Source organism: Camelus ferus, chromosome 22 (genome assembly GCF_009834535.1).
Source record: "Camelus ferus isolate YT-003-E chromosome 22, BCGSAC_Cfer_1.0, whole genome shotgun sequence".
NCBI classification, from domain to species: domain Eukaryota; kingdom Metazoa; phylum Chordata; class Mammalia; order Artiodactyla; family Camelidae; genus Camelus; species Camelus ferus.
Genome location: NC_045717.1, coordinates 23,031,774 through 23,166,439, shown reverse-complemented (window position 1 = coordinate 23,166,439; position 134,666 = coordinate 23,031,774). Strand labels below are relative to the sequence as shown.

Genomic DNA, 134,666 nt, shown 5'->3' with positions numbered 1-134,666 from the left:
ACTGTGAAGAGGAAATGAGGTTTGTCAGGCCAAATGTTTAGTATGATGCCTGGCACACAGTAAGTGCTCAGTAAAGGCCCCTGTTCACACACATGATTGCATGCTCGCCATTTATTAGCATGTACTAGGTGCAGGGCACAGAGCAAAGGATGATGCCTCGTTACCCACCATCCTAGGAGTCCAGGGACTCAAGCAAACCGCCTTCTTCATGATGTCCCCAGCACCCTGCACAGGAGCGCATGCCTGCACGTGCCTTTGGCTGCATCTTTCAAGCTTTAGTTAAAAGCCACTACCATCTAGGCATCCAAGATTTTTGAGCCCTTCCAACATGGCCCCCATAGCAGGAGCTGGAGGAAGGATGACCTAGAACTGAGGGGTTTCCTGGGACATGAGACTTACAGTGCCGAGACCAGAAGAGTCCCCGCAAATCAGGATGAGTTGGTCACCTGGGGCTGGGGATACAGCTGCCTCCTCCAGGAAGCCCTCCCTGATCCACTCCTCCATCAGAGAGGCTCAGGAGCTGCCTCTGGGCTCTGTGAAGCTGCCTGTGCACCTCCCATCACAGCACCATCACCCTGGCTTGTGACTGTCTGGAGTCACACCCATGTCCTTTGCTCCAGGAGAGCAGAGATCAGTTCTTTTGCTGCATGGCTGAGTTTCTAGAACCTACCACAGAGCCTTATGCCAAATAAAGACAGACTAGTGAATGAAAGCCGGCAAGCAGGCCCTGCCTAACAGATGAGCAAACCAAGGCTCAGAGAAGGGAACCGCTCCAGCAGGATTTCCCAGCAAGGATGTGGAGGAGCTAGGGCTTGAACATCACCCCCAATCTAGTGAGACAGTCCCACCAGCCCTCACACCCAGTCCTCACCGTGTTGTAGAACTCAGCCACCAGCTCCGAGTGCTGGAAGTTGCTCTCACACCAGTCCACCTCGGAGCTCTGGTAGGCAAAGATGCTGGGCATCCTGATGCAGTGTCTGCTGCCCGCTGGCTGCGTCTGGCAGAGAGGAGCGTGCGAGTCTGGGAGGGCCAGTCCCAGATGAGGTGGGAAGAGGACAGCTGGGTGCCCTGCGGCAGGCCAAGAGGAAAAACCTGCTGGACAGCTCCCTGATTGCACCAGAACAGCCTGGTTGAGAGGTGGTGGTGGCTGCCCTGGCGGGGCGGGGGTGAGTGGGAAGGGGGACCTCCCATCCCTGCCCACTAGGAGTCCTGTTTTTCAGAACAGTAATTTCAAAGAACAACAATGATGACCGTGATGATGTTCCCACTGGGATGAGCAGTCTGGCCATCCCCACTTTACGGATGGGCAAACCGAGGCAGAGAGCAAAGTCATCTGTGCAGACAGATGCAAGGTGGTGACACACAGGCTCCGGACTCCCAGCTCCTAACCATTAAGTTTTACTACCTTGACACCATCAAAGCTCCAATGCCGCTGCTTCCGAGATCAGGGCCAAACAGCTGCACGCCCAACCCAAAGGGCTCCGCTCTGCTCCCTTGGAGTCCTTGCTAATGGAACCTCCAATGGGGGCCTCAGTCTTCCCATCTGGGCTGGGTTGAAGCCATTTCTCCTACACCTATAGCGTCCCAGCTTCCACCAGGGGCCACCTTCAAAGCCCCCCTGGGAGGAGGACTCTGTGGAGTTCCAGGCCTGGGATCCCGAGTCCTGGCTTCCCAGGCTGTGGAAAAGGTCTGGTTTGTGAGGCAGACAGGCGTGAGTTTGAACTGAGTTCTTCCCCTTCCTAAGCTGTGTGGCCTTGGGCAAGTGAATTCACCTCTCTGAGCCTGTTTTCGCACCTATGAGATAGCCATAATAACAGGATCTCCCTCTTAGGGCTACTGTGGAGATTTAGCGGCTGACACAGTGTTTCCCTAGGAAGACAAGTTGTGATGGCGGCCCTGCATCCAGAATCACTGAACTGTGGCAAGAAATCCACTCCCTCTTCGGTTCTCAATAGTTTCAGGAGAGGGGCTTGCTTGGCGCTAATACATGTTTATGCCTAACACTTAATCCCTCTGTTTAATGAAAAGCCCATCAGCAGGTAACAGTATCCAGACAGAATGCAGTGACATTGTTCACATTGTGTTTATGTTTAAATGAACTTGTCTTATGGCTGGTCTAGCCACTTTCCATTCACCACAGGGTTACAAATCTCTGTTTAAAAAGGTGATTGAAGCCTTATAATTCCAGAGATGGTTACATAAGTCTATACAGGTAAAGAAACTGCATACACACACACACACACACACACACACACACACAAGTGAATGTAAAAGCAGCTGAAATCAGATCAATGTAAATCCCCCGAGTTTGAAATTGTATAATTACCTAAGGTGGACCCTTGGAGAAATCTGAGTAAAGGATACAAGAAAGCTCTCTGTACAACTTTTGCAGCTTCTTTTGAGTGTATAATTATTTCAATATGAAGAGTTTTTTTTTAAGTAATTGATTTAGGTTTTTTAATGGGTGTATGAATGGATCAACAAAATATGATCCATCCAAACAAAGGAATATTACTCAACCTTAAAAAGGAAGGAAGGGGAGGGTATATAGCTCAGTGTTAGGGCTCTGGTTCAATCCCCAGTATCTCCATTAAAAAATAATAATTAATAAATTTTATTTTTAAACAAGAAAGAAATTCTGACATATGCTACGTTATGGATAAACCTTGAGGACATGATGCTCAGTGAAAGAACAGACACAGAAAGACAAATACTGTATGATTCCAGTTATAGGAGTTCCCTAGAGGAGTCAAGTCCATAGAGACAGAAAGGATGTGGGGGCCAGGGGCTGGGAGGTGGGGAATGGGGAGTTATGTGTTTAATGGGGACAGAGTTTGTTTGGGAAGATGAGAAAGTTCTGGAGATGGATGGTGGGGATGTAAAAGAGTGTCCCAGTTCTTAGGAGATACATGCCTAAATATTTAGGGGTGAAGGGACATGACGTCCACAAGTTGCTTTGAAATAGTTCTGCAAGAAGAGAGAAGGAGAGAAAATACAGCAAAATGTTAGTGATTGGTAAATGTGCGTGAAAGGCACGCGGCAGTTCACTGTCCTCTTGCAACTTTTCTGTTGCAATAGAAATATTTCAAAATTAAAAAATTCAAGTTGGCAAATCAAAAGTGTTCGTGAGCAAAACTAACACAGCATTGTAATCAATTATACTACAATTAAAAATAAAGAGAAGCAAAGAGAAAAAAACACCCAACCTTATTTGGAGACAAACGTCTTTGTCCTACAGATTACTAGCTTGACTGAGCGCAGGAAAATGACCTAATCGTTTGTGTTAGTTTTTCCTACTCTAAAATGAGGAAAACAATGTTCCCCTCACAGCGTAGTGTAAGTATAAAACAGAACTATGTATGTGAACTCACAACACACTCCAAAATATACTATAAAAACACTCAATGTGCTTATTCTTATCCGTTCAGCCTCCCCTCTTATACCGTTAACTGCCTTAAGATAACAAATATCATTTTTTTTCCCTTCTACGAAAAAAAAGTATTGGTGAGGATGAGACACAAGGAAATGCTTATCCCTCACTGCTGGAAATGGAAGGTTACTGACCATTTTGGAAAACAATTTGATATTATCTAGTGTATTACTGGGCAGGGTCGGTTCATTGCTGGAATAAGAAAATACAGCCAATCTCAGTATCTTAAGAGTGATAGTTAAGCTGTGGTATATTTATACAATAGAATACTATCCAGCCATAAAAAATAATAAAATAACGCCATGTGCACCAACATGGATGGACCTGGAGATTGTCATTCTAAGTAAAGTAAGCCAGAAAGAGAAAGAAAAATACCATATGATATCACTTATATGTGGAATCTAAAAAAAAAAGAAAAAAATGACAAATGAACTTATTTACAAAACAGAAATAGATGCACAGACATAGATAACAAACATATGGTTCCCAGGGGGTGAAGTGGGTGGAAAGGGATAAACTGGGAGTTTGAGATTTGCAGATACTAACTAATATACATAAAATAGATAATGTTTATACTGTAAAGCATAGGGAACTATATTCAAAATCTTGTAGTAACTTATGGTGAAAAAGAATATGAAAATGAATATATGTATGTTCATCTATGACTGAAGCATTATGCTGTACACCAGAAATTAACACAACATTGTAAACTGACTATACTTCAATAAAAATATATGTAAACATTAAAGAAAAGAGTTAAAATTTATTTCTTCCATAAACTAAGTCCATTGAGTGCATGCATCTACCCTGGAAGGCCCTCTGTCAAGTGGTCCAGGCTCCCTCCATCTGTGATGCCTCCACCCTCGGCATGCAGCTTTCAGAGTGGCCCCAGCAGGCCTTTCCTGGACCACTTACAGAAGACACGCTGCATCCTTAACCACCTCAGTCCAGGAAGACATGCCTCACTGTGGTGCACTTTCTATTGGTCAAGATAAGTCATGTGACCCCAACTAGCTACAAGGGAAGCTGGGAAATGTAGTCTCTGGTCCAGTAGCTACTCCCCCAATGGCAACTCTGCCCTTTGGAAAGGGAGCCTGTGACACAGCCAGGAAAGCTGAAAATGAATGTATCCTACGGTTGGGAACTCCTCTCCCAGATTTACGTCCCCCTGAGAAACTCCCGCCCGTGGATCCAAGATTCATGCACAAGATTGTTTAGAGCAGCCTTGGAATATTCATGAACTGTAGGCCAGACAAACAAATGGTGGGGTAGTCACCTCCACCATTCAATGGACTACACATAAATTAATGATCAGCAGGGACATGCATCAAAGTGAAGGATTCTCAACAAGATCACGCTAGCAAAAATAACAACAACAACAATAATAGTAATACCTGTTGTAAAATAGTGTAGCTGTTTATGGAATAATTTAAAAATCAGGCTACATTCAGAAAGAGAAAGAAAAATACCATATGAGGTCGCTTATATGTGGAATCTAAAAACAAAACAAAACAAAACATAAATACAAAACAGAAACAGACTCATAGACATAGAATACAAACTTGTGTTGCCAAGGGGGCGGGGGTGGGAAGGGACAGACTGGGATTTCAAACTATAGAATAGATAAACAAGATTATACTGTATAGCACAGGGAAATATATACAAGATCTTGTGGTAGCTCACAGCGAAAAAAATGTGATAATGAATATACGTATGTTCATGTATAACTGAAAAATTGTGCTCTACACTGGAATTTGATACAACATTGTAAAATGACTATAAGTCAATAAAAAAATGTTTACAAAAAAAAGAAGGAAGATATGAATGCCTAATGGGAGACTAACTAGTTCAAGCAAAAAGAATGCTCAACAGGGACTAAACTTGGTTCCCAGAGTTTGGACATTGAGATTGGAGTTTCAAGTCCAGGAAGTATGAGTTATACTCATAGTTAACCACTGTCTACCACCCATTAAACTAAATGTTTTATATGTATCGCCTCGTGTGTCTCAACAGCCCATTTTGTGATTACTAATGGATTATATTGTATGCAAATTTGAAATACTGTGATATTAATACTTTATTGAAATCTCAATTAACTTACAAAGTCTCATACAACTAAAAACAACCCAAATTAAAATGTTGTTGAAAACATAATTTAAAAAAATCAGGCTACGTTCAACAACTATTTAGGGTGGGGCTGCCACTGTGCAGTCACACCCCGTAGGAACGTTATCAGTTGATCCAATACAGCCACATGGGCAGGTACCTGGCTGCTGTTTGCAGACTCCCCCACCCCACTGCATCCCTGAGCGCCCTGGCCTTGTCCCTGGGACCCTGCAGACTTTCTCACGCCCCAACAGCTAAAGGGTTAAGATCTGGTAACTGTTTTCAATGTTGCCTTAGGTTTAGGGAGACATGCAGGTATGATAAAATGCTTTTCCAAAAAAAGCAAAGGAATGGTGATCGCCAAATCCAGAAGTGTGGTCACCTGAGAGCGGGGATCAGGGGAGAGGATGCATCTTGTAAGAGTCACACCAGGGTTGTCACTGGGGTCCGTGTGTGTTGTGAACGGCTTCAGCTTTGGCCACATCCTGAAGTGGCCTCAAAGTTTCAGGAAACCCATCATGACAACCTAGTGTGGCTTAACTCCATTACTCATTCAGAAAAGGGTTGCCAGACAAAATGCACGACGCCCAGTTCAATTTGACTTTCAGACGAGATAAGCAATGAATAATTTTTAGCCCAAGTGTGTCCTAGATATTGCATGGGGTTAGCTTATACTAAAAAAAAAAAAAAAAGAAAAGAGAAAAAAAGTATCACTTACGTATCTGAAATTCAAATTTAAATGGGCATTCAATATTTTTAGTTGCTCAATCTGACAACTAACTGAGAAGTTATCTCCTTAACCGAAACTCTGTCCCGTTCCTCCCTTCAATGAGAGAGTTCTGTAAAATAGATCTTTCATTGCCTCCTCTTCTGAAATAACCCCCACTGGTTACTCTGAGGTTAACCTTTTGCTGCACTCCTTCTGTTATTCATCTGGAAGGAAATGGTGACAGCTGGGGAGACATATTGCCAGCTGGGATTTCTGCCAGATCTTAAGGTTCAAAGGATTCAGGCTTGTAAATCTAGCCCCATATTCCAACATTTCTCTTCAACATCACCGCTGAGATCACTGTGATCCAAAGGGAGGGATTCTGCCTGTCCCTTCCCAGCCCCTGTCTCAAAGGCTGGGAGATGGGTTACATTGTGTCTCCCCCAAAAAATGATATGTTGAAGTCCTAACCTCCAGGACCTTGAAACGTGCCCCTACCTGGAAAGAGGGTCTTTGCAGAGGTAATCAAGTTAAGATGAGGTCATTAGGGTTAGGGCTAGGGTGAAAGCAAACGTGGACATAGACACGCATGGAGGGAAGATGGTGTGAAGAGATCCAGGGAGAAGGCCACGTGAAGACACAGGATTAAAACGATGTATCTACGGGGGTAAGGTGTAGCTCAAGTAGTAGAGCGCATGCCTGGCATGCACGAGGTCCTGGGTTCAATCCCCAGTACCTCCTCTAAAAATAAATAAATAAACAAACATAATTATCTCCACCCCAACAAACAAACAAACAATTCAAATTAAGTGATATGTCCACAAGCCAAGCAACACCAAAGATTGCCAGAAAACCAGAGGCAAGGAAGAAGGCTCCTCCACAAGTTCCAGAGGGATCACGGCCTGAGTGGTACCTTGATCTCGGACTTCCAGCCTCCAGAACCGTGAGGCAATACACTTCTGTCGTTTAAGCCCCCAGGTTGTGGTATTTTGTTAGTGCAGCCTGAGGAAGCTCATACAGATTTTATTTTTCCATCTGGAAACTGACTTGGTGGATTGAGATACTGGTACCCAGAGCCTGGAGCACAACAACCTGCTCCCGGGAGGGTGACCAATCAGCCTCGTTTGCCCAGGATCTTCCCAGATTTAGCACTGATAATATCACGTGAAAACCCCAGGGAATCCAGGAGGGTGGCTCATCCTAGCTCCTGGAATGATTTGAGATGGTGTCTGGGCACAGCCTCAAATAACCTGAACTTATCTAGAAAGAAAATTACTCCTTTTTCAATTGTTTGATTCTTCTGATTATGTTCAGGAGGAAGACTCGGTTTGGTGGTACATGTCTTTAATACCTCACGACCATTTAATTTCCGTTAAAAAAAAAAAAAAGATGAGGTTTAAAGACTGAGGCAAAGAAAACAGCATGGCGTTCCTCAAAAAGTTAGAAATAGAATTACCATGTGATGCAGTGATTTCACTCCTAGGTATCTGCCCAAAAGAATTGAGAGCAAGGACTCAAAAAGATACTTGTACACCCAGGTTCATGGCAGCATGATTCACAGTAGCCAAAAGGTGGCAACAACCCAAGTGTCCATCAATGGATGAATGGATAAACACAATGTGGTCCATCCCTACAACAGAATATTATTCAGCCTTAAAAAGGAAGGAAATTCTGACACCTGCTACAACATGAATGAAGCTTGAGGATGCTACACTCAGTGATAAGTCAGTTATGGAAGGAACTATTGTATGATTCCACATAGAGGAGGTCCCTAGAGGAGTCAAATTCATAGAGACAGAAGGTAGGACGGTGAGGCCCAGGGACTAGCGGAGGGGGAGGGAGCATTATGTTTGATGGGGACAGAGTTTCAGTTTGAGAAGATGAGAAAGTTCTAAAGATGGACGGTGGAGATGGCTGCACAACAGGGTGCATGTGCTTAATGCCACTGAGCTGTGCACTTGAAAATTGTTAAGATGACAAATTTCATGTTGTATGTTTTTACTGCAATAAAAAATGAGGAAGTGATAAACAGTGTGAAAAACTTCTAACAGGACCAAAAACATAAAGATTTGACAACTGACCATGGAATCTGCTGTAATTTCAGGTCGTTGATTTGAAACCTTTCTTCTGCTTTAACATAATGTTTACAACTATAAATTTCCCTCTTAAGTACCGCTTTAGTTTCAGCCCAAGAGTTTAGATATGTTATATCTTCATTTTCATCCATCTCAAAGTATTGTCTGATTTCCCTTTTGTAACCATTGATTTTGGCCATTGAAATTGACCACTGGAAGGTGGGGAGGGTATAGCTCAGTGGTAGAGCATGTGTTTAGCATGCACAAGGTCCTGGGTTCAGTCTCAGTACGTTTCTTTTTAAAAAATTAAAAATAAAATAAAATAAAGTAAACCAAATTACTTCCTCCATCCCCTCCCAAAAAAAAAAACAGTCAAAAAAAAAAAGAAAAGAAAAAGAAAAAGAAATTGACCATTGGATTTGGTCACTGAAAATGACTATTGGATTTGATCATTTGAAAATCACTGGAGACCTTGGCAATTAGTGTCTCAGTGGAGTTTTGGGGGGAAAGCCCAATTAGAATGTGTCCAAGAGATAATAAAAAGGAAAGGAGTGGGGGCGGGTAGAGCTCAGCGGTAGAGCATGTGTTTAGCAAGCACAAGGTCCTGGGTTCAATCCCCAGTCCCTCCATTAAAAACACATACATACATACCAATTACCCTCCCCTCCGAAAAAACCCAAAAAATGTTTTTAAAAGAAGTGTTTTGCTTTTTATTCCATTTCCATCCATTTCTGGTATGTGATTCCATTTCTCCATGTATGGCAGTTATTTAAAGATTCTATTTTAAAATTAGTGTACTTAAAATGTTTCAAATGATGGGATTTAGAATAAAAGATTCGTGATTGTATAACTGGTACACATGCTTGAAGGACTAAAGTTTAGAAACCCTCATGGTTTCCCATCACTTTTTATTGTGTTTCTTCCACAAATACTGAATTTGAAAGGCTTGGTCTACCAGATGGACTGCATTTTGAGAGCGAGGGAGAGAGAGAGAGGGAGGGAGGGATGGAGGGAGGGAGAGGGAGAGCGAGCGAGCATATGCGCACGCACACTTGTGTAGCTGGGGGAAGTAACAGAGAGAGACTTTTATAAAGCACCCAGCCACTTGCCCAGATTCTCCCTGTTTGTTAGGTGAGGAGAACACAGCTATGAAAGGTTCAGATCCTCATCCAAGGTCCCAGGAAATAAGTAGCAGGTTAGAGACTGAACCCATCACTCTCTCCCCCTGACCCCTTAACTATTAATAATTATTACTAAATAATAATGTAATACTTTACAATTAAAAAAAATTGGAGCCACCGACTGTAGAGTATAAGGGACTTAATTTCTTGTAATGAGATGTAATAGAAAAGAAACTGAAGAAATATGTATGTATGTGTGAGTATCACTGAGCGGCTTTACTGTGCACCTGAAACCAACATTGTAAGGTGCCTACACATCAAGGTTTTAAAAAGTCAAAAATTAATCAATTAATTAAATCAGGAAAAATTAAAGCCGTCTTTATTCCCATGATGAACACAAGACGCACCCAATGTCCACCAACAGAAAAATGGACCAACAAAACGTGATATATCTGTTACCGTGGAATATTACTCAGCCATAGAAAGGGATGAAGTGCTGATTCACGCTACGACATGGATGGCCCTTGAAACCACACTCGCTGAAAAGAAGCCAGACACAAAATGTCACGTATTGTATGACCGCACTTACATAAAATATCCAGAAAAGCCAATCCCTAGAGACAGAAAGCAGACTGGTGGTTGCCAGGGGCTGGGGAGGCGGAGGACTAGAGAGTGACCTCTAATGGGTACAGGGCTTCCTTTTATTTTGGCACTAGAGAGATGGTGGTGGTGGTACGTGAACATATTAAATGCTACTGAATTGTACACTTCAAAATAGTTAATCTCATGTGAATTGTACCTCAATTAAACAAAACAGTACAGCATGCATATGATATGAAACACAAAAGAATAAAAAGAAGAAAATAAAAATTATCTGTGTCTTTGGAAAAGAATCTGAAAATACATGTGTGTGTTTGTGTGTGTATATATATGTATACGTATAATTGAATCACTTTGCTATACACCTGAAACTAACATTGAAAATCAATTATACTTCAAAAATAAGAAACAAAAACAATTACCTGTACCCTCCACTCACAGACTCTTAGCACCTGGGAGTGTATGGTCCCACTCAAACATGTATTTACAATAATGAGATTGTGGTGTCAGCACTGTCTTATTACCTGCTTGTTTTCCCCCTTAGAAATTACATCAAGGGAATCAAAATGGTAGTATCTTGGGGTGTCCAGGGTGCAGTGACTGTGAGGGGACACGGAAGAAATTTCTAGATATTGAATGAGGTTATGGTTACATGGGTGTACACCCACATAAAAAAATTCATTGGTAGGGAGGGTATAGCTCAGTGGTACAGCATCTGCTTAGCATGCATGAGGTCCTGGGTTCCATCCCCAGTACCTACATTAAAAAAAAGATAAATTTAATTACCCTCCCCCCAAAATAATAAATAAAATAATAAATAAATAAACCTAATTACCTCCCCCACAAAAAACAAAAAAAGATATCTAAAAAAAGATCACTTAAAAAAGAGATGTGCACACTTTACTGAGTGCATGTTACACTCCAATAAATTTTTTAAAAATTACACCATGGGACTCCTTCCCTGTCAATAAAGAGGAATGCATAAGATCATTTTTATTGCTGACGCCCCATTTAAATGCCCCTCCCCCTCACAATGGCTCCCCCAAGCATCTGATGCTTCTGACACCGATGGCCGATCTCAGCACCCAGTGCCCCTGCCAGGTTCCTCTTCTGCTTGATCCATTCTCTTCCGTGGCCCTGGGACTTCCCCACCCCCAGTGCGGGCTCCCTCCTCTCACTCTGACCCATTCCTAGGGCAGGGTGGAGGAGGGGAGATCTCGCCTGCTCCCACGCTCCCTGAGTGTCAGAATTACAGAACCATCAGCTTCCTGGATAGTCAAGGCTGCCCTAACTCACCAGATGCTAAACCAGTGGTTCTCAACCCAGGACACTGGCCTAGAGACAGTCTTGGTTGATGCAATCAGGGGGCACTACTGACATCTAGTGGATGGAGGCCAGGGATATTGCTGAACATTCCACAATGCACAGGATGACCCCCACCGCCACCACAACCAAAAGAACTATTCAAGTCCAAATGTCAATAGGGCCAAGGTTCAGAGATCCTGCCCTAAGATAACTCATCATCTTCCTCCAAACCTACATCCCCATCTCAGTCAAAAGCACTTCCATGCACCCAAGGGCTCCAGCCAGAAAAGTCTGAACCTTCCCTCCCCCCTCCCCCAACCATATTCAATCCAAACCTGAATTAATTAGGTCATACTAGTTGCTGCAACAAACAAATCCCAAATAGTTTGACAACTTAGAAGTGAAGGTAGTTAGTTGCTGACTCATCTAAAATCCAAAATGTGTGTACCTAGTTGGCAGGTGGCTCCCTCCCTAGGCTCCTTCTATGGTTCCGCCACCTTTATCGGCTGCTGCATTCGGCTGCAAGGGCTAGTGGAGAGGAGGGAGAGTGGAGCAGTCACACCTACTTCTTAAGCTCCTCGGCTTGGAAGGGTCACACATCATTTCCTCACCAGGTCCACTGGTGAACACATCACTTGGCTCCTCAGATGCAAGGGATGCTGAGAAATACAGTCCCAGGATGGAAGGGTGTGGTGACCAACCTCCAGGGTGGCCCCCAGTGATTCCCATCTCCTGTATTCTCTCACCCCCTGCCCCACACTGAATCGTGGCTAGCCTGTGTGACCACCAGGATACTGTGGTGGTAACAGTATGTAAACTGAATAAAGATCGTGTGGTATATGTATATGATAGAACATTGCTCAGCCATAAAAAGAATGAAATAATGCCATTTGCAGCAACATAGATGGACCTAGAGATGATCATACTAAGTGAAGCAAGTTGACAGAGAAAGACAAATATCATATGATATCACTTACGTGTGGAATCTAAAAAAAAATGACACAAATGAACTTATTTACAAAACAGACACAGCCTCACAGACATAGAAAACAAACTTATGGTTACCAGGAGGGGAAGACAGGAGGGGAGGGATAGGTTAGGAGCTTGGGATTGGCAGATGCAAACTACTACATATAGAACCGATAAGTAACAAGGCCCTACTGTAGAGCACAGGGAACTATATTCAATAGCTTGTCTATAATGAATCTATGCCAAAAAAGAATATGAAGAAGAACATATATGTATATGTATAACTGAATCACTACGCTGTATACCAAAAACTAACACAACATTGTAAATCAACTATACTTCAATTGAAAAAAAATTGTTTTAAGTAAAGCAAAGCAAGGAAAAGGGCTGGGAGATGAGGGTGGGGGTTGTGGTCTTAAATTGAGGTATCAGAAGGGGACATTGAGTACAGGGGCAATGAGGGAACCATGGGAACATCTGGGGGAAGGGCATTCCAGGAAGAACAGCCAGTGCAAAGGCCCTGAGGCCTGATTAGTTGGAGGGACAGAAAGGAGGCCAGTGTACCCACACTGGAAGAGCAAGGGGGACAGGGAAGGAGGTGCATCACAGGGCAGGAGGGGGCATTTATCAGACTGTGTAGAGCATTGGGGACTATCCTTTGGACTTGGAGTTGAACCACGGGGCTGCGTTCTGGGTAAACTTGGAAGACGGAGCCAACTGGATTAGTCAACAGAGTTTGGGAGAGAAATCAAGGATGACTCCGGGGTTTTTTTAGTGTGAGTGGGAGGATGATGGAGCAATGCCCGGGGGTGGGGAGGGAATAAGATCAGTAATCCATCCCAAACAGGTTCATTTTCAGGTTCCCCTAAGAGCAGATGCAGGGAGGGACGTCTGGAAGAGGCATCTGGGCAGGAGAGAGAAAGGCAGGTGGCGACACACAGGTATTTAGAGGCAGGAGATTAGATAAGATTATCCAGGGGTTGGAGATAAAGAAGTTCAAGGAAAAATCTCATAGGACTGGTAAGATTAAAAATAAAAAACAACCTTTCACCACAAGAAGACACCCATCAACAAAGGACTGATTAAGTAAATTACAGTTTCCTATGTAACAGAATGCTATGCAACAGCCCCCCCAAAATGGAGGGTGGGTGGCAGCCTACTTTCAAGATGGACTGGCATCCATCCTTGCCTGTTCCTCCTCCCGACCTCCATCCAGCTTCTTGGAAAAGGAATGTCCCAGCTGAAGCACCATTTTGGATTCTGATTCTGACAAGAAGGGCCCCACCCCAGGGATGGCTGAGCTGTGAGCTGGAAGGAGGTGTCTGGGAACTTCCTGGGACAGAGTACCCCGCTTCCCACCCGGCGTGCCAACCTCCAGACTGTTTGGGAGACTTACTGAATACCGTGCTGAAAGTGAAAAACAGCATGGTTGTCTAGGTACAGAATGGTTGTAAGTGGATGGTATTTTGGCCCCTCGATCATGCGACTGACCGGGAGCTGTGGCTCCCAGCATCGGGAAACTATCACAGCGCACATCTCTAGCCCAGGAAAAGATCCAAATTCGAAACGTGAAGTACCGTGTCTACTGACTGCGTATCTCAGATCTCTGTCAAGTCGAAAAATTGTAAGTTGAAGCATCATAAGTTGGAGACCGTCCGTATTCAATAAGTGACATGAGCTATTCAACACAATCATGAAAGAGGCTTTGTGTTCAATGATTTTGCCCAACTGCAGGCTAATAATGTGTTTTGAGCACATGTAAGGTTGGCAGGGCTAAGCTATGATGTTTAGAAGGTTAGGTGTATTAAATACATTTTCAAGTTAACAATATTTTCAACTTACCAACGGGTTTATTGGAAATAACCCCATCGTAAATCAAAGATGATCTGTTTTGCCATACACAGCCCTGTGGCTAAATCTCAGTGCTCACCTTTGATCATTTCCTAAAAATGGGTAACATGAAATGGATTATGAGATTTTGAAATTGAGTGCCAGCTGGGTTTCCAGAGAAGCTGTCACAGTGTGGGAGTCGATGACAGTTCCATGTACCCACAGCCTCTTCAGCCCTCAGGGTTTGTTTCTTTAATTTTCATTTTCTGTCCATTCAATAGGCCTGTTTTGCATTCACCCCAGAAGAGGTAACAGTGATCTCTGACCACGGAGTGATAATCTAAAACCAGTAGGATAGGTTGATGGGCCGATTTGTAGCCAAGAGTCAAAATCAATCCATCCATCCTTCCTTCCTTCCCTGCCTCTTGAATTCATTCACTGAGAACATACCAAGCAGGCAAAGTTTGGAGGACAGTAAATATTTGGGTGCCTATAATGTGCCAGGTATTGTTCAGAAGTTGCTTTTTTCCCCCCATTTGGAGTCGCTAAGTCACTTGAAATTAAATCAGACATTTTCAACCGGAAGCAACTCCGCCCTCTAACGGGGGCGCTTGGCAGTGTCGGAGACAGTTTGGGTTGCTGCGATGCGGAGACGTCACTGACATCTAGTGTGTGGCGGCCAGGAGGCTGCTCAAAACCCCGCAATACACAGGACGGCCTCCCACCAGCAAAGAATCATTCCACCCAGAATGTCAACATTCCTTAGGTTGAGACACTCCAATTTATATGAAATGGAATAGTACTGGATAAAAGAGAACAGAAAATACCAGACAGCGTTGTTCAAAGTAAGGAGAAGTATCATTTAATAAGACTTCTTTAAGGAGGCGGCGTTTAAGCAGAGAATTTCGTGTTGAAAAGGAGCGAGATTCCGGCGGAGGGCACGAGCCGAGCCGAGGCTGGCTGGCTGGATGGAGGTGGGCGTGTCTGAGGAGCAGAAAGCCGGCCAGCGTGCCCCCCCCCCAGCCAAGCGGGGGGAGGGAGGGCGAAAGGAGAGGGTAGAGGTCAGCAGGGGTGACTGGGAACCGAGGAGAGGATTTCAGGTAAGGGAGCGACGTTGTTCATTTTGCTTTTACGAGGATCATGTGGGCTGCTGAATGAAGTTACAGCAGGGCTGGAGCAGGTGCGAAGTTGCAACACTTAGGAGGTAGTTACTGAGGGTGTTCATGAGGTCGGAGGAGGTGAAAAGTAGCTGAACTGTGGATGGGTAAAGCAGGTGAAGCAAAGGCAGTGAGGGCAGGGGGTGTGGGGCAGTGTCAGGGCGGGGGAACTGCGGAGGCTGTAGCAATGGATGGCTTGGCCCTTCTCCCAGGGGTTAGGGCGGGGGCTCAAGCCTCAGGGAAACCAGCTGGACAGGGCCACCATCCTGACTCACAGCAGAAACTAGGATGGCCCCTGCCACCCACTTACTTCCTCAGCCACTACTGGGTAAACACCTCTTTCGGTGCCACAGGTGCCTCCAAGGCCTCCTCCAACCTCTTCCACTTCAATATCCTTCCCTCTGTTCTGCCCCTGATCCCACAAGGAGGGCAGGGTCCACGTCCTGCTCTATCTCCCTATCAGGATGGGATCCCCTGGAGGCATGGAGGGCACAAAACTACTCTTATCTGGGGCACCCAACATCAAGTTTAGAGTCCAGCAATGAGGCGTCGTCTGCCTATGAACTCCTACTTGTGCATCAAAACCCACTTCAAATGGGCCTTTATTTGGGAGGACTTCTTGGATGCCCATGGTTACTGATCTAACACAATTAACTAATGCACATCAATAGCTAATACAAATTGAGCACCTATTACATTCAAGGTCCCATTCTGAGGACCTTACACACAACAACCCTATGATATAGTTTATTATCATTATCTCCACTTGATGAATGAGAAGCTAAGGCTCAGGGACACAACTAGTAAGTAGTGGTGCCAAGATCTGAATTTAGGGGATATCAACATGCTGCCTCAGCGGGTATCCTTCCCTGTGAGATTGGTTTGATCATCACTATCTTCCAGACACTTCGGGCTCAGAAGCGTTAAGCAATGCACCTAAGATCACACAGCAAGTCAGTAATTGAGCCAGCCTTGCTTGGCACATGGGGCAGCTGCCTCCAAAGCCCTCAGCTTTTAACCTTCCTCCCTTACCACTTCATCTTTTGGTTCAAAGTGTAGTTGATGAGCACCTACTGTGTGCCAGGCACTGTTCTAGGCTCTGAGGACAAAATAGGGGGCAACTCTGAGAAGGCGATTTTAGAACTGAAAGATGAAAAAGAATCCACCTTGAGAAGATCTGGGAAAAAAGAGAAGTCCCAAACGTTACCAGGAGCCTCCCTTCTCCTCCCTCCTGCCCCGCCTGCCTTTGCCCATTCTCTTCTCTTTGCCAGGAGTGCCTGTCCCTAACAAACTCCTATACATCCCTCAAAGCCCAGCTCCAATACCTGCCCCTCCTAGAGAACCTTTGCTGACCAACTTCCCAGGCAAAGGACGCAACCCCACCCTTGGGCTTCCACAGCAGGGAAGAGGGAGGGGTGTCTCTCCCTCTCTCCACCAGTAACCATAGGATGGGAAGGTCTCAGTAGGAGCCAGCCTCACCACGCTGGAAGATCTTTGAGGCCAAGGCCCAGCGGACAAACAGAACTGATTTTTAAAATAGGCAATGAATAGCAGAAAATTTTGACGATTCCTCTGGAAAGAGACTCAAACAAGCGACTTTAAAGTTCTCGGGCTCCGGTCAGGCGCCACTCCTTGACCACGCCCCTCCAGGTTCCGCCCCCGCCCCGCCCCGCCCCGCCCCGCCCCGCCCCGCCCGAAACTAGGCTCTCGCTTCCCGGAAGCTGAGCGTCACGTGAGCGAGCGCCGCGGGCGCAAAGCACGCCGAGAGTTGTAGTCCCGCCACCGTACGGAAGCTGGGACGGACGTGGGGGGCGATGTGGCCCGAAATACTGGTTGCGGGGGCCCGGGTGGCGGCGGGCTGGTGTCCCGCGCTGCGGCCTCGCCTCGCCGCCTGCTTTATCCCGCAGTGGACGCCCGACAACCGCCTGGCTCTGCAGCGGATCCTGCACGCGACGGCGGCCCAGGCTCTCCCGCTCATTCCCATCGTGGTGGAGCAGACGGTACAGTGGCCGGGCGGGGACACGGCCCGGGGGTGGTGGGGCTAGGGGTTAGGGGCACGGCCGGTCCCTGAACTTCACCCCGTCTTTACCCCTCTAGGGTCGGGGCGAGCGCGCCTATGACATCTACTCGCGGCTGCTGCGGGAACGCATCGTGTGCGTCATGGGCCCGGTGAGTGCCCCTCGCCCCGCTCGTCCCTTGCGCCTGCCCAGAGCCCCATGCGCCCCTCCTCCTCGAACTTCCTTGGTTCCCTGATCTTGCCTACTGACTTTCCTCCCTAGGTTTCGCTCTTGTCCCAACCCCCGTTCCTGGGTACATAAGGCCTCTGATACTCTCTCCTGGCCCCTAGTACTCCCTTTAGCCCTTCCTCAAACCCTTCCTTCCTAATCTCTGACTCTCTTCCTCACCAATGATCTCCCTCCCCACTCCTGGGCTCCAGTCCCTTTCCCCAACCCTCCTGACCCCTTCCGTTCCTGTGCCCTGAATCCACTGACTCCCTGTTTCCAGTGTCACAATCCCCTTGGGTCTGGACCAACCCCACCACATCCCTTCCTGGGCCCTGAACGGCTTACTTGGGCTCTGACTCCCATTCTGATACCCTGACTCATCCCCAGCCACCCCATAACTCCCTCCCTTAGCCCTCACCCCGATCTGTGGACACCCCTGCCCTCCCCAATTGCAGATCGATGACAGTGTCGCCAGCCTGGTCATTGCGCAGCTGCTGTTCCTGCAGTCCGAGAGCAACAAAAAGCCCATCCACATGTACATCAACAGCCCCGGTGAGCAGGGCCTTCTCCAGGTGCCAGGGGCGCTCCTGGGGACACCCTGGATGACTCAGGGGACTGAGACCCCAATCAGGAATGTTCTCTCTCTGGAGAAAGACAGGGTGCGGAACTTCCTTCAGAATCCCAAAAGTGTCTTGAAACCTCCAAAAGCTGCCTGTTACTTGCTTTTAAAGCTGCCACTGAACTTGCCTCTTTAATCCCACCTGTAATGTTTACTGACCTGACCTGGTTGTCAAGATTTTAAAATTGGTAGACTCCACCCCACCAAAAAAAAAAAAAAGAGAATTGCCAGTCTTGATTGAGTGTTTACTGTGCCAGGCACTTTCCTAAGCACTTAACTTATTTTACTTTGGTGGCAACCTCATGTGATTGGTACTGTTTAATTATCTCCAATCTGTAAGGAGACATTGTGGCTTTGAGAGGCTGCATAACTTGCCCAAGGTCACACATGATAAACTGCCCAGCCAGGGATCATACCCAGGCAGGCTGGCTCCAGGATCTTCGCTCTTAGCCACCACACTCTCCCCGTTTCTAGTTTTTCTTGAAAATTTGACAAATCTAGCCCCCCTGGACCCTCATGCACCTGTGGCACCTATCAGCTCACTCTGGAGCAAACCCTCTTTTTTGCACCCAGCTGGCCTGTGTCACCTATTTCTGGCATCTCCCTACCCCCAGAAGTATGTGTATTTGGGACCCTGGCTTTAATGGGCATCTCCACCAGCCCTCCCTGGGGAAAAGATGGCGGGAGGAGGCCGCACAACCCCTCACTCACACCCGCATCCGCAGGTGGCGTGGTGACCTCGGGCCTGGCCATCTACGACACGATGCAGTACATCCTGAACCCCATCTGCACATGGTGTGTGGGCCAGGCCGCCAGCATGGGCTCCCTGCTTCTGGCTGCTGGCACCCCGGGCATGCGCCACTCCCTCCCTAACTCCCGCATCATGATCCACCAGCCCTCCGGGGGTGCCCGGGTGAGTGCCAGGCCCTGATGGGATGCAAGATGGTCTAGATGGAAGGACCAGCTGAGCGGAAGTTGTGTAGCAGTGGGAGTGTTTTAAAATGTAGATCTTATTGTTAAATAGAAGAAATGGTGAGGCCAACCAATCAGGAGAGAACTGCCATTGAAAAGACAGTGTGTTACAGATCCCAAGAGGAGAGGGTCATGGGGGCCCACACAAGGAGTCACCAGGGTGGGTCAGGAGAAGAGGGAGTGGGCCGAGAATGCGGGCAAGAGCCTTTATTGTAGTTTCTGTGAGAGAATGAGCAAGGCCAGCTAAACAGGCTTAGCATTGGCTAATGTGAACATTTTCAGTGGGCTCTGGGGCCTAGGAGCCAGCCCTGGTTGTCTGGTACCTGGCCCAGGGGTGATGGAGCAGGGAGGGGGGTGGGTGACCTAAGGTGTGAGAGCCCCTTAGAGGAGGCGGTGGGAGTGTGGGCTTGGATTGGCTGGTTTGCATGTGAAAAGTGTGCTCTGGGTGGGCTATTAACCCTGGGAGGGTCCCTTCCTCCTGCTCTGGGAGGCCCCAGCTGCAGAACATAAGAAAACAGAGTTAATACAGGAAGCCTTCCTGGTAGAGGTGAGGATGAAGCAGGCTGTCGAGCAACTCACAAAGCCCTGTCCCACCCGCCTGAAAACTGGCAGCAAAAGCCTGGGGTGGGGGCTCCCCATCTCTAGGCTGCTGGTGAGTAGCAGACACTGATTCCAATTTCTCCCTCTTGGCACGTCCCCCAGGGCCAAGCCACAGACATTGCCATTCAGGCAGAGGAGATCATGAAACTCAAGAAGCAGCTGTATAGCATCTACGCCAAGCACACCAAACAGAGCCTGCAGGTGATCGGTGAGCGGCCCCGCCCCACACAGGCCCCCCCATCACAATCAGGGGGCCGGACCTCGGGCCTCCGCACTGCTGACACTCAGGGCTGGATCTTTCCGTTGGGGGGCCATCTGGGCACTGGGGTTTTGAACAGCATCCCTGGCCCCCACCCACTTGAAGACAGTAGCACCCCCACTTGTGACAACCCAGACTGTCTCCAGGTATCACCCAGTGTCCCCTGGGGGTCAGAATCCCCTCCACCCCCCAGTTAAGAACCCCTGTTTTGAGCACTTCAGACAAAAACATCATTGAAACAGGTCCAAAGGTTTGAACAGGGTCTTCCACAAAGAATATTCCAAATGGCCAGGAAACAGAAGGAAAGAAGTTCGTCCTATTCAGTGCTGATGTTTAACAGTGACGTCCCTAGTTACTCCAGAAAGGCAAATTAAGGCCAGGATGAGATAGCATTTCTTTTCTTTACTTTTAATGGAGGTACTGGGGATTGAACCCAGGACCTTGCACATGCTAAGCATGTGCTCTACCACTGAGCCATACCCCACCCCTGAGATACCATTACAACCCACTGGAATGACTAAAATATAAAATACTGACAACATGAAGCGCTGAGGAGAATGTGGAGCAACCGGAACGGTAAACCACGGCAGGTGGCAGTGAAACAGTGCAGCCACTTTGGAAAGCGGTTTGGCTCTCAAGGATGCAGAAAGACGCGTGGTTCCTCTGCCCAGCATATAACCGAGGGAATCGCGCACTCCTGTCCACCAAAGCTGCAGACAGGAATGTTGACAGTACTCCCGATCCTAGGAGCCCCAAACAGGAAAGCACACAAATGCCCACCAGCAGCAGGCGGGGTTTATTCACGTGATGGGATGCTACCGAGCCACGAGGGAACCACAGGGACACGTGGCCGCCTGGATGAATCTCAAGAAACAGTGCTGAGTGGGAAGAGGAGATGCTCTCTGGTTATATATTTAAAGAGCAAAACCTGGCACAACTAATCAGTGCCATTTTAGGCCGCTATTAGGGTCATGATTACTGGGGGGGGTAGTGACTGGACATGGACCGCAGTGGGGTTACAGGGGTCTGATCAGGGTGCTTGCCCCGTGGCTGTGATCAGTCCAGAAATCACCATGCTGTCCGCTTTGATCCCTGCCCTTTCCTGGACATGCATCTACACATCAACCGGTTTTTTAAAAAAGTGAAATAGGTATTTTACTGTGGTGAAACCGAGGCACAGGAAGGGGAAGGCCAAGGTCACACGGGGAGGCATTGGCAGACGGGGACCGAACCTGGCCCCTAACCTCGCACGTCCTGCCTCCACTTCGCCCGCAGAGTCAGCCATGGAGAGGGACCGCTACATGAGCCCCATGGAGGCCCAGGAGTTCGGCATCTTAGACAAAGTTCTGGTCCACCCTCCCCAGGATGGGGAGGATGAGCCGGAGCTGGTGCAGAAGGAGCCAGTGGTGGCACCGGCGACAGAACCTGCCCCAGCGAGCGCCTAAGAGCTGGTCCTCACCCTCTAGAGGGAAGCAGAGGGGCCAGGCGCCAGCCCTTCCCGCCCCTCACCACTGGGCCTCGAGGGGCCCCTTTGAGGAACTCTGGATTTGAGGGGTGTCCCTCCGGGTGGGCATCCTGGCTGAGACACTGTGATTTTTAAATTAAATATTTGTAGTCTTTGCTCCCATCTGCGGCGCCTGCCCCCCCTCTCCTCCGCTGCGCCTGTGTGCTCCACCCGGCCTCTGCTGTCACATTGACCTTCAGCGTCCTAATGTCAGCAAACTCTGCTGAGCATATGCGACATTCCAGGCACTGCTCCAGAGGCCACAACATATTATGAAGAAAACATAAAAATCCCTGTCCTGAAACTTACCTTCTTATGGGAGTATACAGTTTAAAAAAACAGTCAGGGAAAGAGGTATGCAGTGTGTACATGTGTGTGACAGTTTCAGATGGGGTAGCCTGTGGCCTTGCTGAAAAGGTGACATTTGAGCAAAGACCTGAAGGAGGTTGGGGAGGGTGGGGCGCAGCTTGCTATCTGGGGGCAGAGCAGTCCAGGCAGAGGACACAGTGAGTGCAAAGGCCCTGTGGCAGGATGTGGCTGACACATGGGAGGAACCACAGGGTGGCTGGAGTGAGTGAGTCAGTGAGTGGGGGGGGGGGGGTGCAGTGGAGGAGGTGAGAGCGGAAAAGGGAGGAGTACAGATCATAAAAAGCCTGGCAGGTCTTACCAAGGAGAGAGATGCACCATGGAGGATTTCGAGAAAAGGGACAAAAAGGAACCACAGAGTGGTGGCAAGCCCAGAACCCTGGAGACCTGGGAGGAGACTTAGAATAATCCAGAGGAAGGCTGATGGCCCTGACCAGGTGGTGAGGTCAGATTCTAGCCAGGCTTTAAAGGCATGGCTGACAGGTGGAATGTAAGACTTGAGAGAGAAAATAATCTCCAAAAATTCCCAAGATGTCGGCCCAAAGCCATGAGAAAGATGGAAAGATGAGATTTCCCCATAACTGAAACAGGAGAGGTAGGGGGAGGAGCAGGATGGGGGTCTGGGATGAGGAGCTGGTTTTGCACGTGTGACATTTGACACCTGCTGTGCCTCAGCCATCCCAGAGGATGGGAAAGTCGGGTCAGGGCTAGGAATAAAAACGTAGGAGACTTCAGCCTGTCGCTGAATTAGCGGCCAGGCTGAGAAGTGGCTGTGACATTTGGCACACTGGAAGTCACTAGTGGCCTTGAACAGATCACTTTTGGTGCTGTGGGCACAAAAAGACAGATTGGAGTGGACCCAGAGAGAAGGGGCGGGAAAACATTGGAACTAGACAAGTCTTTTCGAGGAATTTTGTTGTTGGGAGCAGAGAACACATGTGGCTGTTGCTGGAGGGAGAGTGGAGGTCAATTTTTTTGTTTTTTTAATTTCAGAGGATTTTAAAATTTGGCTTCATTCATTGGTTGCATTTGGCTGAACTTTTCAGTCTGCACAATTTTAAATATATACAAAAGCAGAGAGACTAGGAAAATGAGGTCTCAGGAACCCACCACACCAATTCAACAATTATCAATTCACTACTGATTGTGATTTGTACCCCCCTTCCCCTCTTCTGGCCCCATTACCTGCTTTTTATTTCATCTATAAATATTTCAGTATGGAGTTCTAAAAGGATAAGGAATCTAAAAATACAACCACAGTGCCATTTTCAAACCCTGCAAAATGACAACACTTACCGTGGTCAAATATTCAACCAGTGTCCAAATTTCCCCCGTTGGCTCTATTTTGTGTTTTTTTAGTTTGTTCCAATCAGGATCCAAATAAGGTGCATACTTGTCACTGGCTGACAGATCCCGAAGTGTCTGGTAACTGCTGGTTTCCCCTTAACCTCTCAATCTCTCCCTCTTTTTCTTCTCTTTCCTTGGAACTCACTTGTTGGAGAAACAGGGTCATTTGTCTTGTGGACTTTCTCATTGTCTGGATTTTGATGATTGGATCTTGGCTTTGGGATTTCCAGTAACTTGGTGTATGACTGTAGACAATCCTTTTGGCAAGTGACCTCTGAGTTGAGGTGCCTTCTGGCAGGAGACCCCTGAAATCCAGCTGTCTCTCTTTTCATGACGTTAGGAGCGGATCAGAGTGCTGGGCTAGGCCCACTAAGACATTCCAATAGGGGCTGCAAAATGGTGACATGCCAATTCTACCATTAAAGGAAAAGGATTTTTTGTTTCTACCCTGTGTTTTGAGCTGGCGGCCAGCCTGTTTGTATGCGGGTGAGGGTGACCCAGAAGAGGAGAAAGGAGTGGTGCCTCGCTTTGACCTCTGGCTGAAACCCCTACTACATCTCAGCCTGACTACTACACCCTTAACCTCTAGCCCAGGCCAACTTCATAACCTTGACGCAATCCTATGACCCCTGACCTCTGACCCCAAGCCAGAGCGTGCCCTCGCCCTCGAAGGACTGACTTGCAGCTTAGCCAATAGTCTGAGAAGCTACGGTCGAAGACGCCCAATAGCACGGAAGAGGAGGCGGGCTCTGGGGAGGACCAATAGCTTGAGAGAACGATTCGAGTAACAACCAGTGGTCTTGAGCGAGAGGCGGGAGTCTGAGAAAAGCCAATCGCTGGAGGGACTCGGGCCCGGCTGTGCCAATAGTTCGGGGGGGGGCGTTGCCCTGACTCCGGCCCCTTCCACGAGCCGGCCCCAGGAATATGGCCGGGAGTGGGCGACTGGCTCTGGGGACGCTTCCCAGGCAGGGCTGGGTACGGGGCTCGGGCCCGGCTGTGCTGAGCCGCCTGCGGGACGCGGCCGTGGTGCGGCCCGGCTTCCTGAGCGCGGCCGAGGAGGAGACGCTGAGCCGTGAGCTGGAACCCCAGCTGCGCCGCCGCCGATACGAATATGATCACTGGGATGCGGTGAGGCCGTGGTGCTAGTGGTGGTGCTGCGACGGGGCGGGGACCCGGGGGCGGAGACCCGGGGGCGGAGACCCGGGGGGGCGGGGAGTGGAGTGTTTGGTGGGCGGGGCTAAGGCTGGGGACGGGACCTTGGTGGGGACGGAGTCTTTAAGCTTGGGAACCTTGGGGGCATGGAGAACACTTCGGAGATGAGGTCAGGGCCATAACTGGAGGCAGAACCTGGAAATTAGGGGTGTTTGGAGGGACAAGACCAAAGTTAGGGGCAGAAACGTGTATGGAGAAGAGATGAGGGGGGTCACGGTTTGGGGATGCAGACTGGGGGCCTGGTGTTGAGTGGGATCGAGTTGTGAATATTGTAGCCAGACCAGCATTGGGGACGGGATCTGAGACTGAATTAGAGCCTGATGGTGGGCACAAAGGACTGAGGCCAGACCTAGATAGGGCAGAGGTTGGGGTTTGAGACCCAGGATCATGGGGTAGATAGGACCAAGGTTGTGAGTTGAAGGTGGGGTCAAGTATCATGCTGGAAATAACAGCCCTTTGCTTTGCACTTTGGCAACTCACTCCCCCCCCCCGCCCCCGCACTGTGCCTCAGTTTCCCTGGCCCCCTGGGAGCTTCTAGGCTTGACCTGAGCCCTCTGGGCAGGCCATCCATGGCTTCCGCGAGACAGAGAAGTCGCGCTGGTCAGAAGCAAGCCGGGCCATCCTACAGCGTGTGCAGGCGGCTGCCTTTGGCCCTGGCCAGACCCTGCTGTCCCCGGTGCATGTGCTGGACCTGGAACCTCGGGGCTACATCAAACCACACGTGGACAGCATCAAGGTGGGCAGGGGCCAATGCCTTAGAGCTCCTGGCTGTGGGTGAGCCAGCCAGGCCAAACCCTGACTTGCCACCGTGTCCCCTCTTCCAGTTCTGTGGGTCCACCATTGCCGGCCTGTCTCTGCTGTCTTCCAGCGTCATGCGGCTGGTGCACACCCAGGAGCCAGGGGAGTGGCTGGAACTCTTGCTGGAGCCAGGCTCCCTCTACATCCTTAGGTACTGGCAGCCAAGGAGCCCCAACCCCACTGGTAACTCGTGAGACATACCCACCCCAGCACTTTGAGCACCTTTTCTCATCCAGCCCTCCCAGCAAACTACCCACAGTCTGCCTGAAACAGGGACTGCCCTCACCCCACCCACCACAGCCTATTTTCTCTTGCAGAGGCTCAGCCCGCTATGACTTCTCCCACGAGATCCTTCGAGATGAAGAGTCCTTTTTCGGGGAGCGTCGGGTTCCCCGGGGCCGACGCATCTCCGTGATCTGCCGCTCCCTTCCTGAGAGGATGGGGCCAGCAGAGCCCAGGCAGCCGCCCCCAGCCTGCTGACCCCTGGGCCCTTCTCCCAGCTTCTCAAGACACCGTGTTTGAGAATAAAGTTAGAGGATGGACAAGCTGGCCTTCCTGGCACTAGCTATGTGCAGGGGCTGGGACCTGCAGGGAAACCCAGGACCTCACCTGGCTACCCACCGGGAGCATCCCGGGCTGAACACACAGCATGAGGTGGAGGGAGCAGTTTCCTTTATTGAGCTCCTTGTTGGTGGCCCCAGCCCACATCACCCTTTCGTTTTCTTGGCATCTAAGTCTCCAGTAAAGTAAGTCAGCAGAGCTCCTCCAGGGGCTGCAGGGCCCCGGGCCGGGCACGCTCAGCCTCCGCAGCCACAGGCTGCCGCTGAGAGCTGGGGCAGCCGCTGCCAGCGGTGGCGGTCGTCCAGGAAGGCCACGTCAGCGTAGCGGGTGGGTCGGCAGCAGGGCCCGCCGTGGGCTCGGCCCTGGCCCCGCAGCCAGGCCAGCGTCAAGCCGTGCTGGGTGCGGGCTCCGTGGGGACAGCTGCCGGCGCAGTAGCGGAAGATGACGGTCTCCTCCGACGTGTAGCCCAGGCCCAGCTCAGCCACAGGCAGGGACAGGCTCCACAGCTGGCACGGGCTGGCCGGGGCCCTGCGCAAGCGAGTGCCTGCAGGACAAGGGGCAGCTGACAGCAGGCAGTGTCCAGGCAGGATTTGGAGGGCACATGGGGTTCTGGGGGTCCTTACCCAGCTGTGGCCTCTGGGTTCCTCTGTCGCCCACTGGCTGGGACAGGAGCCCCTCATCCTCCACCGGAGCACCCGAGGTTCCAGGGTTCCCCCCAAGGTCCAGCTGCAGGATCAGGAGCAGCAGAGAGCCTAGCAGGACTCTTCCTGTGGCCATGGTGACGGGCAGGTCCTCAGGGTGGGGGTGCCCTGCACCCTCAATTTATCCCCTGCCTGAGCAGGGGAGATAACCTCTTCACTGCCGGTTGCTGCTCAGGCACAAAGGCCCCCATGTCGCACACCTCAGGCCTAGGCGGTCCAGCCCCTTCGGTCCCACACGGCATCCTTCGAAGAGTTAAGGGTGCACACCCCCCACACACCCCATCCAGACATTCCACATACTGATCTCTGACACCCCCTCCGCCCCCTGATTTACGAGTGTGGCGGCAGCCAGGGCCAAGCCCAGGGCAGGTGACCGGGGTCCCGATTCGACCTGCTATCTGGAGGGAGAGGCCAGGGACTCCGTGGGTCCCCCGGTGGGACCCTCTGCACTCAGGCAGGGTGCTGGGCCTCAGTGGCCCGTGTGTAGTGTGCCAGGTGCAGCAGCTATGTGTGCAGGGAAGAGGCGGGTTGGCAGGTGGGTGAGCTGACGGGGAATCCATCACGGCTCCCGCCTGGAGGATCAAGACATCAGGCCCCTGTCTCCGGGCCTGGCTGAGCCAGCATCAAAACAGGAAAAGGGAGAGGCCTGGGGACAGCCAAGAGCTGGGACACCAGGGGCAGGAAGCTCCCCTGCAGGGACTCCAGGCTCGAAGGCCAAACAGCCCCTCACCGGGGCCCGAGCCCTATCCTGGGGTTGAAGGGCATCAGAGCTGGAGGGGAGGGTAAGGCCTGCTGGGCCAGAGGCAGCAGCAGGCCCCGGTGACTTCCCCGGCCTAATCCATCACCCCCGGGAAGTGAGCCTCCATCCTCACCTGTCAAAGGGGGCCAATCAGAGTCCCTCCCACACGGGCTTCTGAGGACAGAAGCTGCATTGAGCATTTAACGTGGGGCCTGATGCTAAGGAGTTGCAAGAGCTTTTGAGGCAAAGGAGGTAAGAACAGCTTGTGTAGGTTTGCGAAGTGCTCAGTCTCATACAGGTGGGACTGGGTTAAACTCAGAGTAGACTGTACCCAGAAATGGCAGACGTCAAGTTTGCTTCCACATGGCTGTGTGTGCGTGTGTGTGTCTGTGACATAGACATGCCTGCGGGTACGAGTGCGAATCAGTAGCAGGTGAATGTTTGCTACAGAAACTGCAAATCACATCCCTTGGACCCAGAAAGCCTGCTTCAGGAACTCATCCTACCCAGGAGAGCGAAGACGCAAGCTCAGGGATGTTTGCTGCCTTTTGTATCAGCGAGAGACTGGAAATGACCTCACCTACACCCACTGGGGACTGCTTCAACGATTTTGGTGTGGTTCATACTTTACTGCTTACAGACTACTTTCAGACGGGGTGGGGATGGGGGCCCCAGGGGTGTTACTTACCCAGAGTCACCCAGAATTAAGCAGCACAGGCGGTATTTGACCCTGGATCCCACTGAATGCAAGTCCCCTGCTCTGGACCACTGGGCTGTGTGGCGCACCCAGTAGGGAGGCCTTAGACCCCAGTGCACGTGGTAAACAGGACAGGGGCGAAATTGCTAGGGCAAGGGGCAAGCACTCTTTCCAGCTGTCCCAAAAGGCCTGGCGGAAGGATGGGGAGGGAGGTTGGATCGACCTGGGACATTCCAAGGAATTAGTCTGACATCTCAGGCATCCCCGCTCAGCAGCCAAGGGCCGGTAGAACTGGGTGGGAAAGTTTTCCACCTGCAGTCTCCAGCTTGGGCAAGACAGAAGCCCAACATCCTGCCCCCCACCGGATCACTCAAATGGGGGCTCAAAAGTAGTGCCTGCTGCCAAATTACACTTCTAGCAATGTGACTGTCCATGAACTCAAAAAAGCCCCCCGCCCCCGCTGCAGAACACCTAGCAATGCTGCATAAAATGAATGCCTAACTAACCAGTGAGAATCTAAGGAAAACCCCAGAAACATCACTGGAAAGTTGAAAAATAGGGCCTAGAAGCCAACATCAGCCACAGAGGGGTTTGGGATTTTGTGGCCACCTAGGGACAGAGCCACAAGCTGAGAACCACACCTAAAATGGGCTCAGGACAGGACAGGACTTCGGGGGCACCCAGGGGGAGCACAGGCAAAAACTATTTGGAAGGACTTGCCTGCAAAGCAGACCACCCATGAGTCCCCCATCCCAGATAACAAAACACGAGAATCAATCGGAAGGAGGAGTCAGGATACGGGGTGCCTGCGAGCCTTAGGTACTGCATGAGTGTGGGGGAGACTTTAAGACAGGGACGCTTAAGGTAAAAAATGCCAAAGACGGGTTCAAGAACGGAAGCAGCTAGACAGAAAACAGACCGGCTGGTCTGAAAAAGAATAAACTAAGTACTTCATGGTTTAAGTGGTGGGTAAGCCACAGCTGAAGAGAGAGCTGGCCAAGTGGAAGACAGAGCGGAAAGAAATCACCCAGGAGAGGCTCGGTGGACAAGGCAGAGGGGCAAACAGATGGGCAAGTTCCAAGAGGCATCTAAAGGTTCCAGAAAGGAGGGACTGGAGAGAGGGAGAAGTAAACCGAGGAGAAAGCAGCAGGGGCCCCTCAGCCTGGGGGCGAGCGGGCGGAATCAGGAGCCAGAGGATGAGGATCCAGCGAACAGAGCACGTTTATTGGGTGGGGCGGGGCCGGCCTCATTCCTTGAGGGAGAAGTGCATCTTGTCGTTGATCATCTTGCGCTCGGGGTTCAGGCGCTTGAGGATCTGGGCCAGCACGTTCACCGTCTGGTCGCTGCTGAGCCCCGTCTTCTTGGTCTGGAACTTTTTCAGCAGGTCCTTGGTGGTCATGGGCTTCCGCGTCAGGTAGCGGCGCACAGCGTCCTCGGTCACCTGCACATCACTGGAGGCCGCAGGTGGGTGTCAGCCGGTGCCCTCCGGCCCCCAACCCCACACACCCTCCCCCACCCGCATCACCCACCCCCACCGTCCTCACCAACTTACCCGCTGCTGGGGGTCGACTTCCCAGACTGGGGCTGAGGGGTGGACTTGCCCGACAGGCTCTGGGGCCCGGGGTCCAGCCGCAGCCTCTTGGCCGCCGGCGTCTCGCTGGTCCGCTTCCCTGTGGGAGTAGAGGCGGGGCTGAGCCTTGGGCCCGGACACCGGACCCCAGGGAGGACCCCAGGCCGCCAGCTGTGCCGGGATTACTTGCGCGTGGGCCCGGGGGCAGGCAGGACGCTGAGTGGAGGACGAGGACCGGGTCAAGGCGGGTGGGACGGGCTGGGGACCACTCACCCTGCTCCAGCTTGCTGGCGGCGGCCCGCAGGGTGGAGGAGGTGCTGCCGCCCTCCGTGCTGGGGGTGCCCGGCCGGCTGTTGCCCCGGGAGCTGCCTCCCGACGGCTTCCGCTCCCTCTTCGGGGGCGTCTTTTTCTTCTGCGGAGATCGCAGTGGGGGATGTGAGTCGGGCAGGAGGTACTCCATCCGCCCCCGCCCCGCCCCGCCCCACCCGCCCGGGCAGGGCCTCACCGCCATGAAGAGGGCAGAGGAGGCCTCGCTGTCGATGTCGCTCTCCTCCGAGCTGTCTGACTCATCGCTGCTGTCTGCACGGGGCAGAGAGGGGCGTCAGGACCAGAGACCCCCGTGCCCGCCCTCAGCCTGTCCCAGATCAGCGGCCCAGAGGGCCAGCCCACCTTTCCTCCTCTTCTTCTCCTGCGGCGTGGGCGCCTTCTTCTCCTCCTCCTCCTCCTTTTCCTCCTCGGGTGGCTTCTCCTCCTCGCTCTCCTCGCTGCTCTCGCTCTGCTCATCCACGCCCTTGGGGCCCTCCTCCTGCTGGGTGACCTTGGGCTTGCCCTCCAGCTCATCCTGGGAGCTGCTGTAAGACAGAGAGTGGGCAGAGGGTGAGTGAGCGCGTCCGCCGCCGGCCCAGGGTCTCACACCCGCCTCCCACCTGCCTCACCTGGAGCCGTCAGACATGTAGTCTACCTCCTGGCCCTCAAAGTCCCCGTCGTCGCTGTCCTCGAAGGCCTCGTCATCTGACCCCTTCTTCTTCTTCTTCTTCCTGCCCCCCTTGCCGGGCGGCGCCTTCCTCTTGGCCTTGGGGGCTCGGCTGCCTGGGGAAAGGCGGAGAAGGCAGAGGGGCTCAGGTGGGCATGCATCCCATTGTTGTATTCGATGACATCTGGACATCTCCGGGTCTTGCTGACCCGGGAGAGATGCCAGGACCAGCCAATTCCTCCAGGAGTCAAAGGGGTGGGCCTCTCACATGCAAACTAACTGAGCAATCCCAACTCCACACCTCCCACCCCCTTTCTCTAACTCACATGCAGGGCCACCACTGCTGCCCTAAATTACCTGGGCCAGGCACCTCACAACTTGAGACCATCCGTTGGCCCAGAGCCTGCTGGAATACTCCAACTGGCGGGTCCTAAGATGTTCCCATGGAAACCCCAACTGAGGCTGTGGCCAAGGCCTTCCTGGGGCTTCCTGCTGCCTCCTGCCAATTCTGGGGGCCCCCTAAGCACCTGAGCTCTGGTGTCCAGGGAACTGGGAGTAACCAAGCTTTCCTTTTAGTGGCATCCACCTCTGTGCCATTGCACAGCCTCCTGGATAAATTACAAGTGGGCACTCATCAGGCAGCTGTGCTGGCCACCCTGCCACCTGGGGACTCCACCCAGCCTCACCCTCCTCGCCGCTGGCCTCGCTGTCGTCAGATGACATCTCCAGATCGTCCTCCAGGTCATGGATGCGCAGCTCGCTGGCCTTCTTGCGGCCACGCTTCTCCTTCTCCTCATCCTCCTCATCCTGGTCCTGGTCCTTGAGCCGCCGCTGCTGCATGATGCTGAAGTGGTTCAGGACTTTGTTTCTCCTGTGGGCAGGACGGGGTACAGTGGGGGCTGACAACGGGCCCTCCTCCAGGAGCTGGGTTTCTTTCCCAGTGCCTCCCAGCACCTTCCCCAGAGAAGAACCACAGACACAACTAAGGTGATGTGAGGGATGACCTGACCCTGCACCTGGGGACACATGCATGTGGCACAAACCATGAGATCACCCTCCTCCAGTCCCTCTCTGCCCAGAGTCCCTCAAGGAGAAGGTCTCATGGGACACTGATGCCCCAACACCTCTCTTGAACTCAGGGCCCTTCTCCAGCAGTAGAATCTGGCCACGATGCACCCACGTCTGTTTTTATTGTAGTTTATGGATGCCTTCTTTTTAATGCCAAGGGATTAGTGTTTCCATTTAGTGTGGTGATGAAAGTTTTTAAAAATGTGATTGCATTTAGAGAGCACCTTAGGATTGTATCCAACAACAGGAGCAGAATTCATTTATATTCATATAAACAGTAATGAAGCTCTAGTCAACATAGTGTTGGAAGTCCTAGCCTCACCAATCAGACAAGAAAAAAATAAAAAAAGAAAGGAAGCTGAATTGGAATGGAAGAAATAAAATTGTTTGCAGATGACATGATACTACATATATAGAAAATCCTAAAGGTGCCACCAAAAAACAATTAGAATAAATGAATTCTACAAAGCTGCAGGATACAAAATTAATATACAGAAATCTGTTGCATTTCTATACAGTAACAACAAACTATCAGAAAGGGAAATCAAGAAAACAATCCATTTACAGTTGCATCCAAAAGCATAAAATACCTAGGAATGAATCTAACCAAGGAGGTAAAAGACCTGTACTCAGAAAACTATAAGAAACTGAAGATGACACAAACAAATGGAAAAGTATCGTTAATGACCGTACTACCTAAGGCAATCTAGAGAGCTGATGCAATCCCTATCAAAATACCAATGGCTTTTTTCATGTAACAAATAATTTTGAAATTTACATGGAAACACAAAAAACCCCAAATAGCCGAAACAATGTTGAGAAAAAAGAATAAAGCTAAGGTATCACACACCCTGATTTCAAATTATACTACAATGTGACAAGTGATCAAAGCAGTATGATACTGACACAAAAAGAGACACATAGACCAAGGGGACAGAAGACAGCCCAAAAATGAACCCATGCATCTGTGGTCAAGTAATCTATGAGAGGAGGCAAGACTACAACAGGGAAAAGACAGCCTCTTCAATAAGTGGTGTTGAGAAAACTGGACAGCTCCCTGTGAAAGAATCCAACTGGACTACTCTCTCAACCATGCACAAAAATAAACTACAAACGGATCAAAGACTTAAATGTAAGATCTGAAACCATAAAACTTCTAAAAGAAAACATAGGCAGTACACTCTGACATTAGTCTTAGTAATTTTTTTTTGGCTCTGTCTCCTTAGGCAAGAGAAACAAAAGCAAAAATAAACAAATGGGACTACACCAAACTAAAAAGTTTTGCACAGTAAATGAAACCATTAACAAAACAAAAACACAACCGACTGAATGGGAGATGGTATTTGCAAATGATATATCTGATAAGGGGTTAATATCCAAAATATACAAAGAATGCATACAAATCAAAAACAAACAAACAAAAAAACCTTATTAAAAAATGGGCACAGGACCTGAATAGACATTTTTCCAAAGAAGACATGCAGATGGCCAACAGGCACGTGAAAAGATGCTCAACATCACTAATTATTAGGGAAATGCCAACCAAAACCACAATGTGATATCACCTCACACCTATTTGAATGGCTATCATCAAAAAACAAATAACAAGTGTTGGTGAGGGTGTGGAGAAAAGGCAACCCTCGTACACCGTTGGTAGGAATGTAAATTGGTGCAGCCACCAATTTACATACAAAATTTTACATACAATTTACATACAAAACAGTATGGAGGCTCCTCAAAAAAATTAAAACTAGTGGGCAGAGGATATAGCTCAGTATAGAGCACATGCTTAGCATGCATGAGGTCCTAGTTTCAATCCCCAGAACCTCCTCTAAAAATAAATAAACCTAATTACCCACCCCCCAAATTAAAACCACCATACCAGCCAAAATCCCACTTCTGCATATCTTTCCGAAGAAAACAAAAGCACTAACTCAAAAAGATATATGCATCCTATGTTCATTACAGCACTATTTACAATAGCCAAGATATGGAAGGCAGATACCATATGATTTCACTTATATGTGGAACCTTAAAAAAAAAAAAAAGAAAGAAGACAAGTGAACAAACATAACAAAACAGAAACAGTCACAGATCCAAGGAATAAACAAGCGGTTGCCAAAGGGGAGAGGCGTGGGGGATGGGTGAAATAGGTGAGGGAGATTAAGAGGTACAACTCTCAGCTGCAAAATGAATGTCACGGGGGTGAAGCGTACATACAGTCAACGATGATGTAATATTTTTGTGTGGTGACAGATGGCACCTAGGCTTATCCTGGAGATCATTTTGAAATGCAGAGAAATATCGAATCACCATGTTGGACTCCAGGAACTAATGCAGTGTTGGAAGTCAATTATACTTCAAAAAACAAACACCCAAACTGACAGAAAAAGAGATCAGATTTGTGGTCACCAGAGGTGGGAGGAGGAGGAACTGGATGAAGGTAGTTTAAAGGTACAAACTTCCAGTTATAAGATAAATCGGTACTAACGATTAATACTATTAATTACCACTCTTGCGTGTTATATATAAAAGTTACTGAGAGTAAACCCTCAGAGTTCTCAGCACAAGGGAAAAATATATGTCTATTTTTGTAATTTTGTATCTCTATGAGATGATGGATGTTTACTAAATCTACGGTGGTGATCATTTCATGATGGAGGTAAATGAAATCATTAATGCAGTGCGCCTTAAACTTAGGCTGTATGTCAATTACATCTCCATAAAACTGGAAGAGAAAAAACAGGAATGAAGCTCTGTTTCACAAAAATGTTAATGTACTTAATATTACTGAATGGTACACCTAAAAATGGTTAAGATGATAAATTTGACATCCTCTTTACTATAAAATTAAAAAAAAAAAAGGAATGAAGCACTGATACACATTACAATGTGGATGAGCCTTGAAAACACGATGCTCAGTGAAACAAGCCAGACAAAAACCGACAACTAGTGTCTGGTTCCACTCATGCGAGGTCCCTACAAGAGTCAGATTCATAGAGACAGTAAGTAGACGGTGGGGGCCAGGGGCTGGGGAGGGGGAGGGGGAGTGAGTGTTTCATGGCGACAGAGTTTCACTTCAGGAAGATAAGAAAGTTCTGGAAATGATGGTGGGGATGGTTACACAATATCGTGAATGTAACAATGCCACTGAGCTGTGCACTTAAAAATGGTAAACTGTGTGTTACATGTATTTTACCAGCAGTTGATTCAGCTGTGAAACCTGCTGCCTGGGGGAAGCCATGCAGGCCAGGGAGACCCCACCCTGCTCTGCCCATTCCTGCTCCACGCTTAGCTCAACCACCACCCCTCTGCATCTTGCACTACCTGGTGCGTCCCTGATGGTTCCAATCAGTCTCTCCCCTGGACAGGGAGTTCCCTGAGGGACTGGTGAGGTCTAGCTTGGTCACCACTGAGTCCTCAGCTCCCAGCCTGGGACACGGGGATGCCCCCCATTTCCCGTCATTTCCAGGGAAGCCCAGGCTCACTCACCTCTCCCACTCCTCCTCCGCCTCCTCCGCCGTGAGCGTGCGGTGCCGGGCCAGCGGCGTGAAGTTGTACCAGTTGTGTACGGGGAAGGCCTCGAAGGCCCCATCGGGGCACTGGGTAAAGATGTAGTAGGAGGTGTTCTCGGTCACCCCTCCCTTCTTTATGCCCTTGAACCTACAGGGAGTTCAAGGTTACGGTCGGCCTGAGGAGTAGGGACCAGCCCCAGCCCTCCCACCTGCATCCCCAGGTCTTGGGCTGGCCCTTCAAACTGTGTGAGCACAGATTTCATGGTCCTTTCTGGAAGGACCGTGAAGAGCACGGGTCCTACAGCCAGACCCTTCTGGATTTGCCTCCAGTATCCTCCTCGGGCCCAAACACCACTGCCAGCCGCCCCCTGGCCTCCGCCCTCACCTTTTTGTGCCCCACCAGACCGGGCCCCTTCCCTGCCTGCAACTGTCAGGCTCCCCGGGCCCCAGCCCACCCAGAGTCCAGCTGCGGCTGTGCGCACCGGGGGCCAGCACCCGGGCTTCCTGCATCCCGGCCCTCGGAGCTCCTACCCGAGCATCCACTTGGCTCATCTTCCCACATGAAACCCTTCACACTCGCCGCCACCACTTACTTCCGGCCCGATTTGCCGTTGACACGGAGCAGCCAGGGCTGGTCCTCAGGCCGGAACTCCTTGAGGACGATGCCGTACTTCTTCCTCCGCGCCTCCTCCCGGAGCTTGCGGTTGAACTCGCTGCCAGCACCCGACTCGGGCATCTCCTCCTCTTGGTAAATCTTCTTGTTGCTCAGGTCGCGCTCCAGCCTGGCCTGGGGGCGCAGGGAGCAACAGCTCTCCTCAGGAAGCCTGCCCCGACTCGGGTGCCCCCGCCAACAAATGCCCTTTCCTCTACACCCGGCACTACCCCCCAGGCCCCCCGACAGCTGAGCTGGGGACGCTCTGAGCCAACTTCCTGCGGGGCCCAAAAGGCATCGGGTGAATGTAGGGGAAGAAATTGGGGTAAGCCTTGTACCGTGTCTAGTTTTGCAGCTTTTTGAAAGTTTGAAAGTACTTTCCAATGCAAAGTTAAAAAAAAAAAAAAAAAGAAGAAAAGAAAAGAAACAGAGAAAGAAAAAGAAAAGAAAAAAAGAGAGAAAGAAACTCCAAGACTCAACCACTTCTCATAACCTCCGTTTGCTCCAAGCCCCATCACGACTCACCTGGCCCAGAACCTTCACCTCCACTCTGTTCTCCCGTCAACTGCCCTCGACCCCACAGTGGCCAGATCAACCTCCCTGTTTAAAATCTTTTAATAGTGGGGAGGGTATAGCTCAGTGGGCATACTTAGCATGCCAGAGGTCCCGAGTTCAATCCCCAGGATCTCCGTTAAACAAAAATAAAATGCGTTTAATGACTTCTGCTATCAATACATGTTTATGTCCCTCCAAAATGCATATGTTGAAACCTAATCTCCAGTGTGATGGGATTTGGTGGCAATGATTAGATTAGGAGTGCAGAGCCTTATGAATGGGATGAGCGTCCTCGAAAAGGATCCCAGAGAGCGCCCCCTCCCCTTTTGCCAGGAGAGGACACAGTGAAAACGCACCAGCTATGAACCAGGAAGCACACCCTCAACAGACACCAGATCTGTTGGTGCCTTGATCTTGGACATTCAGCCTCCAGAATTGGAGCGATACATTTCTGTTGTTCACAAACCGCCCAGGCTCTGGTGGTCTGCTAGAGCAGCCCCAGAGAACTAAAACAGCTCCCAAAGTCCTTTCTAGAGCCTCTGACAAGTGGGGCTCTGACATTATCTGTAGGACGGAGCCCCCTCCCTTGCCCAGATAAATCAAGGCCCAAGATGCCCATCCGTGGACCCAACTCCTTTCAGGAGAAAGCCTCCTGCGGGGCCTGGTATATCTTACCTTCAGGGATGCTCAGCGGCTCAGCCTGGGCTTTAGTCATCACTTATCTCTACTTGGGGAGAGCTGGCAAACCTAAGCACCTAAGCCTTAGTTACTGTTACAACTAAGAAGCTATTCCAACCAGCAAGTCCAGGATCAGGTCTCTCACCTCCCTCAGGACTAGGACTTACCTGATTCCAAGTAGCAAGGTTGACTTTATCGGCTGCATTGAAGGCCATGATGTTATATTTTTTGGTGGTATTTCTACAATAGACAAGAAGAGACAGTGTTCAATCATTTATTCAGTAAACCCTCCCGGGCTCAAGCCCTTTGTGCCCGGTAATGCGAGGGACTCATACAAGATCCAAGGGGTTCCCAGTCTGTCAGGGAAGTGGAGTCCATACCCCCAACCCCATTCAGAAAAAGGGACAGAGATTTCTGGGACCCCAAGATGTGGGGATTATTGGGAACTCAGCCCTGGGCAGGGAGGTGGGCAGTCAGGGAATGCCTCTTGGAGGAGTAAAATACTGGAACTGGGTTTTGCAAATCAACAAGAATCCTCCTGTGTATAAATGTACTCATTTATTCATTCATTCACTCCGTTCAAAAAACAGCGCTGTCCCCAAAGAGGCCTAGCTCAACCCCAGCTCTGCCCTCAGGTCGCTGTAGTCTGGAAGGGGAATCAGGAGGTGCCAGGCACGCCTGGTAGCTCGTTAAAATTTTAATCCCTTTTTGGGGGAGAGGGGCAGGTAGGGTCAGGGACTTACTTGGGAACTCGGACGACATACTCGGTGACATTCTGGCCGCTGGAGCCCTGAGGAGACAGAACGCAGGATGGTGAGGGGCTACAGAGGCCGCCGCCGGGACCCCAGAACCGCCTCGCCTCATACATACGAGAGCTGCCATGGGAGATGGGCGATGGTCGGGGTCCGGTCCGATCCTGGTCCTTTTCGCCTTCTGCGGGGTCCGCGTCCCTCCGTCCCGCGGAAGCCGCCCTCGAGGTGTCGGGTCTCCGGGCACGATCGAGGACCGTAAGACTGGGATGCTGCCGATCCTGGGAAAAGCTATCTGGGAGCGGCGCTGGGTCAGCGGTCAGCCTCCGAGGCGTCTCCCGCCACGTCTGCGCCTGCGCCGTCGCCTAAACTGGAAGCCAAGCGAAACTCTCCGGCTAGCAGCGTCGCCGAGGCCGACCCTGAGCTAAAGGCAGCGCCGTCTACGGCCGGCGCTCTGGCTGACTGCAAAATATAGCGCCGATAACTCGATCACGACGTGTGGGAACGCCCTCCCCGTGACGTCTCACGTAAGGGCAACCGGGCATCCTGGGAGGAGAGGGAGAAACTAGCCCTTCCCGCGGGCTCCAGCGCCGTGCGCATGCGCCACGCCACTCCACTCCGGAAGTGAGTCCAAGCAGGCCGCGTTACCACAGCAACCGAGGCCCTCTTCACACTAAACCGCTGCGGCTCCACCTGAGCTTCTTTGGGGTTCATTTCTTTCCTCTGCCCCGGGAGGACGCCATCATTTCGCCAAATGATCGGGCCAGGGGCCCTTGTGACGTTGAACCGAGCCAGGAGGGGTCAGGGCCGGGGTGGGGTTGGGATGCGATCACCCCACGGGAGGCTGGCGGGATGGGTCTGTGCAAGTCCAAGCTGCCCCAGATGGGCAGGCCTCTGAGGCCCCAGGAGAAGGGTAACATCGCGGGTGGCTGGCTTACTGGGGGGAAGGGAAGGAGGCTGTGGAGGGCAGGAGAGAAGTACAGGTACTCCACCCACCAAGTCCAAGGGTGCACACGCTCCTCCTCCCAAACTGTGGTAGTAACACAACTGCGCATGCTCAGGATCAGCCATTCACTGATCCGCTTGAGCACCCGCTGTGCTGGGTTCTAGGCAGTTCACGGTGAATGGGGCAGACCAGCTTGGAGATTACAGTGTGGTGGAAGAGACAGCCTCAGAAAACGAGATCTACAAACCAGGAGGAACCGGGTGCCACTGAGGGCTGCCGCAGGGAAAGAGCAGGTGGCTCTGAGGGCTCAGGGAAGAGGGAAGGTGTAAACTAGAAGTTGACTAAGCAAAGGGGGAGGGAAGCAAGACGCCAAAATCACACCATAAACTACAGCACCCCATAGATGCGTCTGCTAGTTGTGGACATTCAGGTATTCCTCGCCGACTACTATATGTCTGAAAACCTGCCAACTAGTGGAAACATAGGGACAAGGAAGACAAATAGTCCTTGTCTTCATGGAGTATACAGTCTGGCTGGGGAGACAAGAATAAGTAAATAGGCAAAATCATCACTGAGTGTGGCCATTGCTGTGGAGGGAATGGGATTCTGAGACTAGGAATGATGAGGAGGAAGGCTCTTTAGACAGAGCTTAGAGAAGACATGATGGGTGAGCTGAGACCTGAAAGAACTGCGGTGGGGACTTGCCAGGATGAGGAGGGACAGTAGGGGAGGGATGAGTTTGGCAAGTTCAAGGGACAGAAAGGAGGCCACTGGGACTGGAATGCAGTAAAGGAAGGGAGGGTGGTATGGGAGGAGTCTGGAGGGGGTGAGCAAGTCCCTGCCCCTCTCTGAGCCTCAGTTTCCTCAACTGTAAGATGGGATGATAGGGTTATTGTGAAGCTTCAAGGAGATGCTGAGTGCAAGGGGCCTGGCCTGCTCAGTTTCACATCCTCATCCACACAACCCTCAGCAGCACTAAAGCATGGATTGCCTGGATACACTGCTGGGTGTGGACACGCACCTCTGGATGCCACCCTAGGGCAAAAGTGGGTATGCCAGTGGACCTATGTCTGGTGTACCAAGTACTCACACTAAGCCCTGGACACAGTTGCCTCGGTGCCCACTGGCCCCTCCAGGTGCCAACCCCTCACCCTCCCTCTTTCCCTGGCACTGCAGACATCCTCAAGTCCCCCCTGATCATCTTCGTGATGGGTGGTCCCGGCTGCGGCAAAGGGACACAGTGCAAGAACATGGCAACTAAGTACGGCTTCTGCCACGTGGGGCTGGGCCAGCTGCTGTGGCAGGAGACCCAGCGGGGCACCCGGCGGGGCCAGAAGATCTGTGACCTCATGCTGCAGGGGCTCCTGGTGCCCACGGTGAGAGCTCTCGGGTGTGGCAGGGGCAGAGGGAGAAGGGAGCTTCCCAGGAGGGCCCTGTGCCAGCCAACTGGCTCCAAAAGCCACAGCTGCTGCTCTGCTGCCCTGAGCCTGTGTTCTCAACTGTAAAATGGGAGAGCGGCTGGACCCACAGCAGGAGGCTGTGGGGACAGTTGGATGACATCATTCCTATAATGCACTTGGCAGAGTCCTGGCACTTAAGAAGCACTCAATAAACTTAACTAGTATTTATTCCCTTTGTGACTCTGGGCATCACCCAGTACCCCATGGTAGTGACCAGTAAATGCATCCAGCACGCCTGGCTTACGGCAGATGCCCACCCAGGAGATGGTTGCCCAGCCCAGTTCTCAGAAGTGCTTCCAGAGGCCCCAGCTCATCGGAGCAGACTCAGAATCCAGGATGCCAGCTGGGTGTTCCCCCCTACTCATCTGAATTTGCCAAGGGGACCTAGCAGGTGAGGGACCTCAGGCACTGAAGGCAGCCCCCCTTCTGTCCCCAGGGTGTCATCCTCGATATGATCAGCGACCACATGCTATCCTGCCCGGAGAGCCGGGGCTTCCTCATCGACAGCTTCCGCCGGGAGCTGAGGCAGGCCAAGGAATTTGAGCGCATCGTGAGTGACCCCTGCCAGGGTGTGGAGCCAGGGCTTCCACCCGCCCTCCCCACCTGGGATGGAGATCACAAGGGGCAATACTGGGGGCGGGGGGGGGGGGAGTTGGCTTAGGGAGATGGAGTTTTGTATTATCTAGGGACAGTCAGGAGATTGTTGGAAGCATCTAGAACCAGAGTGAAAAGCTGGTGAGCTCTCTGGGGGTGAGTACAAAGTCATTTTAACATCTCCCCACACAGTCCCTGGTACTGGGAGACAGACTGTTTGCCCACTGAGAGGTGGGTAGTTTGAGCATCACCTCTGGGCCACAAAGATGGAATATAGCTCTTTGCTCGTCTATTTATTCAACCTCCTGTCACTGACATAGTTCTTGAGGGCAAGCTCAGGCCTCTGGACTTGACCAGACACACAGGGTCCCTGCTTTTGGGATGCAACAGGCACCGGCAACAGGTCCTGTGCAAAACAAAACAGAAATTTCTGGTGGTGGTAAAGTATGATGAGGAACAGAGAACAGAATAATGTCCTGGAGAGAGGGCTGCTTCAGATGGGTGGTCCAGGGGCCCCCCGGCAGTGGGGACCCCAGGGAGCTGAGCCCTGGACGAGAAGCCAGCCAGACTGGCAATGCTGACTTCATGAAAAGTCATCCCCTCCGACCCCGGGCACCTGAACAGCCGTGACCGGAGGGCTTGGAGAGGACTTTCAGGAAAAGAGAAACAGGGGCGGGCTCTGGGCCTCCGGGCTCTCCTGGGACTTGCTGGATGCCGGAAGAGTCGCCTTCAGAGAAGTCCGGGCACAGGGAGGGAATCAGACCGAGGTTGCAGGGGGCTGGGAGGGCCCGGGAGGGGCCGGCGGGGCGGGGCTCCACCTCCCCTGAAGCAGGGCTGTGCGGCTCATCGTGATAAAGTTAAAGGACAACCATTGGGCTCCCTCTCCTGGGAGCTGGGTGCTCGCAGGGCAAGCCCAGGCTGATGAACTGCTCTGCCCTCGTCAGCCCCAGGGCCGGCGCTTGGCCTGAAGGAGGCGCCCAGTCACCAATGCCAGCTGGATGCGCTCCTCCCGGCGGCTGCAAAGCACTGGGACAGAGGCTCCAAACGCCCAGCCCTCGGGCCCCATGTGATCCGCCAGCGCATTCAGCTTGGACTCTTCAGCGTTTGACACTTTTTTTTTTTTAAAAACGAGTGGCCAACCTTCAAAACACCCGGAGATGCCACATCAAAACTCCCAGCTTCTCTGGAGAAGCGCCTGACTTGGCAACATGGGGCTGCACGTCCCCATGGCAACAACAGCATGAACGCCTCCTGAGCTGCTCACCAGCCCCACGCTGTTCTGGACACTCCATGCGGATGAACTCTGACCTTCTAGAACGTTCCGGGTGCCAGCATTGTTAGTGCCCTGCTTTTTCACAGCAGGATCAGGGAGCTTGCCCGGGTCACCCTGAATTGTGGCTGTGGAGGCAGGACAGAGGCCCCGATTTTAACCATGTGGCCGAGGTGTGAATCTCTGTGCTGGCCGTCCCACCCTCCAGCTCCCTCTCCTATGTCACCTGCCACTGAACATCCTGCTTGCCTCGTGGTTTCACGCCAAGAGGAACACAACACATGCTTTCCTCAGTACCCGCATGGCTCTCAAAAGTGAGAAAATGAAGATAAATGGGGCTTTAGGTTACGAGTGGGTTTTCTTTGCAGAGAATGTTCTAGACCTCTGCGAGCTGCCTGGGCTCTGTCGGCTTTTGAGTTTGTGGTGGCCCCTGCCTGAGGGTCTGTCCAGGGTCTGCGTTTGTTTGTTGGAAGTTGTCCCTGGGGCCACCCAACGTGGACCTTCCGCCCTGAACCCGCCGGGCTTGCTAGCCTGTTTGCGGCCGTCTCTGGCTGCTGCGAGTTGGCGCAGCGGGTCTGGCTTGAGGCGGGAGCTCCAGAGCACAATGGCCAGAAACCCTCCCTCTGCCATTCCTGCTCTCTTGTGCTGGGGGGACGAAGGTGCTGAAATTCACAGGAAGCCACGGTTAGACACTGCCTCGGCGTTCCCAGAAGCCCAATGTCCCTATTTTCCAGACAGGGAAACCGAGGCCCCAGGAGCGAACGTTCCCTGAGTCCCTGCCCGGTGGGCCACATTGGGCCAGCCTAGTTCAGGTGCTGGCTTTGGCCCAGCAAGCCTGGGGCTCGAGTCACACTGGGTCACTCTCTCCACCCGGCCACCCTGGGTCAGCTCTCTGAGCCTTCCTTTCCACACCTGTGAACATGCATAGAAATACCACCAGCAGCCCCCTGATGGGGGTGGGGCTTATGCCGGGGACACTTTCACGTCTGCTTCCCAGATGCCTGCGGTCACCTCTGCACCTGTCCTGAGGACGCAAGCTCTGGGGAGCGAGGCCCGTGGCTATTTGTCCAGATCCTGGCCTGGCCCGTGGCGAGCAGTGTCTGTTGAATGAATACACAGGACGCCCCCTGGAAGCGCTCAGCTCGAGGGGTGGTGGGCAGGACCAGGCAAGGCACATGCAGCTCCGACTGTCCTAATCAGGTTGGATTTTGTTGGCCCAGCCATGAACAGTCTCCCTAAAATACCCAGGGAGTGGGGAGGGCGTAGCTTAGTGGTAGAGTGTGTGCTTAGTATGCACGAGGTCCTGAGTTCAATCCCCAGCACCTCCACTTTAAAAAAAATGAAATATATAAATTAACAAATAAATAAATAAACCTAATTACTCCCCTGCCCCCCCAAAAACATCCAGGGACAGAAGGCCCATTTATGTGGGCTGATATTTCTGCCTAAGTGTACTGTACTGGAGACAAAAGATAATTTGAGAATGGTCACAGAAGAATATTTTAAAAATAGGAGGAGGGTACAGCTCAGTGGTAGAACGCATGCTTAGCATGCACAAGGTACTGGGTTCAATCCCCAGTACCTCCTCCAAAAGTAAAACCTAATTACCCCCCACCAAAAAAAGCTAAAAAAAATTATGTCTGTTTTAAAAACTTTTTTTTTTTTTTTTTTTTACTACTTATAGCCTCACAGGAAATTGCCAAGATGGTGGAGAGGTCCTGCTGGACCCTGTACCCGGCTTCCCCCAACGGCAACATCTTACTCTACCGTCGTCCAGTTATCAGAACCAGGCTATGAGCGCTGGTTTGTATTTGCATTTATAGTTACCTCCCATGGCAAGCAATGTCTACTTTCCATCTCCCAAAGAGCTACCGTGGCCTTAAAAATAAAAAAAGTTAAGTAGAAAAAAGAAATGGATGGAATTCAAAGCCTTAAATAACAGGGCTGGCTGAGAAACGCCAACTCAAGTCCGTCAGTCGGTGCCTAGGAGCTGCGCAAGGCTGAAGGCAGCTGCATCGCAGCCGCTGTCCTCACCAGGGAACACAGACGTCGCTGGCATCCGTGTCTGCTCCGCGGTCCCTGAGTGGAAGAGCCGGCAGGGAAATCTTTGGTGTTTCTGCGATGCCAAATTTCAAACATGTGCAAAACTAGAACAACAGTCCAAGGAATCTCCACATACCCAGGTCAGACCAGCATCGCGGCTTGGCCATGCTTGCTTCATCACTGCCAAAACATCTTGTCCGGATCGCAGATTCTGTGTTTTGAAGCGTGTCCCAAATCCCGTTGTGGGAATTTCCTTGAATCCCAGATGATTAACATTCATCCCTCCAGGCCCTTCGATGCCCCATCTGTATCTGCAATTTCCCGTACCTGCGCTGGTTTCCAGCCGGTCAGATTTAGGAGTAAAACGAGGTCCACGCTTTGCCAGGCGTCTCCTCATCCAAGGCAGGCAGTCCACCGTGCTTGCTTCCCTCCTGCCCTGGACTCGTCAAAGACCCTGGATCATTGTCCGCACAAAGTCTCACGTTTGGGACGGTCCATGGGCGTCACGGGCCCTACTTTCCACCCCTCATTGCCCCATACACCCAAAGCCAACTGCCGGCGCCAGATTCAGCTTCAGCACGTTTTGTGCTCTGCTTTTTAATCCACGAATATTTTAATATTTATTTCCCAATAGATGAAAACTTTTGTGAAATTGTAACACTTTGGTTATCATACCTTAATATCCTTCGTGTCATCAAATCACCAGCCATTATTCCAATTCCTGTGAACATCTCAAAAGCTTCTTCCTTTCACATCCTGTTTTAGTCAGGACTCCACAATCAGGCTGACCCACTGTGGCTGGCTGCTGTGTCCCTGTCCCTGTCCCCCTCAGGCGGCCCCCATGTTGCTGTGTCCCTGTCCCCCACAGACAGCCCCCGTATCACTGTGTGCCTGTCCCCCACAGGCAGCCCCTGTGTCGCTGTGTCCCTGTCCCACACAGGCGGCCCCCATGTCAATGTGCTTCGCTTCATTGTGCTTCAGAGATATTGCTTTTTTTTTCTTCACAAATTGAAGGTCTGTGGCCACCCTGCATCAAGCAAGTCTATCAGCACCATTTTCCCAACAGCATTTGCTCAGGTTGTGTCTCTGCGTCACGTTTTGGTAATTCTCGCAATATTTCAAACTTTTTCATGATGATGATATTTGCTATGATCTGTGATCAGTGACCTTTGATGTTACTATTGTAATTGCTTTGGGGCGCCGTGAACCGTGCCCACATACAATGGCGAACTTTATCAGTGAATGCTGTGTGTGCTGACTGCCCTCCTGACCGGCCCTTCCCTCTCTCTCTCCCTCTCCTCTGGCCTCTCCATTCCCTGAGACACAACGGGACTGAAAGTAGGTCACCTAATCACCCTACAAGGGCTCCGAATGTCCAAGTGAAAGGGAGTCGCACGTCTCTCCCCTTAAATCAAAAGCTAGAAGTCAAGAAGCTTAGTGAGGGAGGCAGGTCGAAAGCCGAGAGAGGCTGAAAGCCGGGTCTCTTGCACCGAACAGTCAGCCAAGTTGCGAAGGCAAAGAAAAAGTTCTTGAAGGAAATCGAAGGTGCCTCCCCAGTGAACGCACACTTGGTAAGAAAGCGGGACAGCTTCATCGCCCATCTGGAGAAAGCCTGAGTGGTCTGGACAGTCAACCAGCCACAACACTCCCTCAAGCCAAAGCCTCATCCAGAGCCAGGCCCGAGCTCTCTTCAATTCTGCGAAGGCTGAGCGGTGAGGAGGCTGCAGACAGTGTGAGGCCAGCAGAGGCTGGCTCGCGGGCTGTAGGGAAAGCAGCCGACTCCATAGCGGAAAAGTCAAGGGGAAGCCGTCAGTGCCGCTTCAAGTTATCTGGAAGATCTCACTCGGATCATTCATGAAGGTGACTGCACTAAACTATGGATTTTTAAAGTAGACGAAACAGCCTTCCATCGTTGGAAGAAGATGCCACCTAGGACGTCCATAGCTAGAGAGGAGAAGTCAGTGACTGGCTTCCAAGCTTCAACGGACAGGCTGACTCTCTTGTTCGGGGCCAGTGCAGCCGGGGCCTTGCAGTTGAAGCCACTGCTCAGTTACCTCCCCGAGTCCTAGCGCCCTTCAGAACGATGCTAAATCTACTCTGCCCGTGCTCTATAAATGGAACAACAAAGCCCGGAAGAAGCACATCTATTTCCAACACGGTTTACTGAGTATTTTAAGCCCGAGATTGAGACCTGCTGCTCAGAAAAAAAGTTTCCTTTCAAAATATGACTGCTCATCGACCATGCACCTGGTCACCCCAGAGCCCTGATGGAGACGGACGGTGAGACTCTCGTGGTTTCCACGCCTGCTCACACGACATCCATTCTGCAGCCCGGGGATCAAGGAGTCATCTCCACTTTCAAGTCTTGTTCTTAAGAAAGACGTTTCATAAGGCTGTAGCTGCCACAGGTCATGATTCCTCTGATGGATCTGGGCAAAGTCATCTGAGAACCTTCTGGAAAGGGTTCACCATTCTAGATGCTACTAAGAACATTTGTGAGTCATGGGAAGAGGTCAGGATATCAGCATTAACAGGAACTGGGAAGAAGTTGATTCCAACCCTCGCGGGTGACTTTGAGGGTTTCAAGACCTCAGTGTAGGAAGTCACCACAGATATGGTGGAAACAGCAAGAGAACTAGAATTCGAAGTGGAGCCTGAAGATGTGACCAAACTGCTGTCGTCTCAGGATAAAACTCTAACAGATGAGGAGCTGCTTCTTATGGGTGAGTGAAGAAAGTGGTTTCTGGAGACGGAATCTACCCCTGGTGCAGACGCTGTGCAGATTGTTGAAATAACAATAAAGGATTTAGGATATGACATAAACTTTGTTGATAAAGCAGTGGCAGGGGTTGAGAGGATGGACTTCAATTTTGAAAGAAGTTCTGCTGTGGGTAAGATGCTCTCGAACAGCACTGCAGGCTACAGAGAAGTCGTTCATAAAAGGAAGAGTGTAGCGGGGAGGGTACAGCTCAGGGGTAGAGCACTTGCTTAGCATGCCCGAGGCCCTGGGTTCAATCCCCAGTACCTCCTCCAAATATAAACAAATAAATAAACCTAATTACCTCCCTCTCAAAGAACAAAGGGGAAAAAAAGGGAAGAGTCCATCGACGCAGCGGAGTTCACCCCCGTCTTATTTAAAGGAATTGCGGCAGCCGCCCCAGCCTTCAGCGCCCACAACTCTGATCAGTCATCCACCACAACACCAAGGCCAGACCCTCCGCCAGCAAGCAGATTACGATTCGCTGATGATGCTCAGATGATGGTTGGCGTTTTCTAGCATTTTCCAGTCATTTTCTTTCCCCCACATTGATTTGCTGGAATTCTTCCCTGAATAAGACATCTCCTTCCTCAAGGGGGGCTGTTTGGTTATCCTGAAATATAGCTCCTGCCCAGCAGGCAGGTTAAGCGCTTTCCTTCCCCCGCTTCCAGGGCCCATTTTCAGGCTGAGGAGTGGGCGTCCTCGTCGCCTCCAGTGGTGACAGCGAGGTTCCTTGTCTTGTCTTCCTTTGTTTTGTTCTCTCTCTCTCTCATCCTTTGTGCATTTCAAGTGTTTCCATCAGTCTTTTTTGTTACTGCTCAAGCTGGCACATCTTTGGCCAAAAAGCCCGCTCACTCTGCACAGCACCCTTTGGACACAGCCCCACTGCACACTCGCCCTCCCGCTTTCTGCACAAGACTTCCCACCCGACCTTTCGCATTTCTGGCCCAGCCCTGGAATCAGCCACTTCTCCGAGGAGCCCTTTTGCAGTGGCGTCCCGTCTGGGTGCCAGGGTACTCACTGCTCCAGGGCTGTCATCATTTCCAAGACTTTCCAGCTGACAGAGCTAGGAAACATGCACTTTTGAAAGGAAAAAAAAAATCACCAGCTCATACTGATATCTCCAGCTCACACTTAACACGAGTGCTTTACTTCTCTTTTAACACGAGTGCTTTACTTCTCTTTTCTCTTTTCCCTACAAAGTTTGGTTCCTGAAACCGCTGACATTCTCGTCTGCATGACTCCATCAGATACCAAAGAGCTTCCAAAGAATATACCAATGGTAACTCCTGGGAATAAAACTACCCAAGGAAGTTTAAGATTTCTTCGCAGCTCTGGTTTTCCCTACAGTGCATCTTGCTGTGGATGTGCAATAAAAACCCTGGGTCCCTTGAGATCGTTACTTCCTCTGTGTAGCCGTGACATGACAGACGCGCAGGGCTTGTTTGTTTCAGCTTGGTTTTCGATGTTGAGCGATTGCTTTTTAAAATCACATTTTTGAATTTGCAGCAGATTTAAAAGATTCCAAGGTCGAAGTTGCATAAAAAGGTGTATCTACCTCCCCCATCCCCTAGAACCGTGCTCTCCTTTGCCCTTAGGCAACTGTTTTCATTAGCTTTCGAGTGTTTCTTCTGGTGTTTCTTTTTGCAAATACAAAGCAGGTGTGTGTGTGTGATTCCTTCTCACACAAAAACTAGCATTCCGTTTTTACCAGTCTCTATTTTTTTTTAAACTTCACGATATATTCTGAAGATCTCACATCAGTGTCTAGAAGTGTCTTCCCCTCCCTTGTCCCTCTTAACCACCAGTGTTCCGTTGTGTGGCAGTGCAACTGTTTGTTCACACGATGGCCCACGGACAACAAGCTGTCTGCTCTTTTGCCACCACCAACCATGCCCCACTCAGTCACCTTCTCATGGCGTTTCGCATTTTTGCGTGCATCTTTAGGATGGGTTCTTAGGAGTGGAATTCTGTGTTCAGCACTGCCACCAGCAGTAGATGCAGTGGCCATTTCCTCACGGCCACGCCAAGGATGTCTGTCAACCTGTGTAGGTGCGAAATAGTATTTCCCTGATTTTAAATGGGCATTTCTTAACGGTGAATGAGGCTTTGGCATCTTTTCCAAAGTTTTAGGGCCATTTTCATTTCTTCTTTGTTGCACTTTATATCTTTTGCTCATTTTTTTTTTTTTTTGGTCCCTAGTGGATTGTTGGCCTTTTTCTTCTTGACTTTTAGGAACTCTTTATATATTAGCCGTTTGCAATATAGGTTATTAAAACTACCCCCCTACCGGTTTGTCAGATCTTTTGCTTTACTGTGACTTTTTGACACGTGGAAGTTATTTTTTTTTAAACTTTTGTCAAAGTTATCATTACTTTCTGTTATTTCTTCTGGATTTCAAGATGCTGTTGCTGTTCTTCCCAATCCCAGGTTATGAGGTAACGCATCCGTGGTTTCTTTAGTACTTGTACAGTTTTTATTTCTTACGTGTATGTCTCTGATCCATTTGGAATTTATCCTAGTCTGGGGAATGAGGTAAGGATGCAATCTGATCTTTTACCAAATTGTGACCCAGCTGTCGCCGTGTCATTTATTTAAAAGCCTGTTTCTCCACTTCAGATGGTAACCTAGCCATAGACCAACTTTCCATATTCATCCAGGTCTAGTTCTGGGCTCTCTGTTCTGTCCACGGGCCTGTCTGTCCACTTGTGCTCTGGTGCTTTAATGATGCGCTCTTCCTGTTTTGGTATCTAGCATGTTGAATGCCCCTCCCCAACCCCACTGCTTATCCTTGTCTGCGTTCCCCTGGACATTGCTGCTTATTTTTGTATATGAATGTTAGAATCATCCATCTCCTCTAAAAAGATAGTATTTGACTCATGTTAAGATTATAAAGTTATCTAGGAACATCTCAGCTCCTTTATAATGCTCAGTCTTCCCCTCCAAGAATATTTCTATCTTCCTTTTGTTGAATTCTCCTTTTGAGTCACTTAGGAACATTTTACTGAAGTTCTCCTTAAAGATCTTCCTTAAAGATGTTGCACATTTTTGGGAAAAAGTTTTGCCTGAGTGTTTTATTTTTGTTGCTCGTAGTGTTGTTGTAAATGGGGCCTTCTTTCTTATTGCTAACTGGTGATTTTTGTCTACGTGTAGGCTGGGGCCTTCTGTATGTTAATGCTCCATCAGATTCTCTCCAGTTGGTACTAGTTTGTTGATTTTCTTGAGTTTTCCAGAAATAATCACATCATCTGCGAGCAGACACGATTTTATCTCTTTTCCAATTCTGGTTTCTCGAATTGCTTTCTTTTTATCTCACTGCTTTAGCTATCCTCTCGTATCTAAGTCATAACAGCAAGTGTGGGCAATTTTATCTTATTCCCAACTTTAGTGGGAAGGCAAGTTTCCACTAAATAAGATGCTGGCTGAGGATACATTTATCAATTTCTAGTGTGTTTTTTTTTCAATCAGGAATGCATGAGTTTTGTCAATTAAACTGCCCTTTTTGTGTTTATGACAATGTGACTTTTTCTTTACTTAAGATGTTAACACAATAAATTGTATTGAACCATCCTTGCTTTCCTGGATGACTCTCATATGGCTGTGTGGTTTTTTGTTTTTGATGTGCTGTTGTATTCTATTTTACAAGGAAATTCTGGAGAAACTAGGAGGAGGTGGGGCTCATAGTGGGCAGCCTTGGGGACCCATGGAAGTCTCCCTGGGGTTGGAGGGCAGAGCAGGGATGTGGGCAGCAGTGAGCTGGGAACTCTCAGACTGTCCCCAGTGAAAGTGCCTGGACAAAAGAAAGACAAGCGAAAACTGCTTAAATCCACCTTAAAAGGGATATTTCAGTCAAAAAACCCATCAACGAGGAACCAGTTAAGTAAATTATGACACATCCATACAACAGGATACTATATAGTGATTAAAAAGAACTGGGAACTTCCTTGTGTGCCAACAGAGGAATCATCTCCAGCTATATGCTAAGTGAATAAAGTCAAAGGCAAATCAGTGTCTTCACCATTTGTATAAAAAAGGAGGAAAAAGACCATCAGAACCAGATTTGCCCAGTACAGTATATGCCTAAAATAGTGCTGGAAGGAGACACAAGAAACAGGTAACTTAAGTTGCCTCCAGGGAGGGTGAAACTGGGTGGCTGGGGACAGCGAGGAGTCCCTTCACTCTTCCCCACTGCTGCTGTTCTGCTGTTTGGTTTATGAGCTCCACCAGTGTCCTACCTGTCCAAAACATGAACACAGAAAATGCAAACTTGGAAATGAAAAAGTAAAATGGACCCAGGGGGCTTGGTTCTTCCTTACCGGGCGGCACCATCCCAGATTTCTGTCCTCTCGGGGTGGCAAGAGGGTTGCTGCACCCAGCCTCTTCCTCACCCAGCCCCTTCCACGGCTGCCTAGGTGGGCCGGGCCCCCAATATCGTCATCGTGTTTGACTGCTCCATGGAGACGATGGTCCAGAGAGCTCTGCACCGGGGCCAGGTGGAGCGCCGTGCTGACGACTGCGAGTCGGCCATCCGCCAGCGCCTGGAGACGCACTACACCCTGTGCGAGCCCATCTTGACCTTCTACCAGCAGAAGAACCTGCTCCGAAACATAGGTACTCCCTGCTTGCCGCTCACTCTCGTGGCCCCCTAGGGAAGCAAGTCCAGCTTACAGAGCACAGGGGTTATGCTGTCACCCCGGGGCCCAGACCCCTCTGGGCCTTGGTTTCCCCAACATGGATGAGGAGGGGTTCCATTTCTTCCACTCGGCAGAATGGGTTTGGGCCTCCCAGCTATGACACTTAAGGTCTAAACAGAATGGCTCCAAAACTGCATAATTAAATACATTTCAGAATGTATCTAGGAAATGTAAGATTATGACAACTGGTCAACCACAGCTCACCTCAAATCCAGCCACGTGTGTTCTTAAAGTAGAAAGTAGGAATATCTTAGTTCTTTAAAGTGACCCATGCAATTCTTGTACTTGCGTTGCTGTGAAGGTCGAGAACTTTGGTGTCACTCCTGCTCCCCTCCCCCAACTGAACCTAAGAGGGGGCACGAGAGGAACTAGCCCCGACCATGGAGGATGGGAGGGGAAGGCAGTGGGCCAGCCTGGCACAACCCTGGTCCTGCGGCCTATTCCGAGGGACAGGATCTCCGCAGTCTGTGCAGCTGAGCGCCCAGCCGCTAGTAACGCATCACACTGCCCGGCAGCCCTCCTCACCCATTTCCCTCATCCCTCGCCTGCGTGGTCCGGGGGCTGCACCTCTCCACCCCTGACCACTCAATCCACAGGCCTGCGAACCTGTCTCCCCCTCGTTGGGCAGGGAGGGGCAGTGGTGGAGGGCAGTGACCCTGCTACACTCAGAGCTGACCGCTTTTGCTCCCCCTCCTCTAGATCCTGGCAGAGGCAGCTCCAGAAGACATTTTTGTCAAGTGCTGCTCTGTCATCGAAAGTCTGCAGTGAGGTGGGAGAGGGCTGGGGGCCAACTTTCCCCTCCCCCTGGGACCTGCACACAGCTCAGAGGGGGTGCACTGCCTGAGGTGAGACGCCTAGGGAGGGGGTCCCCAGGGTTCCAGTCTAGGCTGACTGCCCACGTGACCCAAGCCTGCTGCCCAGGTGGGCTGACTGAGAGCTGCCGCTGACCAATCTGGAAGGCCGCAGGGCTGTGCAGCCCACCTCGCGGCTGCAGCTGTTGCCGCTCCTGCCTGGTGCTGCCCCACTCAGGCCTGTGGGCCCAGGCATCCCGATTCTGACTGTGAAACCTGACCTTTAAGTGCCGGAATTCAACCATAAATGCCAAAGGATCAATGCAGCCACACAGCGTACCTCCAGATGTTCCCCCCCGGGCCAGGCAGCTCAGGTGGCCCCTCAGTTCACTCTCCCATCTCCTGTCCTCATCCCTGGGCTGCCACCAACCACTGGAATGGACACTGTCTCCTTGAACAGGCCGGGTTTGCACCTCAGGGCTCACTAGCAAAAGAGGACACAGCTAGGTGCATATCAAGGCCAGGCTGACTCCCGTGAGGCATGGCTGTGGGTTTGCATGGTGGCAAGCTGTAGCCATGGGAACACCTGTCCCCAGGGACCCTCCTGGGTGCCTTGCTCCCCAAGTTCCCAGGAGAAACACTGGGGGAGGACTGCACCTCAGGGGCTCAGCCTGCTTCTCCCTTCCTGCAAGGCATGACCAGACGGGTGAAGTCTGGGGGGGCCCACACCCTACTCTCATTGGCCAAGCCTTGTTCCTCTTCAACTCGTTTCCTCTACCAACACAACTGCGGCCAGCACGCAGTTTTAGACAAAAAGCACTTTATTTAACCAAAAAAAGGGATGGGGGGGAGTTAGGAAAGCACAATGCGCCTGCAGAAAACTATTTTCTCTTATAATTCCGTTTTCTTAAAAAAAAAAAAAAAAAAAAAAAACCAACACAACACAAAGCTTGTAATTTCCAATCACCGTTATCAGGCGTTTACAACATCTATAAAGAACAAACATCTGCTTCAAACCTCTATGGGGAGAGAGACGGCACCCAGCAGACACGGGCAGGTTTTGTTATCATTTATTTGTGAAGTTAAAAACGAGCGATAAAAAGTAAAAACTGCCATACAATTTTTTGTTTTGTTTTCCATTTGTGTTCAGTTTCAATGTCCCCTTGAATAGATGAAACACGACAGACCAGTCCTGGGGAGGGGGGAGGGCCGGGGGGAGCTGAGCTGGGGCAGAAGGAGGAGCGAGAGGAGGAGCAGAGAGGCCGAGGGGCTGCCTGGCGTGGGGCGGGGGGGCACCTTTTCCTGCAATATCAATACCTGGTCCAAGGAATGTTCCAACTCTAACTAAAAAAAAGAAATAGCAAGAGTGACTTTTTTTTTCCTTTTTAGAAGTTTATTTTAAAAACATGAAGAGGGCCAAGGGTGGTAGTAGGGAGTGAATGAATTGCTTTCTCCTGAAAGAGGCAGTTTCAGGAAGGTGGGGGGGGGAAATAGAGATTTTTATATATATATATAATTTTATAAGTTTTGCTTTGCTTTTTATTTTTTTTAATTTTTTTTTTTTAACTTTTTGCAGAGATTTAGTTCTCGCTATCTTCTATGGCTGGCTCAACATGAAGGATCCCAATTTTGAAAGAAAAAATGCATGTGAGACACAGAATGAGCGAGAGAGCGAGAGGCCGGCACTGCCCGCGCCGCGGCCTCGGGCCGCTCCCAGTGAGGGCTCCCCAGGCACCCCCTTGGCAGCCCTCGCTCTCTCAACAAACAAACGGAAAAAAAAACAAACCAAAAAAAAGAAAAGCCCCCAAACAGAACAAAATGGAAAAAAAATAATAAAAGATTTTCACAGATGAAGAGGTTCACATTCATTCGTTCATTGAGCCTGCGGAGAGGGAAGAGATAGGAATTGGTCACTACGGGGAGGGCGGGGGGCAGTGGCCAGGAGGGGCCAGGAAGCCCCTCTCCCGAGCCGGCCTGTGGCGAGCGCAGGCTGGAGGGGTGTGTTTGTAGCTGTCTAATCAGTGCTCCAGGGACTTGGCTGAAGTCAGACTGGCTCCTTGATGGAGGAGAGAGTGACACAGAGGCGAGGAGCAGCAGCATGGGCCGCAGAGAGAGAGGGGAGGGATGAGGGGAGAGAGAGAAAGAGAGAGAGGGAGGGAGGTGGGCGGGGGTGTGGGCAGGGAGAAGCGCTCAGGGTCGGGGGGGGGGGGGGGCCCTCTGTCTCCAGAAAGGCGGCGGCTCCGGCACATCACAACATCAACAATCAGAGACCACGGTGTCCCCACAACACCCCTGTGAGGTAGGTTGGAAGGTGGCAGCGATCGTCATGCCCACTTCACAGACAAGACCAGGACACGGAGGCGGGCGCCGGAGCAGAGGAGGCCAAGCCCAGGCGGAGCGGGAGGGCCGGGCCCTCGGAAGGCTCCCCGCGTCCCTGCCCGAGCCACAGCCGGCCCGCGCCGGGCCACCTGCAGCACACACAGTCACGTGGACGCGCGGGGAAAGATCGTGGGTTTAAAAATAAAAGAATAAAAAGAACAAAACCCATAAAAGTAATGCAGACAGGAGAAAAAATATGTTTTCTTCCCTAGTGGCCAGATTTTGAGTGAGAGAGTTAGCAGCCAGGATGGCGACCAACGTCTGAGCGGACGGCCTTCCCCCCCAGGACTACCCACCAGTTCAACAGTTCCTCCTTTATTTGTTTCGAGCTCTCCCCCAGCGTCACGACAGCGTTACACAGGAACAAGCAGGCCGGCGGAGGGAGGCCTCTTCGTTTAACCTCTGGACCCAGCGCACACTTCCCCCAGCTCGTGGGGACTCCCGGAGACCTCTGGCCACACGGCCCCGCTGCAGGCATCAAGGACACACCCCGCAGGGGAAGGGATTTCCGGCGCTACCCACTAAGGCAGGATGGACGGTAGCCGGGGGTTGGAAGGAAAAAGGAGGAGGAGGAGGGTGGCAATTCCCACTTGCCTGCTGCTGTCCCTGCTGTGTGGGTGGAGGCTGGGGGCCACCAGGACCTGGAGTCTGTCCGTAGTAAGCGGCTTGCTGTCTGTAATATTCAGCCCAGGCGGCGCTGTAGTCTGGCTGGGAGCCTGGGGGTGCTCCCGGACCCCCTCCGGTGGCCACTTGAGCTGTGAGGGGGCAGAGGGTGGGTGAGTGTGGCTGCTGTGAGGCCGCGCCTGGCTCTGCCCCCCGCGGCCCCACGACTCACCCTGCTTCTTGTAGTACTCCTCCCAGGCCTTCGTGTAGTCCTGCTGCGGGGGCGCTCCAGGCTGCTGGGGCTGCTGGCCTGTGAGGTGCGCACTGAGGTCAGCGGGCAGCGCGGGGACAGGCCGGCCGACCGCCAGCCCGCCCCCCTGGCTGACCCGAGCCCCTGCGGCGGCCCATGCACTCACCAATCTTTTTGTAATACTCTTCCCAGGCCTTAGTGTAGTCCGACTGGCCGGCAGGTGGGGGCTGCGGGGGCTCACCCTGGGCAGGCGGGGCCGCGGGGGCCGGTGCTGGGCCGGGCACAGGGCCCGGGGGCTGCTGGTAGTAGTGTGAGTAGTAGGCGGCCCAGGCGGCGTTGGGGTCTGCGGCGGCAGCTGCAGCTTTATCTGTGGGAAGAGGGCTTGTGGCCTGAGGCGCAGCACAGGAGGCCGGTCCTCCCCACTCCCCTGGTAAGGGCTTTACTTACTCGGGTCATGAGGAGCAGGCGGTTGCCACTGGGGGTAGGTATTGCCCCAGCCCTGGGGTGGGTACTGGTGAGGAGGGGGGCCTCCGGCACTGCAGGATGAGAAATGGGAACACTGAACCGCGCAGTGGACGGCTGCAGGTGGGAAGCAGGCCCAGACCAGCACCTGTGCGGAGCGGCGGGTTCCAGGCCCAGGGAAAGGTGTGAGATGAACCACGCAGAAGACACACACAAGCTGCGTGGGCCCAAGGACGCAAAATTCCCCCAAAGGCAACATGCAGAGATTCACACACGGGGAGGAGACCAGGGTCAACATCTAGAGCATCCTCTGAAAAGGGTGCCCAGGGGGAGGGTACAGCTCAAGTGGTAGAGTGCATGCTTAGCACACACGAGGTCCTGGGTTCAACTGCCACTATCTCCTCCAGAAACAAAAATATAATAAAAATAAATAAACCCAATTACCTCCCCACCACCAAAAAAAACTAAAAAGAAAAGAAAATGGTGTGTATAAAACGGGGCAGGATTGGATGTGTTTGCACTTCTACAAGGTGGGGTGGACCTCTTGGTGGTGACAAATTGGGACTACTGCTCTTCTTGCCAGCACAGTGACCCTCCTCGTCCCAAATCCCTGGGAGCTGGCAGGCATACTCACTGAGGGGGAGCTCCGGGTGGCCCCTGATTGAAGGGCCCGGGGTTGAAGGGCCCCATGGGGCCGGCAGGGCCTGGTCCCCCTGGGCCTGGTCCTACTGGGCAGAGGGGACCCTGGTGGAAGGAGAACCAGACGAGGTCAGCGGGGTGCGAGACAGGAGCTGGGCCCAGGCTCCCAGAACCCCTCTGAGCCCACCTCAATCTTCTCCTCGATGAGCTGTTTGGCATGGTCAATCTGCTGGGGTGAACCCCGGATGATGAACAGTTTGAAGTTGGGGTCCCCATTGGGTGGCAGCTGCCGAGAGATCTCCACGAAGGCGCCTGTTTGCTGGTTTATGGCTTTCACGTTCTCGCCACCTGTGTGGGAGCCACAGGCAGTGAAGGGCAGGCGGGAGGAGAGCCGGTGAGGGATGGAGCCCACGGAGGGACCTACTCACCTCTGCCGATGACCAGCCCGCACTTGTGAGTGGGGATGGAGAAGGTCATCTCCCCACCTGGAGGCCCCCAGTTGCCTTGGCCCCTTCCTCGACCTCGGCCCCCTGGGGGCATGCCAGGACCCCCCGGAGGGCCTGGGGGACCGCTCTGCAAGGGAGGGAGGAGACAGAGGGTAAACATAGGAAGCCAGCCCGGCCCCTCCACCCCTACCAGCTTCTCGGAACACCCACACCACCTACCCTGAGGCTCTGGAGGAGATCATTGATGATCCGTGCTGCGTGCTCGCACCGGTCTGGGGGCCCCATTATGTGAGCGATCTTCTCGGGACCCGTCCCGTCATCTGAGGCAGTGCCCAGAGAGCAGACACGGGGTTACAAGAGAAGCTCAACTCCAATCCCGCAACACCACCTCCGGGAGACACCGGGCCAAGCCACACGTCGGGAATATTTCAGACTCGAAGTGCTGCTCGCCACTCTCCCAGTATTCAGGAGCCAGGAAGGAGGCTGGCAGGCCCACAATCCCAGAGAAGGAAACCAACCAGCTAAGGCGGGCTGGCGGCTGAGACTACTTCCTGCACTTGGTACCCCTAGACCTAAGGGATGCACGTTACACAACTAAAAACAGTTAACAAATGTCTGGAAAGCACAGAGGGGTCCCTCCAGCCCACAGACCTGCTGTTCAGACACGCTCACTGAGGCCTGGCAGGAGCCCAGAGCTGGGGCTACAACCTCCAATCCAGCTGGGGGCCCAGGCCACCCTGGCCCTTTGCTGGGGGAGAGGGAAACACACCCACCGTGGATTTGGAAAGTGTGCCCATTGCCTGCTTTCCCCCGTGGCTGTCCCATGGAGGGCGCAGGAGCCAAGGCACATCCTGCTGGTCTGGGAGTAGTAAGGCACCACACAGAGGCTCAACAGGCTGACCCTGGTGCCAAGCTGCCCAGAGTGGACCCCAAGAGTGCTCCTCACAGGACAGGACCGAGCAACGCAACCCAATGCCTGGTGGAAACCTGGGCTGGCCCTGACCTTGCTTAAACTGGATCCGCACGCCAGCATCGTTCTGGATCTTCTTGATCATCTCTCCACTCCGGCCGATGACCACGCCCACAGAATGCCGGGGCACTGGCACCTGGGGGAGAGTGGGACACAGGAGTGTCAGCTGAGTTCCGTGTTCACCATCTGCTGCCCTCCGCTGCCCATGAGCCAACCTCCATCCACCTCGGGAGGCCCGCACTCACATCGATGCCCCCACCGATCCGAGATCCATACTCATTCCGGTCCCCAAAGCCACCCTGGTCACGCTCCCGAAGGATGTCCATCACCATCTCGCAGGCTTGCTGCAAACACACGAGGCATGGTGCACACACAAGCACTGTCGCCCTAGCCTCCCATATCCCCAGGGGTCACTGGTCTAAGCTATGGACCGACACACGTATGCCAAGCTCTTTATCTGCTGCCCTGAGAGACAGGCATGGTGAGCACCCCATTTTTCAGAGAAGAAAATGGAAGATCAGAGTTCAGGCCACCTGCTCATGTACAAACAGTTGAGAGGTAGAGGTCAGCATGAGAACACGAGTCGGGGGCTGGCCTCAAAGCCAGTGTTTCTGGAAACCTGCCCCCTGCCTACAAACCTGCCACCCGCCTGCCCGCTCTCTTTCCCAGAACCCCCCACCCCCGGGGTGCGCTCACCTGCACTTTGTAAGGATCTCCGATGATCCGGAGTGGTTTGTCCACATTCGTGTTCTGGGAACCATCTTGGATTAAAATCATCTTCACTCCAGCTCGTTCCTTTACAACCAACATTGATAGTCAGAGCTAAGCTTTCAAAGGACTTTCTAAGGCATTGGGGGTGGGGGGTGGGCATGATCCAAAAGGATAAAGGACTCCGGTAAAGCAGTTGGGGGTGGTGGCGTGCAGACGCGCAGACCCAGGAAGCTGTCTTGTGATGGAAGGAGCCTCTGTCCCACCCCCTCACCTGCAGCTGCTTAATCGTCTCCCCGCCTTTGCCGATGACCAGGCCAGCCTTCCCTGCGGGGATCATGATCTCCTGCACCGTGCCGTTCTGGCCCCCATTGGCATTGTCATGGAACTGTCCTGGGGGGCCCCCACGACCCCGAGAGACGATGTCATCCAGCATCATCTTTGCCTTCCTGGGAAAGGGCAGAACGGGGCGCTGTCACTCGGGGGAGTACTGGCCCGGCAGCCCGACCTGGGTCCCAGGAAAGGTGACTCCAACACGCACTCTGGTGAGACTACCAGAAAGGGGTCTGATCCCTGGGGCTATTCAGGCTCATGTCCCCCAGGCCTCATGAGTCAGAGAAGTCACTGCCAATACAGTTCCCTGGAGAGGGCAGAGGTGGAGGAACATGGTGCGGGAGTCACTGCCACCTTCAAAGGGGTACCGAAGGCTTCTGCCTGCTCCTCCCACTGCAATGACAGGCCCAGCTGGGGACTTACTGGACAGATTCTGGGGCTCCTGTCAAGGACACACTGCGCTCGGGCAGACCGCCACTGTCTGGAAAGGAGAGAAGAAAGGGTTAATGCCTCCCTGGGTGTGCGGTGGCCACTAGGAGGACCTTCCACAGAGATGAAGAGACTTCCAGAACAATCAACGACTACTTCTGCCACCATCCAGCAGCCTGACATCAGTTTATCTCCCCAAACACCTGAGAGACTACTCTATGTAAGGCCAAAATCCAGAAGCTTAAAGTCCAGTAAGGGAGACAGAACTTTCAGGGAAAAGGATGAAGTGGAAGGAGAGTTAGATTCCAGAAGCTCTAAAATCTGCTCCTTCCATCACCACTGACAATCACAGGGGTACCTTCCAGTCAACGAGCTTCCCGCATCAGGGCAAGCGCTCAGGGACCCGGGCAGAGCAGGCACTTGCCCAAGAGCACGCAGAACTGGATCTGCACCCAGATCCGACCTCAAAACTGTTATTTTTAAACAAGCTTCTCTGCCTCACACATCCCCGCGTATTTCCCACCAGTTTAGTTCAGGCTGCAACTTAACCTAATGGTTCAGAGCTTGGTCTGGAGTGAGGCTCCAAGTCCTCAAAGCTAGGTCTTGCACCGCAGCCCCCGCCCCCCATCCTAAAAAGGAAGAAAACAAGAACTGCGGCTACACCTTGGGGCACTGTGCTAGCTGAGATACTGCACTGGGCCCGTGCATACAGCGGACTCAGGGCTCAGTCAACACCGGCCCACTCCACTTCCACCAACCACGCGCTCAAGGGATTAATAAAGAAGAGGGCCAAGAGCCGCACCCCGCCCGGGATCTGCTCTCATACCTGGAGAGATCTGCACTTTGCAGCCTGAATCCTGCTGTATTTTGTTAATCTGTTCGCCTCCTCTGCCAATGACTAGGTAAAGAAAAAAAGAGAAACAGTGTGATGAGGGGGGCCTGGTGCTGAGAAGACTGTGTGAAGGGGGTTCCTAGCCCTGCTGAGAGCCCCACCATCCTCCCTGCCAAGAGAGGATGGGTGAGAGAGAGCATGAAACGGGCTCTATCAGACCAAAGGTCTTTGGGCTGGCTGGGGTTCCCGGGAGACTGCCCCAAGGCGGGGATAGCGGGTATCCCTGACCACGGCGACCCACACTCACTTAGTCCCACCATGCCGTCAGGGACCCTGTACTCTTCTGTCATTGAAGTCCTGCAAAGAGACAATGAAAGTCAGTTTCAAGGAGGAAAGAAGTGGAGAGGGGATGGAAGAGCCAGAGGGCCTCCTGGAGAAACACCCCTCAAAGCCACCACAGGCTCTGCCCTAGGGGGCCCTTGATGCTTCTAGCCTCTGACCCTGCTTCCTATGACATGGGGACCAAGACCCAACAGGCCAAAGTAGAGTCTAACAGCAGCACGGGAGCTCCCTCACCCTGCAGCCAATCAATGAACCTCTCAAGGCCTCAGTCTCCCCATCAGGGCCACGAGAGGCTTGGTCTGCGGCAGTGTGATGCCCTGGACCAGTGCTGCCCCACTGGCTTAAGGCGAGAGCGAGAACCTGGACACTCACAGCAATCTGACCGTGTCACCTGACATCTGTTGATTTTAATTAAAACAAAACTGGTTTTGTATCTTTCTCATTTCATTTTTCCTAGTAAGTTGTTTTTACTGCATTTAACAAAACTTCACCCAATTTTGGGGGATGGGGGGGAAGAAACAATCTGGTCCTTCACAAAAGATCCTACATCAGATTCACCAAAGTCATTTTGGGGCAAAAAGGTAGGCAAGACCCACTGTCCCGCTTTCTGGGCCCCACCAACTCTCAGGGCACAAGCATCCGCATAAGATGGATGAGAAAGCTGAGGCCCGTCCACGGCCTCCTCTAGGAGGGGTGCCTGTGCTTCTGAGCATCCCCACTCCAACAGAAGAAGCAAGAGGGTGCAGAGACCACCTGTTCTCGTTACAGCTAGCAGCCACAACCCTGTCCTCCCTACAGACAGGAGAGTACAAAGAACAGATGAAACTCCTCTGCCTTTCAGGCCTCTTCCTGGTCGACCAGCAATGGAGAAAAAGCCCTAAACGACGTGGTCCTCAGACAGAGCTCTCCCTCAAGTCCATAAGAAAGGCCAGAGACAGCGAGGAAACAACATGTTCTCCAAATCACAACTTACCTGGGGGGAGGATGGATGGGGCCCAGCTGAGAACTGATGGCTGCAGAGAGAAAATCCAAAGGAGAGATTGGCCTGGCTCTTCTTTGGGACCCCGAACACTGCCGGCCCCAGGCGCTCCTGCCTGCACAAGGGGCACCTAGCACCCCTCATGGTGCTTCTGAGCCTTCCTGAGCGCGACGGAGCCCGCCTCATGACAGCACACGCGCTGAGATTTCTGCCTCAGTTTCCAACTGTTGGGATCTCTAAAGCTCATGGACCCCAAATGACAAACACCAAGAACCTCCATAAAGGAGAGGTGCTGTCTGCTCAGTACTGCCAGCTCCTGACAGCTACACCCTCCTAAGACCCTGAAGTCGCCCTCAGCCTGTGTCACCCAATGCACTTACAGTCTCCCTGGGAAGCCAGTTTTTTGCTCTCTGGTTGGTCTGTGAAAAGAAAGAGGACGTCAGATGCAGCACCCACCCACCCGCAGCTGCCTCAAATCAGATGCTGGTGCCTCCTGTCCCGGCAAACAACCCTCTTGCTCCCCACCCCCCACACCAGGACCAAGGCCAGAGAGTAGCAGAGATCAACCCCAGAGGGGACCAGACTTCATCAAACCCACCACTAGTACTCAGGAATAAAAACCCCTTTGTAACAGGGGGAAAATGATGGTGGCCCTGAGTCCTTCCAGCTCAGGACCAAACCTGACTTGGGGAAGTCAGGCTAATGACCAGGTTGAGCATTCTGAATGCGCTGGGTAACACTGCATGCCCTACGGCAGCTAAACTGTACTCATGTGGAGCCTCAGTACAGCTGCCAGCATCTCACTGGAGTAACAATCTTGAGAACTTACAACTTGGACCTGGTCACGATCAACCTGCCCTCCTCTCAGCCACCTGATACCTCAGGGCGACAGGCCGAACAAAAAGAATGAACAAAGCTGGGACTGCTGAGGTTTTAAAAGACCAAATGGCAGCACCCCCCCCCCCAACTCTGAACCACATTCAAACAAAGGCACTTTACTCTCGGCTCCTTGGCCCTTTCAGCAGGTAGTTACCTCCATCTTCCAACTGCCTCTTTTGGCCCCCAAAACCAAAATCAGGAGTGCTGTTATTCACCGTTGTAGCAGCATCGCCCCCAATTTTAGCTGCAATCTAGAAATAAAGGGGTAAGCAAATGAGAATTACCACCCAAAACTACCCTCCACAGTGTCCAAATCGACCTCTCACTTCTCTGGTTCATAAAAACCCAACAGGTCTTTCTCTCTGGCCTGGGAGTCGCTTCCCCCTGATTTAGGGAAGAGCCTGTTGGTTAAGACATTCTAAAAGAAGTCTTCACCTAAGGCCTCAGAGTTCAAGAGTTGTTCAGAAATTCCAAAACTCCTTTTTTTGATGGGATTTGTGCCTAAATTGTTTGTGGCCAGACTGTAATCCACACTGACTTGTCCTAGGGGTGAAAGGAAGAAGTTCAGGTGCCAGGGAGGGTCTTCAGGTCATCTCCACCAGAAAGAACTTTCAGACACTTCCTGGTTCAAGTGCCCCATTCTTCTGGGATGCTGTGGAGCACAACTTGCCTGTACCTCCCTCACCTTGAAAACCTTTGCATTTGTTGAACAAATCTTAGGAAAGTTTTTGCTTCAAGGCACCTGAAACCTTCATCTGACCAAAACAAAAGGTCTTTTCAAACACGTTACATTTCAGACACAGGAAGAGTAACTTCAAATAAACCTCACTCCAACAAGTTTAAGACCCAGAGTCTGATGGGGAGATAATCACAAGTTTTCCGAGGAAACACAAACCATGAACTGAGATCTTCCTTCCTAAACTTTTTCTTTGAACAGTCTGAGGCAAAGCTCTCGGGATGCCCAGATGGGGTCTTATCCGTCCCCAACAGACAACATCAACTCTCCCAACTGTAACTGCTTCTCAATCAAGACAGTTGGGGGGGGACCCCATCAAGTGCACACCAGAGTCCTACCCTTACCCCAGAGGTGAAAGCCACAGAGCACACTTGGCAGGGAACAGGGCGTTCACCTAACAGGGACCTCCCACCCGGCCCTGGAGGCATCAGGACAACCCTAAGAAAGCGCTCAATGGCCTGAGATGGGTGGGCTTCCCCAAAGGGCAGCAAAGTTCTGGCTTTCTATCCGCCTCCTCCCTTCAGGCCGCGGAGAGGCCGCGAATGGAGCTGGGGAGGTCAGTCAGACCAGCATGTGACACCTCTATGGAGTCATCCTGCCTCAAAACCCAGTGGTGGAACCCTTTCCCTCTTTCCTAGAAAGAGACAGACCACACTTTCAAGCCGTCAGTAGCAACAAAAAGAGCCAGCCCCTATGCCCACCCTCCCCATTTCACCTAAGTGCTTGGCCACTCTCTAGCCGCCGAAGGGTCCCCTTTCCACTTTCCAGCCTCAAGAGAAAGGACTTTACTTTCTCCCACTATCCCTCCTTCCTGGGCAGCAAGCAGGCGGAAATGGGACTGGGATGAGGGCAGAGAGGGCTCTCTGCCCTGCTGGGGAGGTGGGAGCACAGCAAGACCTTCTCCCCGGGAAGGCGGACCCCCTGCTTCCAAGTGTGGGGCGCGTCCTAATGGCTGGGATTCCCAAAATGAGTTCCGGCAGTCCAGAGCCCCTGCACATCCAGGGGCTGCTCCAGGTGACACCCCCGGACGACCCCCCTGCAGGGGGTCACCCCAGGGGGGCCCCACTTGAGGCTTCTGGGGAGGCCCAAGCCCCCGCCTACGGCCTCACGTGACCCGCGGCGGCCCCGGCCCCCCCACCGCGACCCCGCGCGCGCGCACGTGACCCCGCCCCCTCCCCCGCCCGCGCGCGCGCCCCTCAGGCCCGCGGCCTCCTCACCTGGCGGGCCCGCTGCACGGCGTCAGCGAAGGCGTCCTTGCGGATTCCCGGACCGCCCCCGCCGGGTGGTTGCGAAGGGCCCCCGGCCGACCCCCCGCCCGGGCCGCCGCCGCCAGGGCCGCCGCCGCCCCGGTCCCCCGCGCCCGGCGGGCCCGGCGGAGGGCCTCCCCCGGCGCCCCCGGCTCCTCCGGACCCCCCGCCCCCGCCGGCGGGTGGCGGCGGTCCGGGCGGGGGTCCTCCGGTGCTGTAGTCTGACATGGCGCGGCGAGGCCGGGCCTGGCGCGGAGGCTGAAGCTGAGGAGGAGGAGGCAGCAGCGGCTGCTCAACGCGGGAACAAGGCCTCGCTCCACACGGCCGCGGAGCACTCTGGGAACCCAGAGGCTGGGAAGACGACGAGGGGGGGAGGGTCGCCCCCTCCCGACGCCGGCTTGACGGACGGCGCTGTCGGGCCAATGGGAGGCGGCCGCCGCTCCCTGGACACCAATCGTGGGCCCTGGAGGCGAGCGGCCAATCGGAGTGCTGTGAGAGGCAGTGGGCGGGAGGCGCTGCGAGATCGACAGCTCTCGGAGGCAATGGGCTGCGGGCTGCTAGCGCTGGGCGGGTAAATCGAGGCGATCCGGGAAGCCCAGAGGCCCAATGAAGCAGGACTTTCAGAATCGCGGGGCGGCTTCAGAACCGGATTGACGGCTCCGAAGCATCAAGTGTACAGGAAGGAGGTACTGGCGACAGGCCTCTTTGAACGGGCTGGGCAGGAGCCGGGTGAGATAGTCGGGTACACCAGCCAATGAGTGCACGCGGAAGGCGGTTCTTGTAGAGATCGGCAGTCAATTTAATCCAATCTCTGACGAGCTCTGTGTGAGGCGCTTACGTTTGGCCTGGATTGGTTTCCTTACTAACCGGAATCCTTTTCTAGACCTGTCTTCTAAGCCAATGGCTGAGCGGCAGGGGCGGGTGTAAGGTGACTGACACCACTTCGGACAAATGGCAGTGGAGAAAATAGAGGCGCCCAGTTTTGGTGGGAGCCAGTGGAAGCGCAGCTGCATTGGGGCGGATACGGTCGCCAGACAGCGAGAGGGGATTAGCGGGAGCTGTGGTGAATGGCAGCCGACGTGGGCATTGGCGACCGGCTGCCGGAATTCAGGCCTGATGTCTGGGTTAGCGCCCCAGGAGCCTGGCTGGGTAGGCCAGGCACGTGGCCTGCTTGAGGCTTTGGAGACGGGTGCTTCCGGGGGCGGGGTGGCTTTAGAGCAAGAGGAAACTCAGGGATTCGCTGTACCCCCTCTCCTCTGTCACCAGGGGATCTAGAGCCTCCACTTCTCTTCCAGGACTCATGGTACCAGCTCCCCTCCTGAACTCAAGGGTCTGGGGCCTTTGCTTTCCTCCTAGGACTGAGAGATCCCAGCCTCTAATTCTACATCCCACACCCGCTTCACGTAAGGTCCTTGGATACAACCCCCAATCTCTGATCCTAGGCCCTCAGCTTCCCCCCTGGACCCAGGCATCATGCAGGCTTCCAATTCACATTCAGGACTGAGGTGCCGGCCCAAGGTACCCATCCCCAGCTCCAGGACCCAGGGGTCCCAGATACCCAGCTGGGATTCGAGATTCAAGGATCCCATATACCTAGCTCCTCTCAGACCCAGATATCTGAATCACCCAGCTCCCTCTTAGACCCAGCATATTCCAGGTTCCCAGCTTACCCTGTAGATTTGTTTAGGGGCGAGTCCATTTGGAGGAGTCACATTTGGGGAGTTCCCAGGATAGTGAGGGAAGTGCTCATGAGTTTTGGGATGTCTAAGTGTCAGATTTGGCGAATTTAGGAACCATTTTGACTTTTGGAGGCATTTGAGGACTGGGTCTGATACTGGCCCCCAGCCCCATTCTAGACACAGGATTCCACGTCCCGAACTCACCTCCTGGAACCAAGGATTCAAGGTCCCTAACTTATCTCCTGGACCCAGGGATTCCAGATAACCAGCTCCTCTCTTGGACCCAGGAATCTAGGTCCCCTTTGACCTCCTGAACCCAGGTAGACACATCCAGTAGGAAACCATCTCTTTATTCCTGGGTTGTCTCCACATTCACCCTTTTGCCCTGAAACCAGGATAAGTCACAACAGCCAAACTGGAGTCCAAACTAGTCCCAGGCTGCACCCTGGGGAGGAGGCTCCAGGAATCTTCTAATCCAGGCCCCCAGCCTGCTTCTCCTGACAAAAGCTGCCCTGGGTCCTGAGCGTGGAGGGCTCTTTGGGGTCAGGGGACACTGGATCCTCCCAGTGTCCATTTCTGCCCAGGGTGTGTCACCTAGCTCACTGCTTATATGCCCAGGGTCTTCTTCATGGCTTCGTACACCATGTAGCTGATGCCACCTGCCGGCAACACCTTCAGTAGTGTGGGGGTCATGCCTCGGTACAGCCCCGGCCAGCCCTGCTGGGCCAGGATCCGCCGGAAGACTCCACGCATGGTGGGGTTCGAGCCCTCCACAGTGTCTGCAAGGATGGGCAAACTCAGAGCCTGGGTCAGAGATGACTTGGCCTCCTGAAGGGAGTGGGGGGGGGGACTGGAATGCTGAGGGGTGGGAAGTGAAGCCAGGAGCAGGGGGTCTGGGTGTTAGCTGGAAAGCAGTTTGGAAGATTTTTAGAGGAAATTGGTCAGTTTGGGAGAGTGAGGAGCAGGAATTTTCAGGATTTGTTTTGGGGAACATCTTAGAAAACATTTAAATTTCTAAGATCTGCTAGACTTGGAGAGTGTGCTGATGAGTAATTTGGAGACATTTTCAAGCTCAAGGTGGTGGGGTGAGGACCTGCTTGGATGTGTGAGGATTTGTTTAGGGGCTGAGAGTCCACTGGGGGGAGTTGCATTTAGGGAGTTGCCAGGATAGTGGGGGAAGTGGTTATGAATTTGGGGGTGTCTAAGTATCAGATATGACCAATTTAGGAACTATTTTGACTTTCAGAGCCAATTGAAGGCTGGGTCTGATTTGAAGAAGTTGGGAGTCATTTGGGGAATGTCTTGAGGTCAGTATGGGGGGCCTGGATCACATTCAGAGAGGTTTGTGGGAGTCATTTGGGAGATGGCCATTCCTTTTAGCCATATGTAGGGTTAATTTAAAGACTGGGATCTGGTGTGGGGGGAGTGTAAGTCCTAGTGGGTTCAGGGCTCAGCACATGTGGCCAGGATCAGATGTGGCAAGTTTGGGAGTCAGTTTTGGGAGATGCGAAAGTTCAGAGAGTGGAGGCAGGGCAGGGAGGGGCCCACGAGGTAGCCCCCAGAGCCAGGCTGACCTTGGGCCTGCATCCTGGTGCGCACTAAAGTCAGCGGGTAGCTGGCCATCTGGCCACAGGTTGTGGACAGTGTCACAGATGACAGACTGACTAGGCCGCTAGGGTCCTCCATGTCCCTGCCCGACTTCAGCCAGAAGCACCTGAGCATCTGCAAGGAAAAAAGGCCGGGAGGAAGCTGTCTCCAGGCTGGGGTTCAGGCTACCTGCCACACCCTCTGCAGGACCCACACCTCGTAGACGGCCAGGTCAGTGCAGGCGTAGGGGATGATGCCCAGCATGTTGGGCAGATAACCTCGGTAAAGGGCACGGGTGCCCTCCTGCTCCAGGATCTGCCTGGCACAGTCCAGCAGCCCCTTGTACTGGCCGGTCCGGCGCAGGGCCAGCCGCGTCTTCAGCACCTGGGGAGATGAGGAGTGAGGCGGCTTATTTGACTTCATCCTTTCAGTGACCCCCCCCCAACCATGGCCACTGTCCCCACCTACACAGGAGGGACCTGCCCAAGAATTTGGACAGCTGAGTTCAAACCCTGACCCGTCAGATCCCTTGACCTGGGTGTGCGCTTAGCCCAAGAGGATGAGGGAAGTGTCAGGAGCCGAGTGTGGTCTGTGACAGCTACCAGATCTGCCAATTTCCCGAAAGAAGCCATTTTTATGAAACAATCTAATACCAAAATATTGGCAGTTCAGCAAGGTTGGGGTATAGCTCAATGGTAGAACACATGCTTAGCATGCACAGGGTCCTGGGTTCAATCCCTAGTACCTCCATTAAAAAAAAAAAAACACCTTAAAAAATATTGGCAGCTCTACAATCTTGTAAAAGACACACCAAGTGTGGTAGGCAAAATTCTAAGATGGTCCCCAAGTTTCCCATCCCCCTGCTGTGCATGCTCTGTATAAGGCCTTCCCTTCCCTTCTACCCTTGAGCTATGAGATGGGCTGTCACTACTCTGGATCAGGTTACATGATATGACAAATGTGAAAATATTTTGCAGGTAAATTGTCCTGGGTGGGCCTCACCAAATCAGGTGAGTCCTTTCAAAGAGAGTTGATTGACAGAGACAGAAGGCATTGGAAAGATTGGAAGCATCAGAAACACTCTGGAGTTGGTCTTAAACAAGCAAAGTGTTGTGGGGAGGACCCTGTGGCAGAGAGCAGAGTGTGGTCTCCAGGAGCTAAGGACCTCAGTCCTACAACCGTAAGGGACTGAATCACACCAACAACCAGGGAGTTTGGCAGAGGAGCCCCAAGCCTCAGGTGGGTTCGTTAGTAGCCCAGCCGACACCTTGATTTCTACCTGATCAAATGATGAGCAGAGAATCCAGCTAGCCAGTGCCCAAACATGACCCACAGAAGCCATGAGCCATGATAATAAATCTGTATCATTTTAAGCCACTGATAATGAACTCATCTACAAAACAGAAACAGACTCACAGACAGTAAACAATCTTATGATTACCTGGAGACAGGGGGTGGGAAGGGATAAATTTGGAAGTTTGAGGTTTGCAAATGATAATTACTATATATAAAAATTGATTTAAAAATAAATTTCTTTTTTAAAAAAGCCACTGTGTGGTCTTTTGTTATGTGGCAATTGAAAACCAAAACACTTCAGAAGAAACTCAATTAGACAAGGGCAAGAATTATATAAAGAAAACTTTAAAGGACCATTAAGGGACAAAAAAGGAGACTTTCTTATGTATGAATTGAACACCATCCCAGGAAAAAAACAAATACCAGTAGAGGATCTTGTATTCCAAACGAGGCAGGTTGCTTCTAAAGTTTAAATGGAAAAAAACAATGAGAATAGCCCAGAAATGTGATAAGGAAGAGCAGGGATGGAAAATAGACATAATATCAAGACTCAGAAATTAAAGACTGAAAGCAAAACTACATAGACGGTAAAATGATCATTGGTGGCCAGGGACCGGGGGAAGGAGGGAGAGGTGAGTAGATGGAATACAGCAACTTTTTAAGGCAGTGAAACAATTCTGTGTGATGCTATTGCGGTGGCTACATGTCACATGTTTGTCAAAATCCACAGCATGTACAACACAAAATGTGAACCCTAATATCAGCTCTGGGCTTTAGTTCATAACCATGTATCCACATTGGCTCATCAGTGGTAACAAATGTACTGCCCAAATGCTCAATAACGGTGGAAACTTTGTACATATGCAGAGAGGTGCAGGGGAACACGCTGTACTTTCTGCTCAAGTTTTCTGTAAGCTTAAAACTGCTCTACAAAATCAAGTCTATTCATTAAAATAAATAAAAGATAGTATTGCATAAAGACACCAAGACAACGAAAAGAAAGGTCAGAAGGAAACCACATGTATACAGGAATTTAGCAAATTACAATGGTGGCACCTCGGGTCATGGAGGGTGGGGGGAAGGAGAGGACCCAGTCAGTAAACAGGGTTGAGGTGCCTGGGTAGCCACCTAGAATAAGTTTGATACATATCTTACATGAAGGAGAGGAGGAGAAGGCGGAGGAGGAGGGGGAGGGAAGGAAGCAGCAGCAGCAGGTGCCAACTCATCTTTATTTGTTTCATCTTCTGCGGGGCAGAGATTCTCTTACCTCCATGGGGTTGATGAGCGTCTGGGAAGTGGCCACAGCCAGGGAGCCAGCAAGGAGACGTTCCTGAAAGGGTGGGGACCCATGCACTCCACAGAAGTAGTTCTTACACTGCGACAGGAGAGAGGAACATGAGAGAATAGTTAACCTTCTGCCTTCCTGACACTCATCCCGGGGAAGAGCTCTCAGACTTGGAGGGTGAAAGTGCGTCATGGATAAGGATCTGGGCTTTTTTTTGAGTGGGGGGCAGAGGGTACAGGAGGGGTGAGGGCTTGAGGGTGGGGCTGAGGAAAGCAGACCATCCCCCTACCTGTTCGAAAACGGAGAACTTGATGGCGTACTCCGGGGCGATCTTGAGTACGTTCATACCGTTGCCGCGCCACAGGGAGCGGAACCCCCCCTCCTGGACCATGCTCCGGAGACCTCCCAGCAGGTTCATGAAATTCGTCTTGGAGGAGTAGACCTGGGGATAGGGAGGCCCCCCCGCCTGTGAGGAGCACTCCACCCCGTCTCCATCTTCATCCCAGCTTGGAGCTCAACCCCTCTCCTGTCCCCAGCTGCCCCACTCCTACGCTACCCCCTCCCATCCCCATTCCTTCTTCAACACCTTCCCTAGCTGGTCCCAGAATTCTCCGGCACAACCCAGACCCAAACCCAACGCCAGCCCACATTCCCATCTCATCCTTCATCTTTACCTCCTCTCCAGTCCTCTTTTGTCTTCAAAGCCACCCAAAGACCACATCCCCAACGCTATCCCTGTTCCTGGTACCATCCTTTCAATGTCTTCAACTCCAACCCCCACCACATCTCCATTCAGACCCTTCTAACTCCAACCCCTGTCCCAATCCCACGCTCGGACCGATTTCTGGTTGCACCCTCACCCCCATCCTGAACTCCATCAGCTCCACCTCCGACCATCCCCACCCCCATGGCCCCAGGGCTGGGCTCCCCACGCACCTGCATGTACACCTTGGCCCGGTCCAGAGGGGCCGTGCCGGTGCGAGACACTGCCCCAGCCGTGGCTCCCGAGAGGAGAAATTTCCACAGAGCTCCCTCGTTATCCACTTCCAGGACGTCCACGGGGACCATGAGCTGCTCTCCCGTGTCCAGCACCTGCGGGACAGACCCAGCTCCCGCCCACACTCAGCCAGGCTGAAGCTCCTTCCCAGACACGTCTCTAGAACCCCGTCCTGGTCAAAGGCCGAACCTGGTCCCCACTGCTTCATGGTGGAATTCCAGGTCTGCTTGGAGGGGAGCGGGCCATGCAGAGCGGGCGGGCCTTCTGTCCTTGCAGTCCTGACTAGAGGTGCTGGGAGGCCTGTGGTTCCCAAACTCACCTGCTGTGATGGGAGATGCTCCAGTTCACTTTCACGCACGTGCCCAAACACGTACCCATACACGTGAGTACAGCCTGGGTTCCGGAAGTGGGGTGGGGGTGGGGGTGGGGTGTTGGCTTTGGTGAGTAAGGCCTTGACCCTCTTAAACAGGGTCTGGACCCTTGAGCAAGGTTTCTGAGCTTCCTCAGGTTGGGCTCCCATGGTAGCTGACACCCAGGTTCAAATCCCTGGCGAGAGGTTTGCCCATCTAGCAACCTTGTGGGAGGGGCGCCTTGTAAACTTGGGTCCCAGGGGATGATGAGGTCACAGAGGCCCTTGTGACCTCACTGCATATGCTGGACTGAGCGAGCGTCTCTCCTCACAAAAAGGTCCACATTGTAATCCCTCTCAACCTGTGAACGTGTTATGTTACATGGCAAAGGGCAAGGGGTAGATATATTTGCATAGAATTAAGGTTCCTAACCAGCTGATGGGGAGATGGAAAGATTGTTCTCGATTAACCACAGGGGCTCAGTGTCATCTCACGAGTCCTTAAACAGGGAAGAGGGAGGCAGAACAGTCAGCATTCGAAGGACTGGGTGTGAGGAAGATGTCACTAGCCGCTACTGGCTTTGAAGAAGGAGAAGGCGGGTGCTGTGAGCCACAGAATGAAAGTGGCCTTTAGAAGCTGGAACCCTGGGGCTTCCAGAAGGAGCCAGCCCTGCCGACACCTTAATTTTAGCCCAGCAAGATCCACATCAGGCTTCTGACCTCCCAGAATAATATGCGTTGTTTTAAACCACCAAGTTTGTGGTTCTTTGTCACAACAGCCATAGGAAATTAACACGCTGTGTTTCATTGTTATGGCAACAAGAGATGGAAGTTGGGGAGAACGAGAAGGCTCTGGAGCTCTGGGAGAGAGAGACACACAGTGAGTCCCCAAGTAAGATGGGCATAGGTTGAGAGTCAATGGACCTGGGTTGGAATCCCATCTCGGGCACGTCTTGCTGTGTGACCTTAGCGTAGCTGCTTTATTTCTCTGAGCTTCAGTTTCCCCATCTGGAAGTTGGAAGCAATGATTAACTCTACCATGGAGTGTTGTCAGTAGGATCCAACGAGAGTTTTCATCGAGGGCACCTCCATCCTCCAAGTTGTTTGATCAAAAACCTTGATGTCATCCTTGGATCCTCCCTTTCTCTCTTGCCCACAGTCTGCCATCAAATTCTGGGGGCTTAACCTTCAAAGAGTACCCAGAGGCGGCTGCTGCTTACCGTGTGCATGGCCACCACTTTGGTCCAGCCCTGCTGTCGCTTACCTGGGCCGGTGTGGTGGCCTCCACCATGCTTCCACAGCTCCTGCCCTCCCCACAGCAACCCTCAGAGAGCGTTTGTAAGCACCTGAGTCAGGTCCCGCCCCTCCTCTGCCTACAGCCCTTGGGGGCTCCCACCTCCCATGGGTAAAAGCTCAAGTCCTCCCCATGGCCCACAAGGCCCTGTAGCCCCTGCCCCTGTCCCCTCCCAGTCCTCACCTCCTCCCTCTCTCCCCTTCGCTCACATGGGCCTCCTTGTTCCTCCAACACGTCAGGCATGGTGCTGCCCCTGTACCTTTGCACTGACCACTCTGCCTGGGATGCTGTTTCCCTAGACACCCCCATGGCTCACTCCCTCACCATCTTTAAATTTTTTTTCAAATATCACCTTCTCTCTGACCTCTCTACTTAAAATTTAAACTATAGTTTTCTCATCCCTCCTCCCTCCTTTATTTTTCTCTGGGACGCCTTTGCTATCTACACTGCTACATATTCACTCACTTGAGTTTCTTCTTCATTTCTCCCCACTGGAATGTAGGGCCTAGGAGAACAGAGATCTTTGTTTCATTCAATTCTGTGTCCAATGTCCAGAATGGGGTCTGGCATAAAGTAAGTGTTCAATAAATATATGCTCAATAAAGAATGAAATAATACATTAAGGGGCTTAGCACAGAGCGAGGGTACACAGCACTTACTTAATAAATGTAAGTTCTTTCCCTTTCAAGATTTCAGTGGAGTAACAATAAGAGGTCAGATTCATGGGTACTAGAGGCAGAGGGTGGGGAGAGTGTGAACCAGATGAAGGTGGTCAAAGGTACAAACTTCCAGTTGTAAGATAAATAATACTAAAAAAAAGATAAATAAGTACTAAGGAGGTAATATGCACACGATAAATAGAATTAACAGAGCTGTATGTTATATATGAAAGTTAAGAGAGTAAATCCTAAGGGTTCTTATCACAAGAAAATTTTTTCTCTTTAACCTTGTATCCAAATGAGATAATGGATGTTCGCTAAACTTACTGCGATCATTTCTTTATGCTGTGTTAATCAAATCAGTATGCTGTGCACCTTAAATTTATACTGTGCTATATGTCAACTATATCTCAACAAAACTGGAAGAAAACAAATGTGGACAAGGAAATGGATGTTGAATGTCCCAGTTAAATTAAAAAGTGGTAACACCAGATGCTGGCATGGCCACAGTAAAACTGGTAGTGCTAATTCCTTGTCGGTAGCTGTGTATAACGCACACAATTTTTGTGGCGGCATGACCTGCAGATAGTCATATGCTTTGACCCAGAAATCCCACTTCTGGGAATTGATCCTAAAAATATAATTTTTAAAAAGTGAAAATACAAAACAGCTAGCAAGGCTTGATCCCTTATCTGAGTGTGTGAAAAACCTTATCTATGTATGTGTATGTGTATTGGTTAGCTATTGCTGCATAACAAGTCACCACCTCCCAACCATAGCAGCTTAAAACATGAACAAGGTGGTAGCTGCAGTATCTTTATAACCTAATCTTGGAAGTAATATACCATCACTTCTGCCATATTCTCTTGGTCATACAGACCCACCTTGGTACAATGAGAGAGATTACACAGGAATGTGAAAAGCAAGAGGCAAAGATCATTGGGGGACATCTTGGAGGATGACTATCATAATCAACAAAGAAAAAAGTTTCGTCTTGTGAAGACAGGCAGAAATTGGCATCCAAATAATACCAGAAGATAGGAAGAGGCACTGAAAGATTCTCCCCTAGACTCTAGTGGGAAAATGGCCTTGCTGACACCTTGATGTTGGAGTTCTACCCTCCAGAATTGTTAGAGAATAAAATTCTGTGTTCTTTTTTAAAATTTATGATAGCCCAAAAGTGGAAACAACCCCAGTGTCCATCAGTGGATGAATGGATAAACACAGTGTGGTCCATCCCTACAGTAGAATATTACTTAGCCTTAAAAAGCAAGGAGATTTTGACATATGCTACAGACACAGATAAACCTTGAGGCCATGATGCTCAGTGAAATAAACTAGGCTCAGAAGAACAAATGCTGTGTGAGTCCACTTATACAAGGTTCCTAGAGGAGTCAAATCCATAGAGACAGAAAGTAGGATGGTGGGTACCATGGACTGGGGGAGGGGGATGGGGAGTCAGTGTTTAATGGAAAAAGTTTTGGAGCTGGATGGTGGGGGATGGTCATAAGACAATGTGAATGTACTTAATGTCACAGAACTGTATACTTAAAAATTGGTTAAAATGGTAGCTTTTACATAATGTGTATTTTACCACAATATGAAAATACGACAATCTAAAATGATGTTGCTGTTTTAAGCCCCAGTGGTGGTAACTTGTTACTGCATCCCAAGGATAGGAACACACTTGTATAATTATGAAAAAGACAGGAAACATTAGGAGGGCTCCTGAATGTGGACTGTTCCCTGCACCCGCTTCACAGACGTGGAAACTGAGGCTCAAAGAGGGAGTCATTTCCTGGTGTCCCAGAGCCGTGTGTGATGGCAGCTGGCCCATCCCTTGGGTGGTGTCCCTCCCCTGTGGGTAGTTTGAGATGGTCCCATATCCACCCACCCACTTTCAGTAAAAACCACAATGAAAGAGCTTAGAAAATGTATTCCTTTGTTCTTTTCTTTGAAATAACACACAAGCAGGGAGGTGGGGCATAGTGGAGGTGGGGGAGGTGGAAGCATTGGGGGGTCCTCCCACCCCCCCAACATCCCAGTTCCTCTTTCACAGTCCTTTAATGGGGCTCCCCAGGGGCTTGGAAGGAATGGAGAGAGGGGCCCCCCAATTATCTTAAGCTCAGATCCTAACCATAGAGTGCAGAGTGTCCCGGGTGGGGGTACTGGGGGCTCGGGTTATTTGGGATGGATGGGATGTCTGCTCCTCTCTTGTAGAAAAATAGACCTGGAGTCAGTTTTGGGGATTTGAGGGTTTGGGGTTTGTTTGTTTTGCATCATTGGAGGCTCAGGTTTAGGGAAGCTGCTCCTGGCTTCCAACTCTGAAGCCTGGGGAGGGGCGGGCAGGGCCAGGGTGTGTCAGGGGGGAATCCCCTTAATGTGTCCCCAGCCTTAGATTGCCTCCTCGCCAGCCCCTAGGAAAGAGCCACTGGGTCCCCCAGAGGGACCCAGGCTCTGGGGGCTATGATCAGCCTGTCCAGTGGGAAGGGGCAAGAAGGCCCCACAGAGCACTGGGGGAGCAGTTTCCCCGCAGGGAGGTGGGGGCCCGACGTCCGTGTAGGGCCTGGGAGGGGCGCCTCCTTCCCCTGCTATCGGCCTCAGCCGTGTCAGGACGGTGGGTGAGTCCTGGGGGTCTTCTGGAGCTGAGAGGCCAGGACTGGGGCTTCCGAGAGGCTCCGTAGACTATGGGGTTTGTGCAATGGGGCAGAGTCTCTGGGTCCTGGTGTGTGTCTGGGACTGGGGGGGGGGGGGATCCAGGATGCTGCAATGGGCCTATTGGGAGCTAGACTGGGGGTCTGGGCGTTGGGGATCCAGTGCCTGGAGATGTTGGGGTCTGCATCTTATAGGTGAGGGTTTGGGATCCAGTGCCTGCGGTGAAGGGATTGGGGATCCCATGGCTGCAGCTGCCAGGACCTGCTCACTCTGCCACTGGGCTCTCGCCCCTGTGGTTTCAGGAGCAAGGATCTGGCAGGTCAGGGCTTGGGACTCTGGGATCCAGGGGTTGAGGGCATAATGGTTGAAATATAGGATCTGGTAATTGAAGCAGAGGGATCTGGGACCCAGTGTTAAGGTAAAGGATTTCAGGAATCCAGGGAGGGGGGAAGGATCTGGGATCCAGTGGCTGGGGTCCCGGGATCTCAGCATTGCACTGTCAGGATCCTGTGGCTGAGGTTTCTTGAGATCCAGAATCCAGTGGCCGAGCTTGGAGATCCATGGCTTGGAGCAGGGGGATCTAGGATCCGTCAGTGGGCTTGAGGATCTAGGATCCGGCATGGCCTGAGGACACTGGATCTGGTGCCTGAGGCAGCTGGGGTCAGGGTGTTTAGCTACGGGATATGTGCTGCTGTAGCTGGGGTGTCAGGATCCAGTAGCTGGGGTGTGGGGGGTCCAGTGGTTAAGACAGGGAGGTCCAGGACTCAGTATGTGGGGGGCTGACAGGGAACGTGGGATCCAGTAGCTGCGATTTGGGGCAGAAGGACCCAGTGGATGGAGTGTGGGGATCCTGTGGTTTGAATACGGGGTCAGGGAACCTGGGATCTGCTGGCTGGGCCATCCGTCTCCAGTGGCTGAGGTGTGGGAGACATCAATATTGAGGTGAGGGATCAGGGGTTGGGGAGGCTCTGGGTCCCTCACCTGGACGTGACCCCCAGGGCCTGCTTCATATTTTCGTAGACCACATAGGAGATGCTCACAGCCGGGATAACCTTCATGAAGTTGGGGGCAATGCCCCGGTAGAGGCCCCGCACGCCCTCCTGGGACAGGATGTGACGGAGCAGACCCAGCATGGAGAGCTGGGGGGCTCCCTCGATGGAGGCTGGGGGGGTGGGGAGGCCAGGTAAGGCCAAAGGTCCCCCTCTCACTTCCCCCTCCTGCCCCCTCCCCAGGTGACCAATGCAGCAGGAGTGAGGAGGATTAGACTAACAGTGGGACCTACCACTCAGAGTCAGGACTTCTACTGGCCTTGGAATTGGCTGCTCACCTTTCACCCCAATCTGGAGGACCCAAGTTTAGGGATGATTAGAAATAGAGCAGGTATGTGTGGAGGGGAGCGGGGTGGGAGAGGGCACAGAAATTTCCTCTTCCTGGAACTCAATTCCTTCCCTCTTCTCCTAGCTAACTTTTACTCATCCTTCCAACCTCCATTCCAAACCAGCTCTTCAGGAGACCCCTCCTTGGCACCCCTTATCTAAGTCCAGCTTTTCCTTCCCCTCTTTGTTCAACTCTAAACCCATACTTAATTGTGGAGTGATTTGTTCAGCATCTTCCTCTCCAGCCTGTGAGCTCTTTGAGTGTGGGGGACTGATAACCCCAAGCAAGAGTCACAAAACATAAATGCTAAAATCTCCAAGGAAATTTTCAAAAAAGATTCAGGTATGGTGGGGGGGGGGGGAAGAACCTTCAAAGAGCAATACAGAGAGAAACAATAAAACAATAACCAGCCTGGCTCTGTTCCTCCTAAGGCTGTTCCTTGCCTTCCCTTCACCATAACCCAGCCTTGCAAATTAGACCTCAACTTATCAGCCCAGAAGGCGGCCTCCCAGCTGAGATCCATAGCGCACTCTTCCAGCACTGGCTGTGTCTGTTCTCCTACTTAGGGGAAAGGGTTCCCATTTCAATGTCACAAACGGGTAAACTGAGGCCTGGAGAAAAGTAAGGACTTTAGTCAAGGCCATCCAAAGGCAGGAGGAGCCCCACCCGGGGCTCTGCCTTCTCAGGTGGCGGAACTGGGGATGGGGAGGTGGACCCTAGTCGTGGGACCTTCCCTGCCTCCTTCTCCCACCCAGGCCTCACCTTGGGCCTGCATGCGGGTCCGGACCAGGGCCAGGGGGTAACTGGCTATCTGGCCACACGTGCTGGAGATGGTGCCGCAGGCCAGGAGCACGAGGATGCCCGGGTCGGCTGAGTCGTGGCTGTACTGCTGCAGCCACTGGTTCTTCAAGGTCTGGTGGGGGTGGAGAAGGGAGGAGGGTGGGTTGGAGGTGGGTGACAACAGGACCCAGGCTTCAGAGGCCCTGCTGGCTGGCTTCCGTATCCCGTGATGACTGGTGTTAGCCAAGCCCATTACCTGCATCCTCGCGCTGAGTCCGCACCTCAAGCCTCTCTGGTGTGTAGGAGCGTGGCCTCCCTCCTGTTCCTACCCTAATCCCTGGAACCTCAGAATCTGGTACTTCACATGACGAAACGGACTTGGCAGATGGGATTAAGTTTAAGAATCTTGAGAAGGGAGATGATGCTAGAGTGTAAGGAGGGTCCAATGTCGTCGCAAGTTTCCTTGTAAGGGTCAGAGAAGATGTGACTGTGATGACAGAGACAGAGATCGGAGAGAGAGAGGGAGATGCCATGCTGCTGGTCTTGAAGATGGAGCAGGGGCCGTTAGCCGAGAAACACGGGCATCACTATAAACTAGAGAAGGTAAGGGAACAGAGAGATTCTCCCCTAGAGCCTCCAGAAGGAATGCAGAGTAAGACTCATTCTGGACCTGTGACCTCATAACTGTGACATAATGTTTGTGCTGTTTTAATCCGCAGCGTGTGGTCATTCGTTATAGCGGCCGCTGGGCACTCATACAGTCTCTAAGGCGGCCACCCCACACTTCTCCCTTACCATTTCAGCTCAAACCTGCTGACTTCCAACTGCCAGCATCCACGGCTCTGCCTGAGGATTTTCTCTGGTCCCAGGCAAGGGTGCTCTGAGCACACTGGAACAGGTGGGAAGTGCTGGGGAGTTAGCACCCCCCAGAAGCAACCTTTAAACAATGACTGACTAGGTGTGTCAGTACCCGGGCTCCCTTGCCTCTCCGATGGGGTCATATTCTACGCTTTACCCCCAGGATTAAGCACCTGTCCACTGTACTATCTTGCTTGATAATGCACTGTTTGGGTTCAATTGCATTACCCACCCACCCCCAAAATATATATCTTGGACTCCTAACCCCCAGGACCTCACAACACCACCTTATCTGGAAAGGGTCTTTGCAGACATGAGTTAGGGTGAGGTCATCCTGGAGGAGGGTGGGCCCTTAAACCAGTATGACCAGTGTCCTTATAAGAAGAGACTAGAAACAAGGACACGTAAGGGAAAAGTCACATAGCAACAGAGGCAGGTAGGAGTGATGCGCCTACCAGCCAAGGACACCAGTGATTGCTATCAAACACCAGAAGCCAGGAAAAGGCAAAGAAGGATTCTCCTCTACAGGTTTCAGAGGGAGCATGGCCCTGCTGACATCTTGATTTTGAACTTCTGGCTTCCAGATGTGACAACAGATTTCTATCATTTTAAGGCACCCAGTCCGTGGTGCTTTGTTACGGCAGCCCTAGAGAATTGATGCATCCTACTTGTCGGTGCCTTACCTTCCCTGCCTTATGACCGCCCCCAAAACCCACCTGCCCTGCCATCCCTGCTTCTGGAAGACCTTGAACTAAGACAAGTGCTATTAGTATCCCCCTTTTATTGACGAGAAACTGTATCTCAAGGGAAGCAACTTGCCCAAAGCCACAAAATTAAGGTGAAAATTAACATTCAAAGCCACACCCAACTTCAGAGCTGTGCCCTTGGCCAGTCCCTCCTGAAGTCTTCTGCCAGGCCTCTGTAAATCCAGGATCTTCTTTTTGGCCTTGGGACTGTAGGTTTCATTTCCTATGTCAATTCTAATGCATTGGTAATGGCTGCCTGGAACTGTGTTGAGAGGGACTCAGTGCTGTGATGGATTGGTGATGTCTGGCCTGGGCATGGAATGGGCAAACAAGGAGCAAGTGTAGCCCATTACTGCCTTCACAATTTTAAGAGCCTTCTTTGGGGGCTAGAGTGGCATATGCCAAATAGATGCTTAATGAGTTTTTAAGAGTAGTTCTGTTAAAGAGATTCTGAGGGCTAAATAAGAACAGATAACATTGGGCTAAAAAAAAAAAAAAAAGGTAAGTCTCCTTTTTTTTTTTTCTGCAGGACTTCTCAGAGCCTTTAAGGGACAAAGATAGATCTTGAAATTCCAAGAGGGTATAGGGCTCCTCAAACTTCTTAGACCTCTGAACTCCCTTTTGGGTGAAGAATGAATGAAATAAGTTTGCATCTTATTTCTGCTCCTGGCTCTCAATGGCTTCCTGTTATACTTCAAATAAACCCAAACTCATGATCATTGAGTCCCTGCTGACTCTTCAGTTCCCTCCAGCCACTCAAGACTTGCACTTCTCCAACAGGCAGATGTGGCCTGCTTTTGGACCTTGGCATTGGCTGCGCCCTCTGCCTGGTTCATACTCCCTCCCTCATCACTCCACCACACCTCTCAGAGGCATTCCTAGACCCTTTCCTCCTGCCCACTGCTACTTTTGAACACACATCCTGTTTTATTATCTTCTGAGAACTTTTCAGGATCTAACTACTCATTTGCTGGTTGACTGACTTCCTTGTTCCTTGGAGTGCTGTTCCAGGAGGGCAAGAATCGTGTTGTGCTCTTTGAATGCAGTGGCCAGCATAGCGCCCAGCGCATACAGGAGCTTAGGACATAGTTTTCTAAGTGAACGAGGGAACAAGTGAATGAATGAATCAATGAACAAATGAATGAATGAAGCCCTGTCTCATTTGTCTCCATAGATGCTGGGTGCTGGGAGAGCAGGTATGGAGGATCTGAGGTCAGGACCAGCTATGAAATTTGTGGGGCCGGGTGCGAAATAAACACATGTGAGGTTCCCTGTTCAAAGAGTATTAAGAATTTCAAGATGGTGACAGCAGAGCATTAAGCCAACTACACGTGAGTGCAAGATGGTATAGGTCGCCCGCCCATGAAGCTGGGCTGGATACAAAGATTCGGAGGTGGGGGTGCCTGTGGACTTCTGGGGCTGTGCTAATTGGAAGAAGCTGGTGTTTCTACCAGGAGGAGGTAAAAGTGATGGATGAGGCCCCCTGGAGAGAAAGAGCAAAAACTCCCTACTCCTGCTTCTCCTGGCAAAGGCTCCAAGGTGCTGGTCATGGGGTGTGGTTTTTACGGTCACGGCAGATACTGAAATGGGCAGGCCTTGGAGAAGACATCAGCCTGGAGATAGAGGTGGGTCTGACCCACGCTTTGGGGGAGATGGGCATCTTTGAAGCTCAGCTTTGCTTGCTGCCATGATTCTGTGAGCTAGAGTGGTCTTTCCCAGGTCCCAAGACATGGCAAGGTCAAACTACAATCAGAAGGTTCTCACGGTGGTAAGTGGACGAGTGGGGGAGTCCTATGCCTGAAAGGGTTCCCCAGGATCCCAAGACCCCTGGTGTGTCTCCACCGCTATCTATGGAGGTCAACTCTGAGTCAGCCCCATAGGAAGTGGGTGTCCCATGGGCAGACCCCAGCGGGGAGGAGAAATGGGGGCGGGGCAGGATGCCACACACCTCGTAGACGGCCAGGTCGATGCCCGCGTAGGGGATGATGCCCAGCACGTTGGGCAGGTAGCCACGGTAGAAGGCCCGGGGCCCCTCTTGTTCCAGGATCTGCCACGCACAGTCCAGCAGCCCCTTGTACTGGCCCGTCCGGCGAAGGGTCAGCCGCGTCTTCAGCACCTGGGGAGAACCCAGTTATCCCTGGAAAAGCTGCCTTCTGAATCACCACATCTAGGAACAAAGACACCTAGAGCTAGCTACCCCTGGGTGGAGATACCCCGAGAATAACTGAATTAAAGAAACCACTTGCTCTAGAATTTTCTGCTTCCCCAAACTCCATACCCACAGATGGCTACACCTGTCAGAGTTGCATGCGACATCCACCACTAACTGTCTCCCAGTATCTTGTTACCTTGTCCCTTTGCAACAGAACCTGTAATTTTCGGCAAGCACAAAGCCACTAGAAATAGACTACATTTCTCAGTCTCCCTAGGTGTGCGGTCATGTGAGAAGTCCAAGCCGATGAAACAGAAGGTGAAGAAGTGTGCAAGACTTTGAGAAAGCATCCTTAAAGGCAGGGAGGTGTTCCTTCTTTTGCTGTTCTTCCTTCTTGACTGGAAGGTGGATGCCATGCCTGGAGCATAAGCAGCCATTTTGGTCCATGAGGTGGATGCTACATGCTGAGGTGGTCTAACAAGGTAGAGGAAAGGAACCTGGGTCTCTATCAACTCTAACAGTCTGAAGCCACCATACCACCCCTGAACTGCTCACCTCCAGACTTCATTACGTGACTTGAGTTTTCCATCACTCAGAATCCTAACCGATGCCTGGCACAAGCTGAAACTTGAAATGGTTTCTCTGAAAGCAGTTTCACCTAGAAATGATTCCTCTGGGGACAAGCATCTTGGAAACCAGTATCCTTAGAAGAGGCACATCTGTAAATGGCTGGTGTTCACAACTGCTAACTAAACAGTTATAACTGACACCACTGTCCCCAAAAGTCACATCTTAAATGTGGTACCCAGACAGGCTGCACATGAAACAGCATTGCTCTAATGAGCTACAGTATGAATCAGGAGGAGGGGAAGTTATAACCCCAAAGCTTATCACATCTTGGAGGGAAGCAGTTACTGCAGACCCCCAGCCTGCCATGGGGCCTCAGCCAGGGCCCCTCCTTCTCACCTCCATGGGGTAAATGATGGTTTGGGCTGTGGCACCAGCCAGGGAGCCAGCCACAAAGCGCTCCTGCACGTGCAGTGTCTCCTGCTGCCCCCGGATGGCCCGCTTGATCTGAGAGGGAGACACAGAGGTGGGCAGGACCTCAGTGGTTGGGCCCTCCACGTACTTGGACTGCGTCTCTACTGTCCTCCTGCGCTGGGCATCCAGCAGGGGAGTGAAGCCCCCTCCTGCGGACCTGCAGACATCCCTACACCCCCAAGCCAGTCCTGCCTATCCTCACGGCCATCCCTCGCCTCCCCACCACGCCTGCCTTACCTGCTCATAGGCCATGAACTTGATAGCTGACTCAGGTGCAATCTTGAGCACGTTAATGCCATTGCCACGCCATAGGGAGCGCACGCCCCCTTCTCGGATCATGCTCTGTAGGCCCCCCAGGATGTTCAGTCGGTTGGTCTTGGAGGCATGGACCTGGGCAGGGAGATGAGGTAGCTTTGGGGTTCCCTCCAGGGGGCCCAGGCCTAGGGGAGGGGGTGGGTCTCTCCAGGGCCCCTTACCTGCATGAAGACCTTGAGGCGGTCCAGAGGGGCTGTGCCCGTCCGGGACACGGCACCCGCCACTGCGCCCGCCACCAGCTGCTTCCACCACATGCCAGTCAGCTTCTCCTGCTCCGAGAACTCATCAGGGACTGTTAGGCACTCGCCAATGTCCAGGACCTGGGGATGCAGAGGCCAGGGGCGTCATGCCCCAGTAGGGGTGGGGAGATGTGACTCTGCCCTAAATGGGGGCATCTTCCCTGTGAATCCCAGGCCACCCAGAGAGTCTACAATGAATATCACTTGGAGATCCCAAGAGATCTCTCTTGGATCCCTACCAGATGCAGCCCCCAGTCTCCACAAATGATTACAGCATCCTTCCTGGAGAACCTCCACCAAATTTCATCAAAGGATCCTATTCAAGCATCTGCCCCATAAAGATCCCTCCAGAGCCAATCAGATCCCTCTGAAGGATCCCCTTCAAAGGTCTCTCACATATGGATTCCAGATCCCTCCTGGCCCACACAAGATCTTACCGGCGACTTCACATATAAGGAGCCCAGCAGATGCCTCCTGGGGTCTCACCAGATCCCCAGGGATGTCCCCTTAGAGATCATCCCCTCTCTAGAGTCCACCTACAGACTTCCCAGCCAAGCCTCTCATGGGTCCCCCAAGGGTAGGAGTCTCTGGATCTCCAAGGGGATCTCACCAGATCCCATGGATGGGTCCCCTCCAGATGCCATCAGATCCTGCCAGAAGCACTGCTCAGGGATTCCCACCCAGGAGATGACAATCCACAGCCCCTCCTCGCCCTGACTTCCAATGGATCCCATTGGACCCTTTGAAGAGAGTGGCTTCCTCACTAGTCTTTTCAGCAGCAGAATCCTTTATCAAGGGGGACAGAAACCAGCAGAAGGGCTGAGAGTGGGAGGCCAGATACCCCATCTGGTGAGCTCTTTCTTCCCTGCACCCCCGGAGGCCCAGCAGCAATCTGAAGGGCTGCCGTCAGCCAGGAGAGACCTCCCCAAGCAGGTCCCCCAAGCCCCAGATGGGGGACGTGGGGAGCAGAACCTCATCCCCCGGCTGCTCCCAGTGGCTCCTCCTTCTTGAGAGTCCTGACCCAGGCTTCCCACCCCCATGCCCGGGGGAGATGAAGGCCAGGCCTCTGGGGGCAGGGGAAGAGGGTCTGGCCACCAGGCTGAGATGGCCGCCCCCATCTCACCGTGGAATGCTTCCAGAAATAGAGCACATCTTCCACATTCTCCAGCGAATGCAACAGGAAGTGGTCGCGCCATTCCTGCCAGTCAATGGTCATGGTGCCGTCACGGTCCATGCTGGGGCAGCGGAGGGGGACGGGAGGGGACAGAATCAGTGCCTGAGGCTGGGGGTGAGTTAGAATGAGGTTCTGGTTGGTTTGGGGGTGGGTAGACCGAGCTCCTTGGCACATGGAACACTCCATTTTACAGAAGGGGAAACGGAGGCTCAGAAAGCGGAAGCAACTGGCCCACGATCTCAGCTCCACCTGCCCTGGGATTGGGTCTGGAGCTCTGAGGTTCTAAGTGGCTGAGGGGTCCTGGGGAGCTGAATTACCTGGGATTCTGGACCCCTAGCTACTCACCTGTGCAGGATTTTCTCTGCTTGCTCCAGCGAGATGGAAATGCCCAGAGCTCGGAAACTCTGCTGGATCTCAGAGACATCAATGTGACCTGGGGAGGGGGCCCGAGGTGGGGAAGGGAGTGTGTGAGGACTCTTGAGATCAAGCAGCAGAACAGCTTGGAATGGGAGTGGTCTAACAAGACCGGGGGTCTGGGAACCCAAGGTGAGGTTTGTGGCATGGTTGGCAGTGGGTGGGGGTCCCAGACCCACTGGGATCAGAGAGGTTGAACTGGGCAATGTTGGGGGGATCATTTGTTTGATGAATGAACAAAAGATTGAACTCAGGGGTACTTATGGGGGTCTCTATGCCACAGGGGGTTGAGAGGCAATATTGGGCACCCAGAAGACGCGATGGGGGTATCTCTGTCTTATAGGGAATCCAAGAGCAATATGGGGGGATCTCTGTCTCACAGAAAAATAAGAGTAATAAATAACAGAGGTCCCACTGGAGAAGGAAAAGGAGGTGGGATAGGCCAGCTGGGCCCTGAACCACCTAGCTGGGGGTGAGGAGAGCTCCCGAAATAGCCTATGCGTCATCCGGGAGAAGCTGCCCTCCCCCCTCCTCCTAGCGCTGCCAGTCCTAACCCCATTGGTGTCTCCAGGGCCCCCCACAGCCCCATCCCTGGGCCTTACCATCCTGATTCCGGTCCAGACTGTGGAACAGAAGCAGCAGGCGCTGTTCCCGCTCCTGCAGGTAGAGGATAAACTCCTCCAGGTCAAGACCACCATCTGGGTCAGCATCACCCTCGGGAGAGATGCCCTGGCAGGGGGGGAAGGGTCAGAAGGAGCTCCAGGGAGCTGCTCCACCAATCTGGAGGGCACATATATGACACGCTTATGACCCAGGAATCCAGGCCTCCCTGTCCCCCGCCCCCGCACCTAGAGGACTGGGGTGGGGAAGTCACACCCTTCCTTGATCAGTTCGCTCCTCAAGATGCCCAAGGCCACGGGAGGTCTATGAGGTGGACACTGGTCGTCCAGTTTTCCTGGTGAGCAAAGTGAGGCTCTCCAAGGTCAAGAAACTTGTTCAAGATTACAGAGCTGGGAAGTGGGTGGGTGGACTTGGGTTCTTGTCTCTGAAAACCTATCCTTCCAGCTTGTCTCTTATAAGAACCTGTCCACATGGCAGTTTGAGGAGCTCTTGCTGGAGACAGCTCTGGGAATGTGGGGCAATGACACATCCACACTGAGCAGCCTCGAGGCCTCTGTTTTCCCATCTGTAAAGTGGGAGGTCGACTGCAGGTCTCAGGGTGCTTTGGAGAGGCATCTGAGGCTCCAGGTGTGGGGGGACACTTGCATGGGTTCAGGGTCAAGGTCCTGCTTTGATAGGTGCATCCCCAGCTAAGGGTGGCCTCAGGCAGGATTAAGTCCACGGCTGGGACAGCCTGGGGAATTGAGCCAGGCTTGGGAAAGGACAGGGAGGGGAATGTAAACACAGAGGGTGGGGCAGCTGGCTGGGAGGGCAGGGGGTTCCCAGAGCAGGAAGAAGGGTGAGGAAGGTGTGTCTCCTGGAGGTGGGTGCAGGCCCTGTCTTGGGTTGTGCAGAGTTCAGAGGAGGGTGTGTCCTGGGCAGCGGGCAGGAAATCGCACGCGGCCCTACTCCCTGGCTGACATCCCCTACCTCAGGGAGGAGGTGAGTGGGTTTGGCAGCCGAACTGCATGCCTGGGGCCTCGGTGGCTCTGCCTTGAGCAAGCCCGTTAGGCCCAGGCTCGGGCGGGCAGGGCAAGCGGGAAGGGGACAGGGATGCCCGAGGTGGGCACAGGTCCTGGAGTCCAGCCACAGGCAGTCCCGGGCGTCTCCCGACGCTCCATTCAGGGGCTCGGGCAACCCGGGCGCGAGCTGGGCCCCCGCGCTATGCGCCAGGAGGAGGTCCCGGCGGGGGTACCTGTTGGGCGCCGCGGTCCGGGTCGCCCGCGCCTAGCCGGGCCAGTCCCTGGCGCAACTCGTGGACGTCCACGCGACCATCCTTGTTACTGTCCAGCTCCTCGAAGAGGCGACCCCAGCGCTGACGCCGCTCCGCATCGCCCGGGCCCCCCCGCATGGCGCCCGCCCGGGGGGGAGGGGAGGCCCTGCAGCCGCGCCTCAGCGGGGGCTTGACGGCTCCCCCTCCCCCCCTTGGGGCCCCGCAGGGCCAGCTCCGCGGCCACTGCCACCGCAGCCTCAGCGCTGCCTGCCTGGCTCTGGCACTTGTAGGAGGCGGTGACTGCTAGCCGTCGCCGCCCGCGCCAGAACTTGCGTCTCCTCCCCCGACCCGCATTGGGGGAAGGGGGCCGGGGGCGGAGCTGGCGGGGGGGTTGCAGCCAGGGATCCTCTGGTATTAGCACAACCTAGGGAGCACCAGGGTTCATTCTGAGAAGAGGGGGCTAGAGAGATCAATGATCTCAGGTCTGGTTTCAGAGTTCCACTTCTACGTGCCTCGGTTTACCCTTTGGCCAAGGGGGTGATGCAGGGAGATGTTAGGAACCGGATTCCGTAATCCCTTTCCATTTGACGTCCCTTTTCTACTAATGCTCTTCAGGAACTAAAGTTCTCACATTTCCTAGACTTACTCAATAACCAACTCTGCGCCATCTAGTCCTCCATCTGCCACACTGCTCATTTCACATTCCTTACCTGGCCACAGAAACAGAAGATCAAGACGCCGTGCTCTCCCTCAATGCTTTCATCCTGCCCGCGCGCCTTCTTTCTCGGGCTCACTCAGACTGGGAAACGGAAGATCAACGCGCAGCGCGGTTGCAAAGTCGGTTTCCTATTGGCCAAAGCTGCAGGAGCTGAGCCCGTCGGTCCCGCCTCGCCCACCCACCTAGGCGGGGCCTCCCAGTTGACCCCGCGATGCCTTAGGCGCCGTGGCCCCCGGCTCGCCTGCAGTCTTAAAGGGGCCTAGGCCGGATGCAGACGCTAAACTAACTGCTTTCTCCGGCTTAGTAGGGGTGTCAGTGTCCTGGGGACGGCTGGGGATGAGGACCGAGTAACCGAGCTCTGGAGGCGGGGCCCCAGCCTGTCGCGCTCGCTGCACCTGCTGAACCTCCCTCCCACTAGTTTTGGGCGCAGTTTCTCGATTCACCATTAGGGGGAAGGGCGCCCAGATCTTTTGACAGCGAATAATAGTGACAATAGCTAACAATGATCAGTACAGTGCGTTGCACAAGGCATGCCTTTTACTCATCTCTCTCGTGGTCCTCACCAAAACCTTGTAAGGTAGGTGGGATTCGCTTTCCCATTTCCCAGATGAGGAAACAGGAGGTTAAGCCGCTCCCCTCTTCCCCCAACCCCGTCCACATGCCCAGTAAGGGGCAAAGCAAACATTTAACCAGACCTGGGATTCTTACTTATCATCGCTCTATACCCTAGAAGAGATTATTTTTTCCTTAACCATCATTCTTCACTCTAGAGTTCCCAGGAGGGGGTCGTCTTCTCATCGTCCTTTATCCAAAGAAACAGCCGTGAAGGTTCATACGGTTCCACTCAGCTTCTGTCCAGACAGGTGTGCTCAAACAGGTGTGTCTCAGACAAACGAGCCTCTTACAGAGAGTCCCCTCCCAGATGTTTTCATTCACAGGTGGTCCTTGCAGGTGCCCTACAATATGAGGGATACAGATATTTTCCCACGGAGAAGCCCCAAACAAGTGTTTTTTCACAAATACATCCCTGATAGGTGGACTTCAATACACACGCGCCCCCATGTGCTTCAATGTGAGTGCCTCATGCAGGTGTTCTGAGGTTTTCCTCTCATTTGAGCTCAGTTTTATGCAGATGGTCCTCATACAAGGTTGTTTCCTTCACCTCACAGATATGTTTCTCAACAGGTGTTTCCTCACTCAGGAATGCGTTATACAGCCTTCCCCACCACAGGTGTGTTCCATTTAACTATTCACCCATTTGGGTCTGTCTCCTTATAACTGGGTCCCCCCAAGTGTACTTCATTGCAAGACTGTCGGTCTCATACAAGTGTGTCCAGTGCCTTTCCATACAGGAATTCCTCATGCAAGTGTTGTTCATTTCATAGGTGAGCCTTGCAGATGCGTTTCCAAAACAGATGTACCCTGCACCAAACTGCCTCAGCCAGGCGTGTGTTATATTGCAGGTGTGTTCTATACAGCTGTTTTCCACACAGGTATGTTTCTATTTCAGCTATACTCCAAACAGATGTGATTCAAAGCCGATGTCTCCCATAGGTGTTCTCACACATCCGTGCAGATGCCTTTTATACACGTTTGCTCGCATGCAGGTGTGCCCTACACAGGTGTTTTTTTCATTTGAGGCTCCCCATCCCGGTCTGCCTCAGACAGGAGTGCCTCCTAAACCGGTGTCTCCATGACCCGTGTGTCCCCACACCTGTCCGATCCAACAGGCATGCTCTCAATACAGATGGGAGGCACGTTTTACACCTGCGCGCTTCCGCCCGTTTTTAATCCTCCGTATTACAGGATTGGGTTCCCGTTACAGGTGTGTTCGCGGCGCGGCCCCGCCTCCCGTTGGCCCCGCCCTCTCATCTAGGCTCAGGTGCACAAGCCGGAAGTGTGCTCCCCTCCCAGGTGAGTGACTAAACTTTCCGGGTCACGTGAGCGGGCGGAGCTGGAAGAGTCCCACAGAGCTACTGACCGAGGCACCGAAGGTTCGGGCAAAGGACCGGGACCGGGACTCAGCGAGATCGGAGACGCCTGGGCCAGGTAGGGAGGGAGGTCACACGGCTGGGCCTGCTGCCCCATCCCCCCTCCCCCTTCCCCGACCCTTTCCCCCGCCCAGGAACGCGCCGCCCCAAGTTAATCTTTAATCTCTGACCTCTGGCGGCGGGGGCGGGGCGGGACTCCCGGGTGCCCGGCGCAGGTCGCCCCTCCCCTGGGCCTGCGCCCGGGTCCAGCCCCCTCCCCCACGTCCCGGCCTTTCTCCTTCTCCTGACCCCAGGTGCCGGGTCGAAGGTATCCCCGGCTGGAGATGCGGTAGGAGCGGCGCGCGCGAGAAGCCCTGTCCCCAGTGCCACCAGCTCGTCGCCCGGCCCATGGCGAGTCCTGGCCTGGGTCTGCTCCTGGCGCTCGGCCTGCCGCTGCTGCTGGCCCGCTGGGGCCGGGTCTGGGGGCAAAGTAGGTACCGGCCGGGGCCCTGGGGGTCGGAGCTTAGAAGCACTGGGTGCCTGGGAAACTGAGGTCAAGAACCCAGGAGTGGGCATGGGCTGCCCGAGGGCAGGAGTCTACAGGATCTGGGCTGGGGAGTTAGAATTTCTGAGTTCTTCTTTGGATGATCCAAGTCTAGGAGAATTCCTGAGTTGGGCGGCATTGTGAGCTGCAGAGAGAGGAGGCCTGCAGTGCCTGAATCTCAGTACGGTTGAGGAGTTTTGGGGAGCTGGGAGCCAGGAGGAGGCCTGCCTGGGGCTCCAAGCCCAGGCTGACCAGACTGGCCATAGGTGTGGACTCAGCCTTTCAGCCTTGTATTCCAGTTTCGAGAGCCTGGGGGGAGGTGTGACTCAGATACTCTAGGGAAATACAGGATCCGCCCAGATCCTTAAGGGCAGAGGGAGGGCCAGAGAGGTGAGGCTGGGGGTGGGAGGAGGGTTGAGCTTCCGGACACCGTCCACACATCCATTATAACAGCCCCCAACCCTGCAACAACTCTGTGCCAACTGCTAACTCCCTGGGCTGGGAGTGGCCAGAGGAGCAAAACCTCGGCCAGCCCCTGCGTGGAGGGCACCGACAGAATGGAAGACTTGGAAGGGCGGAGTGCTAATGCCGGGGGGGGGGGGGGGGGGGTTGCCCAAGGAAGATGCAGATATGTTGAAATGAGAAAGGTAGATGGGGATTCATTTATCTTCTCTCCCCTCTGCCCGCCCCCACTGTTCCCACAGCACCAGACCCCCATGTAAGTGGGAACAGTACCATTTCGCCCTCTGGCCCCAGCTCCGGCTCCAATGGGGCCCTGGTGAGTTGGGGTATATGTGGGAGGAGGGTAGCAGGGATGTTATTTGGGAGTCCCACATGTAGGAGGAGTGGGGTAGGCCAGACTCTCAGAGGTGGCAGGTAGGGTTGGGGGGGGCAGGCATTAGAGAGACCAGGATAGCAACATCACAAATGGGGAGACCAAGAACCCCAGGAAGGGGGTGGCAGGAAAACCATGCATGGCAAGTGTAGGGGATCAGGAGCCCCATATGTGCCTCAGGCTGGGGGGAGGGGGAGCTAGGAGCCCGGAAGTGGCAGGTGGGGGAGCCTGGGAGCCCCAGATACGCTGGATGGGGATCCTGGTTGGAGGAACGGAGTTACTGAAAGTGGCAGGTGTGCAGGGAAGGGGATTAGGATCCCCAGGTGCTTCTCAGGTGGGGATGGACAGGTTCCCCAGGTTTGAGTGGGTCACACCAGTCCCCTTTCCTGCAGTCCCAGGAGGCCACCACTGCCATCATCGTGGTCTTCTCCCTCCTGGCTGCCCTACTTCTGGCCGTGGGCCTGGTACTGCTGGTACGGAAGCTTCGGGAGAAACGGCAGACGGAGGGCACCTACCGGCCCAGCAGTGAGGAGCAGGTGGGTGCCCGAGCTCCACCACCCCCCAACCTCAAGCTGCCGCCTGAGGAGCGGCTCATCTGAACGCTGGGGCTGGCTGCAGCCGCCACCACTGCCCAGGACTGCCCGGCGCTCACTCACACTCGGCCGCCGCCACCGAGACACCAGCCTCTGATGATTCAGGAGGACTTGGGGGCGGCTGCGGGGCACCTGCTGGGCGGGCTCCACGAAGCATGCCGCCTCTGCTTGATTCCGCCTGCAGTTGGGGTGCCGGGGCTGGGGACCCACCTCCCCGCTTGCTGCACCATCTTGGCTAGGCCATCTGTCCCCCTGCCATCAAGGCCCGACCACCCCCCTCTCCTTTCCTTTCAGTTCTCCCATGCAGCTGAGGCCCGGGCTCCCCAGGACTCCAAGGAGACAGTGCGGGGCTGCCTGCCCATCTAGGTTCCCTTCCTCTATCCAGCACCCTTCCTGGCTGTGTGACCTTGGGGGAAAGCAGAGCCCTCTCTGGGAAGCCAAACCCACCCAGTGCTTAGGACTAGGAGGGAAGAAGATGCTTCAGAGGCTTTGCCCTTGAGGACAAGGGAGGGCAAGGCTGCTCACTTGTAGTGCGATGTTATAAAATCTTTTCATGAGCTGGTGGGGGCAGGGACTAGCCTAGGTGGAGGAGACACATGCAGGGCTCATAGGCTGTTGAGAGATGAATTGTAAGGTCTCTTAGGTGCTGGGAGGGCTTCCTGGAAGGGAGGGGCTTTTAGGGGCACCTAGGAGCTAGCTGGAGGCTGCCTTGGGGAGGGAAGGCTGTGGATGGCGGCGGGTTTCTGAACAGAGAGAGGGTTCCCAGATAAACCCACCAGGAAAAACCAGCTTTTTGGTCCTGCAGCTTTATTGAGGGACTGGAGTCTCCTCCATACCCCTGATCCTTAACCTTCAAAACACTTTTTAAGCTCAGCGACTGTGGGCCGGTTCCTGGCCTGGGACTCCTGACAGTTGTGAGCAGGTGCAGCAGGGGACGTGGGGGCTCCGGGCTCTTCATGGGGCTGGAGGGGAGCGGGCTGTGCTAGCAGGCCCTCGGAAGGCTGGGCTCTGGGGTTCTCTGAGGCACTGGGATCCGAGAAAGAATCAAGGGGTTGGGATGTCCAAGTAATCTCCAGGTTTGGCTTCGTGGGGACCAGAAGCTGGGGGCTTTCTGGAGGGCTGGGCGGGGTGGGTGCTGCAGAGAGCTGGGAGCAAGGGGTCTCCTGAGCTGTGGGGTCTTTGGGTGCCCAGTGGGGAGGGGAGAGATGTAGGATTAGAGAGTGGGGCTCTGTGAAAGAGGATTGGGGGGGCCCTTGGCTGCCTGGGTCTGCAGAAGATGGAGAAATGATTTCTTGGCTGGCCTCTGAGGGCAGCTGGGAAGCGGGGTGATTTGAGGCGCTTGTGGCATCCGAAGGCTGGGGGCATTGCAGAGATGGCAGGCTGACAGGCAGGGAGAGGGGCTGGGGGTCTGGCAGTTTCTCGTCATCTGCTTGCCATCTTTGTCTTCCTGATATGTCGGGCTGTGTGGGGACAGGGAGAGGGGCAAGTTGCTGGCCTTTAGAGGGAGGAGGGGCTGTTATGTCGGACAGGCAAAGGGGGAAGGACTAGGGGGCACTCACCAGGCTGAAGCAGCTGTCCAGGCCCCCTCTGTGGCAGCAGTCTAAACTCTGGCTGGGCCGCAGGCTGCTGGTCCTCGTGGCTCTCGTGCTCAGACTGTCCAGAATCTCGCTCAGCAAGTCCAGTTCTTCTCCGGACCCCAGGAAGCTGCCATCCAGAGCCTCCTCTGCCCACGGGTCCGGGGCATCCTTAGGGATCAGAGTGGGTGTCCTGGGTGAAGATGGGCAGCCTCAGATATCTACCCCAGACGGGCCGCTCTGAAGGGTCTGGAGGTTGGGGCCATCCTCCCGATCAGTCCTGGATCTCATTTCCAGCATCGCACCCTCTTCTTGCCTTTGAGCCTTACCCCTCCCTCAGGGACTCAGGAGGCTTCTCTTCTAGCTGGAGTCTCCTGCTGGGGCGAAGGGGCCGGTTCTGCAAAGGACAGATTGAGGGGGATGGGGCCTCAGGAGTGTGTGTGCAGGAGAGTAAGTATGAAGTGGGCACCAATTTGTGGGGTAGGCGAGATGTCTGAATGGAGACTGGGGATGGGAAGAGGGCTTGGTGATAGATCCAGGTGTGCACATTGGGGGTGGGGGCCTTCTCACCTGTCCAAAGTGCTGGGTGATAGGCAGGCGCTGCTGCAGGCGGTCTGAGCGGCTGGTGAGGGAAGGGGCCCTCAGGGAGCCCCCCCTCTGCAGACCAGTGTCCCCATCCTAGGAAGAGGGTGGGTGAGCCAGGACCCCCTTCCCCCACGGCCCCCTGGCATTGGCCACTGGCTTTACCTTGTACATCAGAAGGCTCTGCACACCCTTCAAGCCACTCTTCGCCTACGGAGGAGCCAAAAGAGAATTAGACTTGAGTGATTTGACCCTGGACGTTTGAGAACTCAGCCCTCCATCCCCGAGGAGAGCTTCGTCTTGTTATCTGCTCATGTGTCTCAAAATATATTCAGATCCCCCATGTACCACCTAAGAAGTCAGTACAAGCTTGCCCCGTTGCCTAATACAAGAGGAATATTTCTGGAGGAAATAACCCCCAAAGGAAATGGGGAGTGGCAAAAACAGAATGTCGTAAAAATGTGTCAGTGTTCAAAAGTCAAGCAAAGAATAAAATTGAATGGACAATTTGGAGCTACAGGAGTTGGTCCTGGGAAACTTTGGGGCTTGGGAGGAAATAAAAACAACACAAGGGCAGAAGCTGGGGTTATGTCTGAGAAGGACAAAAGATGTTTGCCAAAGAATCTTGGTGGTCAATTTTAAATAGAAAAGAAATGATCTGACAGAAATGAATGAACATGGTAAATGGAAAATGAAATGAGGAGACATTATAACTGGTTTAACTGCTGGTTCAGTTCTGATAAAGTTTGCGCTTTACTGTTCGTTTGTTTGTTTTTTTTTGGGGGGGTAGTAATTAGGTTTACTTATTCATTTGTTCTTGGAGGAGGTAGTGGGGATTGAACCCAGGACCTCCTGATGCTAAGCATCCAGTCTACCACTTGAGCTATGCCCTCTTCCTCCAAGTCTGCACTTTAAACTTGGAATTAAAATGTCCTCTGCTTCTGTCACCCCAGGAAAGTGTCCTGTCCAGCCCAGCCTCACCGAGCGGTACATGTTTCTGACGGCTGGTTGGGTCTTGGCCTTGACGGAATGCAGGAGGGCACCACCACCTTTCTGGGGAGAGAAAGTCAGGGGAGAGAAATTAAGGGAGAGAGGCTTGGGTATGGTGGGGGCGGGGGAGCTGTTATCCCAGACCCCACCTGCACACCCAGGCTGTGTGGTGCTGAACAAGCCCCTCTCCCTCTCTGAGCCTTGATTTATTCACCTCTGTCTATAAATGAGCATAGTGGGGACTGTTGCGGGATTACATTAATCCAGTAATAAACACTAAAGTATTCACTGTCACTACCTTGAGGTTGTCTGCCCAGAGCTGGTAGGAGCGAAGGGCGCCTGGAGTGAGAAGAGAGTGTGGTCATGGCAGGCAGGCTCAGGCTGGGCCGCTGGTGGGGCGGGGGCTCCTGGACAAGGTGCAGAGCTCACCTGATGTGGTCCCGCTGCTGGTGATCTCCTGCTCAAAGAGGTCTGAGAAGCCTTCTCCCTTGTTAAGCTTCTCCAGTCGGCCTTCGATGAACTGCGGGTGGGGGAAATGGTCAGAAAGTCTGAATTTGAGGACCAAGGATCTGCTCACCCTCCAGACAGAAGCTATCCCTGCCCTCTCCGGGGACCCAATCCTGGGACCCAGGAGTCTGGAGCCCAGCTCAGGAAGCCAGAGGTCCATTCTCTCCCTGTCCGGCCCTGCCCCCCAAGTCAACATCTGTTTTCAGGGACCAGACCCCAGCCCTTACAGGGGTGGGAAGGTAGGACTGTGCCCCTCCAGATAGGCCCACCTCCTCTCAGTGATCCGGAAGAGGTTGACTCCACATTCAGGGACCCTAGAAGCCAGCCCTCACCGAAGGACCCCGGAGTTCATCCCACTTTCCCCCAAGAACCCAAGAGTCCGGCCCCACTTTCCCCCAACATCCCTAGGACCCAAGAGTCCAGCCTGCTTCTCTTCCCCACAAAAGGAGTCTGACAGGGATCTGCACCCTCGACCCACAAGGCTCCAGCTTAAGGGACGCAATAATTTAATTCCATCCCAATCATCTAAGGGGCCTAGAAGTAGATCTTGTCCTTAGGAACTGAGGTCAGGGGCTCCCATCTTTAGGGAACCAAGAATTCAGTCCTGCCTTTGCTACCGCGGGGCCCTGGAGTTGGGGAGATCCGGCAGAGCCAATTCTAGCCCCGCCCATTGGGCCCAGGAGTCCGCCCTTCCTGCCCCAGCCCCACCCTCAGGGCTCGGGCGCACCTGTTTGAAGAGCTGCAGGTGCACAGCTCGGCGGTGGAAGGCCTGCAGGGGCGCCCCGGGTTTTTGCGCCAAGAAGGCTTCTTCATTGAAGGTCACAGGTTGGCCCTGGAAGAAGGACCCGGATTCTAAGCTCCCCGCGGCTCCCCTGGATCCCGTATTCTGTCTTCCTTATTCTACCATACACCTATGTAGCAAACGTTGATGGAGCGCCTCTGTGAGCCTGGTCTTGTGCAGGGCCTCATGGGCTGCAGGGAGGTCTTGGGTGGGAGCCCTGGGAAGGCGGTGGGCAGAGGCGGACTGAGCCTGACTCAGATACCCCCAGGTGACCTCTGGCTGCTGCAGGGAGGATAGACTATGGAGCGTAAGGGCGGAAGCCCGAGAGAGGGGACTCATGGTGGTGGAGGGGCTCTCTGGTCCAGGCAAGCATCAGTGGGGACCAGGACAGGGTGGAGACAAAGGAAGGGGAGAAATAGGCAGCTTCTGGATGTGTTCTAAGGGCAGAGCCGACAGGAACATCAGACTGTCCAACGATAGACTCTCCCGACCACATTTTTATAGAATAGCAGTGAAAACCTCGGGGGTAGGGCGTGGTCAGGGTTGAAAGTCAGTGGATCGAAGTTCTGACTTCCACACTCACCCGCTGTGGGGCTGGCCTCAGCTTTGGTTTCCTCAAGTATAAAATGGAACTGTAAGAGTCTCTGTCTCATAAGGTTGTTGTGAGAATTAAATGAGATAATAATAGCAACGGTGGAATCTAGCATTTACCCAGTGCTCACGATGTGCCAGGCACTACCATGCTCATTCATGGACTCACACCACCCTTTTGGGTGGGTACTATTAGGATCCCATTTTATGGATAAGCAAACGGAGGCACAGAGTCAGCACCCCATAAACGCTAAGTGTCATTATTATTCTGAATCCTTCAGGGGCCCACGGGGCTTCTCCCTCCATGTCTCCACTGCTCACTGGGCTGCAGACGAGCGCATCACGGTATCCCCCGAAGAGCAGGGCCTGGGCTTTGAGGAAGAGACGTGACACCCCTTCCCCGGGGGCCAGCGCGACTTTCCTTAGCCGCAGCCTCAGCAGGGACACCTGGAGGACAAGAAGGGCAGCGCTGAGCAGGTGGGTGTGGACTCTCGCCTCCCAGATGCGGCAGGAGGGTGGAAGGGGGTGACACTGACCACTTCTGGGGGCAGCTCCTGCACATCGTCGAAGGGTGTCTCCAGGGTATTGGAGTCCACGTTCATCATCACAACGTCTTCCAGGGCTTTCTCCCGCACTCTCTGCATTGGGGAGTCGGAGGGGGATGGCTGCTCAGAGCCCGGGGATCTCTGGCCGGGGAGGGTAACCGGGGAGGCAGAGGGAGGGGGAACCCCACCCGCCCCTGCAGTCCTGGTCTGCTCCCACTTACCTCGGCGAGACTGGCGTGCACTCCGATGAGGTAGGGCATGGGCGCGCTGCGGAGACCGAGGGGGCTGGTCATGCAGGCGCAGCCCCCAGGCCCCTAGGACCCCAGGCCTCTTCCCCAAGCCCTGTCCCTCCCCAGCTCCCGGCCCTCACCAGCAGTAGTCCAGCAGATGCGGCGGCAGCGTGGGGATCAGCACGTGCTCCCAGTGCATGGGATACAGGAGGGCGCAGGACGCGTGGACGCACGATGTCAGCTGGGGTCAGGTGGGGGGCCGTGGAGTCAGGACCTGGATCCCAGCTTCAAGGACCCTCTCTGGGACGGTGGCTCTCCTGGCTTCATTTCCCACGTCCCCAGTCTCCTATCTCCATCCGCTCGCCTTTACCACCCGCTAGTGCATAGGTAAAAAACTCAAACCCCTTTCAGGTGAAGACCAAGAATTCCGCAAGTTGCAGTGCTGAGGACTGGTGGAGCCAGGACTCAGCTTGTGCTAGTCCCTCTTTCTAGGGGGCGACGCTAATAATTCAACCCTCGGGGCTCTCTCACCTTAGGGTTAGGGCAGTGATTCAGCCCACTGACCCCACCCTGAAAGTCGAAGTGGGACTGAGCCCGCCCTGGTCCCGCCTCTAGGGGTGGAGCAACTAGTCAGCTCCATTGACCCCACCCCAAAGAGGCGGAGCTAGAATTGAGTTCCCTCCTTGGCCGCATCCCTAGGGGTGGAGCCAGCATTCAGCCTCCTCCTCTACTCCAGTCCTTCCCCCTAGGAGCGGAGCTAGAATTTAGCCCTCCCAGAGCTTGCCCTCAAAATGGGCGGAGGCAGGCTTGTTCCGGCCCATAGTGGATAGAGTCTGGACTCAGCACTCCCCAAGAAGAGAGGGTACCTCCCAACCCCCTCTGATTCCGCCTTCAAAGTGGAGCCAGGGTTCAATTCAACCCTGACCTTCCAAGGGGCAGAGCCAGGGCTTTGCCCTCCGATCTGGCCTGGTAGGGTTAGAGCTTGGAATCCACCCCGTTTGTCCCGCCCCCAGGGGCGAAGCCAGGCCTCGGCCCCACCCCGGCCCGGCGGCCCCGCCTCACGGTGCTCAGCTTGCTGGAGATGAGCAAGATCCTTCGCTCGGCCAGTAGCGCGGCGAACAGCCCCACGATGTTCTCGTCGGTCACCGCCACCACCAGCTCCGTTAGGTTCCTCTGAAGAACAGAGGGGAAAGCTGGACGCGAGGGACCGCAGGATCTGACGGCCCCCTCTGGGTTTCGGGACCACTTCCCGCCCCCAGACTCCCTCCCAGGCCTCTACTCACGTTCTCAGGGATGGATGGCAGGCGGCCAGAGTCGGGGGCCACAAAGCAGGAAAGCTGGTGGGGGATTGGCAGGGGGGACGGATCAGTCAGGAGGTTGGCCTCATCTGGGTACCCAACCTTCCAGGGCCCCCAGCTCTGCTTACTGGCAGGCTCTTCCCTGGGGCGGGGGGCAGGACGCCCTGCGCGTTGGAGATTGTCCCTCCGCTGCCCTGGGGGAGAGGGGTAGTGTGTGGTCCTCGGGGCTGGGGTGAAGCCTTTCCATCCACTTGAGGTCCGATGCCCAGGAGAGAGGGGCTACTCACCAGCTCCAGCCCCAGTGAGTCCTGGGTCCCAGGAAGCGGCTGCTTTAGCAGATTTAGAAGAAGTTCCTCGACCTCTGAGACCTGGGTGGGGATGAGGTGTCTGAGCCAGAAAGTGAGTTGGGGTCTCTAAGGGCCTTGACTCAGGCTGGGTGGCCTGGGAGGAGCCAAGGAGCCCAGGTCAGGCCTGGGAGTTCTGAGCCAGGCTGGGGGCTTGGTGGGGAGGGGGCTGGGGCTCCCGTGGGAATGGTGGAGGGGCTGGTCTCACTTGGTCCTGGGCCAGGAGGTCCCCCACTGTGTTCAGCAGCTTGTAGAACACCTCAAACCAAGGCAGGTGACTGTGGAGAGGGGACACGGTTTCCTTGAAGTGTCCCTAGGCAGAGGCCCTTCCTGCTCTCAGACCCCAGGCCCTCGTGTCCCCCACCTGAGGATGCAGAGACAGCTGTGGGCACCAGCCCGTAGGCGGCAGAAGCCAAATCTCCGGGTGCCGGTCAGGTCCGTGAGGGCGAAAGTGAAATGCTGTACAGCGGTGCTGGGGGGCTCCCTGGGGGTAGGAAGGAGCCTCAGAGAGACCTGGGCATCCCACCTCCCTGACCCTCCCCCATGTCCCCAACAATGCTCCTAGTACTGTGTGCACCAGTCTGGGGCCCTGGCCGTATAGGCTCCTAGTTGTCAGGGTCCCTGGTTCCCTGAGTGCCTGGATCCCTGAGCCCCTGGGTCCCATAGTCCCTGGATAAATGAGTTCCTGTGTGTATAAGTCACTAGGTGCCAGGGTCCCCAGGTGTCTGAGTGTCTGAGTCCCTGGGTATCTGGGTCACTGGGTCCCTGAGTCTCAGGGTCCCTGGGTATATGGTCACTGATGTCTGAGTCTCTGGGCATTTGAATCCTGGGCACCCATGAAAGGTCTGAATTCCTGGATCCTTGGGTGTCTGTTCCCTTCCATACCTTTCCACATCAAAAGGGAAGCAGAATTTAGGCACCATCTGCAGAGCCTCCTGGGGATGGAGAGAAGCACTCACTGCTTGACCACTCAGGTTGGCTCCCAGCCCTGAGCTGCCGGTGGTCCAAGACATAGGATCCCCTCCCCAGAGGGACAGGCCCTGGCCCGGGGGAAGCAAGGAGCCAGCCGGCATACCTGGTCCCTGAAGTCGGGGGGGAACTGCCGCAGGATAGGGGGATCTGCACAGAGAGCAGATTTCTAAATTCTGGGCCCCAGGCCCACCCTCCATCTCCCCGCTTCCCGCCAGCCCGCCATGCCCCTGACTCACCCTCCTGCAGGGAGGCAGGGTAGGCTGCTTCGAAGAACCAATCAAACACGGCAGGGGGACCCCCTCTGTGTGGACAGGAAAGGGTTTAGTGGGTCCAGGGACTTGCTTCTGTGTCTGTATGGGGTCTTCACGTATGTGTGTGTGTGTGTGTGTGTGTGTGTGTGTGTGTGTGTGTGTCTGTGTGTGTGTGTGTGTCTGTGTGTGTTTGCAATTCTATTCCGTGTCTGCCTGAAAGGATGAGACTGTCCAGGCTACGAATCAGGTAAGACTGTGAGTGTGTGCAGTTGTGCCAGTGTGCAGGTGAATAACATCCCCATTTTCTTGTGTGGCCATGCAGGTCGCTGGGTATCTGTGCAAACACCCTGTGGTCTTGAGAGAAAGAGATACTGCCTATGTGTCTCTGTGTGCGAGACTTCGTGGGCCCTGGGGACTGACCCAGGTTTCTCATCAGAGGAAAGAGGGCGGCATGCCCTGGTACTTCTGTGAACCCTGCAGTCTCTGCCTCCCTCCCCCGTCCCCCACCTCCATCCACCACGTAGAGGATGCTGGGACTGGGCTCAGGGAGAGAGACAGTGAGATCCAGAGGGTGACAGAGGAAGAAGATGGGGACTGAATACAGACACACTGTCCCTGACATGGGGACCCCCATCCCTTCATCCTCACACTGACGCAAGACCCCCACAATCAATCACTCACACATTTGGACACACAGAGTCCCCCCTCCACCCTGGGGACCCCCGGAAGCCAGGTTCCCCATCACTCAAATACACCAAGAGGCACAGGATCAGGGTTACAAACTTAGTCATACAGACCCTGGGGAAAGGCAGAGAGAGAGAGAGAGAGCTTGGAGGGGCCAAGAGTAGCCTGAGTGTGCCTGAGAGCGGAGTCCGTGCTGTAGGCCAGCTGAGAGTCCTCCCTGCATCCAGACACCTGCCCCTGTGGCTCATGGTCCCTCCCGGGCCTGCCCCAGCCTCGGTCCCGTTGGCCCCAACCCAGGCCTGCCTGGGAATCTTGGTCCAGAGGATGGGAGAAGGGGCAGCTCTTACTCGACTGTGGATCCCATGGTCCCTGCAGGGCTGGCCCGGCGGGGGGCCCTTTCCCCAGGGGTCCTGGGGGCCTGTGCTTTCTTGGGGCTGGGCCCTGAGCCGGCTCAGCTTCCTGTGTGGCTGAGAGAGGAAGTTTAACGGGTGACGTCCCCGGAGGAAGGCCCCTGCCCCCACCCGGTGTGAGACCCAGGCGTCCTGCCTCTGAGCTTTCTGCAGGATGGGTGGGCAATAGATGATGCAGGCTCAGAGGCCAGACCCCCAGCCCCATCCTGCCAGGCTGGGCCACGTCTGGTCCCCATCATCACATGCAAGCCTTTCCTCTCTGTGGCAGCCAAGGATTCAGTTTGCCTAAAATGCTTCCTCTTCCCTCAACTCTTTTCCCTTTGGTCCATCGGCACTGGCCATTCCCCATAGGACACCAGTGAGAGCCAGGCTGGAGAGTGGGCACAGGTGGAGAGAGGACCAGGAAGGTGGGCAGACAACAGTCAGAACACAGGCCAGACAAACAGATGACACACATGGCCAGGAAGTGACCCACACAGACAAACAGGTCAGAGCAGTCACAGATAGCAGGCAGACACCGAGTCACACAGGCAGAACACAGCCATGGACACAAACCAACAGCGCACACGGAGCATTCCTTGCCCATCCAGATGGCAGATGCAGAGCGCTGACACACAGGCGCAGGCAGCAAACAGTAGGGAGAGCAGTAAGAAAGGGACAGAGGGGCCCAGCCACAAGTCACATTCACGCCAGCCATAGTCACACAGCCAGACACACCTGAACAGAGCTGCAGACTCCGAAACACACAGACATCCAGGCGGACAGCTGTTACACCCACAAACAAAGAAACACAGACACACTTGCGAGCACAACGGCAGGACACAATGCAGGTACTCATGGTCGTGCGCATGCACACAAAATCCCCCAGACAGACTCAGAGAGTCAAGATGCAGCCGAGTCTGCAGGACTCCTCGGCCTCCTGCAGGAGAGCGAGCACGTCTGTGCGGGCTAGGTGTGCATTGCGAGGCCTGGCACGGTGTGGTGTGTCTACGTGCATGTGGAATTTGTGTCCAGTCCATCAGACTGAGTGAGGATGTGGATGACTGGGCACTCTCATTCTGTGCACGTCCATGTGACCTCGGGTGCAAGGTATTTCCATGCTCATGGTGGGGGGGTGGTGAGCAGGTGCACAAGCATGTGGACACACACACGCATCTCCAAAACCTCCAGCCAAGACAGGTGAATGAGGTTGACCGTAGCTGAGCACCCCCTTTCTCTCCAAGAGGAGCTGGCTCCCAGCTGAGGCTGGAGATCAGGGGTGCAGAGTCCTCAGGGCTGCCCTCTCCCCCTCTCACACTCTTGGGCTTTGCTGCAGAGTAAATGTTTGTGCCCCTCTCACCCTCAATTTACTTGATAAATCTTAACTCCCTCCAGACCTGTGAGACATAAGTGTTGTCTGCTGCTTATAAGCCACCCGATCTACAGTATTCTGTCGTCAGCTCGAACAGACCAAGTCAGGCATAGCATTTGCAGAGATATCCCGAATCCTTCTTCATTTCTGAAATTCACTTCAAGGCAACCCAAAGGCAAGCCTGTGAGGCGGAGATAAAAGAAGAGCCCGCACCCCTGATGTGAGCTCTCAGAGCTGGATGCTCTCTGTCCCTGTTCTGCGTCTGTATCACAAGTAAACATGGGGCCTGTCTCAGAAAATCTGTGAAGTTTCAATGAGAGAATTCATCTGAAATATTACTGTGTGGTCAGGTCTGAATCAAGCTCTCAATATGTTCTATTATTATGGGAGTCAGGTCAGGTAAGCAGAATGATTTTAAAGTCAGAGAGACTTGAGTTCAAAACCCAACTTAGTTTTTTCATGCCTGTGCGGTGTTAGGCAAGTCATTTGACCTCTCTGTATTCACTATTTATTGCCATGTAACCTATCACAATTAAGTTAGTGGCTTAAAAGAACACACATTTATTATTTGATAGTCTCTGTGGGGGCCAGGACTCTGGACACAGCTTAGTCTGGCCCTGTCCTGCAGAAGTCTCTCAGCCGGCATAAGGTGTCTGTTGGGCGGTGGTCTCATCTGAAAGCTTGACTGAAAAAAGGGTCTGCTTCCAAGCTCATGAGGTGGCTGTTGGCAGGATTCTGTTCATTGCAGACTGAGGGCCTCAGTTCCTTGCTGGTTGTTGGCCAGAGGCTGCCCTCCATTCTTTGCCATGTGGACATTCTCAACATGCTACTTGCTTCCCCAAAGCAAGCAAGCTGAGAAGGCAACAGAGATTTCACTGAGACGGAAGTCACAGTCTTCTGTAACTTGGTCTCGGAAGTGGCATCCCATTGACTTTACCATATCCTATTTGCCAGAAGCAATCGCCAGGTCCAGCCCACACTCAGTGGGAGGGGATCACACAGGGCATGAACGGAGGAGACAAGCACCACTGAGGGCAATCTTAGAAGCCACCTTCCACCCTCCCTGCTTCTTTGTCTTCTCACTTTAAAAGGAGGAAAACAAAACATGTCACAGTGCATTGTGAAGTCTCATTGATTCACTTGCTTGTTCATTCACCAAATAATTACTGAGGGCCTGAGTTGTATAAGCTGTTCTACACATGGGGTGACCAAGGTGGACAAGGTTCCTGTCCTCATGAAGCTGACATTCCAGTGGGGAGGGAAGGGGATAGACAAAAGAAACAAGTATATAAATAGACGAGAAGATTTGAGTTAGCAATAGGTACTATTAGGAAAATGGAATGAAATAATGGACAGAGAACGACTGGGTGCTAATTTAGAGTCACCAGGGAAGGCTGCTCTGAGGAGGCATCCTTTGAACTGCAACCTGTAAATGAGAAAGGGCCTGCCTTGTGCACCCCTGGGGAAAGAAGGAGCAGGAAGAGCAGGTGCAAAGGCCCTGAGGTTGAATCGAGCTTGATATGATTAAGCACATCAAGGTCACTGCAGTTTCAGCTTAATTAAGTGAGTGGGAGGGTGGCAAGGATGTAGTCAGCAATGAGTGGAGACCAAGGTGAGAGCCTCGGTTTCAGTCTGAGTAAGATAGGGGTCACGTGAGGGAGGGTTCTTAAGTGCATAGAAATGCTCCTCTCTGGGTGTTGTGGGAGGACAGTGCACACTGCAGAGGGCAGGGGCGGCAGCAGGGAGTCCAGGGAGGTGATGGGGAGACTGTCTGGGTGAGCGGCAATAGTGGCTTAGACCAGAGTACAGACAAATGGAGAGGAGGGGTCACATTCAGGATACATTTTTGGCATCAGAGACAACTGGGCTCAGCAAAACAAGAATGTCTTGGGTCTAGAAAACAAGGAATCAATGTTGACTTTTAGATGTGGGGTTTGAGCAAAGGGGAAAGAGGATTTTGGGGGGCAGAAGAGGGAGTTCTTTTGGGGCCACGTTGGGTTTGAGATGATAAAGACAGCCGAGCTCACAGCCTGGTTCATCATCTTTCTGCTCCACCACCCAGGGCTGTGCTGGGCCTGCTGGGATGCTGCAGGCTGGGCATTCCAGGCTGCCTTCCCACATTTCTCATCCCTCCTGGCTGCGGTGGGACCCAGGGTAGGGGCTGGGGCCCTGTCCAGGTCTGATGGTCCATCAAACAGTGTGGTAGAAATAGTTGATTGGCTCTCAGCATCCCTCCCTCCCTGTTTCTCTCCCTCCTGGGTTGCCTTCCTCTGGACCAGAAGCTGGAGGAGAAAAAACATTTCCCAGAATTCTTTGCAGCTCTGGTTCTGCCTGCAGATTAGGTTCCACCAACAGAAATGCTCAGGAGAGATTTGGAAAGTAGAAATGAGGCAGAACTCTGTGTGTGTGTTTAATTATTTAAAATAACTTTAGTTTATATTCATTTTAATTAATTTTTGTTCCATGCTCTAGTGGACCTATCTCTGCAGCTTTGTGGGTGTTGGGAGGTATTTCTGAGCTCAGGAGTTCCAGCGGCAGCCTCCTGACTCTCCGCTGGCGGAGGAAGCAGCTCCCCTGCAGGGTGGTGGTCCAGCCTATTCCAGAGCTGCTCTCACAGGCAGCAGCATCAACATCACTTGGGAGCTTGTTAAAAATGCAGTCTTAGTGGGGGAGAGTATAGCTCAGTGGCAGAGTGCTTGCTTAGCATGCACAGGGTCCTGGGTTCAATCCCCAGTACTTCTATTAAAATAAATAGATAAACCTAACTACCACCCCCCCCCCAAAAAAAACCCCAACCAAGAATAAAACTTAAAAAAAACCCCATGAAGTCTTCCCCCTCCCCACCGTCCAATTTACCAAATCAGAAACTCTAGGGTGGAACTCAGGAAGTCGTGTTTCAGCAAAGCTTTCCTGGTGAATGTTTCATGCACTGAAGTTTAAGAAGCAATGGCCAGCCCCTCCAATGATGCTGTAAACCCCTAAATCCTAGTATCATATCTCTTTCTGCTTAATGTGCCTAGAACAATTCCCCACACAGAACTCTGGCTGATAAAATGCAATCAGAGTTCCAGACTTAAACTGTCAGGGTTGGAATCCCAGGTCACCGCTTCATAGCCATGGGACCACTGGTGAGACACTTTGGCAAATCGTAATTTCCAAAGGTGGCCTTAGCCATGTCTTCCATCCCACATGCTCTTCTAGTGCCAGTTGACCCTCAGGAAGCGGGGTCCATAGCCCGTCCTCTCGAACGTGGACAGGCGTTTGTGGCCGCCTCCATTAGGAGTCCTCAGGATACCAAGTGACCTCTAAGGTTAAGTCAGAAAAAATGCAATGCTTTCCGCCTTGCTCTCTGGGGATGCTTGCTCTTTGGAGAACCCAGACACCATGCTGTGAGGAAGCCCTAGCAGACCATGGAGAAGTCCTGACACCCTCCTTTTACCCGCCCCTGCTGAGTCTCCAGCCAATGGACTGCATCAGCTTGGCAACCATGTGAGTGCGCCACCTTGAAAGGAGAGCCCTCAGTCTCCAGGAGGGTTCTCTAGCTGATGCCACTGGGAGCACAGGTGAGGTGCCTTGCCAACTCCTGCCCAAAACACAGAGGCGGGAGCAAAATAACTGCTGTTGTTTTAAGCCCCTCAGTTTTGGAGAGTCATGTTACTCGGCAAAAGCTGATACACTTTGGGTTGGTGTGAGGTTATGAGACAAGACATGCAGGAGACCATCAAAGTGCTCCACCTGTGAGTGATTGTTATGCTGGAAGGCCTGCCCCTCGGGCACTAGTCCAGCCTGCCATCTCTCCAGCATCCTTCCCTTGAGACTCCCCCGCCAGCTTTCCACACTTGCAAGATGCCCCACAGAGAAGGGCAGTGGCTCCATCACTCAATGCCCACCCAGTGCCAGGAACTGTGCCCTCCAGGCCTCACAAACATCCCTGAGGTGGGGCACGTGGGGGTAACGGGGGAAACCATAGGATCCCATTTTAGAGGTGAGTCCGCAGAGTGGGCATGCGGCTTACTCAATACCAGAGGGTGAGTCAGTGGCATAGCCTGGTGTGTCTAACTCTGAAATCTCTGCCCCACTCCCCACCCCAGATTTGAGGTCCCTTTGGTGCCCGCCTCCAACCCACAGGGAGGAGCCTTCACGTGGCCTCCCACAGTGTGATGGAAATGCACTAGGCAGAAACACAGCAGGACGACAATTAATTTATTGAGGGGGGAGGGTGGGGCATAGCATCTCTTGCCCACATGCTCCAGGGCTTCTCTCTTCCCCACTGGCAGCCCTCCATCACCCAGGGAAAGCCAAGGTCGGCGGGAGCTGAGGGGAGTGATTTCCCGGAGGAAATGCGGGCTCACAGGGTCCAGAGAGAAGGTGGGGTCAGAGGGTGGGTGGGGCTTGTGGGGTCAAAGGTGAGGTGAGGCACATTCAGAGGTGAAGGCAGGCTCAGAGTGGGGGTCAAAACAAACCAGGGCTTCTACGTCTAGGGAAGTGGTGGGGCCCATGGGGAGGTCAAAGGTGGAGAGGTCAGGGGTAAAGGAGGGTTCATGGAGTTATAGGTGGGGCTTGTGGGGTCAGAGGTGAAGTAGGGCTCCTGGGGGTGTCCAAGTTGGAAGAGTCAGGGGGGTTAGAGATAAAGTGGGGCTCCAGGGTCAAAGGTTGGCCAGAGGAAGAGGTGCAACATCATAGGGTCAGAGGTGAGTCAGGCTTGGAGGGGAAGCGGGGTGCTGGGTGGGGAGGGTTTGGCCGGGAGTTCTCGGGGCTCAGAGGTCAGCAGCCTAGTGGGGGGGGACATGAAGTGATGCAGGTGGGCCTAGGCCACCTCCTCCTCGGCCTCCTCCTCGAACTCGCCCTCCTCGGCCGTGGCGTCCTGGTACTGCTGGTACTCGGACACCAGGTCGTTCATGTTGCTCTCGGCCTCGGTGAACTCCATCTCGTCCATGCCCTCGCCCGTGTACCAGTGCAGGAAGGCCTTGCGCCGGAACATGGCGGTGAACTGCTCCGAGATGCGCTTGAACAGCTCCTGGATGGCCGTGCTGTTGCCGATGAAGGTGGCGGCCATCTTCAGGCCGCGCGGCGGGATGTCGCACACGGCCGTCTTCACGTTGTTGGGGATCCATTCCACGAAGTAGCTGCTGTTCTTGCTCTGCACGCTGAGCATCTGCTCGTCCACCTCCTTCATGGACATGCGGCCCCGGAAGACGGCGGCCACGGTCAGGTAGCGGCCGTGGCGCGGGTCGCAGGCGGCCATCATGTTCTTGGCGTCGAACATCTGCTGGGTGAGCTCGGGCACCGTGAGCGCGCGGTACTGCTGGCTGCCCCGGCTGGTGAGCGGCGCGAAGCCGGGCATGAAGAAGTGCAGGCGCGGGAAGGGCACCATGTTCACGGCCAGCTTGCGCAGGTCGGCGTTGAGCTGGCCCGGGAAGCGCAGGCAGGTGGTGACGCCGCTCATGGTGGCCGACACCAGGTGGTTGAGGTCCCCGTAGGTGGGCGTGGTCAGCTTGAGGGTGCGGAAGCAGATGTCGTAGAGCGCCTCGTTGTCGATGCAGTACGTCTCGTCCGTGTTCTCCACCAGCTGGTGCACGGACAGGGTGGCGTTGTAGGGCTCGACCACCGTGTCCGACACCTTGGGCGAGGGCACCACGCTGAAGGTGTTCATGATCCGGTCCGGGAACTCCTCGCGGATCTTGCTGATGAGAAGGGTCCCCATCCCAGAGCCCGTGCCTCCCCCCAGTGAGTGGGTCAGCTGGAAGCCCTGCAGGCAGTCACAGCTCTCGGCCTCCTTCCGGACCACGTCCAGGACGGCGTCCACCAGCTCGGCGCCCTCCGTGTAGTGGCCCTTGGCCCAGTTGTTGCCGGCTCCGGACTGGCCTGAAGGGGTAAGGGAGGGGACACCCAGGTATTGCAGGGAGAGCCACCCTCAGCCCTTCCCCCAAGCCATCGTAGTAGGTGAAAAATAATAATGACAAAATGATGACGGTGAATTGTTCCCTTGGCATCCCTTCACCCGGCAGCCAGATGGATCCTGATAAAGCCTCAGTCAAAGTGTGTCCCACCTTAGCTCAAAATCACCCCAGTCCTTCCATCTTTCAGTAGAAGCCCAAGTCCTCCCCTCCCCTCCCTGTCCTCTCCTCCTCTCTCTCTCTCTCTGTCTCTATCTCTGTCTCTCTCTCTCTCATTCACTCTGCTCCAGCCACACCGGCTCCTCACTGTTCCTTCAACACACCAGGCATGGTCCTGCCTCAGGACCTTGGCATATGCTTTCCCCTTGCTGAAATGCCGTTTCCTCAGATACCCACGTAACTCCCTCTTTCACCTCCTTTGGGACGGTCACCCTCAGTGAGGCCCTGCCTGACCACGCTATACGACTGCAAACCTTCTCCATTTCTAATTGTCTTCCATGCTTCATTTTTCTCCACAGCACTGACAAACCCGTTTTGTTTTGTTTCGTTTTGTTTTGTTTTGAATTAATCATGTTTATTATTGTCTGTGATCTCACAGGTGAATGTAAGCTCCAGAGAACAAGGATTAGGATCCAAATGTTGGCTGGTATTTTTGTGAACAGGTAACATTTCTTCTTGCCTCCTCTTCTGTTTCCACCCTGGTCCAGTTCCCTCACTGCCCATCTGGATGGGTACAGCCACTTTTGCTCTGGTTCCCGCAGCAGCAGCCCGCAGCTTGCCCCCAGTCTGTTCTCCTTGCAGCCGCCAGAGGGCGCCCGTGAGCGCCTGAGTCAGGCCCCGCCCCTCCTCTGCCCACAGCCCTCCAGGGCTCCCACCTCCCTAGGGGTAAAAGCCCACGTCCTCCCCGCGGCCCACAGGCCCTGCACAACTCACCTCATTTCCCTGCCCTCACCTCCTCCCTCTCTCCTCCTCACTCTGCTCCGGCCACATGGGCCTTCTCACTCTTCCTCCAACACAGCGGGCCTGCTCCTGCCCCAAGGCCTTCATGCGTGCTGTTCCCTCTGCTTGGAATTCTCTCCCCGCAGGCACTCTCATGACTGGCTCTTCCTTTGGGTCTCTGTTCAATGTCATCTCCTCTGGGAGAATATTATTTGAACCAGGTGGTCTGGCTCCTGAGTCCACACTTTGACCACCACTTCCCCTGCCCTGCCTCCCGAGGTCATGGAATCTTTGGCCAGACTGGAGTCACCCATGGTCATCCTAGAATCTCTCACATCCTTTGGCCAACCTCATTTAGTCTTTCCACAGCCATTTCCTGAGGACCTATTGTGTGCCATACCCACACAGAATCATCATTATCTTGCTCAAACTTTGCATAGACCAAAGAGGGGAAGTCACTTGTCTAAGGTCACACAACTTGTCCTGTCAAGCCCAAGACGCCACACTAAATTACGGTGCCCTAGAGGGCAGAGGTGCTGGGGGAGGGGGAGCCTGGGCCCTGAGGTCAGGTGGGGGGTGTGCCTTTAGCTTGACCTAGAGGAACCAGGAAAGGTTTCCCAGAAGGCTGTTCACAGAGTGTGCATGCCCCTTGGGTCTGAGTGCTGCAGATGTGCTCGTTGTCTTCACATATGCTGTTCCCTCTGCCTTTCACATCTGTCCTCCCGTCAGTGCCCTCTGGTCAGCCCAAGTCCCACTCATCTTTTGGGCTGCAGATGCTAATACTGATAATGGTAATTACAGCAACAACAACAGCATCAAATGCTTATTCTTCCTCTCCTCTGTGCTAGGCATTGTTCTAAGTTCTTTAAAGAGATGAATGGCTTTAAGCCTCACAATCCCATGAATCCTGGTTTAAAGTTGGAGAGACTGAGGCACAGAGAGATTGCAGAGCCTGTCCAAAAATCATCCAGCTGACCCAGTGGTTAAGTTTGACTTATTTATTTTCTGTTCCCATTTATTTATCTTCCCATCTCCCTCCACCAGGATGTCAGCTCCAGGTGTGGGGTAGGGGGACAGAAAGCTTTGTTTGTTTTGTTGTTGGCTGCATCCTCAGGGGATACAGGAGGGCCCGGGATGCAGTATGCGTTCATAAGTATTTGCCGAATGCAGAGGTAGGATTTGCAATCTGGCTCAGGTCCATACAGTTAAATTAAAATGCCACCTCCTTCGGGAAGACTTCTCTACCCAGCATCTCCCCCCAGAGGCCTCCCCTGGGCTTCCACAGTGGCCTGTGTGTCTGCCTTCCCCACTGGGCTCCGGGTCCTTGTGGTCCCCATTGAGTCTAGATGCTAGGTGGTGAATTTTCACCAAGCATGTGCAAGTGAAAAGGTCAGGGGCGCTTCCCTGCCTGTGTCCCATGTCTGTGACTCACCAAACACAAAGTTGTCCGGCCGAAAGATCTGGCCGAAGGGGCCAGAGCGGACAGAGTCCATGGTGCCCGGCTCCAGGTCCACCAGCACGGCTCTGGGGACATAATTTCCTCCTGCAGGGAAGCAGATGGAGAGCAGATTGGCCAGTGCCAGGAACCAGCATTCTGTCCCCTCCCAGCTCTTCCCCACTCCTCCCGTCCTCCACCCTGCCCGGGCTCCCGCAGGTGCCCCCTGCCTCGTACCTGTGGCCTCATTGTAGTACACGTTGATTCTCTCCAGCTGCAGGTCACTGTCCCCATGGTATGTGCCGGTGGGATCGATGCCATGCTCATCACTGATCACCTCCCAAAACTGGAGGGGTGGCGTTCGTAAGGACCAAGAGATCAGCAGCCAGCAGGTGCCCTGACCTCCATCTTCTGGGCTTAGGATCCCCAACTACCTCCCCAGCAGCCACCTGTCCCCCAGCAAGGTGACTGGGGACCCAGAGGCTTAGTGGGGAGGCAGGGATGAGGCAGCAAGAAGGGAGAGGTGGGGGCGGGGTGAAGCCAAGTCACCACCCCAGCCTCGCGGGCTGGTGTCAGCGCTCCCTGGCTGCTGCCGCGGGGAGGGGCGGGGTCTCTTTGTGCGTGTGGAGGGGACAGTGGGCCAGCTGTGAAGCCAGCTGTGGCAAGCAGACAGAAGGCTGGGCCCACCCCCATCAGCCTCTTTGTTCCCAGCTTGGCCCTGCCCCTCGCGCCCCTCCCCCACCGTCCCTGGGGGGCTAGCCTCCTGGGGGACCAGCCTCCTGGGGGACCCCGTTCCCCCAAAGGCCAGTAGTGGACTAGCTCTGCGAAGCTCGGTGGACCCGGCTCCGCATCCCTCTGCCGCCTCCCCTGGCCCGCCTGCCTGCGCACCTTGGCTCCGATCTGGTTGCCGCACTGGCCGGCCTGCAGGTGCACGATCTCCCGCATGGCGGTGGCGCTGATGGTGAACGCGGCAGCGGTGGCGCTGGTGCTGGAACTGCGGCGGCGGGGCGGGAGGTGGACGCGGCGGCCGCGGCGGCGAAGCACGGTCCCTGCGCCCCCGGGGCGCCTCTATATGAGCGGGCGGGGCTCGCGTCACGGCCGGTCACCGGCCCGCTCCGCCCCCTGGTCCCGCCCCGGGACGGAGGGTGCGGGGATGGAAGGATCTCCCTCTCCTGCCGCCTGGAGACCCCCGGGGGCTGGGGCGCGCCGGAGCCCGGTGCCCCCCGACCCCGGGCCGTGGGGACGAGGCCCCCTAGACGCCATTAGTAGCATCTCCTTCCATCCCACTGCCCTGCCCCAGCCGGGCCTGGCGACCAGGCTTTTGCAGAGACTGGGCGGGGGAAGGGACAGAGCCGGTAAACAAGCAGCGGGAAGACCCTGCCTCTCCCCCGTCCCGCCCTCTGCGACCCTTCCTCAGTTTCTGTCCGAAGCCTCCCTCCCCATTCCGTGCAGGTCCCATTCGCCAGAACCCTTGCATGCACTGGGAGGGCTCCTAGTGGGGCCGAGCTAGGAGCTCCGGAGGAGCCATCTGTTTTGGGAGGTGGGGGCGGTCGGTTCCTGCAGGATTTGTCTTGAAGATGCGTAGTAAGTAAAATCACGATTTTCCTTCCATGTTTGACTGCGGATGCTTGTGGTCGCTGATGGAGGTTGGGGGGACTGTGCCCTCCCCCTGAACGCCTCTGTTGGGCTTTGGGTCTGTGGCAGGTGGGGTCACCCTTAGCCTTGCCTGGGGTGAAACATCAAAGATTAAGACTTGTAGATGGATTACATATTGCGGAGACAGTGTGCGCGTGGGGGCTGCCTTGCTCCCCCCAGATCGGCACCTCTCTGCTCCACTGATATGATTTATCATAAACCATCACCCTGCCTTTGCATTTCTTATTAGTGTATGACCTTGCACAGGCTACTTGGCTTCTCTATGGCTGAATTTCCTGCAAGATGGTGCAGCCAAGAATGCCTGGGTGGTTGGGAGAGTCCAAAAGATGGCCCCGTTTACAAGATGGCCCCAATTTCCATTCACAGAGTAAACAATAAATTGTAGCCATTAGTATTACAATGATTATCAGGGGCTAGGCAAGACTTTCTGTGCACTAGCAAAGGCCAGACCTCTTGGGGCCACCTCCAGGAAGCCATCCCAGGAAGCCTCCTCCTCCTCCTCCATGGCTTCTGGCTACTGTGGGGCAGGGGTGGGGTTAGCCAGATGGGCTGTGTGGCTCGGACTCCGCAGTCTCCCTCCAGCCTTCTAATTTTGTGCTTCTCAACTGGGAGCGATTCTGCCCTCCAGGGATGCTTGCTTGGCGATGTCTACGGACAAGTTAAGCCTGGCTCGGGGGCGGGGGGGTGTACTACCGGCATCTCCTGAGTGGATGTTGCTAAACATTCTAGGTGCACCGGACAGTATCCCCTGCCCCAAAGAATTATCTGATCTGAATGTCAGTAGTGCTCAGGGCTAAGAAACCCTGTGTTAATTATTTGAGGAAAAAAAAAAAAAAAAGAACTGAGTTAGATCTTTAGGCTCACATTAGACACCAGAATAAATCCCTGATGGGTCAGACAGTATAAACGAGGGTGACCCCCTCCCCCGCCCCCGGCCCCAGCATCTGTGAGTTACCGCCTCTCTCTGTGTATTGAAATGAGTGCAGCATCCTAGGACCTCAGGAGGTCAGATGATTACTGAGCACAGAGCCTCTTGGAGGAGTCAGTGGAATCCCCTGACCCAGGAATTCTCAGCTGGGGGTGATTTGTGCCCCAGGGGACACTTGGCAATATCTGGAGGCATTTTTGATCTTGGCACCCAGGAGGCGGGGCCTGGGGATGCTGCTCATTGTCCTCCAGCACGCAGGGCGGCCCTACAGCAAAGCATGGTTTGGCCCCAAAGGCCAAAGGCAGTAGCCAAGGTAGAGGAACCTGATGGAGACTTTTTTTTTAATTAAAACGTTCTTTTGTCTTCCTTTCTTTATCTTTTTTGGAGGGGGAGGTAATTAGGTTCATTTATCTATTTTTAAGGGAGGCACTGGGGATTGAACACAAGACCTCATGCATGCTAAGCACTCTACCACTGACTATACCCTCCCCCTGACGTAGACTTTTGAGGTTCTTGCCCAGCACAGACGCTGTTACAGTTGACAGCTGAGACACAGTCCCCGGACTGAAACAGGAGGTCTACCAATGTTAACAGGTATCAGTCTGGCATTTCATCTTTTAATACATCAAGAGTCATAGAAACATAACGGTGCACATGGCTCTGCTGGGAGGGACTGATGGGGGGCTCAGCCCCGGAAAATGGGGATTCCTGTGTCGCCCCACCAGGGCAGTGCTGGTGGGGTGAGGGCTGAGCTCCAGAGAGGTGAGGGGCTTCCTGGATTAGCCCACCTGGGAAAGGATAGCTCCCTGGAGAGTCCAGGCCCTGCACTGGGCGCCCTCTGACTTTCTTTGCATCAGGGCATCCCTTGGGCCACATGAGGGCCCTCATGGGAGGAATCCAGAGAGGGGAAAGGGGGAAACAAGCGGAGAGCTGGGGCTGGGCGGCCATCCAGCACCTGGAGCTTCTGGGACCTGGCATTGCCTGAGATGCAGAAAGCCTGCAATGATGAAGTGGGGAGGGGTTGGGATGGACTGGCGTCATCTGCACCTCATGGCCGCTCCCTCCCCAAGCCTGCCTCTCTTGGGCTGCCATCCTGGGAGGTGAGGAGTGCCAGGTGTACCCAATGGCTCTCAGGCAAGTAGACCACCCCTGGTAGCCAGGTGTCCTACGGCATCACTTACCACCCAGAAAGCCATCAAAGCTCCCTGTAAGAATCTGAAGATGGCATCACAGGTGGTGCCAATGGTCCAACACCCGGATGTAGCCCATGACCAGAGCCAGGGTCAAGAAAAGGAGCTGGTTGGTGGGCCGTAAGAGCCAGATTTTCTGTTCCCAGGAACCGGCCTGTACACAGAGCTGGAAGGCAGGTGGGTAGTGGCTTTGAAGCCCCAGGAGCCAGCAGTATCCAGAGGGTCTTCACCCCAGGGGCTGCATTTTTCGCCCACCTGCCTGTCCGGGCTGCCACAGTTTTGTGTGGAAATGGATTTCAGCCTCTGAAGAGGATGGGGGCTGTGGCCCCTGAAACCATCACTGCAAAAGGACGTCATACTATTAACCGCACACTAGCTTCAGGAGAACTGTAAGATGGCGAGTTACTTCCTAAGCAGTCAGACGACACCCCATGGGTAAGCTCAGACTGTGACCGGGTCCTCTCACTTCCCGCCAGTGTCCAATCTCCGGTCCAACCAGATGCGTCTCATCAGGAAACCCTCAAAAAGCAGAGGTTGAGTTCTTGATTTTAAAATGGAAAACAGGGGGAAAAAAATCCTACCTTTAGGCACCAGGTGAAATTTACTTCCTTGAGACGAGCAGGAAGAACAGGACAGTGGCTGTTGTGTGTTTCGGGGGAAAATCAAACACGGGCCCTTGAAGAACACTTAGAGGTGGGGGAATTCCCTGAGACCCAGAACATTCTGTTCATGAAACTGACCACGCTTTCCTGGGTCCATAAAATCTGGGCAAGACCTGCCTCCTAGTTGTGTGTGATCTGTCTGTGCACCTCAGCCCCCAGCCCACCCCGGGGACCAAGGGAGTCTGTTTTGCCTTTTATCAATAATGACAGTAGTGACCTTTTGGCCAGACCTTGTTCTAAGAGCTTTGAGTGTATCAGCTAATCTATGTTTTAACTCATGAAACCACAAGGCTAGGAGGCAAGTGCTGTTTCCACACCCACTTAACACATAAGCAAACAGAGGCTGAAGGAGGTTGAGTGTCTCACATGAAGGAGGTTGAGGCTGGGAATAGAGCAGGTACATTCCAGCTCCAAAGCCTGAGCTTTTATCACTACAGGAAGCTGTAGTTACTTTGTTACTTGATCTTAAAAAAAAAAAAAAGGCTAGTAGTCAAATGGACTGTCTTTCAGGAAGAAAAAAATGTTGCTGATGTGAAGGTAGCCATGTGACCATCACATGCCCTGTGGCCAGGGCTTCTGTCTGTGTCACTGTGTTTGCCCACCACGGTGCCTGGGTGCTCCGGGCTGGCTCCGGTGGGTGCGATCCGCTTCTGCCCTACCCCCCCATCCCGAGTCAATGCTTTCTTTGTCCACGGGGCCCGTGGGTCATCGGCTCCTTCCCAGAGGCTCCCCCCTCCCCACCCCGCTCCTCCTGCCACTTCACCGCCCAAAGCTTAGACCTACACCTCAGCTGGGTCTCATTTTCCTTCCCCTTGCCCTTGGCGGAGCCCAGCCCTGGGCATGGACCCAGCTTGGCAGGGGCCCTCTCCAGCTGCAGTGAGGGGGAGACAGAGGGTTCTGAAAGTTGCTGTTCCCGGACAGGGACGCTGAATGAATCTTAAGAGGAGACAGGCCCTCTCCATTCTTGCCCTCCCAACTCTGAGGGGAACACACAGCTCTCTGGAAGGCGTGCCTGGCACTGCCGGCACCAACCGCGGCGTGGCGAGGGGGCAGGGGGACAATGGAGCATTTTCTGGCCTTCCTGGGTGCTTGGCCCACCTCCCACCAACACTCACCACCAGATACACCATGGAGTACATCCCCACGGAGGCGTGCTCAGAATAGAAGGACTGCCTGGGAGATGGGCGGGGGGAGGGCGAGCATCAGCCGGTGTTGGGGGTTAGGGGTGGGGATGCTTCCGGGGTTACCCTCTCTGCCCACCCACTCGCCTGGCATCAAGGATGTCTTCAGGATGCCCAGTGCAGGTGTAGCTGGTGATGTAGCACTCTCACAGTAAAGGAGGCTGGGTCAGGCAGGCACGCGGCCAGGAATGGGGCCGCCTGTGACCTGTGGTCATTTTGGCAATGCTGGTCAGAGAGCAGCTGGCCAGGCCACCTAAAATGCATGCGCCCAGCTGCCTGTAGATCAAGGTCACATAGGTGGTGCTCATGAAGGCTGGTGAGCTCAGCTGCAGGCCCTGGACACAAATCAACTCTCCCAGGCTGATCTGTGGGGCTGGACGGGAGAGGGGAAGGGGTCGCTGCTGAGGGCAGGGCGCGCACAAGGGTGGGAAGTCCCCAAACCTTTGACTCAGACAGGTCCATATGGAAAGGAGGCTGTTGTTTCCTGCTAAACCAGGCAAAAAAAAAAAAAAAAAGGGAGGGCTTCTCATTTCATCACACACACACACACACACACACACACACACACACACACACACACACACACGCAAATGGGCGACTTCTACTTCTGTACCTGAAATGGGCGGGACTCCCTATGTCACTACACCAAGAGATATGGCTTCCATATCACCAAGAAAGGGGGTCCCATGTCTGAAAGGGGCGGGACTTCCTGTTATACCAGGAGAAAAGGATAGACTTCTTCTCAAATGCCTGAAAATGGCGGGGTTCCCTTTTCACCAGGATAAAGAGGCAGGATGTTCCATGTTTGAAAGGGGGAGATTTCCCAGCTCCGCAGGAAAGGGGGTGGGACTGCTTCCTGCCTTCTGCATATAAGAGATGGGGCTCCCCTGTCCGCAGGGGAAAGGAGCTGAGCTTGTCCTCTGCCTGAGGCAGAGAGGTGGGTGTTTTCTCTATACTACGTCAAAAAGGAAGGAGCTTTACTTTTTCCCCAAGGAGAGGCGCTCTATGACACTGACCAGTGAGATTCCCATTTCAGCAGGAAGAGAGGCGCTATTTCCTCCTGCCTTAGACAGTGGGTGGGGGTGCCCACTTTGCCAGAAAAAGGTGAAGCTTGCCCGGGGCATGTCACCAGGGCCTGGGATGGAAGTGGCCAGCCTCTTACAGTGAAGATGGAGATGGTGAAGCCCATCCTGATGAGTGCCGAGCCCTTGATGATGCAACGGGCCACCCGGGGGTAGTGGACGGTGGCGTCATTGCAAAAGAAGCCCTGGATGTGGGGTGCCATCAAATCGGTCTCAGCACGATGGGGAGGCTGACTGCAGGGGGTGCAGACGACCCCACTCATGGATGGGTCACTGAGATGTACTCTCCTTAGGCTCTCTGGCCAGTCTGTCCTCCCTGCATCTCCACAGCTTGGACATGGGGACACGGGGGGAGAGTGGAGAGCCTGGGCAGGGAAGGTAGTCTGGCAGGAAAGCCAAAGGACAGAGCCCCAGGGCTGCCCCAGGAATGGGGTGAGTTTCTGTGAGTGAGGTGGGTAAGGGGCTAGGATAGTGTGGGGATAAGGGCGAGAGCGCTGACTCTTTCTGTATGTGTGCGTGTGTGTGTCCTGATGTATGCATGTACGTGTGTATGATTGTGGCTCTGTGTGTCTTTGTGTGTGAATGTGTGTGTGTGTGGGGGTATCTACGCCTCTGCCGTGTGTGTGTGAGAGAGAGAGAGAGAGAGAGAGAGAGAAAGGGGAAGAGAGAGATTATGTATGTCTGTGGGTGTGTGGGTTGTGCTGGATTGTGTGTGGTTGTGTTTGAGATCTGTGATGTGTTCATCCCTAATTCAATGGCTCTGTGGCTGACTGAGCTGGGAGATACCGGTGTCAATGTTGTGTGCGAGCAGTGTCTGGGGCCCCTCACCTGACAGTGCCATCTGGAAGCAGACAGAGCAGGGTGCCCCTCTGCAGCTCTCTGTCTGGCCCACCTACCCTAAAAGCCTACACTTGGCCTCCTATCCCCCTCTCGACCCTGTAATTCTGTCACCCACTGATGTCTGGTGGAGCCGGGCAGCTGGGACCCAGACTCCTACAGTCCCCAACTCCCTTCCTGGGCTGAGAGGGCGAAGCTAGTGTCCCAACCTGGCCTCCCCTCCCCAGCAAGGGGGCTTTGGTCCCTAGCTCTGCCCACTGGGGAGTTGGGGTGAGGTGGCATATGCCAGACACACATCCAGACCTCAAGCAAGCTCAGGCCACACAGATACATGCACACACAGAGTCTGACATACACAGTTACACAGTACAACTGCACAGTTTCACCCAGACACACAAAAACAGATATACACACTCAGACAAATGATGCAACAATATACGCACAACAGACAGAGGCCCACAGAGACCCAGACCCAGACCTGGCTCCACGAGTACCACGGGATCCAGCCCCAACCCGGATGCACAGTCACAGGCTCTCGGAGACCAAGTGCGCACATGGGAGTCGCCCACAGTGAGCACACCTCCCCCAGAGCCAGTACAACACACAGCACAGCCACACAACATGCACCCCAGAGACCCAGGTGGGCAGACACACACGTGCATGAGCACACACACACGCAGAATCACATATTTACATGGGTGTGAGCACAACACAGACCAGCCGCAAGACACACAGACCCAGGGGCTTGCACACAACATCCACACAGTCAAAGATATACAGATACTCAATACAAACGTACCCCGCCAGACACTCAGACCCAGATACACAACTCAAAGAGACATACAGCAACTAAAATCATATGAAAGACTTAAAAAAGAAGAAGGTTGAAGGGAGAAAATAAAGTCATTTGAAAGACTGGGAAAAAAAAAGAAGAAAGGAAAGAAAAGTAAAAGACAGAGCCGGAGGCCAACCTCAGCACCCAGACCCAGGAAGACAGGTAAACACACAGAAGTCACACTTGTCCTCTTCTCTCCCATTCTCACAGACACAGTTGACCCAGACATCCCAGAAATATGTTGATGAACATAGATGTGAAGACACACAGTCCAAGTACACCCACCAGGGCAGGTGGCCAGCCCTCAGTTTAGCCACCCTCAGATAAAGGCAGACAGGCAGACAGAACAAGTCCAAAGCCACCAGCAGCTTGGTGGTCCAGGAGCGTGGCAATGGATGGGACAGGGGTGTCCTGCGCGGGTCCCCGGGCCACAGACGCTGGTACCGGATCACCAGCTTGGGCAAGGCCAAGACGGTGTGTGGTAAGTTTATCGACTGCGGGGGGCGAGGGGGTGGACTGAGATTAGAGTTAGGTCGGAGGGTGGCCAGCGGGTAGAGGCTGGCCTGAGAGGTGAAGAGCACGGTGGGCAGGGTGGGGTCCGCTGTAGGGCAGTAATTAGCCGGCCAAGGGGGCGGGGAAGGGGAGACGGAGGCCGCTCTGACTCCATTAGCAAGGAGCCCCTGTCCCACACAGGGACTTGACTGATTTGGGGTTGGGCCCTGAAAGTGAGTGGGGTCTGGAGGAAGGCAGAGAACAAAAGGGGTGGGGCTTAAGTGCTCAGAGACCTGCCGGCCGCGAAGTCCCCGGGGAAGTCAGACTAGGGATGGGAATGGTTCCAAAGCCTGCACAGGGAAGGGGGCACAGGGTTCCGCAAAGGCGGAACCCAGGGCAGGTCCGAGGATTTTAGATAGGAGACAGTAGGAGGGCGGAGCCTGGGGAGAGACTGGGTAGAAAAGTGGGTGGGGCAGGAGGCTGAGGTCTGAGAAATGGGCAGAGCCTAAGGAGAATGACGGGAAAGCGGGCGAGACTGGGGGGTGGGCAAGGCCTGGGAAGCTGATAGCTGGGAAGTGGGCGGGGCCTAGGGAGAATGTCGGGGAAGTGGGAGGGGCTAGGGAGTGGGCAGGGCTTGGGAGATTGGGGTCGGCTCCGGGAGGCGCAAACCCACCTTTATCAGGGTCCCGCGGGTCAAAGTCATACCGGGGTTGACGAGAGTCCTCCTGGGCCAGCGGTTTCCGTGCTGGGCAATCCGGATCTCGGGCGATTCCCCGGTGGTCTTTTTAGGTTGAGAGCCGGGCTGGGCGGGCAGGACCTTTCCCTCTCCATCAGCGGTTGCCGGGTCCTGACCCATCTCGCCGTGAGCCCCCGCCGCGTCTCATTGGTCGGGCGCGGACCAATGGGAATTCGCCTCTGGCCTCACCACGTCTTCCACACTCCCCCGAGCAGCATCCTTCCGGCAGGGACGAGGTGCTGCGCGGAGGTGCAGAGGATGAGGGTCTTCCTGCTTCCCATGATCTGTTCCCGTGTCCAAGGCTTTGTCCGATCCCGCTCCGGCCGCCCGTGTCCCCGCTCTTCCGTCTGCCAAGCTCCTTCCTCCGGGCTTTGCATGTGATGCCGAAGACCCAGAAGAACCTTCCCTTTCTCTCAACCTGGAGGCCCCTCTCCCACCCTCCCAACCCATACAACCCTGGACTGGGGCGCCCGGTCCACCAGGGGTCGCCCGCGGCCTACACTGGGTGCCGCTGCCAAGGAAAGGGACCCAGAGGTTCGTCAAGGGAGGCAGGGCTAGGCCCCCAGAAGGAGGGCCTGGGTCTTCCCTGGGGGCAGGGTCTCGGTTCCTTTGGTTGTGCTCCCTTGGACTTTGTCTTTGCCAGTCTCTCCAGGTCGGCCTGTGTCAGTGTGTGGCTTGAATGCCTTTGGTGGTCTCTGGGCATCTGATATTGTGTGTCCCTGAATGCAAATCCCAGAGTCTTTGAGACTCTTTGAGGTTATGTGTTAGTGTGTATGTGTGACCATGGCCATGGGTGTGTCCTTGTGTGCGTGTGCCTGTGGCTAGCTTGGGCAGCTGATCTTATGTAGTTATGAGTGTATCTCTGGGTATGTCTCAGTATGTGACTGTGTGTGTGCCTGTATAGTGTCTCTCCACCTCTGTTTTGGTATGAGTGTGCTTGTGTCTTTGATCGTGTGTCCTTTGTGCTCTCAGTGTGCCTGATTGTGTATGCTCTGAATGTGTATCTGCTGTGTCTCTGTGTGTCTGTGGCTAGCTTTGGTGGCTGCTCCTGTGTGTGATGATGTGTCTCAGTGTGTGTGTGTGTGTGTGTGTGTGTGTGTGTATGTCTGTGTGGTGTGTTTGTGCGTCTGCCTCAGTTTGTGTGATTGTGTACAGCCTGGATGGGGGTGTCTTTCGTACACCTGTGTGTCTGGTGGCTGCCTCTCTGGGCAAGTTGGAGAGTCCCTTCCAGGTGGTGGCCTTGCTGGGGCTTCCTTCCTGGGGCAGACTGGCTTGCTTCCCAGCAGAATGAGCTGGTTTCTCATGGCCCTGGCCTCTCCGAGGGGTACCTGGGGCCTGCCCTGGTCTGCCTGGGTCTTCCCCATCCCTCTGTCCTTCCACTATCCTTAGCAGGGAAACACCATTTCCTGCCTTTGATGTCACTGGTGCTAAATTTTCCCTTCCTCCAAATAGCTCAGGCCACGGGTTTCTCTGTGTGTGCACATCTGACCACGATTCTATACTTAAAGAAAAAAACCAAAACAAAGCAAAACAGTAACACATGGAAAATGCAAGTGGGCGAGAACACTTAACCCAGTGAAAGGTCCACCTTTTCTTAATCAGATCATTGCCCTGAATCCCCCTAGCTTTTTATATGCCTTCCAAATATACAGCTCTGAAACCAAATCTGCATTCTTTGTCTTCTTAGCCTTCAGAGATCTGTATCGAGCCCCAGAGAGATGACTCAACCTCCTCCACGGCTTGATTACTGAACTGATTGTATGAACGATAATCTGACCATTTCTCTTTTGATGCCTCTTTCGGCTATTTCCACTCTGAACACCTCCTGACTATCTTTTTTGCCCAGATGTCCACGCCCCCTGGCAGCAATGATGGCCAACCCTACCGAGCACTTACTCTATGCCAGGTGTGGTTCTGGCTCCTGATTCTGGACAATAATCCTATGAGGTGGTCACTGGGTTAGGCACACTTCCTGGATGGAAACACTGAGGCAGGGAGGTGAAGGCATTTGCTCAAGATCATACCACTCACTAGCAAGAGGCCAAGCTGAGGGTGGGGAAGGTAGAACTCAGTGGTGGAGCACACACTTAGCAGCATGAGATCCTGGGTTCAGCCCACCAACCTCCATTTAAAAATAAATAAATAAACCTAATTATGCCCCCCCAACAACAAAAAAAAAAGAGGCAGAGCTGGCATTTGAAGCCAAGTGATTTGAATCTCCTGCTATTGCTGTTCTCAACACCTGTGCACACATGGATCACCACCCCCCTTCCTTGTCCTTGAACACACAGCATGACATTGGAAACCCACCATTCCAGAGCAGCTGTGTAGGCACCCCAATTCCACAGCCTAGTTGCACCATCATGCCTTGTGTTTATACGCTACCGCAGTGCACTCCCCGAGACCAATTCTTTCCTTCCCTTTTTTTCTTCTTTTCTTGATTCCGCCCCTGGCCCCCACCCACTGGGTCCTGTGCCCTCTCACTGTGCATTTACCCAGTAATCAGTAACAGTCTCTGTCAGGCTCTACCTTTGCCCCCGGGGACACAGATCCAGGCCAGCTGGAAGTTGACACTGGGGGAAACCACATATGGTTTAGGGAGTAGTCAGTTGGGAACCCAGAGAGGAGATGGGTTTTGCTGGGGAAAATCAAGGTACACTTCCTGGAGGAGGTGCCTGCTCACTGGGTCTCCCGGGGGAAGAGGAGTGCTCCCCGCCTCCAACTGCTTCCTGCCCAGTCCCTCCTGTGAGCTGTATGACGGTGACCGTGAGGATTCAGACTCTTCCCCTAGAGGCGAGGGAAACCAGGGCCCACGCTTACCTCGGGGAGACCGCGGAGCACGGAGGTGCGACTCCACGGAACGTGGGGTGCTAGTGAGCACTCCATAGTGGGCGGGTCCGCCTGGCTCAGATGTCCCGACCACAGCAACACGTCATGGCGCTCCCTGTCTGTGGCCTGAGCCTTCCCCGGGCTGCCAGGCCTTGTTTCCCCTCCCTGGAGGGGGGTTGTATAGAGATCTGCTAAGCCCCTTGGGGTCCAGAGGAATTCAGAAGAGTTGCTGTGAGCCCATGGTTAAGGGACTGTAACTTTTGGAGTCCTAGTTTTTTGCATCCACATCCTGGAGTTGTAGAAAGGTTCCCTGATCCAGCTCACCTTTAAAGAGCGTTTGCCACGTGTCTGGCACTGCTCACAGCAAGCTCTCAACCCCACTCAGAGATCTACTCTTATTCCCACTTAACAGATGGAAAAAATAAGGCTCAGAGAGGTGAAGCAGCTTTCTCCAAATCACACAGCAAGAGCTTTTGAGAGCTGAAATTCAAGACACTAGAGCAGGGGCAGCACACTTTCCTCTAAAAGGGACCAGAGAAAGTAAATATTTGGTGCTTTGTGAGCCAGACCGTCTCTGTTGTAACTACGCCACTCTGCCAGAGCCTTTCAAAAGCCACCATGCACAATGCGGAAACGAATGAGCATGGCTGGCTGCCGAGAACATTTTGATTGGTGAACGCTGAAATTTGAATGTCATATCATCTGCACATGTCAGGAAATAGTCGTCCTGTGACTTTTCCCAGCTGCTTCAGAATGAAAGCAACCAAACAAAAAATTCGTAGTCGGTGGACTGTGGTTGACCGCTAGAGCCTAGGCTGGTCACTGATAGGCTATACTTCATTCATTCATGTCTTCATTCATTCATTCAGTATTATCCAGGCCTGCAGTTTTCTAGGTCCTGGAGGAAGGATGGGGACAGGGCAGAGGAAGAGGCTCCTCTTTGGGAGAGAACACTTTTGTGGGGGAAACAACTGTAAGCAAGTAAACAAACAAACCAAACTATTTCACGTGGTGGAAACTGCTAGAAAGGAAATTTCATGGGGTGATGTAACCCGGGGCCCGAGAGAGAGGCACTTTCATTTGGGTTGTCTGAGATGGTGACTTTTGAGTCTTATCAATTCCTCTTTTTGTCAGCTCAGGCAATCCTTGGCTGGGGCCTGCTGTGGGGGAGGGCTCAATAGTACAGACAGACCCTCGGCCAGTGGGCTTCTCGGCAGAGCGATGGTAGCGGGGGAGGAGGGGAGGGCTCTGTGGCCTGGTATCTTTACATCTATCTTCCTGGCTGGCCAGCTTGCTCCGGGAAGGGCTTCTCCCATCATCCCACTATCTCAAATCTTTCAGGTCCTGGCTGCCAAGTGGGCGAGGGTTGAGGTGGGGGAAGTTTCAACTCCTGCGTTCAGGTTCACACGTCTGCTTTACACATGCTGTTAGCATGATTCTTCTACCTTTAGCTGCGTTCCCTCCCTCCGGAAACTCTGCCATTTCCGTTGTCTGGAGGAAAAAAATACCCAAACCCCAAAACGGCTGCGTTTCCGCCCTGATGCGGGGAAGAGCTAGTATCTTTTTTGGGAATTTACTTTCAATCAACCCTTCCATTTTTGCTGTCACCCACCAACTCTTTCAGAGTTGGCTGGGGTCACCAGTAACTGAGGCTTGGGACACTGCGGTGATGGTGGCATTTTGTGAGGGAAATTATAGCTGGCATTCCGCCTTGATGGCTTACAACTTGGCTTTAGGTCTTAAAACAGTTGCTTAACTCTCACTGCAGGGAGGTTTCAGGAGGGTGTAAAAAAAGTATAGGCCAGAGCTGAATTCATCCTCTTTACTCAGAAAGACAGCTGGAAGTGAGCCGGGAACCGCTGGCCACAGGTCTTGGGAAAGAACATTCCAGCAGAGGGGCAGCAGTTATGAAGAAGCAACCTCGGTCCAATGCAGTGGGTCCCCCAACTTGGGCAAGCGTCAGAATCTTCTGGAAGGCCCGTTCCAACACGGATTATTGCAGGGCTCTGGCTCCCGCTCCCGGAGTGTCAGTAGGTCTAGGCTGGGGGTGCTAGAATTTGCAGAGCCAACAAACCCCCAGGTGATGCTACGGTTGCTGGTTTGGGTATCACACCGTATAAACCGCTGGTATAACGGAAGTGTTGAGCACCTGAGCTTCAACACATTACGGTTGTTGTTATCTTCTCATAATTCCCCAGAGAGGCCTAATACGAGACTGAATACGGGGCTCACATCCGATACCTTGTTCAGCTGAATCAACACCCTCCTCCCCACCCCGCCCAATTTCCTGGGCCACTGGTCGCTGGCTGGAGTCAATTCTCCTGCCCGGTCCACCTCCCATTTTCTACCGGTAGAGTGAGGTCTTGAGAAGCTTAGAGAGCTGGCTGGTCTGGGCAGATCAGGGCTTCTGTGGGGGCCCAGGACTTTTCTAGACCTGCCATCCATCTCTCATTCCAGGGTTGCTTCCTCTTTTGGGGCCGAGTTTTGGCCGCTTCTCTGCTCCTCCTCCCGCCCCCGCCTACACCACGGGAGAGCGAACGGGAAATTTGAGTTTCCTCCGCCTTTCTCAAGACTGTCCCTTTCCTACAAGGGGAATTTCTCCACCTGGACTCTCCAGCCTTCTGCTTGTGGGGTCCAGGGGGCCCCTGACGGGAAGCGTCTAAGACGGTGGGTGGGTGGGGGCAGGCCAGGGAAGGTCCAGGGGTCCCGGAAGGAGAGGGAGGGTAGGGCAGGGATGAGCTTGGCACTCAGGGTTCCCTTGGGGTGGGCGGCTTATGCTCCAGAGGAGAAGGGGGCTGAGGCCTGGCTGTCCTCTGGCCCCACTGAAGAAGTGCTCGGTTTAGGGGATCCCTGGGGGAGCCCCAGCGCTGGGGACTAGGGAGTGATAAGAAATTGGGGAAAGAGGCAAAGCGACAGAGAAGCAGAGAGGCACGGAGAGATAACCGGGGAGACACAAGGAGAGATAACTAGGGAGAAAGAGGATTCAGCGAGGGAGAGCTTGGAGGGCGAGGGACAGAAAAAGAGATGGAGAGAGAGAAATCCAGGGAAGAGAAAGCGAGGGAAAGTTCGGACAGAGGGTGGAAGGTGCGGGGCGGGGCGGGGCGGGGCGGGCGGGAACCACCCTACTGGGCGGATCCCTGGGATCCCCAGCGGCCACTCCCCCGAAAGCGGGGCTTCCGCCTCGGGTATAAAGTGCGGCGCGCCGGACCCGGGCCGCAGCCGCCCGCCGCCGGCCATGCGCTCCAGCACCGACGCCGCCCCGGACCCCGAAGCCCAGCGTCCGCCCGCGCCCGCGGGCCGTGCCTGCGGCCCGCTGCCCTGGGCGCTGAGCGCCGCGCTGCTGCTGCTCGCCGCCGCCTGCGCCGCCTGCCTGGTCCGCTCCTGGGCCGCGCCCGGGGCCCCGGTCTCGCCCAGCCCCGGCCCCGCGCCCAGCCCGAGACTCCCCGAGGGCCCCGAGCTGGCGCCCGACGCCCGCGCCCGCCTCCCCGACCCTCCGCAGGTAAGATGCGCCCCGACCTGGACCCCGGGAGAGACCCCTACACATCTCCGTCTGGTCCCTCCCGGGAGGCCCTTTCCGCACCCCAGACCGAGGGTGGAGGGACCCCTATCGTCCCTCTTGGACCTTTGAAGGCACCCCTCTTTATCCAGGACTTCGGGGGGCACCCCTTCTCATCCTGCACCCCCGTGAGGCCCCACCTGCATCCCAGGCTCCAGGGGACACCCTTTCTCCCGAGATGGGGCACTTTATCTCCAGCCGCTAAGGAGGTTCCCCATTTCCTAACTCCCGGGAGCCTCGGTTTTCTCTCGGACTCTCGGGGTACCCCGTTTCCCTCCTAAGACTCCCCAGTGCCAAGTCCTCGCGGAGGGACTCCCCCCCCCCCCCGTGTCCTCGCCGACAGCGGGGCTGGGGCAGCACGGCTGTGTCCGGGCGTGTGTTCTTTCGGAGCGGGGAGGGAAGGAGGCGTGAGCTCCAGGCCAGCGCAGACCGCGGAGACCGGCCTTCCAGGGGGCTGGGGGAGTGGAGGGGGACCTCCATCCACTTTCCGCCTTCCGTCTCTCCGCAGGGCGCGTTCGCGCAGCTGGTGGCAGAAGATGGTGAGTGACCTGTGCCGCTCCCCACGACGAAGTTGGGGCGGGGGGCTGTGGGGTGCACTAAGGAGGGGAGCCCCGGAGAGGGAGGCTCCCTCTCTGACCCCATTAGACCCTCTTCCCCTCCTCCCTTTCAAAAGTGGCCCCTCCCTTCTTAGAACCTCATCCATCCCTCTCTGGGTCTCCTCCTCCTCTGACCCTCATCTGTGCCCATCTCAGACCCCTGCCCTCTCAGAGCTGGAGCTTGATTCCCCAAATCCCAGCCAGTCGGGTCTCTCCTATTTGGCTCTAGGAGTTAGAGACCCTCCTCCCCAGGCCTGGTTCCCCTCCTCCCTTCCAGAAACCCTCCTTTCCACTCACTGCCCCTTCCCCTTCCCGAGACCCTCCTCCCCTTCCCCCTTTCTGAAACTCTTCTCTCCGCCTCCTCCCTCTGCCCCTCCCCCTTCCAGACTCTCCTTCTCCTCTTCCTCCTCCCTCCAGACCCTCCCCCCCACCCTTCCCTCCCCTCCCCTCTTCCTCTCTCTCCTGTGGACTCTTCTTTACATGTCCTTCCCCTCCTCCTTTCGGACTCCTGCCACCTCCTTCCGCTCTCTCTTAAGGAGACCTTTCTCGCATCTTCGCTCCTTGGAGTTCTCTCCACCAGCTCCTCCTGTCCCTTTTCCTTAAAATCTTCTACCCCTCTCGAAGTCCCCTTGTTTCCTAATCTCAGCCTCTTCCTCCCTCCCCCCTGTACCCCCTTCACAATCCCCCTCCTCCATCCTGTCCAGTCTCTCTCCCCACATCCCCCTCACCTCCCTCTCCAAACCCCTTCCTTTCATCCGTCAGAGCCCCCCCCCCCCAGGGCTGCACCTCTCCCCCACGTGCTGAGCGTACCCCTCCTTCCTCCCACAGTACAGCTGACCGAAGGGCCTCTGCGCTGGTACAGCGACCCGAGTCTGACAGGTGTGACTCTTGCGCCGGGCATGAGCTATGACAAGCAAACACATGAGCTGGTGGTGGCTGAGGCCGGAGTCTACTATGTTTTCTTGAACTTGGGTCTGAAGCGAGTGGTGGCCAGCAACAGTGACAGCAGCTCTGGCTCCGTCTCCGTTGCCCTGCACCTGCAGTCTCTCCATGCCAGGGCCGCCTCCCCGGCCCTGACCTTGGACCTGCCACTCCCATCCTTGGGGAACTCAGTGTCTGGTTTCCGGGGTGGCCTGCTGCACGTGGGTGCCGGACAGCGCCTGGGCGTCCACCTGCACCCCGCGGTCCGGAAGTCCCGCACCTGGCAACTCTCACAGGCCACGGTCTTGGGCCTCTTCCGTGTTGCCACCGAAGTCCCGGCTGGACTCCCCTTGTGACAACTCATGTGACCCCAAGCCCTGGACCAAGACTGAATCTTGCCTTCGTTTGTTGGGGCCCTTGGTGATGGGGCCCGGCTACTCTACCTCACCAGGCTGGGCAGGGGTCCGTGCTGCTGACCCCCTCTTCCAGAACTCTCCAGGTCCCAACGTCACTCCTGCCCTGAGTTGGACTCTTGGTATTTATTCTGAGCCTGAGCTCAGACAGTGTACATTATATTAATCCATTCAATTTATATTTATTGAGCTTCTGCTCCGTGCCAGGCACTGTGCAGGGCTAGAGAAACATCAGCAAGTGAAAAAGAACCCCCTCCCCGCCAACCCTTATTTATGTTAATATATGAGAAACGGAGATGCATCCCCAGCCCCACCATGAGATTTGTGGGGCTTGCTTGTGGGGGTCCAAGTAACTCTGCAGTGTGAGCGTCATTCATTATGCAACTCTTCTCCAGCATCTGCTGTGTCAGGCGCTGTTTTAGGTGCTGCGGACACAGCCATGGGCAAGACAAGACAAAACCCCAAGCTCCCAGCTTTTGCCAAGCTGATGGTCAAATATGCTGGCTGACCTCACGACTGAGTGTGTGTGACCCCGTGTACCTGGGCCATGTGGGAGGCTGAGATGGTCCATGGTATTGGATAATAAAATATTTATTAGTGTAAGAACTGATAATCCAACAGGTACTATATGCTGGATTATGAGTTATCTTGAGACTTACAACTACCCTGAGCCTTAGGGATTTTATTATTTCCGTGTTACTATTATCTAGGGTCTTGAGATTTTTTTTTTAAACCTGTACTATATCTGGTGGTGGAAATACTGTGTAATGTCATTCTGCAGAACATTACTTGCTTACTTGGTTCAGTGACAGCACACTGGTAACTTACATTCAGCCACAGTGGGAGTATTTACACCATGGAAAGTGGCAAATGCTACGAGTCAGGGCTTGGTTTATTCTTTGTTGATTGTCTATACTTAAAGGGATGGAGAAAAAGATGTTAAACGTAGATTAGACTTAAGCATGTCTTGTCTGTAGCTGTTGCATTGTGAACAGCACACACATCGAGGAAGTCACTCTAGCGTTTTCAAACCCTTATCTGATTTGGCAAAAGAAATTGCTCATATCATCGAAAAGCAAGTGAAGTGTGGACGCATATCTTCATTGTTCCGTACCATCTCAGTCTTTAAAGGAAAATTCCAACCTCCATTCACTTGTTTGCCACTTGCCAGCATAGGCTGGCTCTGGGTACGAGTGGGAAAAATCAAGGAAGGTGTTCTGTGAGAATCAATTTCGGCTGTATGGAATTTGCAAAGCAGACACATTTTATTTTTGCTGGTGACATTTATAATAAACACACGTATTCATTTCTTCCCTTCTGGAGAGCTGGCTGTGAAAAAACACCACTTTTCCCCTCCCTACAGACCTGGCGGCTCCCTCAAACCCCATGATTTCCCCACCATGCAGGTCTTCTGCCCATTGGCTCATATAAACCAGCTGGACCTTAGCTCCTGGGGCGGGGGCGGATAGGGAAGTCTCCATGGAGCGGGTGATCTTGATGGGACTTAAAAGGAGGGACGGGGGATGTGGGAGAGCTTAGTGTATGCTGGTCAGATTGGAGGGTGGGGGATGGGCACTGAAGATGGGGCTGTGGAGGCGAAAGTCATTTAGCGGACCCATCTCCACCCAGCTGGAGAAGTTTGTTCCTAGAACTGACACTGAGCTGAATATGGCCACGCCGGGCACTAAATTATCAAACTAGTTCCATACTGATTGGCAAATGCCTGTTAGTCCTCACCCCTATTGCTGGATGCTTCCCCTGGACCTCTAGGGTGGCCCTTGTGACCCAGCATCCAAAGCGTTAACACTGGGATGGGTGGGGGAAGTGTGCGGTCCAGGGTCCAGCCTCAGATCTGGTCAACTTCGGTCTACATTGGTTGCTGCGCATTTTGACTGTCTCCTCTGGCGCAGCTGATTGGCTCAGGGTGGGTACATGACTCAAGCTGGGCCAATCAGATCTCCTCGGCAGGAATGTGGGCGGACCTGGCTTCCGCAGATGCTATGAGTCAGGGATTGGAAGGTGTGTGAGAGAGAGTCATGAAGGGGTCCATGTGCGGAGAGAGATGGGAGGAGGACCGTGTCCCCTCCAAAGGCCCTAGGGAAGAATCCTTCCCTGCCTCTTCCAACTTCAGGGGGTCACCCACAATCTTTGGGGTTCCTTGCCTTGCAGCTAGGTTACTCCCAGCATGGACGTGAATTCTGGGGGGACACTTTTCAACCACATACGTCTAGTATCTACTTTTGGGGACCATGAGAAACTTGAATGCCCTCCAATAAATTTCCTGTTAAAGTGGATTTTGTTCTGTGCCACCTCTAAGACAGTGGTCCCCAAGAATGAAGGCCCTCAAGGCCATTGGTGTCTTTCTTGGTGGCTTTGGGATCCCGGACACCATCCTATTTCCTGTGTTATGTTGAGGATGGGTCTGAGACCCCCAAACAGAGTCCCTTAGCCCCTCCTGCCACAGCAGCCCCATAAGATGAATCTCCAGTGACGGAGACAGAGTGGAGAAGCCAGCAGCCTTGATCCAGTTTCCTGTGTGAATGTATGTGTGTTGGGAGCAGTACGGTGAGGAAGGACTGGGGATGGGTATGTAGAGCATGCTTTTTTTTTTTTTTTTTAAATAGTGTTAAGGACACTTCCCATGAGATCTATGCTCTTAACAAAATTTTAAGTGCACAACACAGTGTCGTTGACTAGAGGTCCCATGTTGTGCAGCAGATCTCTGAAATGTATTCATCTAGTGTAATGGAAACTTCTTACCTGTTGAACAACAGCTCCACATTTCCCCCTCCCGCTAGCCTCTGGCAACCATCGCTGTACCTTCTGTTTCTAGGACTTTGACTTTTTAGATACCTCATCGAAGTGGGCTCGTGCAGGCTTTCTCTCTCTGTGTCTGGCTTATTTCACTGAGCATCGTGTCTTTCAGGTTCATCCATGTTGTTGCAGATGGCAAAGGTTCCTTCCTTTTTAAGGCTGAATAATATTCCACTGTATGGATGGACTACAGTTTCTTTATCCATCTGTCGATGGACATTTAGGTTGTTTCCATATCTTGGCTATTATGAATAATGCTACAATGAACATGAGAGTGCAAATCTCTCTTTGGGATTCTGATTTCAGTTCTGTTGGCTATGTCCCCAGAAGTGGGATTGCGGGATCATACAGAATATGCATTTTAGTGTCATAGAGAGCTGAGTTCAAGCCCTGGTTCTGGCAGTGCTTGCTAAGCTGTGAATCCTTGGGCAGACGCCTTCACCTCTCTGGGCCTAGTATCTTCAATTGTCAAACTGGAAAAAGTTTTGTATTTCATGGGCGCTTGGGAGTGTTAAGTCAGCTGATGGGTTTAATAGCAAAGTGCCTGGCATTTACTTTAATATGTGGAAGCTGTTGTTATTATTACACCATTCAGGTCACAGAGAGATGGCATCTAAGGTTCATGGTAAATCGGGTTAGGTGAAGTGAGTTCCTGGTAGGGAGAGCAGCATGTATCAAGGGCCAGATGTAGGAGTGTGGCTAGATAGTGTGAGATAGGGCTGAGGGGTTCAGACCATGCAAGCTCGTGAATGACAGCCCAAAGCTTTATCCCAAGGACAAGGGAGTATCAAGAAGACAGAGGTCAGATGAGCTTGTTAGAACTAGATCCCTCTGGCAGGGGTGCAGAGTTGGATGGGAGACAGAGAAGGGAGGCCCATGGAATCACCCGGTGAGAGATAGTGGAGGGTTGGGATGGAGTGTTGGCTTTGACAATGGAGAAACAGTGAATGCATATGGGAGAGAGATGATAGGAGGGTTAGGAGTTGGCGAGACTCTGAACATCGGTGAGATGGAGGAGATGGAGGCGCCAAGACTTTTGGCCCATGCAACTGGATAGATGGTGGAGGCCTTTATGGATTTGGGGACCTGGATGACAACAGGTCACTCTGAGATATGGAATTTCCACATGCCTTTGAAGTGACCGAGTGAGAATGTTAAGTCAATTCTCATAAGTGGCTATGCTAACTCTTTGGCTGGGATGGAAATTCGAGAGTTGTTTGTATATTTCCATACTGGGCATTTTGGACAAAGATGAGATCCCTTAGAAAAACAGGTTAAGAAGTAGCAGGAAAGAAGGTCTTAGACCAAGAGCTGAGGAACCCCAATAAACAATGGTTCCGTGGGAGGCCAGGTTGCACGAAAGCCTGAAAAAGAGCAGCCAGACAGGAAAGAGGAAACTCAAGATTCCAAGGAATCTGTTTCAAGAAGGAAGTAGTCAATGGTGTTGGCCAGTGCTGACAGTCAGTTAAGATGAGAACCGAAAATATCTACCAGATTTTGAATCATCAGAATCATGAGTGGCTTTTATAAGGGTTATATTCAGGAGTATGAATTGATCTCAGTACATCAGAGTGACTTGAGAAGTTAGTAACAAGTATAAAATCTGAGATCACCTCTATAGATATTTTCTTTAAAAAAGTTAGTATTTCGAAATCATTCCAAATTTAGAGAAACATGTTACACAAATAACAAAAGTACAAAGAATGCCTCCATATCCTTTACCCAGATTCACCAAATTGTTAACATTTTGCCCCATTCACTTTATCATCTGCTCTGTCTCCTTTCTTCCCCTGTCATACTGTGACTATAAGTTGGAAGTATTCATTTGAGTCAGATGCGGTCAAATTTATTAAGAAATAAAACCAGAGGACATCACATACTCAGAGGTTGGGGCAGTTCTAGGAAATTCCTAAAGGTAGCATGAGTGAATTCAAGAAGTGGGAGGAAGTTTGGGGGCATTTGTCAAGGTGATTACACAGAAAGAAACATGGGGGCTAGCTGGCTCAGCTTTACCCTCTCTCTGGCCCACGTACTAAGCAGATCCAATGATGTAATTTGCCTTTTGGCTAATTCGTTGGATAAAATATGCACAAGTTACTAGCATTCCCTCTTCAGAGTCAAGTTACAGCAAATCGAACAGGCAGGGGAACAGGAATTTTCAAACAAAAAATGAGCAGACAAGTAAAAACCACCAGGTATGTGACTGAAATCACATGCCGTGGAAGAGACATTCCAAACTCCACAAAAGCAGAAAAAAATGAACACCTGAAGAAATGAAGCTAATAGAACAAATAAAAGACTACAGCATAAATTAAAATCACTTCCCTAGAAAAATTTTATTTCAGATTAAATGATATTTACATTCTCCAATAATAAAGTCTGTAAAGATACTCCTTCAAAGTTGAATCAAACTTTCAGAGAGATGAAAGTTTAGACATTAAATACTATTGCTCATTAAGGTTCAAAGACATTAAAGTGCAAAGGAGGTGAGTTACCAGAGTGAGATTAGAGAACACTTTTTCATTCACTCATTTATTTGTTCAACAAATATTTACTGGAAGTTTTGTTTTTTTTTCTTTTTAACATACCAGCAATTTTTCTAGGTGCTGGGGATTCAGAAGAAAGAAGAGAGACTTGATTTCTGCTCTCAGGCAGCTTATATTCTAGGTCAGGAG

General features: G+C 53.3%; 13 protein-coding genes across 27 annotated transcripts in view; 5 read left to right on the top strand and 8 right to left on the bottom strand.

Annotated features, from left to right (window-relative positions):
• ACER1 (alkaline ceramidase 1) overlaps positions 1–1,034 on the bottom strand; it is a 22,950-nt gene extending 21,916 nt beyond the window's left edge. Inside the window, exon 1 of the mRNA XM_006177550.3 lies at positions 872–1,034. Within this exon, the coding sequence (XP_006177612.1) occupies positions 872–964 (93 nt within the window). The 5' untranslated portion in view covers positions 965–1,034. The remainder of the gene's footprint in view (positions 1–871) is intronic.
• A 16,016-nt stretch (positions 1,035–17,050) lies between these two features.
• Positions 17,051–21,604, top strand: CLPP (caseinolytic mitochondrial matrix peptidase proteolytic subunit). Its single transcript, XM_032465773.1, has 6 exons — positions 17,051–17,302; positions 17,400–17,471; positions 17,983–18,079; positions 18,872–19,059; positions 19,821–19,926; positions 21,253–21,604. The coding sequence occupies exons 1-6, from the start codon at positions 17,117–17,119 to the stop codon at positions 21,420–21,422; spliced, it is 819 nt and encodes a 272-aa protein (XP_032321664.1). The 5' UTR covers positions 17,051–17,116; the 3' UTR covers positions 21,423–21,604.
• Positions 21,605–21,971: 367 nt separating this feature from the next.
• ALKBH7 (alkB homolog 7) lies at positions 21,972–25,749 on the top strand. The gene is made up of 4 exons (XM_032465774.1): positions 21,972–24,322; positions 24,969–25,142; positions 25,231–25,355; positions 25,522–25,749. The coding sequence occupies exons 1-4, from the start codon at positions 24,119–24,121 to the stop codon at positions 25,682–25,684; spliced, it is 666 nt and encodes a 221-aa protein (XP_032321665.1). The 5' UTR covers positions 21,972–24,118; the 3' UTR covers positions 25,685–25,749.
• A 252-nt stretch (positions 25,750–26,001) lies between these two features.
• On the bottom strand, positions 26,002–28,292 carry PSPN (persephin). The gene is made up of 2 exons (XM_032465775.1): positions 26,389–28,292; positions 26,002–26,309 (listed from the first exon to the last, which is right to left on the bottom strand). Exons 1-2 carry the CDS (start codon positions 26,540–26,542, stop codon positions 26,002–26,004), a joined length of 462 nt encoding a protein of 153 aa, XP_032321666.1. The 5' UTR covers positions 26,543–28,292.
• Positions 28,293–29,099: 807 nt separating this feature from the next.
• Positions 29,100–38,100, bottom strand: GTF2F1 (general transcription factor IIF subunit 1). Its single transcript, XM_032465769.1, has 12 exons — positions 37,784–38,100; positions 37,657–37,703; positions 37,081–37,153; positions 35,622–35,815; positions 35,006–35,176; positions 31,132–31,316; positions 30,408–30,561; positions 30,142–30,323; positions 29,978–30,051; positions 29,746–29,884; positions 29,455–29,572; positions 29,100–29,353 (listed from the first exon to the last, which is right to left on the bottom strand). Exons 1-12 carry the CDS (start codon positions 37,793–37,795, stop codon positions 29,149–29,151), a joined length of 1,554 nt encoding a protein of 517 aa, XP_032321660.1. The 5' UTR covers positions 37,796–38,100; the 3' UTR covers positions 29,100–29,148.
• LOC106728765 (adenylate kinase isoenzyme 1) lies at positions 38,060–52,609 on the top strand. 3 transcript variants are annotated; one of them, XM_032465772.1, is made up of 5 exons: positions 38,060–38,189; positions 39,785–39,984; positions 40,505–40,618; positions 51,146–51,344; positions 52,127–52,609. In XM_032465772.1, the coding sequence occupies exons 2-5, from the start codon at positions 39,817–39,819 to the stop codon at positions 52,372–52,374; spliced, it is 729 nt and encodes a 242-aa protein (XP_032321663.1). In that variant the 5' UTR covers positions 38,060–38,189; positions 39,785–39,816; the 3' UTR covers positions 52,375–52,609. The 3 variants fall into 3 exon arrangements, with proteins under 3 accessions (XP_032321663.1, XP_032321662.1, XP_032321661.1); XM_032465771.1 differs by lacking the exon at positions 38,060–38,189 and adding an exon at positions 38,222–38,286; XM_032465770.1 differs by lacking the exon at positions 38,060–38,189 and having other exon boundaries at positions 39,349–39,984.
• A 663-nt stretch (positions 52,610–53,272) lies between these two features.
• On the bottom strand, positions 53,273–64,798 carry KHSRP (KH-type splicing regulatory protein). Of its 5 annotated transcripts, XM_032465759.1 has the most exons (21): positions 64,664–64,784; positions 64,423–64,519; positions 62,624–62,720; positions 61,971–62,009; positions 61,585–61,624; positions 60,577–60,626; positions 60,264–60,335; positions 59,432–59,489; positions 58,950–59,124; positions 58,664–58,762; positions 58,213–58,311; positions 58,001–58,103; positions 57,217–57,317; positions 56,980–57,124; positions 56,739–56,899; positions 56,547–56,656; positions 55,898–56,060; positions 55,617–55,817; positions 55,433–55,510; positions 55,192–55,352; positions 53,273–54,100 (listed from the first exon to the last, which is right to left on the bottom strand). In XM_032465759.1, exons 1-21 carry the CDS (start codon positions 64,678–64,680, stop codon positions 53,827–53,829), a joined length of 2,340 nt encoding a protein of 779 aa, XP_032321650.1. In that variant the 5' UTR covers positions 64,681–64,784; the 3' UTR covers positions 53,273–53,826. The 5 variants fall into 5 exon arrangements, with proteins under 5 accessions (XP_032321650.1, XP_032321649.1, XP_032321653.1 ...); XM_032465758.1 differs by having other exon boundaries at positions 64,423–64,798; XM_032465762.1 differs by having other exon boundaries at positions 53,965–54,100; positions 55,898–55,986; positions 64,423–64,680.
• An 825-nt stretch (positions 64,799–65,623) lies between these two features.
• SLC25A41 (solute carrier family 25 member 41) lies at positions 65,624–73,083 on the bottom strand. Its single transcript, XM_006177548.3, has 7 exons — positions 71,616–73,083; positions 71,236–71,391; positions 70,589–70,741; positions 70,282–70,389; positions 67,935–68,102; positions 67,706–67,853; positions 65,624–66,910 (listed from the first exon to the last, which is right to left on the bottom strand). The coding sequence occupies exons 1-7, from the start codon at positions 71,814–71,816 to the stop codon at positions 66,738–66,740; spliced, it is 1,107 nt and encodes a 368-aa protein (XP_006177610.1). The 5' UTR covers positions 71,817–73,083; the 3' UTR covers positions 65,624–66,737.
• Positions 73,084–75,518: 2,435 nt separating this feature from the next.
• SLC25A23 (solute carrier family 25 member 23) lies at positions 75,519–87,529 on the bottom strand. Of its 6 annotated transcripts, none has more exons than XM_032465763.1 (11): positions 87,205–87,528; positions 85,952–86,078; positions 85,281–85,368; positions 84,885–84,996; positions 83,684–83,842; positions 83,445–83,597; positions 83,133–83,240; positions 81,963–82,130; positions 78,393–78,543; positions 77,235–77,415; positions 75,519–76,860 (listed from the first exon to the last, which is right to left on the bottom strand). In XM_032465763.1, exons 1-11 carry the CDS (start codon positions 87,358–87,360, stop codon positions 76,374–76,376), a joined length of 1,890 nt encoding a protein of 629 aa, XP_032321654.1. In that variant the 5' UTR covers positions 87,361–87,528; the 3' UTR covers positions 75,519–76,373. The 6 variants fall into 6 exon arrangements, with proteins under 6 accessions (XP_032321654.1, XP_032321655.1, XP_032321656.1 ...); XM_032465764.1 differs by having other exon boundaries at positions 75,519–76,833; XM_032465766.1 differs by having other exon boundaries at positions 76,716–76,972.
• A 2,326-nt stretch (positions 87,530–89,855) lies between these two features.
• On the top strand, positions 89,856–92,688 carry CRB3 (crumbs cell polarity complex component 3). Its single transcript, XM_014553116.2, has 5 exons — positions 89,856–89,989; positions 90,225–90,400; positions 91,159–91,232; positions 91,682–91,825; positions 92,177–92,688. The coding sequence occupies exons 2-5, from the start codon at positions 90,319–90,321 to the stop codon at positions 92,246–92,248; spliced, it is 372 nt and encodes a 123-aa protein (XP_014408602.2). The 5' UTR covers positions 89,856–89,989; positions 90,225–90,318; the 3' UTR covers positions 92,249–92,688.
• On the bottom strand, positions 92,673–101,748 carry DENND1C (DENN domain containing 1C). Of its 4 annotated transcripts, XM_006177546.3 has the most exons (23): positions 101,579–101,595; positions 100,533–100,597; positions 100,400–100,443; positions 100,210–100,259; positions 99,689–99,808; positions 99,533–99,602; positions 99,268–99,348; positions 99,109–99,174; positions 98,966–99,019; positions 98,745–98,855; positions 97,823–97,923; positions 97,674–97,719; positions 97,444–97,545; positions 97,229–97,354; positions 96,263–96,367; positions 95,458–95,548; positions 95,327–95,367; positions 95,020–95,091; positions 94,204–94,248; positions 94,027–94,134; positions 93,786–93,853; positions 93,442–93,649; positions 92,728–93,342 (listed from the first exon to the last, which is right to left on the bottom strand). In XM_006177546.3, exons 1-23 carry the CDS (start codon positions 101,593–101,595, stop codon positions 92,728–92,730), a joined length of 2,406 nt encoding a protein of 801 aa, XP_006177608.2. The 4 variants fall into 4 exon arrangements, with proteins under 4 accessions (XP_032321648.1, XP_014408640.2, XP_014408641.2 ...); XM_032465757.1 differs by having other exon boundaries at positions 92,673–93,342; positions 99,109–99,348; positions 101,535–101,748; XM_014553154.2 differs by having other exon boundaries at positions 92,673–93,342; positions 99,109–99,348; positions 101,579–101,725.
• A 5,428-nt stretch (positions 101,749–107,176) lies between these two features.
• Positions 107,177–112,331, bottom strand: TUBB4A (tubulin beta 4A class IVa). Its single transcript, XM_032465754.1, has 4 exons — positions 112,152–112,331; positions 111,501–111,609; positions 111,261–111,371; positions 107,177–108,857 (listed from the first exon to the last, which is right to left on the bottom strand). The coding sequence occupies exons 1-4, from the start codon at positions 112,206–112,208 to the stop codon at positions 107,800–107,802; spliced, it is 1,335 nt and encodes a 444-aa protein (XP_032321645.1). The 5' UTR covers positions 112,209–112,331; the 3' UTR covers positions 107,177–107,799.
• A 14,501-nt stretch (positions 112,332–126,832) lies between these two features.
• Positions 126,833–130,491, top strand: TNFSF9 (TNF superfamily member 9). The gene is made up of 3 exons (XM_032465756.1): positions 126,833–127,190; positions 127,756–127,786; positions 128,672–130,491. The coding sequence occupies exons 1-3, from the start codon at positions 126,927–126,929 to the stop codon at positions 129,118–129,120; spliced, it is 744 nt and encodes a 247-aa protein (XP_032321647.1). The 5' UTR covers positions 126,833–126,926; the 3' UTR covers positions 129,121–130,491.
• Positions 130,492–134,666: the final 4,175 nt, after the last annotated feature.

Excerpts from the sequence above, each read along its gene's own strand:
- CLPP (XM_032465773.1), top strand. The coding sequence starts at position 17,117 with ATGTGGCCCGAAATACTGGTTGCGGGGGCCCGGGTGGCGGCGGGCTGG. Across the intron at positions 17,303-17,399 it reads CCATCGTGGTGGAGCAGACG|GGTCGGGGCGAGCGCGCCTA; the intron begins GTACAGTGGCCG and ends TTACCCCTCTAG. Across the intron at positions 18,080-18,871 it reads CATGTACATCAACAGCCCCG|GTGGCGTGGTGACCTCGGGC; the intron begins GTGAGCAGGGCC and ends CCGCATCCGCAG.
- ALKBH7 (XM_032465774.1), top strand. The coding sequence starts at position 24,119 with ATGGCCGGGAGTGGGCGACTGGCTCTGGGGACGCTTCCCAGGCAGGGC. Across the intron at positions 24,323-24,968 it reads AATATGATCACTGGGATGCG|GCCATCCATGGCTTCCGCGA; the intron begins GTGAGGCCGTGG and ends CCCTCTGGGCAG. Across the intron at positions 25,356-25,521 it reads GGCTCCCTCTACATCCTTAG|AGGCTCAGCCCGCTATGACT; the intron begins GTACTGGCAGCC and ends TTTCTCTTGCAG.
- PSPN (XM_032465775.1), bottom strand. The coding sequence starts at position 26,542 with ATGGCCACAGGAAGAGTCCTGCTAGGCTCTCTGCTGCTCCTGATCCTG. Across the intron at positions 26,310-26,388 it reads AACCCAGAGGCCACAGCTGG|GCACTCGCTTGCGCAGGGCC; the intron begins GTAAGGACCCCC and ends CTTGTCCTGCAG.
- GTF2F1 (XM_032465769.1), bottom strand. Across the intron at positions 35,816-37,080 it reads ACCTTGCTACTTGGAATCAG|GCCAGGCTGGAGCGCGACCT; the intron begins GTAAGTCCTAGT and ends CTGCGCCCCCAG. Across the intron at positions 30,052-30,141 it reads GGAGAAGAAGAGGAGGAAAG|ACAGCAGCGATGAGTCAGAC; the intron begins GTGGGCTGGCCC and ends TGCCCCGTGCAG.
- LOC106728765 (XM_032465770.1), top strand. The coding sequence starts at position 39,661 with ATGCCAGTGGACCTATGTCTGGTGTACCAAGTACTCACACTAAGCCCT. Across the intron at positions 40,619-51,145 it reads CCAAGGAATTTGAGCGCATC|GTGGGCCGGGCCCCCAATAT; the intron begins GTGAGTGACCCC and ends ACGGCTGCCTAG. Across the intron at positions 51,345-52,126 it reads GAACCTGCTCCGAAACATAG|ATCCTGGCAGAGGCAGCTCC; the intron begins GTACTCCCTGCT and ends CCCCTCCTCTAG.
- KHSRP (XM_032465758.1), bottom strand. The coding sequence starts at position 64,680 with ATGTCAGACTACAGCACCGGAGGACCCCCGCCCGGACCGCCGCCACCC. Across the intron at positions 56,900-56,979 it reads CGGGCTGGTCATCGGCAGAG|GTGGCGAGAACGTGAAAGCC; the intron begins GTGAGTAGGTCC and ends GCTCCCACACAG. Across the intron at positions 56,657-56,738 it reads TCATCGAGGAGAAGATTGAG|GGTCCCCTCTGCCCAGTAGG; the intron begins GTGGGCTCAGAG and ends TCCTTCCACCAG.
- SLC25A41 (XM_006177548.3), bottom strand. The coding sequence starts at position 71,816 with ATGGGAGCCCAACCTGAGGAAGCTCAGAAACCTTGCTCAAGGGTCCAG. Across the intron at positions 70,742-71,235 it reads GGGCCAAGGTGTACATGCAG|GTCTACTCCTCCAAGACGAA; the intron begins GTGCGTGGGGAG and ends CCCTATCCCCAG. Across the intron at positions 66,911-67,705 it reads CACCAGGATGCAGGCCCAAG|ACACTGTGGAGGGCTCGAAC; the intron begins GTCAGCCTGGCT and ends CCATCCTTGCAG.
- SLC25A23 (XM_032465763.1), bottom strand. The coding sequence starts at position 87,360 with ATGCGGGGGGGCCCGGGCGATGCGGAGCGGCGTCAGCGCTGGGGTCGC. Across the intron at positions 85,369-85,951 it reads TCTGGACCGGAATCAGGATG|GTCACATTGATGTCTCTGAG; the intron begins GTAAGGCCCAGG and ends CCCCCTCCCCAG. Across the intron at positions 76,861-77,234 it reads GCCCTGGGGGTCACGTCCAG|ATCCTCAAGCCCACTGACGG; the intron begins GTGAGGGACCCA and ends GCCGGATCCTAG.
- CRB3 (XM_014553116.2), top strand. The coding sequence starts at position 90,319 with ATGGCGAGTCCTGGCCTGGGTCTGCTCCTGGCGCTCGGCCTGCCGCTG. Across the intron at positions 90,401-91,158 it reads GGGCCGGGTCTGGGGGCAAA|CACCAGACCCCCATGTAAGT; the intron begins GTAGGTACCGGC and ends CTGTTCCCACAG. Across the intron at positions 91,233-91,681 it reads CCGGCTCCAATGGGGCCCTG|TCCCAGGAGGCCACCACTGC; the intron begins GTGAGTTGGGGT and ends CCTTTCCTGCAG.
- DENND1C (XM_014553154.2), bottom strand. Across the intron at positions 100,260-100,399 it reads CCCCCGACTTCAGGGACCAG|GAGGCTCTGCAGATGGTGCC; the intron begins GTATGCCGGCTG and ends CTCCATCCCCAG. Across the intron at positions 97,546-97,673 it reads TGCACGCCAGTCTCGCCGAG|AGAGTGCGGGAGAAAGCCCT; the intron begins GTAAGTGGGAGC and ends TCCCCAATGCAG.
- TUBB4A (XM_032465754.1), bottom strand. The coding sequence starts at position 112,208 with ATGCGGGAGATCGTGCACCTGCAGGCCGGCCAGTGCGGCAACCAGATC. Across the intron at positions 111,372-111,500 it reads GTACTACAATGAGGCCACAG|GAGGAAATTATGTCCCCAGA; the intron begins GTACGAGGCAGG and ends GCTTCCCTGCAG. Across the intron at positions 108,858-111,260 it reads GCCGGACAACTTTGTGTTTG|GCCAGTCCGGAGCCGGCAAC; the intron begins GTGAGTCACAGA and ends TTACCCCTTCAG.
- TNFSF9 (XM_032465756.1), top strand. The coding sequence starts at position 126,927 with ATGCGCTCCAGCACCGACGCCGCCCCGGACCCCGAAGCCCAGCGTCCG. Across the intron at positions 127,191-127,755 it reads GCCTCCCCGACCCTCCGCAG|GGCGCGTTCGCGCAGCTGGT; the intron begins GTAAGATGCGCC and ends GTCTCTCCGCAG. Across the intron at positions 127,787-128,671 it reads GCAGCTGGTGGCAGAAGATG|TACAGCTGACCGAAGGGCCT; the intron begins GTGAGTGACCTG and ends TTCCTCCCACAG.